At 43.6% G+C, this 130,129-nt stretch overlaps 2 protein-coding genes and 1 pseudogene across 2 annotated transcripts in view; all 3 read right to left on the bottom strand.

Annotated features, from left to right (window-relative positions):
* LOC111980094 (putative E3 ubiquitin-protein ligase UNKL) overlaps window positions 1–5,725 on the bottom strand; it is a 15,703-nt gene extending 9,978 nt beyond the window's left edge. Inside the window, exons 1-7 of the mRNA XM_024010758.2 lie at window positions 5,681–5,725; window positions 2,114–2,246; window positions 1,279–1,414; window positions 1,064–1,181; window positions 849–933; window positions 599–759; window positions 5–129 (exon numbers count right to left, since the gene is read on the bottom strand). Coding sequence (XP_023866526.2) covers window positions 5–129; window positions 599–759; window positions 849–933; window positions 1,064–1,181; window positions 1,279–1,414; window positions 2,114–2,246; window positions 5,681–5,725 — 803 coding nt within the window. The remainder of the gene's footprint in view (window positions 1–4; window positions 130–598; window positions 760–848; window positions 934–1,063; window positions 1,182–1,278; window positions 1,415–2,113; window positions 2,247–5,680) is intronic.
* A 19,842-nt stretch (window positions 5,726–25,567) lies between these two features.
* LOC111980093 (myoferlin-like) lies at window positions 25,568–87,728 on the bottom strand (annotated as a pseudogene).
* A 19,832-nt stretch (window positions 87,729–107,560) lies between these two features.
* Window positions 107,561–115,066, bottom strand: gper1 (G protein-coupled estrogen receptor 1). Its single transcript, XM_024011759.2, has 2 exons — window positions 114,862–115,066; window positions 107,561–109,803 (listed from the first exon to the last, which is right to left on the bottom strand). Exon 2 carries the CDS (start codon window positions 109,370–109,372, stop codon window positions 108,266–108,268), a length of 1,107 nt encoding a protein of 368 aa, XP_023867527.1. The 5' UTR covers window positions 109,373–109,803; window positions 114,862–115,066; the 3' UTR covers window positions 107,561–108,265.
* Window positions 115,067–130,129: the final 15,063 nt, after the last annotated feature.

The raw sequence follows: 130,129 nt of genomic DNA, 5'->3' as shown, positions 1-130,129 counted from the left end.
TGACGTGGTGGACTCTGAACATAAGCTACCATTAGTTAAGCATTTGGACCTGCCGATGGGTCCGATTGGGGACAATGAACTGTTGCTTCCTGAGCATGGCGTTACAGCCGGACTATTAGAATATGAAACCTGAGGGAGAGAAGTACACATGGACTTAATAGGGTTTTAGAGCCAGCCAAACAAACCCAGCTTTCCTAACGAGGCCAGAGAGCAGATGATAACTGAAGATGTTTAGATTGAATATTGGCTTCAGAGAGAGAAAATGACACTGAATTGTTAAGGTTCGGTTTCTGTTGAATCCTGTATTAATTTGAATTATGTTGTATGTTTCTTGGTGCACTAGTACTACCAGAAACAAAATGATGTTACAAACTAGTGAAATACAAGGCAAGTACAGAAAACAGAAGAACGGAAACAGAAAATGACAAGAATATACAAAACAAAGGTGTGACATAAGTTAACAGCTTAAATATCTATTCAGGGTCTAATCTATAATTGTATCTAATCTATTGACAGCATGTTTTTCCATACAAACGGAGATGCCTTTGTAAAGGACTGTGGAGAGAAACAGAGAGGGAGTAGTAATCAGATCACATACATTCCCCACTTGGCCGTTGTTGATGCTGCTGATGGAGTGTGCACTGCTGCCCCACTCGCTGACCGGACACTCTGAATACTGCTGAGAGCCCAGCTTGGCCTGGGAGCCAGACTGCATCGCTGTTAGCAACGAGTTCATGGTCTCTTCCGTGGATGGAATTCCTGAAAAAGTACACAGACAGGAGGTTTTAACTTTGAAAGGTTGCCAACAAGCAAGACAGCGGTGACTTATTTTGAGGAGCTTCACTTACTTTCTACATGCGCAAACGCACAGAAGGGCCCTCTAGGACAATAACCAGTTTGCCTCATGTCATTGCATTTGGTGGATTTGTAGATCTGAAGTGAGAAAGACAGGTTTCTCTGTTCATAACTGTGTGGCATTTTCCCAAATCAAGGTTTGACAGATTCCCCATTGCAAGAGACAAAATGTGCTAAGCGTTTATAAAGTCTCTAATGTCCCACTTACCTCTGGGTGGAACTGCTGTTCAGTGCGTGAGTGACAGTATTGACAGCTGTCTCCGCTGTCACACTTCGATGGCTCTCCCCACTCATCCCCATGTTTCACATTAGGACACGGAGTTGACCTGACACATCATTTAAGAGGTTAACTACATATTACAGAATAATTACACAGTTGTCAAAAGGCATTCTCTTTGTCGTTAGACAGTCCTAATCGCCTACCTGTATTTGAACTTGCGTGGATTTCGTCTTCTGTCTCTACTATTGTGGTAGTGAGGGCAGGCATAGCCCTGTCTGCATAGTCGTGGAGGCTTGGTGCACTGCTCTGTTTTGTAGTTCGCTAAAACAAAATTGGTGTCTGGAAGGAAAGCACACAATGAGTTTGTTGCATGCACACAATAAAACTATTATTGTGGATAGTCAGATTAATATAATCGTTTGACTTCAAACGTGTACATGCTTTTCAAGAACGAGTCCCCTAATAATCCTGTTTACATGGACATCTGAAATCAGGCTAGCTGACGGGACTTTGATGAATGCATAAAAAAATGTAATAATAATAATACGCTAATGAAAATAAACGTTCTACCACAGCGACCATGTTATTTTTGCGAAAACATTTAGATTCTTAGACAAAGTTTGTATGGTGAAAACTATTTCTACTATGCATACTTCAGTTTTTCCAAACTCACTTCACTCGCACAAGAGGAAGCTCGTGCACACCTCTGAACTCTGATTAAATCATTTACATGTCCTAATAATGAGAAAGATGGTCCCGAAAAGCAGGTGTTTTAATCGGCGTATGCTTACTACCATTATGATCTTACACCAAATAAGCAGAGTAAGGTGTTTACATGACTAATACCATACTCTGCCTTCTGCCATAATCAGTCTTATATTGATTTATTAATGTGCATATAAACATACTCATTGTAAGACATTCTGTTCTTAACCTAATGCCAAATTATAACGCAACAGGTCAAGGAAATCCAATCATTAGAAAAATAATGTGGCACTGGGTGACATCAACACCAGAATCGATGCGTCTGCTGCTCACCCTGCCACCGGGGGTCCTCTGTAAGAGTCTTCTCTATCATGGCTTGGCTGGCCAGTACTCCAGGCTGTAGATCAGGGATACCCTCTCCAGATCCCAACTGCCATTCTGGAGGGCTCCTGTGCCTGCATCTCTCCTGTGCACATGAAGAAGATCAGAGAGAGCTACTACACAAAACAAAAACAAAAAAAAGAGAAGAGACAAATGTAGAATATTCAGCAATGCCTTGCTCTTAGACTTGGTCTGCTCAACAGTTGCTAGGCAACGCTTGATCGTGCCTCTGATACCACATTTAATGTTGTTTTTGTTGAATTATTTCAAGCTCCCATTCCTTAATGTGACGTCATTCATGGAACGTTGGACAGGGTATTGCTATTTTCGAGTGGACAGAATTTAAAATGTAACACATGGTTCATAATGTAAAAGAGAAATGTATGTTATTGTAAGCTTAGTCATTGTTGATTAAGATATGGGCCTGTTTTGTTATCCAACTCTGAATATGTGGGTTATTACTTAAATATACAGAATTTTCATCCCTTAAAGAATACCATCATTTAACACTTCATTGTTTTGACCCAGTATTGGTAGCTCAACAAAACCAACATCAACCCTGGCAATAAGTACACTATGACTGATGTCTATGAAGATAAAATGGCTGCTTATTGCTCTTAGCCCCGGCAATTCGAGAGGCATCAGGAAGGACTAATGAGCTAGAATAGATTAACACGCCATTCCCACTGCCATGTATGGCATGTCTGGGGGATACAGACGTATCATTCAGCGAGACAGCTAGGCGTACATGTTAATAAGTAACTAACAATGTAAACGGGGTTGACAGCCAGCCCCAAAATATAGTTACGGTAAATTTAAAGTTTCTATTTATTAAACATGATGTAGATGACATCAGTTGGTACATTTGTCAGTGGCTGTACACCTTGCATATTATGCTTGTGTACTCAGCTAACTGGCTCTAAGCCTATTCACATGTTGTGAAGGTTGACACTTGAGACAGAGTGGTTATCTAAAGCATGAATAGATCACCTGATATCGTGACAGGCGGGCGAGTATGTGGCCATGGAAAGCGCAGTGTTTGCGTTCTTCAACGCGCCCGCGGCATCAGTTTCAATGGATACAGGTACAGTCTTGTAAATACGGAACATGGTACTTCGCTTCTGGTCACCAGTGTCGGATAGTAAGGACAGCAGCAGGAAGGAAACGATGATTAGACAATGCAGACTTCCTCATTAAATGATAGGATTGATGTGACAGAGATACAATCTGCATAAAATCGGTCTCTACGCTATGTTTCTAGAATTCTATGCTGTGCTTATCCTAAAAGTCATTCCACAGATTAATATGAAGAAACAGACCGATGCTTAAGGATAGAATCGTTTCCTCCCTGATAGTGGCAACCGTCTTCGTTTGGTGCTAATATTGCTACATCAAAGACAAACAAAGAGCCATCCACATGCGGAGTCAGAGAATGCAACCGCTTTTATAGATGCAGCTTCGTCACATGCTTTATGGTATGAGGAGAATTTTTTTTTTTTTTTAAGAAATAATAGAACATCGCTATTAAGTGCTCAAATTCACATTGAAATGGTAGATAACCAATCATTTTAAAATACAGCAAAAGCGTCTGAATCAGCAAATAAACACTGCAACGATGTGAATTCACGAAGAAGAGCAGGCCACTGGTAGAATCCGGAATAGGAGTGTAGGTTGTGCTGGTCTCGGCAGAGTTCAAATATGTATTAATTTCAATATGAGAGCTGGTGAATTGAGGAACAAATGTTTACTTTACTGCTAGGAATTCCAAATCAACTGTAAGGACTCAACCTCTCAATATTACAACCCTCTATAAAAAAAGTATCTAGTATGCCATATTTGCCGCAAATACTTTAACATCGCTATCTAGTCTCTACTCTACATATCTTAAACTTGATCGACAAGCTTTAACGAACCCGTGCGATCGAGTCTTTGTCATTGACTAGTGGGAACGTTTCAAGTACTCCATTTCTTTAATGGTGCTCTGACACAAATAGCGCCAACTTATAGAGTGGCTTAATATCATGTTCAGAGCTGTTCTTCTTAGTGTGAACAGCATCTTTCTCAAATAAATCTAGAACATCGATCCTGTCTTATTAAATAGGCTAGGTATTAGCTGTATACGCCTGCTCCTTTCAGTGAACCTTAAATTCTGTTAATTTTGTAGGGAGACTTGAAAATCCCCAACCAACACATACAATATAACATTTCCATATTTTTACTTAACTGATAGCGCTGCAGTAAGTATACTAACAAGTACATCTGTTCCAGTACCCAAGTATGGCATTTTGTAATATTACGCAGGACAGGTTAGTAGTCCTGGGAAAGCTGACTTCACGATACTTAGGTCCGATACGATATGTGTTGATTGGTTCTCTATGGAAAAAGATAGCTTTTTTTATATGAAGGAAAAAACTGGAGTTTTGGGCAGGTATCCTCAACTAGAGCAGAAATAATATGATGATATAGAAATACGATATTTCTCATAAATATCCATGATATGTAAGTTCCCCCTTCACACAGGGTAGATTCTGTTTTTTACAATAACCCTGTGATTTTGTACAGCCTGGGAACTGAATAATGTAGCTTTTATTTTAGGTAGATGCAGATGAACTCAATTTATGAATTTATCATCCTCCGCTTTGGTGTCTATCCGCACCACCACAACCTTCTCATATGTAATCTCAAGAAACAAACTGTATACGCACAATTTGACTTGCTATATCATATTTTTAGGCTACATCTATTACCATTTGTACATGCTATCATATTATGATGTGTCTACAAATGTGTAGCTCATTTAGGCCTATTCTTTGTTACTTCATTTCAGTAGATTGGTGTCACACCCAGTAACGAAAACTAAGTTCTAAGAATGAGCTGAAGTGGCATACCCAAAAATTCAAAATATGTTCCTCTGATTTTGTTACAAAAATTAAAGTGAAATAGCTGATGCATTGAGGGTTGGCCTAAAAATGTTGCAGTAGCCATTAAACAATAGAGAAAGAAGATATAAAGACTTACATACTCCATTTCTCCCCTCAGTACATCTATATTAATTATCACAAGGAGTAGTTATGCTTGGCATGAGCTGATATTGAATTAGGAAATGCCTCTTGTATTGTACTTGCATGAATTCACATGAAACGTATCAATTCATGCTACTTAGGTTTCAATTAACATAATGATACAGTGCAAGTGGTAAAACCAGACAGTCATGTATAACTACTTGTGACAACATTAAGGATACAAATACAAAGCAGGAACTCGTCAAACGACCTCATTTTCAACGACTCGGGAACAATAAACATCGCTTGCTCAACCAAGGAGAAGGCTTATGTGCAAAGCGGTTTCAATCACGAGAAGAAAACAGGGGGGTGTTCATCGTTTTCCTTGCAAGCTGAGGAGAAGCTCAACCCACTCTGCAGCTCCAAACAGACTGTGCAGCGAGAATTACAAAAACACATCCATGAAATGACAATGAATGTGGTTAAATAATTCAGTTGGTTCCGCATTATTGAGAACGCTGTCCTCCCCCTTGGGGCCATACGAGGCCAGGCGGATCGACATTAGCTCGAACAATAAGACAAGTCAACAACACCATGTGCAACTAGGTCATCACCAAGCTCGTGGTGCGAGCTGAATTCTGTGCAAGCGAGGAATTTTCACTTCAGAATTCGCATGAATTGACTTCCTACTGAAACAATGCAGCATCCAAAAATATAGCAACACCGTTATAAGTGTCTCACTAAACTGGCAACCTGCCCAATTTGAGTGAATTCTTCAACACGAACAGCCACAACACAATATTGATAAGCATGATACAGTAGCAACAATCTAACCAAACAAATTAATTCAACAGGGAAAATTAAGCTTCACACTTACTCCTCTCATCTGGCAATGCCGTAGTCTCGTCATATTTTGGCATAAAACGTCAGGCTGTAGTTAAAAGTTCCATCCTTCTTCTAATCGGTCGTCTTCGCTCTGGTTGAGGAAATGCCAATGAAAACATGTAAAGGGGTCTATGTTGTGTGCACTTGTGCTGCAAGAAGAGAGGCACTGTTCGGTCCTAAACTCCTTCAAATATCTGCAAAATGGAAAGACAAAGCGGTGTTATGACAGACACCACCAGACTCGTGTAAAAAGGTATTGAGTCCAAAGCTCAGGGGAAATATCACATAACTTTGATAGAAATGTTACAGCTTCGCTTTGAAATTAAAACGAACACTATCTATGCTAAAGTAAGAGCATAAACGTTTACACCAATCTACAACTAATATTTGATTGAACACTAGCTAGCTATGTAGTGAATTTTACAATCACTCGAACTGCTAGAACTACTTGGTAGTGAAAAGCTAGTAGCTATCTACTTTGACCATTCACATACAATCCACGCAAATGTTCGGCGTTGCACTCTATCAAACAACCAGAAACGTACGTCAAAACACATGCGTAGACAGACAGCAAAAGGCCGAGGTGGAAAGAGGAAAGGATAACACTGCTGGATGGCAACCATTCAACTTCGCTAACGTTACCCAGTCCACGATAGCAACGCTGACTGGCTAGCAAACGTTAATCACCATCCAAGTTTCTGCGAATTCCGCTTTTTAATGTTAGCCTCTTTTTATGTGGAACATTTTCACGGTCACACAATACAATATACAAATTATTTGTTAAAATTCAGTTACTGTATCAATTTGAATATTAGCTTAGCAAGTTAGCGCTGGGCTAGCCTGCGTGCATTGGGAGAATTTCAAAAGGAAAAGCACATGTTTTTACTGCACTACGAGTGAGGAAATATCAAGCAGTCCAACTAAAAACAATATCTGTACATAAAAGAAGCACGGTATTTTAACAAAATACATCTTTGTCCATTTAACGTTGCTTTACTTACGTATAGTGGGTTGGTTTCTCCGTTTGAGGAGAAGCGTTCGCCGCCGTTTTCGAAACCGACGCATTTCAGTCAAAACAATGAAACACGCCTGCGCGAACTGTCCAGTTTCGTGCCATTTGCGTACGAAGTGAGATTTGGTTTCTTTATCCTAAAATGTTCTTACCACGATCCGTGCGTATATCAACAAACTCACAAATAAAACTTTGATGTGTGAATATATTAAAATAAAACTATAGCGGAAATATGTAAAACAAATATTTCACCAAATTAAAACCATAATCCGTGAATAGTATAAATATTTCAGATATTCACCATAAATCAAAAATAAATATGATCTGTAATATATTCAATATAGCTCACAATAAAAACTACAATTTGAACAAATGTAAATATTTGCATGCAAATATTCAGAAATCCTAACATTACAACTTTGGGAAAGTGTATTTGCGCATTCAAAAGGTGCTTGTGGATCTGTAATAATAGCAATAGTACAAAGTTACATACAAGCAAAGCGCAACTGTGCACATCCTCGAATCACATCAAAAATATGATGCCAAAATCATCAGCAACGTCAGCATCACCATCACTCACCATGTTATGATGACAAGGACAATGATACCAGTCCTGTTCAGACAGACAGACAGACAGACTTCCCTCTCTCTCTCCCCCCCTCCCCTCTCTCCCCCCCCCCCTCTCTCTCTCTCCCCCCCTCTCCTCCCACCCCCCTTCTCCTCTCCTCCCCCCCCTTCTCTCTCTCCCACCCCCTTCTCTCTCTCCCACCCCCCCTCTCTCTCTTCCCACCCCCCCTTCTCTCTCTCCCTCCCAAACCCCCATCCTCCCTCCCCCTCTCTCTCCTCCCACCCCCCCATCTCCCTCCCCCATTCTCTCCCTCCCACCCCTCTCTCTCTCTCCACCTCCTCTCTCTCCCTCCCACCCCCCTCTCTCCCTCCCTCCTCTCTCTCTCCATCCCCCCTCTCTCTCCACCCCCCACTCCCTCCCCCTCTCTCTGTCCCCCCTCCCCTCTCTCTCTTGTCTCTCCCCCCCCCATCCCCCCCTCTCTCTGTCCCTCCCCATATCTCTGTCCCTCCCCCATCTCTCTCTCTCTCCTCTCCATAAATGAGAGAATTGACTAGATTGACTCCCCATGGGAGATTGACTAGTGGGGAGTTGCAGTAGGGTCCAAAAGCAGCTGGTCAAGTGTTATTGTCAGGTTAATAATTTTTACAACTTTGCCTTTTATTGAACAGGCACCATTGCCCAGCCCCTTGCAGTAGAGATGACCAGGGATGTTCTCTTGATAAGTGTGTGAATTGGACCATTGTTCTGTGCTGCTAAGCATTCAAAGTCTAATGAGTGCTTTTGGATGTCAGGGAAAATGTATGGAGTAAAAAGTACATTATTTTCTTTAGGAATGTAGTGAAGTAAAACTTATCAAGTACAGATACCTCAAAACACTACTTAAGTAGTACTTTAAAGTATTTTTACTTAAGTAGTTTACAACACAGCTTAATAGTTAATTGTTAATTCAGGAATGTGTCAATTATGAAGAACTACTCAGTAAAAAAAAATCTGAGAAATGTTGCAAATCATCTTTTTCAATCTGTTGTCTTTCAGGGACTTAACAGGGCAATTGATGCTTTGGCAGGACAAATCACTCTTTCCTGACTGGTGTGGAGGTATTAAGAAATTGTAACATTATCTGATTAGAAATGTTAGAAATTCAGCTACTGTTTTCTGCTCCGTATAGGCTTACTAGCTAGCCAAGTCATTTGTTGTGCATGCTTAGATAAATGTATTAATATGTTGTTTCCTAGTCAATACATGCATTCTGTGTCTGAGTACTGTCAGTTCAATACATTTCTGTATTGTGTTGCATCATTGAGTTAAGTACTGCCTCTGATCTGATGGACTCACTAAAAACACAAATGCTTCATTTGTAAATGATGTGTGTTGGAGTATACCTCTGGCGTATAAAATAAATAAAATGGTGCCGTTTATTGATAGAAGGAATTTGAAATGATTTATACTTTTACTTTTGATACATAAGTATATTTTAGCAATTACATTTACTTTTGATACTTAAGTATATTTAAAACCAAATACTTTAGACTTTTACTCAAGTAGTATTTTACTGGATGACTTTTACTTGACTCATTTCTATTAAGGTATCTTTACTTCAAATCAAGTATGACAATTGAGTACTTTTTCAACCACTGCTAGTAAGTTTAATTTAGGTGGTTTGTCTAAACAGGTGACGAGATCGCCTGCTAGCTACCGGTACACACACTCGGTATTGCATGCACCAATGGTCAAATTTAATATTCATACGAAAGTCATTTGTTGAACATTTTAACATAATTTGTTGAATAAATAAACGTTGTACTCACATTTCATGAAGCTGTTCTTTCTTCTAGCTAAGGACAAGAAGTACACAGTCGTGATGTAATTTCGTCACGTGACATAAAGATTATCCCAATGCATGGAGATAGCCGACTCTCATCTGAAGCTACATTTGTGGATTGCAATACATGGACAGGTGGGGGGGGGGGAAATCAAAGAATTCTATAAACACAGAATACAGATCCACAGGCACTTTTTGAATGTGCAAATGCACATTCCACAGTTTTAAATGTCAGGGATTTCTGAACATTTGCTCACAAATCGTTCTATATTTGTTCAAATTGTAGTTTTATGTGTGAGCTATGTTGAATATATTTACAAATCATATTTATTTTTATAAACTGGGTGATTTGAGCCCTGAATGCTGATTGGCTGACAGCCGTGGTATATCAGACCGTATACCACGGGTATGACAAAACATTTATTTTTACTGCTCTTTACGTTGGTAACCAGTTTTTAATAGTAATAAGGCACCTCAGGGGTTTGTGGTATATGGCCAATATCCGCGATGCGTCTTGCATAAGAACAGCCCTTAGCCGTGGTATATTGACCATATACCACAACCCTTCGTGCCTTATTGCTTAAGTGACTCATGGTCAATATTTGTGAAATATTTTTAAATATTTACAGGTCATAGTTTATTTGTGTTACTCCATAAAACTTTTCCCTGTAAATTACAGCATTATACTGCCACCAGAGTTGCAAGCTTAATACTGTAATTGTTTACAGCAGAGATGCTGTAATATATTTTACAGTACTATTTTCCTTATTGTAAAACATATCACAGCATCCCTGCTGTAAATTTAGAGGGATGCTGTAATGTTTTACAGTAAGGAAAATAGTACTGTGAAATATTTTGCATCATCTCTGCTGCAAAGCATAATTACAGTATTAAGCTTGCAATTCTGGTGCCAGGATACTGCTGTAAATGTACACTGAAATTCTCTCTGAAATCTAAATGTAAGAAAAACAATACATTTGTAGATAAAATACATTTACTCAAAGTGGTAACAACATTAAAAACAAATGAAACAACAAAATTGACAATATAAGTAACAACAGTTAACCAAATAAGAACCTCATAAGAACCTCATTACAACACACATTTAATGGGAAGAGAGCGACAAAGAGAGGGAGTTCAAATTGAGATTGATCATAGATCTAGGATCAGGGGTGGGGGAACACAATGGGACAGTTTGGGCAGGAGAGCATCCAGGACAGAGAAGTCAGCGCAGTATCAGGTGCTCCTCATGGGGCTCACTAACAATCTTACTCAGTTCTGATTTGTCAGCTCTTCTCAAACCCTAGGTCAAGCATTGAGCAAGAAGTAATAGAATGAGACAGAGAGCACCAGAGCTGTTACTCTGTGGGTAAAAACACAGGTGACAAGGGACATATCAAGCTGGTATCGCGTGTGTGTATGTGTGTGTGTACTTACCTCACTAGAGGTCTTCGTTCAGAACAGCTGGATTCCTCTGGGCCACCTTGTCATGCACTTTGTCCCATCTTTAGGGTTCATGATCTTGGGTTGATTCGAACCAGGAATCTGTACAGCCATACGGTATATCCAATATAACTTCTGAAATCAATTGAGGCTGTTACGCTCGTCATTGGAATGAGAAGAGGAGGACCAATGCGCAGCGTGGTAAGTATCCATTTTAATAAGAATACTTGAACAATGAACAAAAACAATAAACTGACAAAACGACCGAGAAGTTCCGTATGGTGAAACACAGACACAGAAAATAACCACCCACAAAACACAAAGAAAAACAGGGTACCTAAATATGGCTCCCAATCAGAGACAACGACTGACACCTGCCTCTATTGAGAACCATACTAGGCCAAACGCATAGAAACAGACAACCTAGACATACAACATAGAATGGCCACCCACATCACACCCTGACCAAACAAAACATAGAAACATACAAAGCAATCTATGGTCAGGGCGTGGACAGTACCCCCAAAGGTGCGACCCGGCCGCAAAACCTGAACCTATAGGGGAGGGTCTGGGTGGGCATCTGTTCGCGGTGGCGGCTCTGGCGCGGGACGTGGACCCCACCCACCATCTCTTTAGCCCGCTTAATAGAGCGTCTTTGGCGCGGGCGACCCTCTAACCGCCGAACCTTGACGGGGTCCCTAAATATAAAGGCACCACCGGACTGAGCGGGCGCCTCCAAACTGAGGGGCGCTTCCGGACTGAGGGCGCCTCCGGACTGAGTGCGCGGCTCAGGCGCTCGGACTGAAGGGCGGCTCAGGCGCCTCGGACTAGAAGTGCGCGGCTCAGGCGCCTCCGGAACTGAAGGCGGCTGCAGGCGTCAGGACAAGGACGGGCGGCTCAGACGGCTCAGGACAGGAGGGCGGCTCAGGGCGGCGCTGGACAGGAGGGCGGCTCAGCGCGCTGGACAGGAGGCGCGCTCAGGCGCGTGCTGGACAGGAGGGCGGCTCAGGCGGCGCTGGACAGGAGGGAGACTCTGACGGCGCTGGACAGACGGGAGCACCTGGAGGAAAGAGACGGAGAGACAGCCTGGTGCGTGGGGCTGCCACCGGATGCCTGGTACGTGGAGGAGGCACCGGATAGACCGGACCGTGGAGGCGCACTGGAGGTCTCGAGCACCGAGCCTGCACAACCCTACCTGGCTGGATACTCCCCGTAGCCATGCCAGTGCGGCGAGGTGGAATAGACCGCACTGGGCTGTGCTGGCGAACCGGGGACACCATGCGTAGGGCTGGTGCCATGTACCCCGGCCCGAGGAGACGCACTGGAGACCAGATTCGCTGAGCCTGCTTCATGGCACCTGGCTCGATGCCCACTCTAGCCCGGCCGATACGAGGCGCTGCGATGTAACGCACCGGGCTATGCCTGCGCACCGGGGACACCGTGCGCCTCACGGCATAACACGGTGCCTGCCCGGTCCACCTCTCTCCACGGTAAGCGCGGGGAGTTGGCGCAGGTCTCCTACCTGGCTTAGCCACACTCCCCGTGTCCCTCCCCCCTCCCCCCGTGCTAGCTCCTCATAATGCCGCCTCTCGGCTTTCGCTGCCTCCAGCTCTGCCTTGGGGCGGCGATATTTTCCCGGCTGTACCCAGGGTCCCTTGCCATCCAGGGTCTCCTCCCAAGTCCAGGAGTCTTGAACCCTCTGCTCCTGGGTACCACGCTGCTTGGTCCGGTTGTGGTGGGTGGTTCTGTAACGGGTTTCGTCCTCGTCTGAAGAGGAGTATGAAATGTCGGACCAATGTGCAGCGTGGTAAGTGTCCATTTTAATTATTATAAAACTGAACACTAAACAATGCAAAATACTGAAAAACCCGAAACAGTCCCGTATGGTGAAAACACTAACACAGGAAACAACCACCCACAAAACACAAATGAAAAACAGGCTACCTTAATATGGCTCCCAATCAGAGACAACAACTGACACCTGCCTCTGATTGAGAACCATACTAGACCAAACACATAGAAACAGACAATCTAGACATACAACATAGAATGCCCACCAACATCACACCCTGACCAAACAAAACATAGAAACATACAAAGCAATCTATGGTCAGGGCGTGACAGAGGCATTGAACAAATACAAAATAAGACAGCTAGATCAACTTACTTCAAATCATAGCTAACTCATAAAATATTGCTACAGCCTACACAATACTACAGATTATTTTACCAGGCTCACAACATTTTCCTTTCTTTCGGTGCCAACAAACATTTGTATACTACTAGTAAACTGAACTGGTTTAGCTAATACTGTAACATTATGGAGCAATGTTGTTTAAATTAAACAAATAGTTAGCAGGGAGAGGCTATACTGACATTCCTGGCCTGCAAAACAATGACTCAGCTGAGAGCCGAGTAATCAAATCAAATTGTATTTGTCAAATGCGCTGAATTACAACAGGTGTAGACATTACAGTGAAATGCTTACGTCCAATCCCTTAAACAACAATGCAGTTTTAAGAAAATAAGTGTTAAGTAAAAAATAGATAAGTAAAAAATTGAAAATAAAAGTAACAAATAATTCAAAAGCAGCAGTAAAATAACAATAGCGAGGCTATATACAGGGGGTACCGGTACAGAGTCAATGTGGGGAGGCACCGGTTAGTCGAGGTATTTGATGTTATATGTACATGTAGGAAGAGTTAAAGTGACTATGCATAGATAATAAACAGAGAGTAGCAGCAGCGTAAAAGAGGGGGGGGAAATGCAAATAGTCTGGGTAGCCATTTGATTAGCTGTTCAGGAGTCTTATGGCTTGGGCATAGAAGCTGTTAAGAAGCATTTTGGACCTAGACTTGGCGCTCCGGTACTGCTTGACGTGCGGTAGCAGAGAGAACAGTCTATGACCAGGGTGGCTGAAGTCGTTACCAATTTTTAGGGCCTTCCACTGACACCGCCTGGTATAGAGGTCCTGGATGGCAGGAAGCTTGGCCCCAGTGATGTACTGGGCCGTACGCATTACCCTCTGTGGTGCCTTGCGGTCGGAGGCCGAGCGGTTGCCATACCAGGCAGTGATGCAGCCAGTCAGGATGCTCTTTTCAGTGTCCTGAGGGGGAATAGACGTTGTCTTTCCCTCTTCACAACTGTCTTAGTGTGTTTGGACCATGATAGTTTGTTGGTGATGTGGACACCAAGGAACTTGAAGCTCTCAACCTGCTCCACTACAGTCCCGTTGATGAGAATGGGGACGTGCTCGGTCCTCCTTTTCCTGTAGTCGACAATCATCTCCTTTGTCTTGATCACGTTGAGGGAGAGGTTGTTATCCTGGCACCACACTGCCAGGTCTCTGACCTCCTCCCTATAGGCTGTCTCATCATTGTTGGTGATCAGGCCTACCACTGTTGTGTCGTCTGCAAACTTAATGATGGTGTTGGAGTCTTGCTTGGCCATGCAGTCATAGGTGAACAGGGAGTACAGGAGGAGACTGAGCATGCACCCCTAATGGGCCCCCGTGTTGAGTATCAGCGTGGCAGATGTGTTGTTATCTACCCTTACCACCTGGGGGCGGCCCGTTAGGAAGTCCAGGATCCAGTTGCAGAGAGAGGTGTTTACTCCGAGGGCCCTTTGCTTAGTGATGAGCTTTGAGGGCACTATGGTGTTGAACGCTGAGCTTTAGTCAATGAATAGCATTCTCACGTAGGTGTTCCTTTTGTGCAGGTGGGAAAGGGACGTGTGGAGTTCAATAGAGATTGCATCATCTGTGAATCTGTTGGGGCGGTATGAAAATTGGAGTGGGTCTAGGGTTTCTGGGATAATGGTGTTGATGTGAGCCATGACCAGCCTTTCAAAGCACTTCATGGCTACAGACGTGAGTGCTACGGGTCGGTAGTCACTTAGGCAGGTTACCTTTGGTGGTCACATGGGGCCACAGCAGACTATGGTGGTCTGCTTGAAACATGTTTATTACAGACTCGTCAGGGACAGGGTGAAATTGTCAGTGAAGACACTTGTCAGTTGGTCAGCGCATGCTCGGAGTACACGTCCCTGTTTAAAGGTCTGGTGACTGTTTAAAGGTCTTACTCACATCGGCTACGGAGAGCGTCATCACGCAGTCGTCCGGAACAGCTGATGCTCTCATGCGTGCTTCAGTGTTGCTTGCCTCGAAGCAAGCAAGAGTTATGTAGAATGTTATGTAGTTATGTAGAAGAAAAGGGAAAGGGGACATTAAGGTGAAGCATCCTCTAAAGACACAAAAGACAATAATACAAGAAACAACACTTCTATTGCCTCTCCCTCTACGATACGCACTTCCGGTTTGGTTTTGAGCGAGTAGTTGCATTCCGCTTTGCTCCACAGCAGTATTACATTTCATTTCATTACAGTACAAACGTTTGATTTGTTTTGATCTTAGCTGGCTACATAGCCGTCTTTGTATCCAAGATAAATTGTGTAGTCTAGAGTAATTGTCGAGGTTACCTAGCCAGTTAGAGGTTACCTAGCCAGCTACACTTTCAAACAAAGTCAACAACGCAGCCACTGCTAGCTAGCCTATTTCACCAGGCCAGCAGTACTATATCATTTTAGTCAATAAGATTTTTTGCAAACGTAAGCTTAACTTTCTGAACATTCGAGACGTGTAGTCCACTTGTCATTCCAATCTCCTTTGCATTAGCGTAGCCTCTTCTGTAGCCTGTCAACTATGTGTCTGTCTATCCCTGTTCTCTCCTCTCTGCACAGACCATACAAACGCTTCACACCGCTGGCCGCTGCTACTCTAACCTGGTGGTCCAGCGCGCACGACCCACGTGGAGTTCCAGGTCTCAGGCAGCTCTGGAACTGCCGATCTGCGGCCAACAAGGCAGAGTTCATCTCAGCCTATGCTTCCCTCCAGTCCCTCGACCTTCTTGGCACTGACGGAAACATGGATTACCACTGAACACTGCTACTCCTACTGCTCTCTCCTCGTCTGCCCACGTGTTCTCGCACACCCCGAGAGCTTCTGGTCAGCGGGGTGGTGGCACTGGGATCCTCATCTCTCCCAAGTGGACATTCTCTCTTCTCCCCTGACCCATCTGTCTATCGCCTCCTTTGAATTCCATGCTGTCACAGTTACCAGCCCTTTCAAGCTTAACATCCTTATCATTTATCGCCCTCCAGGTTCCCTTGGAGAGTTCATCAATGAGCTTGACGCCCTGATAAGTTCCTTTCCTGAGGATGGCTCACCTCTCACAGTTCTGGGTGACTTTAACCTCCCCACGTCTACCTTTGACTCATTCCTCTCTGCCTCCTTCTTTCCACTCCTCTCCTCTTTTGACCTCACCCTCTCACCTTCCCCCCCTACTCACAAGGCAGGCAATACGCTTGACCTCATCTTTACTAGATGCTGTTCTTCCACTAATCTCATTGCAACTCCCCTCCAAGTCTCCGACCACTACCTTGTATCCTTTCCCTTCGCTCTCATCCAACACTTCCCACACTGCCCCTACTCGGATGTATCGCGCCGTCCCAACCTTCGCTCTCTCTCCCCCGCTACTCTCTCCTCTTCCATCCTATCATCTCTTCCCTCTGCTCAAACTTCTCCAACCTATCTCCTGATTCTGCCTCCTCAACCCTCCTCTCCTCCCTTTCTGCATCCTTTGACTCTCTATGTCCCCTATCCTCCAGGCCGGCTCGGTCCTCCCCTCCTGCTCCGTGGCTCGACGACTCATTGCGAGCTCACAGAACAGGGCTCCGGGCAGCCGAGCGGAAATGGAGGAAAACTCGCCTCCCTGCGGACCTGGCATCCTTTCACTCCCTCCTCTCTACATTCTCTCTTCTGTCTCTGCTGCTAAAGCCAATTCTCTACCACTCTAAATTCCAAGCATCTGCCTCTAACCCTAGGAAGCTCTTTGCCACCTTCTCCTCCTCCTGAATCCTCCTCCCCCTCCCCCCCCCCTCCTCCCTCTCTGCTGATGACTTTGTCAACCATTTTGAAAGAAGGTCGACGACATCCGATCTCTTTCTATTCAAGACACCGTGGTTCTGCTCACACTGCCCTACCCTGTGCTTTGACCTCTTTCTCCCCTCTCTCTCCAGATGAAATCTCGCGTCTTGTGACGGCCGGCCGCCCAACAACCTGCCCGCTTGACCCTATCCCTCCTCTTTTCTCCAGACCATTTCGAGACCTTCTCCTTACCTCACCTCGCTCATCAACTCATCCTTGACCGCTGGCTACGTCCCTTCCGTCTTCAAGAGAGCGAGAGTTGCACCCCTTCTGAAACTACACTCGATCCCTCCGATGTCAACAACTACAGACCAGTATCCCTCTTTCTCTTATACTCTAACTTGCCGTCCTTGGCCAGCTCTCCTGCTATCTCTCTCAGAATGACCTTCTTGATCCAAATCAGTCAGGTTTCAAGACTATCATTCAACTGAGACTGCTCTTCTCTGTGTCACGCGCTCCGCACTGCTAAAGCTAACTCTCTCTCCTCTGCTCATCCTTCTAGACCTATCGGCTGCCTTTGATACTGTGAACCATCAGATCCTCCTCTCCACCCTCTCCGAGCTGGGCATCTCCGGCGCGGCCCACGCTTGGATTGCGTCCTACCTGACAGGTCGCTCCTACCAGGTGGCGTGGCGAGAATCTGTCTCCGCACCACGTGCTCTCACCACTGGTGTCCCCCAGGGCTCTGTTCTTGGCCCTCTCCTATTCTCGCTATACACCAAGTCACTTGCTCTGTCATATCCTCACATGGTCTCTCTCTATCATTGCTATGCAGACGACACACAATTAATCTTCTCCTTTCCCCCCTCTGATAACCAGGTGGGGAATCGCATCTCTGCATGTCTGGCAGACATATCAGTGTGGATGACGGATCACCACCTCAAGCTGAACCTCGGCAAGACGGAGCTGCTTCCTCCCGGGGAAGGACTGCCCGTTCCATGATTCTGCATCACGGTTAACTCCATTGTGTCCTCCTCCAGAGTGCTAAGAACCTTGGCGTGATCCTGGACAACACCCTGTCGTTCTCAACTAACATCAAGCGCGGTGACCCGTTCCTGTAGGTTCATGCTCTACAACATTCGCAGAGTACGACCCTGCCTCACGCAGGAAGCGGCGCGGGCTAATCAGGCACTTGTCATCTCCCGTCTGGATTACTGAACTCGCTGTGGCTGGGCTCCCTGCTGTGCCATTAAACCCCTACAACTCACCAGAACGCCGCAGCCCGTCTGGTGTTCAACTTTCCCAAGTTCTCTCACGTCACCCCGCTCCTCCGCTCTCTCCACTGGCTTCCAGTTGAAGCTCGCATCCGCTACAAGACCATGGTGCTTGCCTACGGAGCTGTGAGGGGAACGGCACCTCCGTACCTTCGGGCTCTGATCAGGCCCTACACCCAAACAAGGGCACTGCGTTCATCCACCTCTGGCCTGCTCGCCTCCCTACCTCTGAGGAAGTTCAGTTCCCGCTCAGCCCAGTCAAAACTGTTCGCTGCTCTGGCACCCCAATGGTGGAACAAACTCCCTCACGACGCCAGGTCAGCGGAGTCAATCACCACCTTCCGGAGACACCTGAAACCCCACCTCTTAAGGAATACCTAGGATAGGATAAAGTAATCCTTCTAACCCCCCCCCCCCCTTAAAAGAGTTAGATGCACTATTGTAAAGTGGTTGTTCCACTGGATATCATAAGGTGAATGCACCAATTTGTAAGTCGCTCTGGATAAGAGCGTCTGCTAAATGACTTAAATGTAAATGTAAATGTAATGTAGCTCGTCTGGTAAGCTCATGTCACAGGGCAGCTCACAGCTGTGCTTCCTTTTGTAGTCCGTAATAGTTTGCAAGCCCAGCCACATCCGACGAGCGTCGGAGCCGGTGTAGTAGAGTTCAGTCTTAGTCCTGTATTGACGCTTTGCCTGTTTGATGGTTCGTCAAAGGGCATAGCGGGATTTCTATTAAGCGTCTGGATTAGAGTCCCGCTCTACCCTTTAGCTCAGTGGGCATGTTGCCTGTAATCCATGGCATCTGGATGGGATATGTACGTACGGTCACTGTTGGGACGACTTCATCAATAAACTTATTGATGTAGCCAGCGCTGTACTCCTCAATGCCATCGGAAGAATCCCGGAATATATTCCAGTCTGTGCTAGCAAAACAGTCCTGTACCTTAGCATCTGCGTCATCTGACCACTTCCTTATTGAGCGAGTCACTGGTACTTCCTGCTTTAGTTTGTGCTTGTAAGCATGAATCAGGAGGATAGAGTTATGGTCAGATTTGCCAAATGGAGGGCGAGGGAGAGCTTTGTACTAGTCTCTAAAGGTGGTCTAGAGATTTTTACCTCTGGTTGCACATGTAACATGTTGGTAGAAATGATGTAAAACCTGATTTAAGTTTCCCTGCATTAAAGTCCCCGGCCAGTAGGAGCGCTGCCTCTGGATGAGCCTTTTCTTGTTTGCTTATGGCCTTGTACAGCTCGTTCAATGCCGTCTTAGTGCTAGCATTGGTTTGTGGTGGTAAATAGACAGATACGTAAATAGTGTGGTCTACAGCTTATCATGAGACACTCTACCTCAGGCGAGCAAAACCTTGAGATTTCCTTAATATTAGATTTTGTGCACCAGCTGTTATTTACAAATAGACACAGACCATCACTCCTTGTCTTACTGGAGGCAGCTGTTCTATCTTGCAGATGGACCGAAAACCCAGCCAGCTGTATGTTATCCATGTCGTCATTCAGCCACAACTCGATGAAACATATGATATTACAGTTTTTTATGTTTTATGGTAGGATAGTCTTGATCGGAGCTCATCCATTTGTATTATCCAATGATTGCGCGTTGGCTAATAGGACTGATGGTAAAGGCAGATTACTCACTCACCGTCGGATCCTTACAAGGCTCCCCGACATCTCCGTCTCTTCTTCATGCGAATGACGAGAATTTGGGCCTTGTCGGGTGTCTGAAGTAAATCCTTCGTGTTCGACTCGTTAAAGAAATACATACATTTAGTATAGTATGCATTAAGTTGTGGATGTAAATCCCCCATTTTGTATGATATGTTATGAATTAACATTCGTATTATATGTTGCGAATTTGCAAAATGTACAATATGTTACAAATTTGCAAAACGTATAATATGTTATCAATTTTCAAAACGTATGATCTGTTATGAATTCTAGCTTGGTGGCTCACTTTAGCTAGGATAGGATTTAGGGTGAGGGTTAAGTTTAGGAGTTGGGTTAAATGGTTGGGGTTACGGTTAGTTAACATGCTAAGTAGTTGAAAAGTGAGCTAAAAAGTTGTAAATAGTTGAAAAGTTGCTAAAATGCTTAACTTGACCGTGATGAGATTCGAACTCGCAATCTTTGGGTTGCTAGACATTCGCGCTATAGACCCACCCATCTACTCCGACCAACACCCTACTTTAGCCTTAAGCAATCATCTGTCTTATGTAACCATACCAAACGTAATATGTCATACTAAATGGAGTGTCACGGATTTCCGCACAGAATAATCGAAATGCTCTGAGACCAGGCTGTTTGTCAGCATATGCAATAGAGGTGGTACGTTTCTGTAAGCTGAGCACTTGGACAGTAGGGCGAGTTCATGTGTGTTGTACAAGTCTGTTTGAGCAGTTTTCTGTCTATGGCTGTTCTTGTTATGTCGGATTTGGCCCACTGAAAGTGGTCAAGCCTCTGACCGACTTGTCTCTGCACACACGCCTACAGTTCATCATTCGTGCCACCGCCATAGAGAAAGCATTCAGGGAAGAAACCACCATTTAGGCTACATACTCATAGGCTGCTATTGCCTACATATATATTTGGTTTGTCATTCTATCGTTTTCATGGAATTTTGGTGGTAGTTAGGCCTAATTAGAATTTATCAGAATATATTTTCCACAAATGATTTTACCATGCAGCTCTGCGTATTCTCAAATCAAAAAAAGTGAGGGAGCAGCATCAAGCTATGGCAGCACTTCTGCAACCCTACAGCCCTGGGTTGCAGTGACAACCTACACGAGGGTAGCTCTCCACAACCTGGTCTCAGAGCATTTCCTTTTATTCTGTATGGAAATCTGACCACCCACCCTACTTTCGTTTTTGCCATCTGTCTTATGTAACCATTGCAAACGTAACATAACATACTAAATGGAGTGTCTAGGATTTACGTACAGAATAATACATAATGCTCTGAGGGGGGTGTGTGACTGGTATGGTGACTGTATTGTTACTGCATGCATGTGCTTCTGTGACTGTCACCATGATATCCTATGCCGATGCCCACGCCGTTACCAGACAGTAGTGCTTGTCAAGAGAGAGCGAAGAGTAGTTGTGTCCTGGTGTTGCCGTTTATACCCTCCTCGTTGAGTAGTAGACTGCATGTAGGTTAGGTATCAAGGTGACAACTAGATGGTTATCAATATTAGTTATTTCTTGTGTAGGCTGCTATCCTACTTGAAATAAAATCATGTGAGAGAAAAAAATGGGCACATTAGCTACCGCCGGCGACACAAGCGTGTATCAACACTGGTCGCTCGCCGGCTTATCGACTCGAAGCAAAACGTTCTTGAATGGCAACAAATCTGCACAATTAGCTGATTTGCTTTCCATAAACCCACTCCTTCTGACACACCCACTCGCCAATACTCCGGTCGCCATATTGGGCTGCAGCTACCCATAACTGGAATCAAGAGGAAGTGGTACTTGCTAAGCAAGCAGCGTGATGTCCTTTACAGTGGTGCTTAGTGACTTCGTTCTACTATTGCCTGGGGATCGCTGTTGGGTACATTTCAGGGATGAACGTTGCACATGGGGATGTGTGAAACTTACTCCTCAGCCTGAAGTGTCCCCACTTGTGCCACCGAATAGCTAGGGCCGGATATATGATCTCAGAAAAAGCATCCGAAAAAAAAGCCCCCCTCTGTCTCCGTATGTGTAGACCATGTATCTGATGCTGTCTGGACAGAAGGAGTATGGCATGTCATACTGTTTCTGGGCAGACAGCTTCAGATACATGGGCTACATATAGTAAGACAGAGGGGCGCTGTTTCGCTCACTAGTTTCAGCAGAGAGGAAGAGGTGAGGCGAGAGGGCTCACTGTCGCCAAAAATCTGTCCTGAATAAGCCCAATGCGTTTCAATGTGCATAATATGCAGATCTAAACTTGTCACCTGCATTCCCTTAGTTTTTGAGGGTGACTGAGTTGCACGGCCTGCTGCTGGCCTTTCACCCACCCCCCCCATACCCCTAAAGGCAATACACCCTATATGGAATACTGGGTTGGAAAATACTCAGTAGGGTCTCTACTAACCAAATTTTTACTTTTTGAGGGGGACTGTGTCGCACGAGTTGCTGCTGGCTTTTTACTCTGGCCCCATATCTCCAAATGCAATACTATATGGTATTCATACAGTATTTGGTTGTAGAGAAACAACTTTACTACCTGGCTCAAATAAAGTGGGGTGAAAAATACTTAGTAGGGTCTCTACTAACCAAATATGGTTACTTTTTGAGGGGGACTGTGTCGCACGGCCTGCTGCTGGCTTTTTATGCCACCCCCTCCATAGCCCCAAATGCAATACACTGTGTATGGAATGCATATTGGGTTGCACAGTTAACAGAATCCCCCCTCCTGGACATTATGAGCATTACATTAGCACATTTTTATTTGAGAGAAATGGTGGTCTAAATAACCATTGTTCGTCAGTTCTCTGCTCTTCCTGCTCCCATCCTCTAGCTGACCTGAATGATAACCTGTCAACTACTAGTGAATCTGTGTTTTAATTTCAACAAGTTACTACTGTACCTGTGATGTGCTGAAGGCCTTGCTTAAGACTGAAGTTAAAACATCCATAGGGGGGTTGATATGCTTGACCTGTTTTTATTGCAGCTCTCCGCCCCATTGATTGCTGAATCATTAACCCAGATTTTTTATTTGACGATCATATCTGGTACTATCACAAGGGTTTAGAAGACGGCTCATGTGCTCCCTTTCCACAAAGGTGGTGACCCTTGTGCCCTAAATAATGATTGCCCTATTTCTATACTTTCTTACCTAGCAAAAGTATTAGAATCATTTGTATTTGTATTTATTATGGCAGTAATATACATTATAATACAATCTCTAAACATTCAAATACATTTTACAAAAGATTTCACAATACATTAAGTGTGTGCCTTCTGGCCACTACTCTACTACAACACACAATCCAGGTGTACGTGTGTGTATAGTGTGTATGTTATGTGTGTTTGTGTGTGTGTTTGTACCTGTGTGTGACTCTTAAGTCCTCACTGTTTTTTTAATCTGATTTTACTGCTTGAGTAAAAAAAACAAGTAGTGATGAAGCCAATCTCTCCTCTACTTTGAGCCATGAGAGATTGACATGCATATTATTAATGTTAGCTCTACGTGTACATTTAAGGGCCAGCCGTGCTGCCCTGTTCTGGGCCAGTCGTAATTATCCCAAGTCCCTCTTTGTGGCAAACTAGGGCCTGTAGGACCTGCCTTGTTGATATTGTTGTTAATAAGGCAGAGCAGCGCTTTATTATGTACAGACCTCTTATGGACAGACCTCCCTTCTTAGCTACTGTTGCATCAATATGTTTTGACCATAAGTTTACAATCCAGGGTTACCCCAAGCAGTTTAGTCTCCTCAACTTGCTCAATTTCCACATTATTCATTGCAAGATTTAGTTGAGGTTTAGGGTTTAGTGAATGATTTATCCCAAATACAATGTTTTTGAAATATTTAGGACTAGCTTATTACTTCCACCCATTCTGAAACTGACTGCAGCTCTTTAAGTGTTGCAGTGATTTAACTTGCTGACGTGCATAGTGTTGAGTCATCCACATACATAAAGACACAGGCTTTACTCAGCCAGTGGCAGGTCATTAGTAAAGATTAAGGGGCCTAGACAGCTGCCCTGGGGAATGCCTGATTCTACCTGGATTTTGTTGGAGAGGCTACTATTAAAGAACACCCTCCGTGTTCTGTTAGACCGGTAACTCTCAACTAAGAACTTTCTTATCTAAGAAATGTAGTGTAAATGTTCATCAATCTGGCTTTAGACCAGATCATAGGCCTGGATCAGGCTGCATGTAATTGGTTTAAAAACTACCTGACAGAAAGGAATACAAGACACATCAGGAATACCAGATACATGTACAAATATTCCCATATACTCGATGGTCGATATTCACGCCATAAGAAGTCATTCCCCTCGATCACACCCACAAATTGGGGGGAACAAAATTTATTTCCCATTGACCCCCATTGTAAAAGAGCCAACTTCATCATCAATTTTCTGTTATACAGAAATAACAAAACATGCCGAAAAGATGCTGTGTTGTTGTACATGTAACTATGTCAAAAATCATGACAAACAGTTCGCAATGCTCCCATGTAGGGAAATAGATACTGCGAGAAGAGCGCTGTGGCTTCAGGCTATTCAGTGTGGGAGAGTGGGAAAATGTGAGAACCCGGTGTCCAAGTAGCCTACACGTAGCTATGTGTGTGGAACACATTTAATCACAGGTAAAGCATTTAACTCGTTTCATAAAGTCAGTTTGTTTGTGTTAGTTGGTCTTGGCTATATTCATGTTCTGGTCGGTAGCAAAAGGGTGGTGTTTTTGAGATGAGACAATGGGGTAACCACAGGTTATTTTCCCCCAAAGCGGGTGGGGCCGCGACATTCTATCTAATACCGACTGGGAGTATACTGTAGGTACAGTTTAAAACATTCCCACCCCTATCAGATAACTCAAACTCCTGATGTTAAAGTTTAAACCCTGAGGTAAACACTAATGCTTAGGCACTATTTAAAAGCTTATTCAGTTCAGAAGGGTTCTATGTACATAGAACCCTCTTGCCTTCCAAAGAATCCTTCTTTCCTACCCAAAAAATCATTAAAGAACCCTTTCTTTCGAAAAGCGGTTCTTAGGATGAAAAAGGTTCTAGGTTCTTCCAAAAAGGGTTCTTCAGATGTAAATGGTTCTTGGTACAACCATGTCCCTCCGCAAATAACCCCTTTGGAACCCTTTTTTCTAAGAGTGTACTAATTAGATCAGTATCTTTCAATGTAATAATACTAACTAACTCAAGATTTGATAAAAGTGTTACAGAAATCTTTAATTGCTTTATTTTCAAACATGAATTTTAGGAGTCAGGGTGTGGAACAGCCACCTCTCAATAGGAATGGGTATTTAAACAATGACTCTGTACTATATTAATTTAACAATGTTTGTAGTTGCCCTGGAATTAATTAGAATATATTATATGATATAAATACATTTCAAAGTAAATAAATAAATGTTTGAAGACTTATCTGTTTTTTTTAATAGTACTTTGATAGGGGACAGCAATTTAAACCACTTCTGTAGAATCACCAATACAAATTAATGTGCTTTGTCTGACTTGAGTTTGCTGAAAGTCAGTCAATAGATCATTCAGCCAATCGATAAACTGGTGGAATTGTCTACTGATTGATTGAGTACTGACACAGTATACAAACACAATCTATGGTAGTGACAAAGGGCAGTAGGCCAGATTCAAACCTATATGGACACTTTTAGCCATGTGTGCCGCAGTGCTGCGGAACTACCGCTACACCAGCCAGGTGTCACTAAGTGATCTAAAACGCTGCCTTCAGGATCAGTGTGGAGAGAAACATTTACAGTAAATCCGCAACCGCCACTGTTGTACATAATCATTGTTCTTTATTAAAACATAGAAAAGCCTATTGATATGAATGAAATATTAACACAACAGTTGTTAGAGCCATTTTCTATGTGAAAAGAAAATATGTTAAAGTTATTATTCACAGTATGGAAACTGTTTATATGGAAATATAATGGGTTAAAGCGAAGATGTGTCAGTGGAACCCATAGAGGTAGAAAGAGGACTTTGGATGGATAGAACCTGTTTCAGCATGAACATTGCCATTGAGGGCTTTCACCATTTTAAAGTAGTCAACTGTTTGGGACTTCCTATGGGTTAAATTAAGGAAGGATCAGCCAATGAATTATACTCCTGAGGAAACATTCCAGAACTGCAGCTGGCAGTAAATCACCAACCTTGGCTTTATACCTGTTCAGACAACACACTCCAGGTGGCAGTACGCACCCTTTTAGTTTGTTTACTGACTCATAAATGTAGAATAAGAAATTGACTACTTTAAAGTAACTGTCCAATATTAATGTGAGTAGACCACTGATTGGCTAGCTCATCCTCGTGAGGAGGATGTCATCATCCTCTATGAGGAAATAGCAAGCATTTTTTTCTGTTTGAGATACAAGTTTGAGGTTGGGATTTTTAAGTGTTTTTTCTCCAATTTCTGCTTTGGCCACAAAAGAGTATAGGATGAGCCAACAACATTATTTGGGTATGAGTTATCAGAACATTACATTTACATTACATTTAAGTCATTTAGCAGACGCTCTTATCCAGAGCGACTTACAAATTGGTGCATTCACCTTATGATATCCAGTGGAACAACCACTTTACAATAGTGCATCTAACTCTTTTAAGGGGGGGGGGGTTAGAAGGATTACTTTATCCTATCCTAGGAATTCCTTAAAGAGGTGGGGTTTCAGGTGTCTCCGGAAGGTGGTGATTGACTCCGCTGACCTGGCGTCGTGAGGGAGTTTGTTCCACCATTGGGGTGCCAGAGCAGCGAACAGTTTTGACTGGGCTGAGCGGGAACTGTACTTCSTCAGAGGTAGGGAGGDGAGCAGGCCAGAGGTGGATGAACGCAGTGCCCTTGTTTGGGTGTAGGGCCTGATCAGAGCCTGAAGGTACGGAGGTGCCGTTCCCCTCACAGCTCCGTAGGCAAGCACCATGGTCTTGTAYCGGATGCGAGCTTCAACTGGAAGCCAGTGGAGAGAGCGGAGGAGCGGGGTGACGTGAGAGAACTTGGGAAYGTTGAACACCAGACGGGCTGRGGCGTTCTGGATGAGTTGTAGGGGTTTAATGGCACAGGCAGGGAGCCCAGCCAACAGCGAGTTGCAGTAATCCAGACGGGAGATGACAAGTGCCTGGATTAGGACCTGCGCCGCTTCCTGCGTGAGGCAGGGTCGTACTCTGGGTCGTAACATTACATTTTAAAAGTGAGAGTATCACTGGACAGTTACTTTAAAATGGAGATACCCCTCAATTGCACTGCCCATCCCGTCTCAGAAGCCATTATAGCACAGATACAATGATGAGCCTTCTTTTTACCTCTATGGTGGAACCGAATTAGAACGGGATAGAAGCCCGCTAGAAAAATGCCTTCCAAAAACTAGAGAGATTAATACTGTTTCATTTGTGGATTAATACCTTTGGATTTACCTTTTGATTTCAAAACAATCATCTATTTTACCTTAATCATTTTGTGTATCTTTTTGAGTTAGATCCCAATTAATATTTATAGTAAAACTGTCTATGCTTACATGGAAACCATGCTTAATTTATTATGTGTGACATACCTGGACTTACCCGGACTGTATGACATACCTAGACAATCTGTGTGTAAATTAAATGGGATTTTTGTTGCAACCAAGACATTATCTCATGCCCTTTCTTGGAAATGCGTTGGGACCTTCTTTGTACGGTGTCTAAGGAAGTGGCTTATTAGAATGTTGGGACATTGTTTGTACGGTGTCTAAGGAAGTGGCTTATTAGAATGTTGGGACATTGTTTGTACGGTGTCTAAGGAAGTGGCTTATTAGAATGTTGGGACATTGTTTGTACGGTGTCTAAGGAAGTGGCTTTATTAGAATGTTGGGACATTGTTTGTACGGTGTCTAAGGAAGTGGCTTATTAGAATGTTGGGACATTGTTTGTACGGTGTCTAAGGAAGTGGCTTATTGGAATGTTGGGACATTGTTTTGAAGCCACAACAACAGTGTTTGTTGTTAGTAGTTTGTTCTGTCAGTGATGACAAAATCTCTATATTAGGGTTAGTAAAGCATGCATACTAAATAGCATTTGATTAAATGCAGAAGACACATTATCGGTTGAATGCATTCAGTTTTGCGACTAACTAGGTACCCCCTTTCCCTTTCCTTTTGCTTTCGGTATTTCAGGGAAATACAGACAGGTAAGAACAGTACAAGTACAGTACAATTAAAAGGGCTGTGTAGCTACAGTATTTAATGCAAGTGAAGTGTAGCCTTGATTGATAAAGTGTAAAAATGTAAATAATGCATGCAACTCTGAAGACAACGCTGATAGGAATACATTGCATAGAGTTTGTGAGGGCCTGAGTGTCAAGACTTCTGTCGCCTTATCCCTTGGACGAAGACGGACATAGTACTCATCTGCCCCGTAGAGTAACTCTTAAGAGAAAGGCTTCACAATTTTCATTGAGATGTAGTTCTGGAGAGGAAAGAGAAAATATTTCATTAATAAAACACATCTTTGACTTTTATTTGAAGTAAGCTTAAATCCTCTGTTATATTCATATGCAGGATGCATTTGTGGAGTGGAATCATTGCAATATTGCACTCTATTATCAGATAAAATAAATACAGTTATGATTAATTTGACCATATTATGTTGCAATTCATCATATCAAAGGAATGATGCACGTTGCCTGTTTACACTATATGAGTGAATCACATACAAACACAACAAATGCATGCACTATGTACTCACTATAGTTGCTATGGATGAGTGTGTCTTCTAAGTGGCATAGACATAGACATAGATTACAAGGACATATATCTTACTGGTAGAGAGTACAGCAGGATCCCAAGGAACAAGAGCACAAGCAGGAGGACTATCAAACCAATGAAGATCCATTTGAATCTGCGCCATATGATGAACCTCATGGTCTTGCATGGACTGGTGAACCAGAAGAAGGAAGTGTCGGGGCGACTGTATGGGGAGAGAAACAAAACACATTTTTTTAGGGGGTAAGCCTAGGCAAGCCCAGTTTGAAATGTAGACTCTTATTGGGTGCCGTGTTGTTAGTGAATGTTATAGCGCTATGTAGTTTGTATGTTAAAACATTCTACTTACAATGTACAAGCTACAATGTTATTGTCATAGGTGGTTGAAAGGTGACTTGTGGATGTTGTCTTACTTGGGAAAGTCTAGTTTGGGGTTCATGTTGGGTTCGTCCCGGCCCTTCCCAGCAGGCCTCTCTTCTACCTCCCCCTCTTCCACTATTTCCAGGGTCATCTCCACTTTCCCCTATGGGAACACAGAGACAGTCATAAACACTCCACAGACTTTCTCATCCATCTTCTCTGTGATCTATAAACATATTTAGCCCTAAAGCTTGTGACTTCAGACATCCATTTCACGTCATTATGTTTATCAATACTGTGCAAAGGATCAAAGTGACTAAATACTGTCACCTATGAGCAGGCATTTCTGGTTATAAATTCATCCACAATGACACATGATCCACCATAAGAATTTATTTTGAGGAAATCTGTATTAACTTATTTTACATTTACATCTTAGTCTTATCCAGAGAGGCTTTCCTTCATCTTAAGGTAGCTAGGTATGACAACCACATACCACAGTTACAGTAAATTCCCAAAGGGAAAGGTTGGTGTGTGTGCGTGCGTTCTGTCCATGTGTGTGTGTTGTCCACAGGGCCGGCCCTAGCGATAATCAACATAAGCGGACGCTAGGTCGGTGTCAGGGTCTCAACTTACGTTGTGAATTAAAATAGTAGAAAACACAAGGTGCAATTTTTCCTCCATTGATTTTGGGGGCACAAAGGTAGTCTAGCGGTTAAGAGAGGGGCCAGTATCCGAAAGGTCGCTGTTTCAAATACCAGAGCTGGCTAGGCGAAAAATCTGACATGCCCTTGAGTTGAGCTCCTGTAAGTCGCTCTGGTTAAAAAACGTCTGCTAAATCACAATTTTGTTAGTCGCTCTCATCCAGGTATCGTATGAACATGGCATAAGTAATGGAAAAATGTGTAGAATTGTGGTAAATTAGCTTGAAAACGGCAAAATATTCTCTCTGCCCCATGGCAGAATGTGTAGAATTGAAATATTTTCTGTATGCATGGCAAAATGGGAAAATTAACTTAGAATTTGCAATTTTTTCTCTCAGTTTCACTACAACAGGACTTACACCCAGGATGTGCTTCCCGTCCTGCTCGATCATACAGGGCCACCAGCCCCGCACAGACTTCTGGGAGAACAGAGAGTTGGGCGTTGGTTGTTTGGAAGGTGTGGAGCCTGTAACCCCTGGTAACATTTTCAGACTGCATTTCTCAGGGGTCTTGGCAGGGGGGATCAGATGAAGCAGGTCCAGCTCAACTGTGCCTGTGTCCCAAATACAACAKAAACTYCATTAGCAATCCCTTTATATCACTGTTTCCTTCCCACATTTCCTATTCACCGTTATATGTTATGTACTGCAGACCTGGGTTGAAGATTGGTTTTCAGATGCTGATGGATGTTTCTTGTTATTGTRTTSATGGACAATAAACATAKATMAATTCAATGAGTTAACCAGTCAGTCAGTCAGATTTTTGGAGACATCCYGTGATGAGAAAAAGAGAAACACTTTGTATCAGTTAGTTTAGATCAGAGGAAATACATGTATCTTACCCAGGTAGTCATCCAGTGAGAATTTGTCATTGTCCCAAATCTGGACGATCAACTTTGGGGGGGTCCGAAACTCGGTTTGGTCCAGATTCCAAAAATGCTCCTGACAACAAACCAAACAAACACATTTGGATGTAAGTCTGGAGCTCAACATCTGCCCAACATATACGTTTCTGAAACTATTGTTTACGGTCAACTTAATTTGTCAAAATGCTTCACTTTAGGTCGTAACTGTAAAAGAGAATGTGTTAGCTCAGTTGGTAGGGCATGGCGCTTGCAACACTAGAATAGTGGGTTTGATTCCTGGTACCACCCATACATAAAATGTATGCACAACACACATGACTAAATCGCTTTGGATAAAAGCGTCTGCTAAATGGGGTATATCATTATTATAGTCAAATAAAGGCAATAAATAATACAATAAATCTCTTCAAACGCACTTTCCTGGAAACGAGYCACAGTTGCTCTGCGGGCAGGTAGTCAAAGCCAAAGACGAATCGCCAATTGAAGTTGCCGTCACCATCCAGGGATCTGTAATGGACGTCTGTCTTCTGCTTGTCCTGTTCCATACCAGGCATCCATCTGTAAATAAATATACTTTAAAATGACTAAAACCAAATTGAAACAGTGTAGTAATGATAATGGGCCTACATTCATACAGTTTCTTGACTGTTTCCAGCTCGCTTATAATCACCAAAATGAAAGCTAGACAGTCAGGGAGCATCACAAATTCCCAAACAATGGATAGAGCACTATTTTTTGCTAATTTTGACGGCAAGGAAATATAACAAATATTCAGTGCGTCCCTCCAGACCTCATATGTGGCCTCCAGGGCAAAATGAGTTTGACACCACTGCTCTTGCGCCTATTAACTCGATCAACCATACATCATTATTTCTCTATCAATTCCCTGTTTATTGTTGTGTATGCCACCAGTCGAGTCAGCAATGGGGTACACTCTCATGCACTCTGCAATGAATACATTTCAACATAATTATGAAGTCAAAGTTGGTTGTGTCTTTACTTGTGTGTATTTTTTTACATTTGTTTTGGACACCTAGGTTTTCCTGCTAGAACCAGCACCTAGATCTAAAGTAGATGGACAGCTGTGCACATTGTTTTCACTTATTTTTTGCACACTTAAAATGTAGGGTTCACTACCCTTGCTTGATCAGTAATACAGTATGATCCGTATGAGTAGCCAATCACTCAATACTGTACCATTGAGTAGCCAATCATGCTCTGCCGTACCCTTTGACGTAAATGTCACTCATATTCTCTCCGGTGATGCTGGTCTCATCTAGTATGACATCAGTGGTGTTCCAGACGATAGCCCGCATGAAGTACCTGTTGAAAAATATCATACACTTAAAGGCTCAATCTGCCATTTCAATAAACAACCTAACACTGCCACTTTCTTTGGTAACTGTAAAGGTATGAGATGGGGATGTAACTACGCAAATTCATAAGCAGAGCTGAGAATGCAAGAACTGACAGTCTATGAGATTGACACAATTCACGCACAGTCATCCTGATTCCCATTGAAAATAGCCTTATGAGTGACCAAAATATATGTTCTCTCGTGTCTAACGATCAGTAATGGTGAAAAGACAGGCTGAGTGGGTGGAGAGCTAATAGCCAGAGTGGATAGGGAGCTCACCTTGACTGACAGTTCTTTGAAACACCTATGTCATGAAACTTGGACACAGTGAGCAGTGTTGCAGTGAGATCATCCAAGCAACTCAAACAGCATTGAAGTTGTATGCAACATCCAATCCTGTCATACATCACATGATGGTTTCACAAATGATTTGTTTTTCCAACTGTTTGGTTATTGTAACAGCATCAATATATATACATAATGATGCCTGTATAATTGAGTTAGCTAGCCAAGATGGAATTGTCAGCACTGATTTATCAAGCTAGCTATCTAGTTCATATTTCATTTGAAACTGGACGGGGTGAGGTCTGGGTACACCTCATAGAATATATATATATATATATATATATATATATATATATATATATACACAGTACCTTCGGAAAGTATTCAGACCCCTTCACTTTTTGTTAGGTTACAGCCTTGTTCTAAAATTGATAATACCCCCCAATAACCCATAATGACAAATACTTTTTTGTTGTTGAAGTTTTTGCTAATTTATTACAAATAAAAAACAGAAATATCACATTTAACTAAGTATTCAGACCCTTTACTCAGTACTTTGTTGAAGCACCTTTGGCAGCAACTACAGCCTTGTGTCTTCTTGGGATGAATCTACAAGCGTGGCACACCTGTATTTGGGGAGTTTCTCACATTCTTCTCTGCAGATCCTCTCAAGCTCTGTCAGGTTGGATGGGGAGCATTGGTGCACAGCTATTTTCAGGTCTCTCCAGAGATGTTAGATCGGGTTGAACTCCGGGCTCTGGCTGGGCCACTCAAAGACATTCAGAGACTTGTCCCGAAGCCAATCCTGCATTGTCTTGGCTGTGTGCTTAGGCTCGTTGTCCTGTTGGAAGGTGAACCGTCGCCCCAATCTGAGGTCCTGAGCGCTTTTCTTCAAGGATCTCTCTTTACTTTACTCCGTTCATCTTTGCCTCGATCCTGACTAGTCTCTCAGACCCTGCCGCAGAAAAACATCCCCACAGCATGATGCTGCCACCACCATGCTTCACCGTAGGGATGGTGCCAGGTTTCCTCCAGACGTGACGCTTGGCATTCAGGCCAAAGAGTTCACACTTGGTTTCATCAGAACAGAGAATCTTGTTTCTCATGGTCTGAGAGTCTTTAGGTGCCTTTTGGCAAACTCCCAAACGGGCTGCCATGTGCCTTTTACTGAGGAGTGGCTTCTGTCTGGCCACTCTACCATAAAGGCCTGATTGGTGGAGTGCTGCAGAGATGGTTGTCCTTCTGGAAGGTTCTCCAATCTCCACAGAGGAACTCTAGAGCTCTGTCAGAGTGACCGCCTCCCTGACCGAGGCCAGCTCTAGGAAGAGTCTTGTGGTTCCAAACTTCTTCCATTTAAGAATGATGGAGACCACTGTGTTCTTAGGGACCTTCAATGTTGCAGAAATGTTTTGGTACCCTTCCCCAGATCTGTGCCTCGACACAGTCCTGTGTCAGAGCTCTATTGACAATTCCTTGGACCTCATGGCTTGGTTTTTGCTCTGACATGCCTTTCCAAATCATGTCCAATCAATTGAATTTACAACAGGTGGACTCCAATCAAGTTGTAGAAACATCTCAAGGATGATCAATGGAAATAGGATGCACCTGAGCTCAATATCAAGTCTCATAGCAAGTGGTCAGAATACTTATGTAAATAAGTATGTTTTTTTATTTTTAATACATTTGCCCAAAAAATGTAATACCTCTTTTGGCTTTGTCCTTATCGGGTATTGTATGTAGATTGCTAAGGAAATAGTTTGTTTTATTAAATACATTTTAGAACAAGGCTGTAACGTAACAAAATGTAGAAAAAGTAAAGGGGTCTGAATACCTCCCGAAGGCACCTTGACTGCGAGACCATGTTCATAAACCATGACTATCAATTATTATCTTGCAGAGGTGTGGACTCGAGTCACATGACTTGGACTCGAATCAGACTCGAGTCACAAATATGATGACTTGCAACTCGACATTGACACCAATAACTCGTGATTTAACTTGAGCCCTTTGACTCGAACTTACTTGATAACTTCCCCAAGCCCAAATATTAAAAATGATGCTATAAAAAAAATGTTTGCAGCGCATCAACTCTTCATTTAACGGATTACAGTTTGAATCGGACAGCAGCCAATCAAATTGTGCCAGCTGAGAAAAAGTTGTGCGTGGCAGTGGAGAGGAACGTTGGTGGGTAAATTCAGATGAAGCCCTTGGAAAGACGATACCCCAAATTATTATTTTCAGATATAAAGACTATGCTGTATCAACAAAAAACGGATTGCAACTTCCAAAACATGTGGGAAGAAAATTACAGACGGAGGCGCAACAACTTCCAACTTTGTTCGACATTTGAAGCTGCACAAAGAACGGTAAGTCGTGGCTAATATAGCCGACAGCTATATAATTTTTTTTACGTTGCTAGTGTAGCATGTAGGCTAATGTAACGTTAAATCAATGAGCCTCCACACAGTCAGTCAGTGCGGGAACGTGATCATTGCACCCAAGATTGAGCTACAACTGGCTAGGCAGTTGGTAGCCTAAATCCTGCCTGATGTAACTGCTGTTCCTAAAACCATTGACATACGTAAGTCTACTGTAACCATACACAGAGAGGGTGTGTGTGTGTGTGTGTGTGTGTGTGTTTGTGTGTGTGTATGTGTTAAGGTTGGGCGATTGTGTACAAGCCTACATCGCCCGATTGCGCCCCATAGCGATCCTCGATAGTCGATCGCCATGGAAATATAAGGTTTATTTGGAAAGCAATAAATTCATATTTTTAAAAAAGCATTCATGAGTTGCGTAAATGTAATATACTAACTATTACTCTTGTTAAAAATATGAAATGGTATTACATTTGGTGAAGAGCACATTATGACTTGTTTAGGACTCGAAACTCAAAGTTTAGGACTTGAGACTTGACTCGGACTTGCCTGTCTTGACTTGAGACTTGAGTGCTAAGACTTGAGACTTACTTGTGACTTGTAAAACAATGACTTGGTCCTATTGGTCCTATCTCCTATTTGGCATGCCTCTTCTGTTGCAGTTCGCAGCAGCACTGACAGATGTGTTGACATGACAACTGCGTAGGAGTTTTGAACAACCATTCCACATTTTTTCCACATGCTAGCTGATGACCTAGCTAGCCATTAACTAGCTAACACCAGACACAAATGAAAGAGGAAACCTGTAAGTAACTTTGCTGTAGATGAATAGGGGAAAACAGTAATTATATTTGCTGACACCCTGCAGTCAAATTTTGGCACCAATAGACTAGCTAGCTAGCTATGTAAACTGCTCCCCTCCGCGATGATGGTTGCAAGGTGGTACTTATTTAAATTAGGTAAGAGAATAAGACGTTACCATTGGTGTATTAAAAGGAGGTGAATAAAAATGTATGTGATGTCACAGTCACGCCCTGACCATAGAGAGCCCTTGGTTCTCTATGGTGTAGTAGGTCAGGGCGTGACTAGGGGGTGATCTAGTATATCTATTTCTATGTTGGTGCTAATGTGGTTCCCAATTAGAGGCAGCTGTTTATCGTTGCCTCTGATTGGGGATCATATTTAGGTAGCTATTTCCCCACCTATGTTTGGTGGGATATTGATTGTTTGTTTTGTGGTTGTGCATGTGCACCACTTAGTCACGTTTCGTGGTTCGTTTATTGTTTTGCTGAAGTTTCACTTGGAAATAAAGATGTGGAACTCTACGTACGCTGTGCCTTGGTCCAGTCCTTACAACAACCGTGACAGAATATCCCACCAAACAAAGACCAAGCAGCGTGCAAAGATGGGAAAAATAAGTTGGACCTGGGAAGAAATCATGGAAGGACAGGAGACCCTTCCTTGGCAGGAGTCGCAGAGGACGCAAGAAGGACGGCGACGACGCCGGGGACCGCGGCCACAGAAACCCCAAGATTTTTTTTGGGGGGGGGGGGCACATGGAGCTGGCAGCTGAGCAGAGGGAAGAGCCAGAGACCATCTGGGAGGCGATAGAGAGGTGGTCGGTCGACCCAAGGAGAGTACAAGAGCCCGTCTGGGAGTCGATGGAACAATGTGAGGAGGGATACCAGAGAATGGAGTTGGCTAGGAGTATGCGGCAACGCAGGCGTTTGGAGGAGCGTGTCATCAGTCCGGTGAAACCTGGGCCGGCTCCACGCATCTGGCCTCCAGTGCGCCTCCCCAGTCCGGTACGTCCTGTGTCTCCTCCTCGCACTCTCCCTGAAGTGCGTGTCCCCAGCCCCATACGTCCTGTGCCTGCTTCCTGCACTCGCCCTGAAGTGCCAGAGACTGTCAGGGAGGCATTGGAGAAGTTAAGAGAGAGAGAGATGAGAGAGATGTTGTGCAAGTGTGTTCTGCTCAACATCCGACCAGAGGATCCGGTTAGCAGTCTGGTGCAACCTGGGCTGGCTCCACACTTCTGGCATCCAGTGCGCCTCCCCAGTCCGGTACGCCCTGTGCCCGCTCCCCGCACCCTCCCTGAAGTGCGTGTCACCAGTTCGGTGCCACCAGTGAAGACTCAACGCACCAGGCCTCCAGTGCGCCTCCCCAGTCCGGTACGTCCTGTGCCTGCTCCCTGCACTCACCCTGAAGAGCGTGTCACCAGTCCGGTGCAACTTGTACCGGCTCCACGCATCAGGCCTCCAGTGCGGCTCCCCAGTTCGGTACGTCCTGTGCCTGCTCCTCGCACTCGCCCTGAAGAGCATGTCACCAGTCCCGCTCCATGGTCGGAGCCTTCTTCTGCGCCGGTGCCCAGTCCAGGCACGGCGTCCAGTCCAGCTCCAGGGCAGGAGCTTTCCTCTGTGCCGGTGGCCAGTCCAGGCATGGTGTCCAGTCCCGCTCCATGGCGGGAGCCTTCCTATGCACCGATGCCCAGTCCAGGCATGGCGTCCAACCCAGCTCCATGGCCGGAGCCTTCCTCTGCGCCGATGGCCAGTCCAGGCACGGCGGTCAGCCCGGCGCCATGGCCGGATCCGGGGTCTGGGCGGGGGCTACGACCTGCACCGGAGCCGCCACCGACACTAATCACCCCCCTAACCTCCACATTTGGTTTCAGGTTTTGCGGCCGGAGTCCGCACCTTTGGGGGGGGTACTGTCATGCCCTGACCATAGAGAGCCCTTGGTTCTCTATGGTGTAGTAGGTCAGGGCGTGACTAGGGGGTGATCTAGTATATTAATTTCTATGTTGGTGCTAATGTGGTTCCCAATTAGAGGCAGCTGTTTATCGTTGCCTCTGATTGGGGATCATATTTAGGTAGCTATTTCCCCACCTGTGTTTTGTGGGATATTGATTGTTTGTTTTGTGTTTGTGCATGTGCACCACTTAGTCACGATTCGTGGTTCGTTTATTGTTTGTGTTTTGCGGAAGTTTCACTTGGAAATAAAGATGTGGAACTCTACGTACGCTGCGCCTTGGTCCAGTTCTTACGACAACCGTGACAGTCACATAAAGCCTCAATTAACCCCGCCTCCTGAGTTCAAGTTTTTAACACAGAGGAGGAAGCCAGTAAGTGTATGATCAAACTTCATCGTACCAGCACCAGTCATTCTCATACTTTGGTCATCCTACTTTGATCTGGTTTCATCCAAATATGAAAAATAGGATTTTGACTGTGCAGGGTCTTTATTTTTTAATTAATGTAATAAAGGCCCTCACTTCTTGGCTTGGCGTGGAGTAATGTGGCAGGGAGGTCCCAGTAAACCCAGGCTCTTGGGGAAGATGTCCACCCACATCTGAATCTTTCCCTAACGATGGGGAGAGTGAGAGCCAATACAATTGGTAAGTATTCTCTAGACCAGCCTTTCTCAAATCTCTCCTTGGGGACCCCCCAGAGCTAGCAAAGCTGATTCAACTTGTCAACATCAACATCCAGCCCTTACTGCTTGAATCAGGTGTGCTAGTTCAGAGCTACAACAAAATGGTGAAACGCCTGGGGGTCCCCGAGGAGAGCTTTGAGAAGCACTGCTCTAGACAATGTCATGTTGTCACACAACAAACAAACACTTCATGTAGACATTTATTCTTTTTTTCTTGGATAATGTGGCCTGATAATGCAGTACAATGTTTGGACGTTTCATGAGGGCAATAAGGAAACACTTTATAATGACTATTATAAACTATAAGCATTTCATTATTTCTAAATGCATTTTTTGACATGCTTATAAACTTTATGAAGCACTTATAAACATTTACAATGGCTTACAATGAAGGCTATTAGAACATGCTATCAGGAAAAAGGGGAAAAGGTACTAACCTGGGACAGTGTAGGTTGGTAAGTACTGTAGAGAGTCCTGGTTTCCACATGCTCTGGCACCAGACCCTGTTTACTGAGGACATGCAGGGCCATCCTCTCCCTGGCTGGACCCAGGTGCTGGTGGAGGACTTTGTTGGCCTCTAGCGACAGGACACACAACTCAGTCAGGAGACAGAAGTTTGGATTGACGTTCTGATGACTAACACATTCACTATGTTGTGGTTGAAGTAAAACGCCAAATGCCAAATGTATTTAAAAAAAAAAAAGAAGTAATATTCTTTCTGCTTTATCTGTGGAACTCCTCTAATAGAACTATATGTACCTCAGATGGTTGAATACTAACTTCTTGGGCAAATCTCCCATTGAAATGGATGGTTTACATGGAGGTCTAAAGTGATCCCTCAAGTTAACAACGTGTGGTTTGCTACTTAGTGGTGTTCTGTACCAAAGTCCTGCAGGCTGTAGTCTCTCCCCTCGAAGGAGAGAGTGCTGCTGTCAGCAGAGGTGCGGGGTGAAGGGATCCCTCTCAGTCTGGCCAGGTTCTCCAGGATCTGGGAGGGCTTCAGCTGATCCCTCCACTGGTTGGTCCCTGAGCTGTTTTGTAATGTTATATAATTGTTATATCGTATACACCACCGTTCAAAAGTTTGGGGTCACTTAGAAATGTCCTTGTTTTTGAAAGAAAAGCACATTTTTGTCCATTAAAATAACATCAAATTGATCAGAAATACAGTGTAGACATTGTTAATGTTGTAAATGACTATTGTAGCTGGAAACTGCTGATTTTTTATGGAATATCTACATAGGTGTACAAGGGCCCATTACCAGCAACCATCACTCCTGTGTTCCAATGGCACGTTGTGTTAGCTAATCCAAGTTTATAATTTTAAAAGGCTAATGGATCATTAGAAAACCCTTTTGCAATTATGTTAGCACAGCTGATAACTGTTGTACTGATTAAAGAAGCAATAAAACTTGCCTTCTTTAGACTAGTTAAGGTGGGGCCTCCCACTCCTCTTTCTATTCTGGTTAGAGCCAGAAAAACATTTGCTTTTCTTTCAGAAACAAGGACATTTCGAAGTGACGCCAAACTTTTGAACGATAGTGTAATACAATAGCATTCTCTAGTGGGGGCTGGATTAGGCCAGAATAAAAGTTGGGCAACTACAGGCAATTAAAAGTCATGAATCATAAATTCAACAGATCAGAGACACAGTGGGAAAGTTGGAATGAGAGACCTTTATAACTGACAGTCGTGCAGACAGACAGACACACGCACACATGTACACTCACATGCAGTAGGACTGTGGCAGGCCACAGTAGGCGCCGAAGCGAGAGAGGAGTCTGTTCTCCAGGTCAATGACCGTCTCTCCCACTTTCTCATCTCGGCTGAGCAAGTCATAGTCGTACACGGCTATCTTCAGGTCTTTGTCTTGAGGGAGGAAACAGGACAGCTCAAACATCCTGACACAGGAGGAAGAGATGTGGATAACTTGGTCAGGTGCACTTCTGTGTGCATTATTGATTTCATTTGGCTGAAACAACTTTATACATTTCAAAATAACTCATTCATCCATCCATCCATTCATTAAGTCCTTCATTCATTCAACAGTTTCAGTGGCATTTTGACAGTTTTCTGTAAGTGAAGGTTTTAGTTAAAACTACTCCTGTAGGCCATCATTGTAAAATAAGAATTTGTTCTTAACTGACTTGCCTAGTTAAATAAGGTTAAATAAAAATGTTTACCTGCCAAACTCTGGATTGAGGGTGTTTGGTTTGTAGTCATCCCTGTCATCTTTTGTTTTCTTCCCCAAAGAGATCTTGATGTAAGGGTCACACTAAAAACCAAAAACAAACACAAATGTTGAAATATTGTATGGTGTTTGTGTGAGAAAAGGCTATATAAGTCATGTATTTTAATGAGAACTGCTGGTTGGTGAGGGGGAGGGGCAAACTTATGTATATGCGCTGCAAAAACGCTCAGCTGAAAGTTGAAATTAATTCAACTTTTGACATACGCCTGATCCAGGATCGCGTCGGAAGTGTTCTCGGTGTGTAGAGTCTGTTACACTGTGTTTGGCGTCCACTCACCATGCCGTTGTTGTCTTTAGGCTGCAGGTCCATGCATCGCACCACGTAGATCCTGACCAGGCACTCCTGCAACCCGCTCTCAGGCAGCTCTCTGAACTGGCGTGGTGGGGCTGGCACCCCTGGGTCATCAGATAGGGGGTACACCCGGAACGAGCCCTACAGCACAGGAGACACCAGCAGGGTCAGGGGTCAAAAGTCAGGCTAGGTGTCAATACTTAGGCTGGGTTCACATATAAAGTGGAGAAAATAAGGACGTTTATCATTGGTTCTATGTAACGTTGTTTTCCCCCCGACCAGCTGTATGTGCAGGGCTTTAGTCCATGTCTCCTTGTTATTGAAAACAGGCTCTGGACAGAACTCCCTTGAAAATATATCTTAACAGGATGAATTGTATGCATGAAGGATCATACATTCCTAAAAGAAAAAGAGGTCTGCGATCACCTTGAACTCTCCGACCACTGAGGGGTCGTCGTCCTCATCCTCAGTCTTCCCCCGCTGCAGTCGGAACGTTTTACAGAAATCTGTCAGCCCTCGGAAATCTGGGACCTCCTCCAGCTCCCCTTCATACACCTGGGAAAACACACACATCACACTGTTATACACATGAGGACACATACCTTAATATGTTGAGGACAAACACACATCACACAACCTGAAACACCTTAATAAGACACACACAGATACACAGACACACAGACACACACACACAAATCAAAATTATTGGCTCCCTCGATAAAGATAACAAAAAAAGACAGTATAAAATAAATAATACAAACACTGAGCTATATTGTTATTTATTCTAATACAATTGCTCAGGGAAAAGACTTTGTTAAACAAGTAATAACAAAAAATCTAAAAAAGATAGGGGTCAAAATGATTGGCACCCGTTTTCAATACTCCAGCACCCTCCCCTTGCGAGGATAACAACACTAAGCCATTTTCTAAAATGTTTTATAACATTGGAGAACACATTGGGAGGGGTCTTAGACCATTCCTCCATACAGAATCTTTCCAGATCCTTGATGTCCTTCCTCTACGCTTATGGACTGCCCTCTTCAAGTCAAACCACAGGTTTTCAATGGGGTTCAAGACCGGAGACTGAGATGGCCATAGCAAGATGATGATTTTGTGGTCAATTAAACATTTCTTTGTGGATTTTGAACGCCATTGAAAACCTGTGGTTTGAATTGAAGAGGGCAGTCCATAAGCGAAGGACATCAAGAATCTGGAAATATTCTGTATGGAGGAATGGTCTAAGGTCTATTGTTAACAAAATCTCTTTCTCTGATCAATTGTATTAGTATAAAATAATATAATTGAGCAATATCTTTGAGCATACAATACAGCACAGTATTTGTATTATTAATTTTATACAGTCTTTATTGCTAATCTTTATCAAGGGTGTCAATAATTTGGGACCTGACTGTATGTACAACCCTGATACACCTGAGGCGATACACACAATTTGTCACGTTCCTGACCTGTTTTCTGTTGTTTTGCTATGTGTTTAGTTGGTCAGGACGTGAGCTGGGTGGGAATTCTATGTTGTGTGTCTAGTTGTCTGTTTCTATGTCCAGCCTAATATGGTTCTCAATCAGAGGCAGATGGTAATCGTTGTCCCTGATTGAGAATCATATATAGGAGGCTTGTTTTGTGTTGGGATTTTGTGGGTGTTTGTTTCCTGTCTCTGTGATTGTCTGCACCAGATAGTCTGTCTCGGTTTTTTGCACATTTGTTATTTTGTATTGTTGTTTGTAGTGTTTTACTTGTTCGTTATTAAACATGTTTAACACTAGCCGCGCTGCACTTTGGTCCTCTCCTTCACCCTGGAAGAAAACCGTTACACAATTCACACCATCATACATATAGAAATTTTTCACAGCATCACAATTATACTGGTTGTCGTGTAAAACCCAGGTGGGTGTTAAATATTGATGGAAAAGTAATATGAACAGTCCTTGTGACCATTGTAAGACAAAAGAGATTTCCAAAAAAACCAGGTCAACTCAAACATTCAGTCATGGACAGAAGTGGTAGAACGTTCTCACTGCACCTTTAGGGTGTCGTATCCTTTTTTGAGGTACGGCCCACACTTCTCGTGCTCTCCACAGAGGCATAGAACTTACTCCACCAGTCAACTGCCTCCTCTCCTGCAAAACAGGCAGACTCAAATAAGCCTCAATACCAGCACATTTTGACTCTGTCAAATCCTTGATTCTTTCCATCCTTGATCATATGTATTCACAAAAGGAAAAATCTCACCTTCTCTTTGTGGAGCTAAGAAGAAAACAGAATACAATCATCAGAATGTGTAACACACAAACATTAGCCTGATTCCAGATCTGTTTGTACCATCTTGTCAACTCTTTGTCACTCATTGTCATGCCAAGCTATTTTTACAAGACAGCAGAAAACAGCATGGCACCCAGGCTACAGTGCTGGTACATTTCTGATAACAACACAACACAAGCTAATACTGTTACAGTCTTTTTAGTTTTACAGTGAGCTACTCAGTATTAAGGATGAGGCCTATCCTCCCAATGTTAATGATGATGTCTTCCTTGAGTTGCTGCCATCATGGCCACTATTACAATAATACACAACAGAAAAGAAAGGGGGTTAGTAAATAGATTGACACCATACAGTAAGTATTTTAGCATGTTGTGTGTGGGATGTGTTGTGTGGTGAAATTGTTGTTTGTCAATCGTGCATGACGTGTTCATGCGTATTTGTGTGCGTGGCATAACGTGTTCTGTTTGTATGTGTGTACCTTTGGAAGATGGCACCTCAGCATTGGTGACGTATTAGGGGTCACAGCTTACGGACTCTCCAGGGAGAAGGGTTACACTGGCCACAATGGGCTTCCTGCCTGACGGCCGGTGGTCGATCACCTTCAGAACGATGGGAGGGGTGTACATCTCCTCTTTGGGTTAGGAGCTGGGGGAGGGGGGTTAGGGTTACATTGAGCAGACGGTCTTAGCGACTTACAGTTAGTGCATGACTATAGGATCAAATCAAAGACAATCAATCAATTAAACAGAAAGCAATAATCATCAGCTTAAATGCAGAGACATTTAAACTGGTTTATCTTAATGGTTTTCAAACATTTAAAACTAAGTAATTATTTCTTGGGATGGAAATGCATCAATATTGGGGTCCTTCAGGCTGGAATCTGTAGTGGTGATACTTCCACGTCCGTTTGAGATATTACAACAACAAAGACGTTATTTCCAACAACGAACACTGTTTACTTGGTTCTGACATCATTGCAGGAATGATAGAACATCAGAGTATGTACTAGGATTTTTTTTTTACCATGATGATGGATGCTCATCTCCTCTGTCACAAAAACATTAACAGGGGCGGGAGACGGCAGGTTAGCATTTTTTTGTATGAATCATTTTCTGGAGGCAGCTCTGCAGCGTGGTCACTAGCTGGCACAGTCACAAAGTCATAAAATCTCATTTTAAACCTAACCTTAACATTAACCACACTGCTAACCCTAATGCCTAACCCTAACCTTAAATTAAGACCAAAAGTTCATTTTAGTTTTCATGAATTTTTACAATAGAGCCAATTTTGACTTTGCAGCTTGCCGAAAGGTTGCTGGATCGAATCCCTGAGCTGACAAGGTAAAAATCTGTCGTTCTGCCCTGAGCAAGGCACTTAATCCACTGTCCCCAGGCGCTGAAGACGTGGATGTCCATTAAGGCAGCCCTCCGCACTCTCTGATTCAGAGGGGTTGGAATAAATGCAGAAGACACATTTCAGTTGAATGCATTCAGTTGTACAACTGACTATGCATTTCCTTTCCTATCTAAGGGGAAATTGCTCAGTTCTGCCTCCAGGACAATTAAACGTCAACCTGCGCCGACCAGTGACGCCTTTCGTGGATTTCAGCTTTAAAGATTAGCCTGGTCCTAGATCGTTTTGTGTTGTCTTGATAGCTCCTATGGTCACTGTCAATGTCAAACACAAACATATCTGAGAACAAACTAGTTAAGTATCACCTACAAATCTACAGTACATATGGTGTACAGTTAAAATACCAGTAAATACCACTCAATATAGTACATTTATGTCACGTTCATTCAGTCACTTTGTTGACATCGGAGCATTTGTCTTTTCCTTCCAAGTCCCTGATATTAATAGTATATCTCATGGAGGAGACTTTTATACAGTAACTGAGTTTGAAGGGAAGTTGCCAGTACACTTTAAAGAAGAGGACAGATCCGGGGAAGTTGGGGTTCTTCTTGATGTTCTTGATGACGGCCGTCTGGACGACCTCCCCCCCACACTCCACCATGAGACTGGGAGAGGTGACTGTGGCCAACTGGTAGGTCTTCATGTTCCTCAGACCCCAGGCTAAGATCTAGGACACAACACAAACACACACACAAGCACGAGTGTGCATGAACACACACACACACACACGAGAAAGAGAAACACAGAGGAGAATGTGTGTGTGTGTCTTCATGTGTGTGAATGTGTGCTTGCGTGTGTGTTCATGTGTGTGTGTGTGTGTTGTGTGTGTATGAGTTCATGCATGCACAAGCGTGCATGTGAGTGTGTGTTTGATGGTTTTGCGGACTGCCTGAGGCCTCACCTCGATGGCGGTAAGCTGTACGACAGGCCTGATTCCCTGGGGAACCATGTAGAGTGTGCGGGCTGCCTGAGGCCTCACCTCGATGGCGGTAAGCTGTACGACAGGCCTGATTCCCTGGGGAACCATGTAGAGTGTTGCTCCTCGTCTGGGGGGCACCAGGGGCAAGTCACTCTCATTGGCCTAAAAGTAATACACATCAATCAATCAATCAATTAAATGTATTTTATATCGTGATTTTCACAAAAAAAGTGCTCTATAGTAACTCGACCTGGACTGGAGTTGGTGGAAGTTGCACCAACCACTGACACACAGTCAGATATTTTTCACCCGCCTAGCGCATGAGGTTAGAGGTAGAGAAATCTTTGGTTAGGAGCAACTTTCACCGTAACAACACTGCAACACTGGGCACTACCCAGCTAGCATATTTGCTTCATTGGAAGTTTCCCTTTCCTATCTAAGGGGAAATTGCTCAGTTCTGCCTCCAGGACAACAAACGTCAACCTGCGAGGCGACCAGTGACGCCTTTCGTGGATTTCAGCTTTAAAGATTGGAGAGAACTGTTATACAGTACACTGAGTTTGAAGGGAAGTTGCAGTACCACTTTAAAGAAGAGGACAGATCCGGGGAAGTATTTGCTTCATTGGAAGTTGTGGGAACGTACTTTTTTGGTTTCACATTTGTTCTGTTAGAGAAGCCATAAGAGAAGCCACGTTCTTAGAACGTAAGTGAAAATTTCACCTGTTCTGGGAACGCACATTCTGAAGTTGCAGGGAGGTTCTGAGAATGTTTTATTATGGTTCTCTGAAAGTTTCCCTGGCAGGTTTTCTAAACTTTCAGAGAATAGAAATTCTAGGTTATTTGAAGACAATTAAAAAACCTTCTGAGACTTTTAATAAAACTGCTAGCTTAGTTTGGGTTAACTGTTTTGAACTCCAAGCACAGATAGGACACATGAAAATGAATTTGCTTAGGCATTAATCATGCATTTATTGTGGCACAGCATCAGTGAGATGCAAACCTATGAGCTTCTGTTCTCTATCCATGGAATTAGCCCACTGCACCACCAGGTTGGAGCTAGCATGCCATATTCTTTTTAATTCATACAAAGGTGTTAATTTTAGTCTACAAACAGACCCCATTTCAAAGGAAACAAGTACACATTAAGATCAGGTGTGGCCAATTAGTGGGCATAGCCAACACACCTGAACACACTTAACAAGACAGAGGATAGAGAGAGTTTTTTGATGCTGAGAATAATGGAATGTATATGTTTTTAACATACCTTCTAAAAACTTTCTCTGAGCGTTGCAAACAAACGTTTCGTTAATGTTCTCCGAACAATTTGACAACATGACTTTAAATAGAACCATGAGGAAACCTGTAAGAAAAATTATTCTGAAGTACTGAAATTCCCACAGAAGAATGTTGTTTCTTAACGTTCTCGGAAATATTGCAGAACATTCCCAATGTCAAACAAATTGGAGAACGTTCCTAGAACATTACCAGCATTTTAATTGAATGTAACCATCTTTGAACTTTTGGAAACGTTCTGTTAAAGTAATGAAATACCAAGAAAATAAAGTTTTTTATCAGGTTCCTTAAATGTGCTGAGAACTTTCCAAGACCAAGCCACTATCCAGCACCATTCCCAGAAAGTTGCGGGAAGGTTTTATGCAAAATAACCATAGGATCACCAAGCTTTCACCAAGCTCTAAGAAACATACGGTTCTCAGAACATTTTGTGCTAGCTGGGTAGTACTTTACCTTGTCTTTCAGCAATAGCTCGGCAGCCACCAGCATCTCTCCTGCGCTGCGGCCTTTCTTGGTGACGGGGAACCACAGCAGTTTGGGGGAGACCACTGTGCCGAGGTTCAGCTTCACCACAGGGGGACACGTACAGCGACCCATGGCCTCGTCTTTACCCTGAGAGTCGGACACAGCACAGGGATATGTAGCATCTACATTTTAGTACATTTAGCAGACACTTGCACTCAGTGCATTCAACTAAAGTAGGCAAAACAACCACATATCCAGATAATTTCAAGTAAAACCTTAAAAAATAACTAGCTAATAGTACAAGAGTAACAGTAAAGAAAAACACAAACACAAGTTATTTTTTTATTTTTTGTCTACAAGGACGAAGATGCTTCCAACATACATGCTTAAAAGAAAAATAATAACAGATAGCTAGATAAGTATCAACTGCTTGCACTAGTCAAAAACAATGGTACCGAAATATTATTGAACTTACAATATGACACTGTTGAAATAGACAGGGCTGGATAGGGATAGCCCCCTTTTTTTCAATTTTCACCTAAATGACATACCCAAATCTAACTGCCTGTAGCTCAGGCCCTGAAGCAAGAATATGCATTTTCTTGGTACCATTTGAAAGGAAACACTTTGATGTTTGTGGAAATGTGAATTGAATGTAGGAGAATTTAACACAATAGTTCTGGTAGAAGAAAATACAAAATACAAAGTATGTGTGTACCACCATCTTTGAAATGCAAGAGAAAGGTCACAGTTCTAGCCATCACTCTGGTTGTAATTCCGATAGTGTCCACAAGATGGTGTATATGCAAAGTTTCAGATGGAAAACTTGAAGTATCAGTGAACTACAATACCTTTAGTGTGAAGTCCCCAAGTACATTTGGGCAAATCGTGAAGAGACATTCGCATTCATATTACATTTGTCTGCAAGAATATCGTCAAATCTGTATACTTGGACTTTGATTTAGCTTTCAAAGTATTAGTAGCCATATTATAAGTTCAACATTTGCAAAACAACCCGTTTTCATAACTTCATAACTCTGAATATTCTTATTTTTGTCCAAAATGAAAAGGCATGCTGTCGTACAAGGTTAGTTGCTACATTTTACGACATATACATGGTTTCCGGATATTCCCGTAAATCCCAGCACATTGACTATCTAGCTAGCTTTGTTTGACCCCGATTGGTGCTTATTTGAAAAAGATACAGTCGTTCAAGTGATGACCGCTCGCGTCATCGGCGTGCCATGAAGGCGTCGCTCTCTGACCAAATATGGTGTCCTATAGAATAAACTACACCTCTAATGATATAGTGAAGTCTTGTTACCTTCTAGGATCTCTGAGGAATACATACAAACGTGATTTGGCTGGTTGAAACAACGTTTAGGATGAGATTTTCACAGATTCCTTTCTTTGCAAATTGAACGTGTAGAAATACAAAATCGATCGTGCATGCTATATGGACCTTTTTAGGATATGAAAAAGGATTTTATCTAACAAAACGACACTTCATGTTATCTCTGGGACCCTTTGGATGATACATTCTGAAATCTTGCTCTGATTTAAGTACACATGTCACCTTCAGAGGTGAATTTATCAAACCTATCGCGGTGGAAAAAGTTTTTGCTGTTAGGAGCTCTCCTCAAACAATAGCATGGCATTTTTTCGCAGTAATAGCTACCGTAAATTGGACAGTGCAGTTATATTAACAAGAATTTAAGCTTTCATCCGATATAAGACACTTTTATGTACCGACATTTGTTGTTTCTCTAAAATCTGCGATCTTGACATAACGTGCTGCATGATTTATAACTGTCCCGTTGACTGAATGCCGATCCTTAAGAAGTTTTATCAGGGCACAGGTGAATAAGTCCAGGTGAACAGGCAGTGGATGGAAATTGACGGGTGTAATGTATTGACTTGACTCGGACTCACAGGATTCATTGAAATGTACTTGGTGGTGGTCGCATACATTGACCACATACATGTACATAAGTGTATCACATGTATGTACAGTGCTCGGCTGGTATTGCACCACTAAGTATTGCTAACACACTACAACTGGTAGGGTAAGTGAGGGTCTGATAGGGTACATACCACCTGGTCACTGTCGTAGAGCTCCAGCACCACATTGGGGGGGTTGTGTGCAATGGTCTGGGGGTCTCCATAGATCTCGATGTCATTAAAGATGAGGGTCTGGTCCCAGGTGGGGTTCAGAGTGGCCCTGATGACCTCTGTGGTCTTACTCACATGGAGGAAGGACACATGGGCGTAGGGATCTGAAGCAGGAGACCAGAGCACAGTCATTGTATTGATAAAATGGATTTAATCAGCTAGTGGTTCAATTACAACTGCTGTGAGGATCGGGTTACGCTTCCACCTCCAACTCTCTCTTTCCCCATGCAATGTTAGTGGAAACAACCCAGTCATTTTCCACTATCATTTCTTAAATTTTTTTAAAGTGCTAGCCAGGAGATTGTGGACGGTGCTCAATAACTAGCTAACAAACAAATGGTTTGGATGTAACAACCCGCTTGGTAAGTTGGAGGGAAAAAAAGGTGAGCTATCCATTTATCTACATTTCATGATGTTCCTCACCTGAGAAGCTGTCCCTGTCCATGGCGATGAGGTTCCTGGCCTGATAGACATACACCCTCAGATGGTACATATACGACCCTGAAGAGAGAGAGTGATAGTGATTTAATGTCATCTGCAAAGTGTGGTCCCAGACTTCCTGAGAGGAAGAGCAGTGGAGTGGAGGAATCTGAGGAGAAATCAACATTTAGGCTGCGGCCAGACAGAGATTGTCCGTAAAAAACAACAGTTGGCCCAGTGTTTTTTCTAGTGGAGGCATACCTTCACGAACAAAGGAGATGATGAATGTCTATCTGTCAACAAAAATGCGGATGTTGTCCATCTTGTTAAGTATGCAACTCGTATGCAAAATGTGTAAATTAGTTCACTTTTTTGTTGGACAAACCGGACCGTGACCAATGCTTATGAGTTTTTCATACTCTTTCATCTACCTCTGTGTGGCCACAGCCTTAATCACTTAATCAGTGTCTGCAATCAGCTGGCATGGGTCAATGTTACTCACGGTCAAAGTTACAGGAAACGGTGGGTGTGTTGGCACCAAACAGTCTGGCTGCTTCCTTCTTACTGGCCTTCTCATCAACATCTACCCCCTGTAGACAAAACATAGAGGCTGTGTTTACAAAGACATCCCCAGTCTGATCTTTTCCCACTAATTGGTCTTTTGACCAATCAGATCAGCTCTTTTGCCAATAAGTGGGAAAAAGATCAGAATTGGGCTGCCTGTGTAAACGCAGCCAGAGAGACCAGTTCAGAACAGGGCTAGCAATGCCTTCATTAGAGAGACAGGTAATTCCAGAGTGGTGAATGTTGAATTTTTATTTTATTTTACCTTTATTTAACCAGGCAAGTCAGTTAAGAACAAATTCTTATTTTCAATGACAGCCTAGGAAGAGTGGGTTCAGGGGCAGAACAACAGATTCTTACCTTGTCAGCTCGGGGATTCAATCTTGCAACCCTTCGGTTACTAGTCCAACGCTCTAACCACTAGGCTACCTGCCTCTCTAACCACTAGGCTACCTGCCGCCTGAATACATTTGTCTTTATTTAATAGTTATTACTTTATTATGATCATCCATTAGGAAAATATGTGCATTGATTAAGCTCATCATGACATGACATCAGGACATAATAACACAACCAACACAACCACGGCCCAGTCCCAGAAAAATGAACCCTAGATCCTAACCCCTAGACACAAGATTTTAGACTATTGGACCCTGCTGGAGCTATAACGATATTGCTTAAATCTATCCAATCCTCTTGAATCTCCATAAGTGTCCAGGGACTAGGAGTTTGGGTTTGTTTCTGGATTGGGCCCATGATGGTACAGCAGCACAAATAGCACACCACTGTGAATAAAATTTGATTTGATTTGAAATAAATAGGGCATGAGTCAACTCTGGTCTAATCTGTGCCTTTTGAGTGCTTTGCCAACCAGGATCACTGGGCAGGAAGGGGCAGATGGAGGAGAATGCTGAGAGGATATTATAATCAAGATAACACACTGAAAGGCACTTGGCCAAATTCCATTGTATTATCATGGACTGGGTTTCCCAAAGCCTTTTGATGGGTTCTGACTTTTAGATATGAAATATACTTATTCATGTCACTGAGGGAGAGAGGGGAATGTATAATGTTTACATTCTGTCAGGATATGTTATTGTTAGCCATCAGGGATCCTATGGGAGAAGAGACATAGTCTGGTACATGTCAACATGACAGCCGTGAGTTGGGCAGGAGTGAGTCCTCTGGGACAGAGGTCTGGTTAGATAAAGTGAGGAAGAACATATATCACTCATCTTCTTGATAGCAACAGAGGTGTATTGGCTGTTCAGATGTGTAACAAGGGACTCAGCATAGGAGAAATGGTTAAATACCAGTGCTTGTGTGAATATGTTCCTTGTCTTATGCAGCTGTATGACCCAGTGAGTGAATAATAAACTTTAATAAGCGTGCGTGAGTTTTTTACTCTCTTTAACTAGAACCTAACACTTGCTAAAGTAGTATTTTATTTATCTCCACAACACAGTCACACAGCTGGGAGAGAGCAACACTTGTAAAATTGATTGATTGATAGTCCATCTTCTGCGGGTGAAAAAAACAACATTTGTAAAATGAAGCACTTTTGATGTACATTGATGTGCGGTATGAGTCTAGTTTAAGTCTAGCCGTCCTGTGTAGTCAATTGTTTTTGAACTCAGAAGAAGTTACTGACCAGCGCCCCCTCCAGTTTGAAGATGGCTGACGCTCCTATTCCATCTGACGGAGCCATCTTGCGTCTCCAGCGGCGACGGCGGAATGTGTCAGACGAACGCTCCTTCCTGTGGAACTTCCAGCCAATCAAGGACGAGTATTCCCAGCCTTCGCCGGGATCCCGCCTCTGTAGAGTCAACGGAGAGGCAGTGGACAGTGTGTAAGAACTAGAACTTTAGCCCTTGAAATTGACATACAGACACACATGCTTCCACTCTACCCTGCACACTAAACATTTTCCTCCTCTCTTCTTCTATAACCGCTTCCTACTCCTCCATCCTCCTTTCCCTTCTTCTCCTCCTCCTTCCCCTTCCTCTTCCTTCTCCTCTTCCTCATTTTCCTCTTCCTTCTCTTCCTCCTTCCCCTCCTCTTCCTCCTACTCTTCCTCCCTTACCTCGTCATCTTCCTTCTCCTCCTCTTCCTTCTCCTCATTCACTTCCTCCTCCTCTTCCTTCTCCCTCCCCTTCCTCCTCCTCCTCCTCCCTCCGCTTCTCTTCTTCCTCCTCCGCTCACCTCAGGTGCTGCTTTAGTGTCTGCTATTTTCCTGCGTGGTCGTAAGAGTCTCTTCCTGCGGTGGATGTGGTACATCTTCTCTGCTGCTCCCCAGGACTTTGGCTTGTCATCGGGGGGAATGGTGACGCCATACTCCCAACCTGGTACACAACACACACAGTGACAAACGGTATACAGAGTCAGAGGACATTCAGCTTTATACTGTAGTATCATATTGGTTATAATAGGTCAAGTCAAAATACGGTACAGAAGAGGTGTATCAATTAAATTGTATACAATACAGTGCCATATTGTTCTACATATGATAATGCAATCCTTAAACAATATTGATTGTTTGATTGAAACAAGTATACACCAGTTCATTATAAAATCAATCCCAGTGTTATCATCTGGGTTATGGATATGAAGGAGAATAATCCCAGTGTTATCATCTGGGTTATGGATATGAAGGAGAATAATTCCAGCGCTTCTTTACCTTTCTCATCCACAGCCCTGTTGCTGTCGAAGCTCCAGTCATCCTCCCACTTCCAGCCAGCAGGACACTCTATCTCCCCTGGACTCTGGCTCTTCTGCCCATTCTACACAGAACAGTCACAGTCAGTCACTTCCAACATTACACAATGGCTGTATATCAACATGTGACAATGACACCACATACAACATCAAAACAATACAGAGASACTGTTTATAAAAGTAGGGAAGTAGCACTGTATTTTCCCCTCTGGGTATTCTGTGTGGGGAGGGATTGATTCACATTGGTTTCTAGTCTCCTATCAAGTATTTAACTAAGCCTCTATATTTATGGGATTCACTGAAACAAGCACCATCGTGGAAAAAGTTAGCTGGCTGTGTAAACTCCCCGACATCAAAACAATAAGCGTCACAGTTTGAAAACATCAAGGCTACGCAGCTTAGCCTGAAATCCAGACCTGTTTCCATTCCTTGTACTCGGTGTCATATGCCAAACAGTCTGGACATTTGGCCATTTCAACGTTCAATATGCAGAATTTTAAGAACAACTATAAATACTGTTGTTAAGAAACAACTTTTATTTTATTTTTAGATACAATTCTTAGCATGACAAGGAGAGACAAAAAGTGGAATGGTACCCAGGCTATATGCAGCTCTCTTGACAAGGGAAACATGACTTAAAACATGACAGTGAGTGATATGTGCATAAAATGAATCCAGGGAAGAGCACCTGTCGCTACGTAGTCTAATCAAATTGCAAGGGAAACAGACGAAATGGCTTCAGTTTCATTGGCCTCTTTTTGTAAGAAAAAGAGAACATACAATTTCATCCTAAAAGGAGAAATAATGTGACACTGAGGGGTCTCAGCTTTACTTCTCAGTGTTACATATCTATTCCCTCTTGTAGATAGAGGGGTCTGAGTACAGGCGACAGGGTTGTCTCTAGCAATAGTGTGTGTGTCTGTGTGTGTTGCTCTGTCTCACCACGTCTGTGAAGGGGTCGGCAGCAGGCTTCCACTCCCCGCCAATGAAACGTGTCTCGTTCTGGAAGACCTCGTCTGTGAACTCTGTGTGCCCCGCGTCTGCTTCTGTTAGCAGGCTGTATCACACAGACACACACGTTGGTTTGACTATCCTTGTGGGGACCAAACAATTAATTCCCATTCAAAATCCTATTTTCCTTAACCCCTACCTCTATCCCCTAACCCAAACCCTAACCCTAACTCCTAAACCTAACCCTAATTGTAACCCTAACCCTAAACCTAACCTATAAGCCTAAAATAGCCTTTTTCCTTGTGGGGATCGGCGAAATGTCCCCACTTGTCAAAATGTTCCTGGTTTTACTATCCCCGTGAGGAGAAAAATTGCAAGATTTTGTTATAATACTTTATTGCATCAAATGGTTGTTTTATTCGACAGAATAGAGTATTCTTATAGCTATTGTGTGTGTGTTCTACTGAGGATGGGCCTCTGGGAGATGACAGGAGATTTACGATGTCTTTGGGTGATAAAACCTAAAGAGCATTCCAGAGCATGAGTTAATGTTTCTGTTCGATACCGTACCAGAGAGCGATTGTTCCAGTTTGGAGTCGGAGGGCCAGACACTGGTCTATACAATGAAAACTTTTGACACAGCAGATGCTGTTTGCTATGTATTATAGGTATCTTTCATACAAATCTTAACCTTGTGACCCATTCTATATATCTGTTGTTCGTCATGTAGGTTGAAAGGAGTGTATCTTGGCTATAAAAGACCCTTGTAACTTTTGGTCTCGCCGGCTCTCAAACGGAACATTAGAGATGGTGGATTCGTCGACAAGCCCATCGCTATTGCCAAAAGGCTCTTACTATTAAAAGATGTAGTTTTAAGTATAACTCGACTTTGTGTGATAAGTGGTCTCTCTCAATTTGAAGTAGAAGAAATAACCGACAAACTTCCTGGTCCCACAAGAGGACAGTAAACCAGAACACGAGACATAGCACATCACCAATAGCGTAATAGAGTACTTGGCAGAATGGAGCTAGACAGGAATGCTCACCTCTAGTGGAAAGAAGGTGGGATTACAGAAACCACTGGAAGGAATGTCTTGAAAAAAGATCAAAATCCAAACGCAATCAATGAGGTAACTGTGTTGGGGAAAGGTCATATCAAACCAAATCAATGAGATAAACTGTCTGGGAAGTGTTCTATGAGAGTACTACTGAGGGCGCTGGTGTTTGCGGCACTGCCTGACCTCAGAGGCAAACAATGAGTGACTTAGGGTGGAGTGGATGAAGGTGGACAGTGGGACACTATTGTGTACTGGAGTATTCACACGTACTGATGAACATCCCCTGCACATCTATAGAAGACGAAAGAGGATGACTCCCTAACCACAGAGCCACAGGCCAGATGCCAGACCAAGCTAGATTTGTGGTGGCGTGGGGTATCCCCAACTGAAATGTTAACTACTAGAAACAACAATGAAAACAGGAAGTTTCTATCGTAAATTTCAGTTGATTTACTTAGATCTCCCGTCACCATCGTATCAGGGTCCACAAACTTATCTGTGTGTGTGTGTGTGTGTGTGTGTGTGTGTGTGTGTGTGTGTGTGTGTGGTGTGTGTGTGTGTGTGTGTGTGTGTGTGTGTGTGTGTGTGTTGTGTTGTGTGTGTGTGTGTCGTGTGTGTGTATGTGTGGGTGTGTGTGTGTGTGTGTGTGTTAGTTTGGTGTGTGTGTGTGTGTGTTGTGTGTGTGTGTGTGTGTTAGTTTGTGTGAGTGACAGTGTGTGTGGATATGAGTATAGTATGAGTGTGTGAGTATGAGTGTGTATGTTGTTCGTGGGGTGTGGTTTTTAAGCATGCCAACAGGTCACTCTCACCCTCTCTCGGGGTCGACGAACCACTCGCCTTCCCACTCCCACGCCCTGGGGGGCATGAAGCGCTCCTGTTTCAGCTTCACCTTCCCCGTCACGTCAGAGAACTTATGCCGGCACACCAACCCTGTGGTGCCCCACTTCCCAAACACCTGGGCCTGGTTCTCATACTGAGGGTGAAGAGGGAGAGCGAGAARGAGGGGGTGAGGGAAAAGAGATTCATCAGCATAGTAAAGACCAGGTAAAATACCAACTTTAGGACTGTAAAACAAAGCATTGCCACAAAATCCATGTGAATAACAATAAGAATACCATTTCTGCAAACACACTGAAGGTTCCCTCTGAGAAGCTGTTGAACTTCTTCTCGTGGGCAGAGAGSCCCAGCCACATGTTGACACGGAGCTGGACAGGGATCTTCACYCCTTTGTTTTTGTCCATGGGGTACTGGCCGAAACAAACAAACAACAAAACTAAATACTATACATCGGGGTTGAGCGATATACAGATTTTCATATCGAGCACTAATCGGCGTTAGCTACCTTTAGCTAACTGGCTAATGTTTAAATTATATTGACGGTATTGAAAATCCTACCTGGGTTATTTCGAAATACACTGGTATTTGGTATATACGGTATATCATCCAACCCTACTGTACATCACCTATGACAACGCCATGTAGGTAACTGCATGTTATCTCTGAACGTTTATGCCACATCTGAGGTTTAAACCAATGCACCTGCGTTTAAACAGATCTGCCCCCTGGACTCTTCCTCTCTTCGCACTCTGACAGACATTGTCATTGGACATTGACACAAAACTGATTGATTATGAGCCTCTTCCCAGCAGCCAAATCTGAGAAAAACTATTTGAAAAGACATCAGTTTCTGATTATAATGACGTCATTTCAACCAGTTTCGTTTCAATATCCACTAACAATGTCTGTGGCATCAGTTTTAACTCTCTGTACACCTTAGTAACTGCATGAAGACTGTCTTGGTCCTGCTGCAGTACTCCTGTACTATTATCATACCACTATTCCAGGGGTTGGCAATTAGATTCAGCAGCAGGCTGATTTTTGATGGATCGGATGGTTGGGAGCCGGAACATAATTTGAATAATTTGAACACTGCAAATTGACCACAACTAATTCCAAAAAGAGATTGTATTTGAAAATAATACTTTTATACCTTGATTACATTGATACATGATCACGTCACTTTTTATTTTATTTGTGTGAATACTTGGGTACAGAATACCTAAATTAATACTTTTTTTTACTGCAAAAATTTTAAATTTAAAAAAATCCTATTTATTCATATATATATACAGCCCTTAACCATGGTATATTGGCCATATACCACACCCCCTTGGGCTTTATTGCTTAATTATACCACTACTAATACTACTACTACTACTACTTAAACAAGTACTACTACCTATTAGCACTAATATTACTAATACTTGTGATAATAGTAGTAGCATGATCAGAAGTCTCTGTTCTCCATCATAATACCTGCATTAAGATTGTATGGGTCCTGCCATAGAATTTCCCTACCATTATCTTACTGCTATACTTACTACTACTACTACTACTACTATTATCACTAGTATCAGTCTGTTCTCCATCCTAGTACCTGCATGAAGATGGTCTGGGTCCTGCCACAGTATTTCCCYCAGGCCTGCTCACTGTAGGTGGAGTAGAGGATCTGATTGGCTGGGAGACGGGCGTACGCCACCCTCCTCTCTCCACGCAGCATCCAGATCACCACGTCAGGCATACTGTTCTGGGGCTAAGGGAAGAGTGAAAGACAGGTATGAAAGAGAGATTATTAAGAGATGGGGAGAGAGAGAGTTTTCCGTTGACAGTAGAAGAGAGAGAGAGAGACAATTCAATTCACAAGCTGGTTCAAATTGAGTGGGGTTGGCACTGGGGAGAGAGAGAGTTTTCCGTTGACAGTAGAAGAGAGAGAGAGAGACAATTCAATTCACAAGCTGGTTCAAATTGAGTGGGGTTGGCACTCCCATAACAAGTCATGGCATCCTCAAAATAAGGGCACGCCCTTACTTTAAGGACATTCCAATATTGAATGTGCTATTGAACCCTGAATGTTGTGAGAATGTCAATGTCTTGTTGCTCCTGACCTCCTCTGCAAGCTGTTTCAGTCTCTCCAGCCAGTCCTCGATGTCTGTCAGAGTGGCTATAACGTCAGTGGCCTCCTCCTTCAAGTGTTTGGCCATCTCTCTGATGCTGGCCACCGCCGAATCACGCAGCTTCTTAATCTGGACGTCCAGCGCCGTCAGGTTGGGCCTGCCCTCAAGCTCTGGTACCTGAAAGCTATCAGAAGCTATAATGAGGCTACAGAAACTACACTGAAGCTATCAGAAGCTTTAAAGCGTTAAGAACCTATATGACGCTATAAGAACCTAGCATTAATTAAGCAATCAAAACCTAGCATTAAGCTATCAGAAGCTAGTGTTCATCTATCAAAACGTATCATGAAGCTATCAGAACCTAGCATGAAACTATCACAACCTAGCATGAAACTATCACAACCTCACATTAACTAACGAATGTGAAGCTAGGGTGAAGCTATCACAACCAAGCACAAAGCTACCAGAACCTAGCATGAAATTATCACAACCAAGCATTAAGTTATCAGAACATATCATGAAGCAATCTGAATCTAGCATGAAGCTAGGATAAGTTAGAAGGAAGCTAACAGAACCTAGCAAGAAACAATCATAAGCTGAGATACGATCGATGAATGTCTTACTTGCTCAGATCCTCAATCATGTGGTTGATGAGTTTGAGCCAGATCTCAGCCAAGCGCACCTCTGAGGCTTTGGCAAGGATGGCTGTTCTCAAAGAAGTGAGGTTGGATTCCTGGAAGAAATGACAACAAAATAATAAAGTTGCAACAACTGAGAATTATCCCARGATTGGTTGATTMATTATTWGATTGGTCGATTTGTTGYAAGTGTTTCTCACCAGTCTATCTGCGATGTAGAGGATGATGTTGACTGAATCCAATCGGTGGCTAATGTCTTCCCAGAAGGATGTGAGGATGACAACAGGTTTGGTGTCAGCCCAGGGCAGGTAATAGTAGTGGTTACCTACAGGAGAAACAGAACTAAGTCATAATCCAGGTCAAGCTGCAGAGTGGTATATACCTGTACAACTTGACAATTTAGTCCTGCTGTATGGGGATGTCTCTACTGCATTGGGAACAGCAATGCAGTTTTGATAGGCATGAATGGTGCCTTCGGAAAGTATTCAGACCCCTTTACTTTTCCCACATTTTGTTTGGTTACAGCCTTATTCTAACCTTGATTATATCGTTTTTCCCCTCATCAATCTACACACAATACCCCATAATGACAAAGCAAAAACAGGTTTCTGAATGTCCTTGAGTGCCCCAGCCAGAGCCCGGACTTAGCCCGATCGAACATCTCTGAAGAGATCTGAAAATAGCTGTGTAGCAGCACTGCCCATCCAACCTGACAGAGCTTGAGAGGATCTGCAGAGAAGAAATGGGGGAAACTCCCCAAATACAGCTAAGCCAACCTTGTAGTCTCCTACCCAAGAAGATCCAAGGCTGTAATCGTTGACAAAGGTGCTTCAACAAAGTACTGAGTAAAGGGTCTGAATACTTATGTAAATGTGATATTTCCTTTTAAACATTTTTAATAAATAGGCAAACATTCCTAAAAACCTGTTTTCGCTTGTCATTATGGGGTACTGTGTGTAGATTGCTGAGGAATTTGCTTTATTTCATCCATTTTAGAATAAGGTTGTAAAGTAACAAAATGTGGAAGAAGTCAAAGGGTTCAATACCTTCCGAAGGCCCTGTATGTTTTCCTGTTTTCATATGCATGACTGTGTATAGTTTGTCTGCCTTGTCCCTTTAGAATTGACAGCTAAATAAACACATGCTCTCGAAGCATGGTTGTTAAAAAGAGCTTTATTTTGTAAACATTCAGATATCAGGTCTAATCAAGGTCTAATGTGTTGCCATGGGCTGTGAACAATAGCTAGCACACCAGGAGGGTACCCATCAGGATTGAAGAACACTGGTGTATAGTCTAGTTTTCTCACCTCAAACACAGCACAGCTGTATTGGGTTGTGGATGCCAGCGGCATGCAGGTGAGTCCAGCTTGTTGCCGTAGTTACCGATGCTGACCTCGAACTGGATTGGCCACCGGGCTCCTGGAGCATGCAGGAGCTGTGGAACACAGCACACAGCGAGAACTTCCTCCTCCGCTGGTACTTCTGAAAGCACAAACAAGAGGTCAGGGGTGCTTCATTCCAGTGTACATTCATTAAAGGTGTGTATTGTGGGACTAAATCAAAATTGGATTTGGAAACACTGGTCTACACACAAGACATCTGGATGGAGGGTAAACTTTTCCCTTCTAGCTTTCTCTGTATCCATTTCTCATCAGTTCTTCTCTAAGTTTTGCAAGTTTCGTACCAGGGTTGGGGTCAATCGAATTGAAGGAAGTCAATTCCGGAAGTAATTTGAGTTACTTTGAAGTAAATAGCTTCTACCCTACAGTTTATTGAGAAGTCATGTAAAATAGATGCCCTTTTTTAAATGATTGAACTGGAATTTCAAATTACTTTTTAAATTGACTGCCTTCAATTGAAATTGACACCAACCCTGTTTCAGACCTTTATAATACATGAAACAACAATATCCCAGCTATGACAGGGTCCCACCCTCTCTGTGTACCTGGGCCACCAGGATGTCATCACTGGAGATGTCGTCCAGCTTCCTGTCAGCTTTGCCCTCCAGCTGAGTGAGAAGCTCGATGAGGACTCTGCCCCTGTAGGCCACCCCTTCACCCTGGTAAGACAGACAGACAGACAGACAGACAGACAGACAGACAGACAGCAGACAGACAGACAGGACAGACAGACAGGACAGAAGACAGACAGACAGACAGACAGACAGACAGACAACACAGTGATACTGTAATCGTGTTGCTAAACAAGATGTTCCTATCAACACAGGAAATAACTTGAGAAAAAATATTTATTTTTGTGAAGGAAAAATGTATGACAATTGTGTTAGACAACTGTACTGTGTGCTTTAAAGCTATTATCCAAGTGGAACTAGAACCGGACTATCTGGATTTGAGGAATCGAAGTATGAAATGTGGCAATCCCACATGTGTTATACATTGAAGGGGGGTATATATAAATTGGACACCTGTATGTTTTATAGATTAGATACGCTTGCCAAGAAACTCAGCAGAAAAGAGAATACTGATCTAAACCAGATGTTCCTTGCCTATATAAGCTAAAATGTATTTTTGTCTAAGAGAGTCCAATTCTGTCTGCGTCCAGAAAAGGTCTCCCCTGCACAGGTCACTATTGAATAAACCCTGGGTAAATGCTTAATAGTTTTCTCGACTACAAGAGCTGATTTTCTACAACAATTTGAATTCTGAATCTTAATAATGACATGTTTCTGTGAGAGAGAAGTGCATGTTAGATATGCAAATATTTACAATAAGAAAAAGGAATAACAAAACATCCTGCCAGAGCAGAAGCACTTGTCTTCAACCCCAGGGATGGTCTTACCTTGCCAAAGTTGAGTTCCTCGTACGGGTCTGGGAGGCCAGTGAACTCCCTGGGACTGCCGTACAGGTTTAGGTAGCAAGGCCCAAACGCTGGGAGGAAACCCACCTCCGCCTCCCCACTGCTCACTGTAATAAAAAGGCAGGTTCTCTTTGTGAAATGGTTTGCTACAGATATTTTGAATTAATGTAATATTTACTCCAGTCCATTGCCAAGTACAGTGTAATTAGCCTGGCGACCAGACTCTGAGCGATAGTGTTAACAAACCAAGTCAAACGTTATTGGTCGCGTACACATAATTTGCAGAAGTTATCAAAGAAGCAGTGAAATGCTTATGTTTCTAGCTCCAACAGTGCAGTAATATCTAACAATACAAAACAATACAGACAAATCCAAAACAATTTAAAGAAAGACATTTAGAAATATCAGAATGAGTCTGGAATATAAATATACTGTATATACTGTATGTATGTATGTATGTATGTATATAATGGTGTGTATAGACAGTATGGACAGTATATGAATAGAAAAGGTGTGTACAGCAGTAGTTATATAGGATGAGCCTTGACTAGAATACAGTATATACATATGAAGTGAGTAAAACAGTGTTCAAGTGACCAGTGTTCAATGACTATGTACATACAGTAGGCCAGCAGTCTCTAAGGTGCAGGCTAGAGTACAGGGTGGTAGCCGGCTAGTAATAGTGACTAAGTTCAGGGCAGCCTACTGGGCAGAGGCCGGCTAGGGGTGACTATTTAACAATCTGATGGTGTGGAGATAGAAGCTGTTTTTCCGTTATTTCCCCCCGTTTTTTTTTTGTTTTTTTTACGTGGTAATACAATGTGGTCTGGTGCCTATGTTACAACTGTATTCAAATTTTAGTATTTACAAATGCTGTCCCTGTTTGACAAAAGCAATAAAAAGAAAACATTTTATTGTCACACTCCAGATCGGTGCAGTGAAATGTGTTGTTTTATAGGGTCAGCCATAGCAGTAAGGCACCCCTGGAGCAAATTAGGATTACGTGCCTTGCTCAAAGGCACATAGACAGATGTTTTCACCTTGTCAGCTCGGGTATTCAACAAGGGACCTTTCGGTTACTGGCCCAAGACTCTAACCGCTAGGCTACCTGCCACCCTATAGGGAGGCTTTATACAAAAAGATGATGGTTCTTTACCTTCAGATGACAGATTGGTGCAATTTTCAGCAGGTGTATCTGTTTGAAGGGACAGATGCAATGTGGATGAGACAGGGAACACTCACTCACACACACACACACACACACACACACACACACTCACACACACAAACAGTGAGAGAGAGTGAGAAAGAGCGATACCATACCTTCAATCTCACCACCAGATGAGGCTATTTTGGTCAGATTTAGAAATGTGGTTCCTATCACATCATTCCTGGTCAGACGATCCCTGTGTGAAAAGTTCAATATGTTTTTAATAAACGTTCATACGAGATCCATGTCTTCAAACTCAAAGTAGCAGCATTTAAAAGTGAAGGTATACATGAATGCGGATAGTGTAATACACAGTAAACCGTTATAGATATTGTTTGAAAATCCAAACATACATATCTGTCTTCCAGGGAGGATAACCAAAGTCTTACCAGTCAAATACAGTCAACTTGATGCTTTCACACATGGATGGGAACTAAAGAGGGAAATGAGAGCATGTTGTGTTTGTCTGGCGTCCATTTATATCACCCAATTGTGTTGTGGTGTACTACATGTAATACGAGAGAGCTAGTTCATACCTTGACCTGAAGGTTGATCAGCTGGTTCCACTCAGGATTGGCATTTTTCTCGATAATTTTGGTGCACAGCTGAAACCAAAACAATGTCATCATTAAGCAACATCAAACCAAAGATCTGAAAATATTTGCCTAACGACTTGCGTTTTGTCTTTCTCTTGCATTCTAGGAGTTCTGAGTGTTAGCTTTACCTTCTTGCCAGCGAAGCTGACCTCCAGAAATGGATCAACTAAGTTTTTCTTATCGCCTTCCCCTCCAAATACTTGTTTCACAGTCTGTACAAATGCATCATCCACTGTAAGATGGAATTAATGGATGTTAACATACACCAACATAAAAAATAACAGACGTTCAATCAACGTTTTGAAAGAATAGGCCCACTGATAACAATGTTGGATTACTTGAAATTAATTTCCAGATTCAAAAATAACCCTTAATCACTTGGTGTTTGCAGATACGTGCAATCAATATGGTGTTGGCTGTTCATACTAACTTCTGCCATATTGCTTACACGTTTCCTTTACCTAGAAATATGCATACCCAATGGGGTAGGGGGTAAGGGGCAAGTGATAGGTGGAAGAAACAAGAGGTTTAGGGATAAGGAAAGGGGCAAGAGGTTGTTTTTGGACTGGACTAAATGATACTTTGCTGCTGATGGAGGAAGAAGGATATACACGTACTCTGAGGCATGTCCTCTGCACGGTACACCTTCAGGTTGAGAGTGACCAATCTGAGTGTTACCCCAGCCGGCACCAACAGATTAGTCTCTATGTCATCATCTTGCTCCTCGTTCCGCTCTCTCTTCTCAGTCTGAACACACAGGAGAGGAGAGGAGAGGAGAGGAGAGGAGGGGAGAGGAGGGGAGGGGAGGGGAGGGGAGAGCCTTGATGAAATATGGTATGTTGTATGTAGTTGTAGTTGTATAACATATTGATATTGTATACACATTCTACTAAACTTAGCAAAAAAATAAACCTTCCTTTTTCAGGACCCTGTCTTTCAAAGATAATTCGTAAAAATCCAAATAACTTCACAGATCTTCATTGTAAAGGGTTTAAACACTGTTTCCCATGCTTGTTCAATGAACCATAAACAATTCATGAACATGCACCTGTGGAACGGTCGTTAAGACACTAACAGCTTACAGATGGTAGGCAATTAAGGTCACAGTTATGAAAACATAGGACACTAAAGAGGCCTTTCTACTGACTCTGAAAAACACCAAAAGAACGATGCCCAGGGTCCCTGCTCATCTGCGTGAACGTGCCTTAGACATGCTGCAAGGAGGCATGAGGACTGCAGATGTGGCCAGGGCAATAAATTGCAATGTACGTACTGTGAGACGCCTAAGACAATGCTACAGGGAGATAGGACGGCCAGCTGATCGTCCTGGCAGTGGCAGACCACGTGTAACAACACCTGCACAGGATCGGTACATCCGAACATCACACTTGCGGGCCAGGTATCAGGATGGCAACAACAACTTCCCGAGTTACACCAGGAACGCACAATCCCTCCATCAGTGCTCAGACTGTCCGCAATAGGGTGAGAGAGGCTGGACTGAGGGCTTGTAGGCTTGTTGTAAGGCAGGTCCTCACCAGACATCATCGGATGGCAACAACAACTTCCCGAGTTACACCAGGAACGCACAATCCCTCCATCAGTGCTCAGACTGTCCGCAATAGGCTGAGAGAGGCTGGACTGAGGGCTTGTAGGCCTGTTGTAAGGCAGGTCCTCACCAGACATCACCAGCAACAACGTCGCCTACGGGCACAAACCCAACATCGCTAGACCAGACAGGACTGGCAAAAAGTGCTCTTCACTGATGAGTCGCGGTTTTGTCTCACCAGGGGTGATGGTCGGATTCACGTTTATCATCGAAGGAATGAGCGTTACACCGGGGCCTTTGCTCTGGAGAGGGATCGATTTGAAGGTGGAGGGTCCCCTATGGTCTGGGGCGGTGTGTCACAGCATCATCGGACTGAGGTTGTTGTCATTGCAGGCAATCTCAACACTGTGCGTTACAGGGAAGACATCCTCCTCCCTCATGTGGTACCCTTCCTGCAGGCTCATCCTGACAAGACCCTCCAGCATGACAATGCCACCAGCCATACAGCTAGTTCTGTGCGTGATTTCCTGCAAGACAGAAATGTCAGTGTTCTGCCATGGCCAGCGAAGAGCCTGGATCTCAATCCCATTGAGCACGTCTGGGACCTGTTGGATCGGAGGGTGAGGGCTAGGGCCATTCCCCCCGAATGTCCGGGCGATTGCAGGTCCTTGTGGAAGATGGGTAACATCTCACGAAAATGAAATTGTGCAGTCCATCGCGCCGAATGCATGCTAATCCCTAATCGCAGTGTGGACCACACACTTGACGCCTGTACCTGTCTGTCGGAACATATGTCATTTATAAGCTCAGCTTGTTGAATCCCTCTTAGTTATGTTCTAAATAATTAGACATGTTGCCTTTGCTGACAATAACGCGCATGTAAAAGTGCAGACGTTTTATTTCTCATTCTTTGTGAGTTATAACTAAATATCACTAATCATCTAAAGTAAATGCGTAGCAGAAGCTAGAACCGAAACGCCAGCTGACCCGTGTTGCTGTGAATAACGCACTAGTGACAGATCATACGGCTGCTCTCATCCTCATGTCCCCCCCACCCCAGATTGACATGCGTCGACTTCCAGGTAACCTTGGCCCCGACCTGAGAGTCTAGGGGTACTCCGAGAAAGCAATCCTCATTATGGCGGGGCTGTTGAACCATACAAGAATAGTACAACATTCAACACAAGAACAGACAAAGGATGTTTTGAAGTCTTGAAAGTCAAGATATATCAGTACTTGTTTCCTGTGTCACCTTCTTCGTAAAGATGGAAGCTACAGCTTCGTTCGCATCTTGTCCCAACCATCCAACTCGTTAAATAAAATAAAGTCCCTGGTTATCCTAACATTGATTTTAACCAGATTCCAACATTTTCACTTCTTATTCTACTAAAATGCCATATCTCTTGTTGACAAACCTCAGATTAAATCATCAACCAAATAGATATCTCCGCGCTCTATATGCATGAACGGTGCCATCACAGTAATATATCAAGTACCTGTATAAAACACGTGTGGTAGTGTACTGTACTTTGTAGCCAATCCATGTTGAACAATGGATTCTGTCTGATTTATCCAATGTTTTGGCTAATCGTCTGTAATGAAAGCGCAACGATAATAAGATCTCGGTATGAATCTCTGATTGACTTGCTCCCCTGTAAATAAACTAAAATTCAAATACCCTTTTGTAAATTAGATGTAAGCGATAACTTTAAGAAAATGTATAGTGTCACCCTTGAACTGGCCCCCATTAGCTTCTCGGGGACGTGGATCAGACTGAGGGAGTAGAGTAGAGAGAGGAGAGAGAGACCGAGGAGAGAAGACGACGAGAGCGAGAAGAGAAATGGAGAGCGAGAGAGACGACGAGAGCGGAGGACGAGAGAGAGAGAAGAGAGAGAAGAGAGCAGAGAGAGAGAGAGACGAGAGAGAGAGAGAGAGGAGAGAGAGAGAAGAGAGGGAGAGACAGAGAGAGAAGAGAGAGAGACGAGCGCGAGAAAGAACGAGAGAGGACGAGAGAGGAGGCAAGAGCAGAGACGACGAGACCACAGAGAGGCAGAGACGGAGAGAGGAGAGAGAGAGAGAGTAGAGTGGATGTTGAAACAACCCAGCCTTAGTTCTTAAAACGCTTTCATAGTTATCCACAATCAAGAGTTTTAAAATGATTGATTTACTGAGGTTCAAAACAATTAAGAACACCTGCTCTTTCCATGAAATCAAATCAAATGTATTTATAAAAGTCATTTTACATCAGCAGATGTCAAAGTGCTTATACAGAACCCAGCCTAAAAGCCCAAACAGCAAGCAATGCAGATGTAGAAGCACGCTGGCTTGGAATAACTTAGAAAAGGCCAGGAACCTAGGAAAACCTAGAGAGAACCAGGCCTCTTGAGTGGTGGCCAACCTCTTCTGGTATGTCAGGTGGAGATTATAAATAGTACATGGCCATTAAGGTCAGATTGTTCTTCAAGATGTTCAACACGTTCATAATGACCAGCAGGGTCAAATAATAATTATCACGTGATGAGAGGGTCGAACAAGTCAGCACCTCAGGAGTAAATTGTATTGGCATTTCGATAGCCGAGCATTCAACCGGTCAGACAGCAGAAGCGGTAGAGAGGCGAAAGAAACGAGGGAGGGAGTGAGGGAGGAGGGAGGGAGGGGAGGGAGGAGGGGGAGGGAGGGAGGGAGGGAGGGAGGGGAGGGAGGGAGAAGCGAGTCAAAAACAACAGGGTAGTGGGGGGCATACTTAAGTTCACACAGGACACCAGATAAGACAGGAGAATTCACCAGATAGGACGACTGACCCTAGCACCGGCACACCCGTTGCAGCATAGATACTGGAGGCTGAGACGGGGGGGGGGGGGGGGGGGGAATCGGAACTGTCGACATCCAGACGGGCAACATGCGCGCCAGATTAACCACTAAAGCACAGCCCCCACACCACTAGAGGGATATCAACACACCACCAACTTACTACCCTGAGACAAGGCTGATTATAGCCCACGAAGATCTCCTCCACCGCATGAGCCCGAAGTGGTGCAAGACCAGCAAGAGGAAGATCACTTCAGTGACTCAACCCACTCAAGTCAAGTATAGCAGAATAAGCCTAGCACAACATGATGCACCCATCCTAGGGACGGTATGGAAGAGCATTAGTAAGCCAGTGACTCAGCCCCCGTAATAGGGTCAGAGACAGTGGAGAGAGAGGAGCCAGCCAGGCAGAGACAGCAAGGGCGGTTTGTTACTCCAGTGCCTTGTCGTTCACCTTCGCAACCCTGGGCCAGACTACACTCAATCATAGGACCTACTGAAGCGATGAGTCTTTAGTAAGGACTTAAAGATCGAGACCAAGTCGGCGTCTCTCACATGGATAGGCAGACCTTTCCATAAAAATTGAGCTCTATAGGAGAAAGCCCTGCCTCCAGCTGTTTGTTTAGAAATTCTAGGGACAATAAGGAGGTCTGCGTCTTGTGACCGTAGCGTACGTGTAGGTATGTACGGCAGAACCAAATCGGAAAGATAGGTAGGAGCAAGACCATGTAATGCTTTGTAGGTTAGCAGTAAAACCTTGAAATCAGCCGTAGTCTTAATAGGAAGCCAGTGTAGAGAGGCTAGCACTGGACTAATATAATCAAATTTTGGGGATCTAGTCAAGATTGTAGCAGACGTATTTATCACTAACCGAAGTTTATATGCCACAGGGGGCCTGTAAACAGTAGCTATACAACGGGATTGAGTGGGCTGCATAGATTTCATGACTAGAAGCTCAAAAGAAGAAAGTGCAGTCATTTATTTTTGTAAATTGAAATGTTCTGTTGTAAGTGTTAGCAACACCACCGCCTTTCCCGGATGCGCAGGGGATATGGTCACTAGTGTAACCAGGATGAGTGGCCTCATTTAAGACAATAAATTCATCAGGCTTGAGCCATGTTTCAGTCAGGCTAATCACATCAAGGTTATGATCAGTGATTTCCTACACTTAAATTGCCCTTGCCTAACGATTGCGTCTGAAGCCGAGCTTGCAACTTGGCTATCCTCACCAAAAGGCAATGGTTCTCCTGTCTTTTTTCAGCCGGGGAGGTAATGCAGATCTATGTCCAAATAAAGCATCCGGGGTGAAAAAGTTCAAATAAAAAGTTGTGTGAATACAAAACTAAGACATTGGTACATTTGTTAAATACAGAGTTTGATAAAATAGTTTAAAAGTTTGGCAGGTAGCCAAGTAGCAACAAAAAGTACTGCAGTACGGAGACAACACAGAAGTGACATAGACTAACAGACTGACCGGGTGAATCCAGGTTAAAGTTATGATCCCTTTTTGATGTCACTTGTTAAATCCACTTCAATCAGTGTAGATGAAGGGGAGGAGACAGGTTGAAGGAGGATTTTTAAGCCTTCAGACAATTGAGACGTGGATTGAGGGTGAATGGGAAAGACAAAAGGGCCTTTGAAAGGGGTTTAATAGTGGGTGCCTGGCGCACCGGTTTGTGTCAAGAACTGTGACACTGCTGGGTTTTTCATGCTCAACAGTTTCCCATGTGTATCAAGAATAGTCCACCACCCAAAAGACATCCAGACATCTTTTTTTTCCTTTACTTAACTAGGTAAGTCAGTTAAGAACAAATTCTTATGTTCAATGACAGCCTAGGAACAGTGGGTTAACTGCCTTGTTCAGGGGCAGAATGACAGATTTGTACCTTGTCAGCTCAGGGATTTGAACTTGCAACCTTTTGGTTACTAGCCCAATGCTCTAACACTCTAGCCTATCTTAACACAACTGTGGGAAGCTTTGGAGTTGACATGGGCCAGCATCCCTATGGAAAGCTTTCGACACCTAGATTCCATACCCCAACGAATTGAGGCTGTTCTGAGGGCAAAAGAGGGTGCAACTCAATATTAGGAAGGTGTTCTTAATGTTTTGTAGACTCAGTGTATATCATTCTATTTAAACCATACTCTGGATGACCTCCCAACAGTCAGATACACACCATATAGATCAAGTGGAGGATCTTGGAGCAGATGACGTGTGTGCGTGTGTGAATGTGTGTGTGAATGTGTGCGTGCTTGTGTGTGTGTGCCAGAGGAAGCTGGTGGGAGGAGCTATAGGAGGACGGGTTCATTCTAAAGACTGGAATGGAATTAATGGAACAGTATCAAACACATCAACCATATGGCAACCACATGTTTGACTACGTTCAATGTATTTCATTCCAGCCATTGCAATGAGCCCATACTCCAATCGCTCCTTCCACCAGCCTCCTCTGGTGTGTACATACATGTGCGTCTCTCTCGTTCTGTCTGTCTGTCTGTCTGTCTCTATGTATGTGCATGTGAGTGTATGTAGTCATTCAGGACATGTTTTATATTAATCCTAGTTGATGACATCGTTTCAGGAGGAGAGCTTTAAGCTTCAGGCAACACATCTAATCCACATCTGGAACTGTTGCCTCCACAGTGCACCTCACACCTCCACCGCGCCCTTCCCGCCATCTTGCGGCCTCTCTTGCCTTCCTGGCATTTACGGCTTTTCCAGATGCGCCATTCCGGCATCTGCGACCTGTATCCCTCATCCGCCTGAACCATGGAGTTCTTTACACCGGGCTGGGGGTGGTCTACCCTCGTCCTAGTTGCCTTGCCATCCTTCAACCCACCTCCAGTTCTCAGAGTGACGACGACGTGGCTCCCTCTTGACCTGCTCAGGTTGACGTGGCTCCCTCTTGACCTGCTCATGTGACGTTGGCTCCCTCTTGACCTGCTCAGGTTGACGTGGCTCCCTCTTGACTGCTCAGGTTGACGTGGCTCCCTCTTGACCTGCTCAGGTTACGTGGCTCCCTCTTGACCTGCTCAGGTTGACGTGGCTCCTCTTGACCTGCTCAGGTTGATGTGCTCCCTCTTGACCTGCTCAGGTTGACTGCCCCTCTTGACCTGCTCAGGTTGACGTGGCTCCCTCTTGACCTGCTCAGGTTGACGTGGCTCCCTCTTGACCTGCTCAGGTTGACGTGGCTCCCTCATGACCTGTTCAGGTTTGCTTCCCCCGTGCCTTCCTACAACTGCTCTGTGCTCAAATCCCTACCCCACCCGACCCCTACTAGCCGGGACTAGCTTGCTGCATGCACTCTTGGCCAGTCATGGTGGCCGCCACTCAACAACTCCTGGGCTTGCTAGCCTTCTCACTCCCCAGAGTGTTATTCCCATCAAGGGCAGCATTCCTTTTGGGGGCAAACAACTTTAACCCTTCGTGCAGGTTTCAAAACACTCATTCGACAAACATGGTGATCCATTGAAAGATGGACCAAGACTTGGAAAATAAGCCCACTGTCACGAAGGTAACCTCGGATCAAGATGATGCTAAAGCTACAGACCTAGCTCCAAAGAACTACCTGGCTAAAGACTTGGGAGGATATTCACCGGCTCCTGGAAGAACTGCCATAAGAGAACAACGACCATCTCTCTCTCTCCACTTCTATCTTTCCCTATGCTGGGCAGTCCAGATCACACTTTGGTCCATGACCAGGGCCTTTCCCTGCACTGGGAAGTCCAGTCAAACCTAGTCAACAACTGACGGTTGGCCTTATCAGGAAGGGGGATCAGCACAACCTTGGTACACGATCAGGGGCTGGGCCTTCCTTACACTACCTTCTCACCCCTTCCATTCCCTTTGGCTCATGTCGCCTCCTCTGTGCTAAACGCACCATCTGACACTCAATGTGCTCCACTCTAGAGCACGTCTACAGCAAGTACTTCAACCAGGTCGAGTAGGTGACAAAGCTTATTCACCGAAGTGCAACTTGGTCAGTTCAACTTGGCGCCCTCCTGGAGCTCTGGCACCTCACCTGGGCTAAACTCTGGACCTCCTGAACTTCCTCCCTGCACTCCACACCACCAGGTTCCCTTCTCGCAGCCTACTACTCAGACCCAGATAGAACAGAGCCTCTTGCTGTCACTGTAAGGTCATCACATGGTCTTCCCCACAGCGTCTTGCCACGGCGAGACAGAAAGAGCCTTCGGCTTCCACTGTACTCCATCACATGTCCTTCACCACATGCTTCACACACCCCAGGATGGGTCTGAGCCACCCACGGGTGCCCATCTTTTCTCCCATGCAGTGTCTTCACGCACCGACTCCACTTGTACCAGTAGCGACCTCGTTGTCAGAAAGTCTTTCTCACTCTTGTATAAGGGCAGGGGGGGGGGGGGGGCAGCACAACCTTGGCTTATGGCTCGGGGCTGATCCTTCTGGGGGGGCAGCTACCAACCCGATCACCGACAAGGGTCTGGCCTCCCCATCACCTCCAGGCTTCCTGCACAATGGTGGGCCAGCTCAACACCTTCCTGCATGTTCATCAGATCCATGCTCACACAACCTTGGCTTACAGCCGTGAGTTGGCACTGCCAGCAGGCTCAGCACAACCTCAGTCCATGACTGGCAGCTGATCCTGCAGGGAGGACAGCTACCAACCCCGATCCTAGCCTCCCCGTCCACCATCCATGCCAAAACCCTCTTACCATACTCCAACTACTACACCTTCTGACATGTTCGTCAGATGGAGAGAAGCCGAACTCGTGAACACACTGAATATAGACGATACTCAGCCTGAGAGGGAGTGTTGTACTTACCCGAATACTGATATAGTCGTCTAAAAGCTCTGAAGGCAGCATGTTGACATTGAAGAAGAACATCTGTGGAGAGGGTTTATAAATATGTTGATATATACAGTATTTTCATAGTTTTTTTAGGTACATAGTAGAGAGTTAGGCATAACCATGACCATTTTCCATAGCTTTCTATACTCTTGATTTTGAAGGAAATTCATACAGACATGCTGTCGCAATTGTATCGTAATTGACTAGGTTGAGAAAATGCATGTGAGAGGTCAAGGGTGATAGATAATGTATCTAACGGAGGATTCCGTTTTAGATTTACTCAAACACATCACTGTTGCAGAGAGAGAAGATCCGAATGGAACTCACTGAAGCAGGAGAAGGAGGAGTGCATTGAGAGAGGGATCAGCAGGACAAGATAAAAGAGGAGCAGGAGTCAAATAGACAAGCGTTTAAAGGGGTGAAAAAGACAGTCAATCAAAAGATGAAATACTGAAACAAAGATTCCCTTCAGTGCAATCAGAGAAGTGTAACTTTGCCCTAGTGGTTTTGATTTTGGAGTGTAAGGGCAGTTTAAAACCATAGAGTTATGAAGAGATTACCTCATCAAAGAAGGGATTGTTTCCTCGTCTGATCCTGGTTCTGTGGGTCTGTCCGCACACATTCACTTTGACAATCGGTTTGACGTTGTTTCCCGGCAACTGTCGGCCCTCGATAACTCGAACACGAATCTGCTCATTGAAGACAACAGTGTAAGAGAGTTTAACTAACACTGAGTGACTTCAACAAACACAAAATTCCTTAATTATGCCTTTTTTAAATTTAATTTGTCAATAATAGGAGAGGTCAAAGAGGACCCGCGGGTGCTGTTCTACTACAAAATGCACATCTCCTTCCTTTTTTCCTTCCTTCCTTGAGGCAATCACTGATCTGTTCGTGATTGGAGTGATGAATGCATAGTTATCATATTGCTGTCACCTCTCACACCTATACAGATGAGTGATTACCTCAAGTAAGATCAAATGGGATGAAGGACACATTTCATAAGTATTTAAACAGGGCCCCACACAACCATCCAGGGCTGCATCTCTATAGTCCTTTGCTCATCTTCTCTCCCACTGATCTGAAAGAACTGGAGGGTGAAAGCCACCATCCACCATACTGCTTTCATCTCTCCTGTGGTTTCAGATCAGTGCAAATGAAGGAAGAGAGATGAGGAGGGGAGGATACTTTAAACTTTTGACATGCACTTCATGTGCAAGCTATGTACTCTACCTGGAAGTCCTGCGGCTTGTTGGCCAGGGCCCGGTGTCTCTTGCGGCTGGTCCGGACAGGCCTCTGGTTGGGGTTACCAGGCTGGCCAGGTGTGGGTGGAACTCCAGGGGTCCCCATCTGACCCCCTAGGGATCCCTCCTCCCCATCCTCCCCTTCCTCACCCCCACCTGGGAAGCCAGAACACACACACACACACAGTCTTGTACAGCTAACCTTGTGGGGACATACAATTCAGTCCCATTCAAAATCCTATTTTCCCTAACCCCTAACCCTAAACCTAACCCTAATCCTAACCCGTACTCTTACCCTAACCCTAACCTTAACCCTAACCCTAACCCAAAAACCTAAACTTTATCCTAACCCTAAACCTAACCCTAGCTCCTAACCCTAACCCTACAACTAACCCTAGCTCCTAACCTTAATATTTAACTAAATTCTAACCCTAACACTAATTCTAACCTTAAACCTAAACCCCCTAGAAATAGCATTTGACCTTGTGGGGACTAACAAAATGTCCCCAGTTGGTCAATTTTTACTTTGTTTACTATTCTTGTAGGGACTTCTGGTCCCCACAAGAATAGTTAAACACGTCCACACACACACACACACACACACACACACACACACACACCACACACACACACACACACACACACACACACACACACACACACACACACACACACACACACACACACACACACACACACACACACACACACACACACACCAGTCTTGTACAACTAACCGTGTGGACACACAATTCAGTCCCATTCAAAATACTATTTGCCCTAACCCTAAACCTAAACCTAACCCTGACCTGTACCCTAACCTTAACCCTAAACCTAACCCTAGCTCCTAACCATAACCCTAAAACTAACCCTAGCTCCTAACCCTAAACCTAATTTTAACCTAAACCCTAAACCCCATAGAAGTAGAATCTGACCTTGTGGGGACCAACAAAATGTCCCCAGTTGGTAAAAACATTTTAGTTTACTATTCTTGTGGGGACTTCTGGTCCAGGTGACCTGTGCTCAGCATATTGTCTGCTGAGAGTACTTGTGTCATGTGTATATTAAAAAATATATATACGCTACCATCCCTACCCTGATTCGAGTAAACTAACAGACAACATTGCTTCTACTGCTACTTACAGCTATTTTCACTCATATCTACAGTACCTGTAGTTAAAGAATTAGACACACAGACATATTCCTAATTTCCTCTTTCTTCAAGTGCTGGATTTTTACCCACAGCGCCAATTCAACCATTCAATCTGAACTCCAACCCTCCGATGTCCACAGATTCACCCATCTTTCCCAATATAATGCCATTTTGCTATTTCCTTTTGCAATATATCCATCCATTTTTCTATGATGTCTTATGAGTCCTGAACCTCCCTATTTGTAACATTTCTACCAATATTGCCCCAAAAATAAATACTTTACCCAGGAGTAAAATTATATTTCCCATTGACTGATCGTAGTTTTTCAGATCACCTAACAATACAGTTTGCAGGTCCATCTGTAACCTGATATTATGACATAACAACCATTCCTGGACCTGACTCCAAAAGCGAGCCACAGATGGAACGTACTACAAAGTATGTTCTATTGATTCTGTTTCCTTGTGGCAGTCTGCAAAAGGCTGTGAGTGTTGTTTTTCTTTTCAATTTGCATCCTCCATTTCCATAAACAGCAAGCAGCCTTTCACTTGTGTAATGAAACCAGACAAGCCAGTACCACTCCAATACTTCCTACCAACCAAAGCCTAAAACCACAACATCACCTCATTAGCCTGGTTCTGGGTTGCATTCATTAGAGACCAAATTGTGAGAAAAAAAACTCTGAAACAAGTAGGGACTACCTGAAATGCAAGCTTTTGTTTTCCGTTTTCAAACGTTTCCTGTTGTGTGCCCTAATGAACACAACCCTGGCTACCACATCTGTTTGTACTTTATGCTCGTTACATGACATTGAACAACAGAGGAGTTGGCTAACACACAAACAAATCTGGGAACCAGGCTACCACTGCAATACCAAACCCAAACATACCACTGCGATAGCTGCATACTTTTCCCAAACTACATGTATAAGAGTTGATTTACATTACCGGCATAACAAAGACATTGGAACGATCTCATGAGAGAAGGACACCATTTTGCTTAACCAAAACAAAAGATGGTGTGCCACATATTTGTTATGTTAAACTGACCTGTGTCCCCATACGACTGGTCTTCATCAGTTTGATTGTTAGGGTTAGGAGTTGTGTTAGCTGGCGGCTCATAACCTATCATCAAATTAATGGTCGCCTAAAAAACAGATGGGATTAATTGTCAACATGCTGCTTCAAGACAATGTCTCAATGTACTGACAACTTTAACTTACATTATTTTACATTGACATGATATGGCCAATGATCAAGAGGTTTTAACCTAGTTATTATATGCATGGGGTAGTTCTGACTGGGACTCAGGCATGGGTCCAGCAACTGTCAACCCAACACCTTAGCAGTTACGCCAAGAGACCCGCACCTCTTGACAAGGCTCCTAGGTGTTGGGTTGAGGTGTCTACTCCAATCAAATCAAATTTTATTGGTCACATACACATGGTTAGCAGATGTTAATGCGAGTGTAGCGAAATACTCGCTACACTAGCCCCTCCCTTCAGGAGAACATCTCCCCAAGCTTCTTTATTCCAAGTCCTTCATGTGTACACGCCTTTCCGATGACCTTATGGGCGCCATCCCACCTCTTACACCAATGTAGGGAATTTGTGTGTTTGTTCTGACCAGGACTCGAACCCGGGTCCAGCGATTGTCAACCCAACACATTAGCCGTTAAGCCAAAAGCACCGAACCTCTTGACAATGTCACTACAATAAAGTGTATTATTGGTTACACTTCATTTACTTTTAAGAATAAGCCAATTATAAATGCTTATTCATGTTTATAAATCTTGTTCATTCTTGAAGCTGTTCATTCTTTGTGACACAAGTGTGTAGCCATAGAGAAACTCACCCCAGTGTCCTGTTTCTTCTCATTGACCAGGGACAGGTTCTTTGCTGGGAGGGACTTGGTGTGACCATGAGCCAGGTCTAGGAGAGCGATCTTAGCTGAGCCAATAAATCTGGAATACAGGTAAAAGGTAATGAGCACCTACTGTATTTATGTGATATGAATCTTTCTTGTGGAAACGCATACAGTAACATAGTAATATCATACCCAGATCACTTAAACAAATGTATGTATTATGCTTGCTGGTCTACTGCATAAAGAGGTGTAGATTTCCTCTGTTGTTTGTGTACAATGATGTATGTCATTTTATATGTATGAATATATTTGTTTTTTTGACTAATCACAGGCAGTATCCAGTTCTCATTTGTACTTCTTTCAGAATTGACAAATCTAGCAACAAGTCCTATAGAGCAGTTATATTTGCCACACAGATCTGATGAAAGTCCCTTATGAGGGAACTGAGGACTAGCTAGGAAGGTACCATGGGTTCTTTATTACGCAATCAACCATGATTAAGAATCACGTTGCATTGCTTAATATCAGTTATTCCTGTTATGTATACATAGCCACCACTGTGCCATGCAGCCACAAGTTAAAGAAGTGTGTATATGTCAACATATTGTTGATACCATTGAGGCACTTTGCTTGTACTGGACTGGAGGTACTCAAGAAAGCAAAGTGATAGGATGGTGGCGAGAAGACGACTTTCCTGTAACTGAGTGATCTTCATAAGCTGTCACAATGATAAACATCAGCCTAGCTTAGCTTATTTTGGCAATCATTAGAGCCTTCCCCGGAAAACACTGGGAAAAATGTCATCTGTGCTCTGTAGTGAGGAACAACACTCGATCCCACAGACAAGGGCAAAGAATCATGAAAGGGAGGACGAGGAAAGACTAACCGTTGGGAGCAATTAGCATCTACCACAGGCATGCCTGTAGTCTGGCCTTGTGTATCAGGCTAAGGGGAGGAGAGAGACAGGAGAAAGAGAGTGAGTGAGTGAGTGAGTGAGTGAGTGAGTGGAGTGAGTGAGTGAGTGAGTGAGTGAGTGAGTGAGTGAGGAGTGAGTGAGTGAGTAGAGTGAGTGAGTGATGAGTGAGTGAGTGAGGAGTGAGTGAGTGAGTGAAGGAGAGAGAGAGAGAGAGGAATTGAATTGAGAGAGACAGAAGGAGGAAGGGAGAGATACAATGTAAGTGAATTGATAGAGAGGAGGGAGAGAGGGGATAGAGAGAGAAGAAGGAGAGGAGAGGAGAAGAAGAAGACAGGAGAAGGGAGAGAGAGGGAGAGAGGAGAGAAGAGGGTGGGGGAGAGAGAGAGAGAGGAAGGTGGGATGTTGTCATGCCTCTCCCCTCTTGGCTATGTCACCTCAGTGTTGAAGTAATTTGTCATCACACACAGAAAGATAAACAATCATGCGTTAAAACACGTCCTGGAAATGAAGTTGAACTACAAGGTCAGCGGTAGAGATCACGCCTTGGCGTTGGAAGCAGCTACTCTGAAGCTGAGAGAGGAATGCTCTTTGAGTCTTTTTTTTATTCCTCTTGGAATTTTACACTTTTCAAATTTTTTCTTCACTCAGTTAGTTGGCACTTGACTTTTCAAAGGCGAGCAGACGCATGCAAAATACCATTTTTGAATATTTTCCCCCTGAGGAAATGAGTTGACTGTTACTAATGATATGGAACACACACTACCTGTCAGCACACTAGTTGGCTATATTTATGCACTGGGTAGTGGCTAGTTCCTCTTTTATGAGTCTAAAGCAGTTCCACACCATGAAGATAAATAATACAGTATAATATGGAGTTCTTTCTTTTGCTGATATCAAAGGCCCTGCTGCTAACTGTGCCAGTCTATTTGTGCTATCATGTCAACTCTTTGTCACTCAATGTCATGCCATGTTTGGATTGACAATGAGTAATGGAGTTGGCAAGAGCAGGCTATAGTTAACTGTCTAGTGTCTGGCAGAAAAAACATACTGTATATATCCATGTTTGTATATCATTTAGGACTTTTTAGAATTCTGACATTGGATATGGAGGATTTAAAATGACTCAACAGGACAAATTATTGTATATATGGTGGTCACTAGGAGATGTCCTTATATCCAAAACAACCCCCCACCCCCTTATTGAGTGTGTGTTTATACTGAATGAGTCAACCTCACCCATATACACACACATCTGCAAAGGGTTATCAAGCATACTCAACCCCCCATCTGCCAGTGACAAGCCTGTGCAAGCTCTGTAAGTTTGCTTGTGTTTGAGTCTGGACTCTGCCAGTGCCCCCCGACATTGTAGAAGATCAAAGATGTGAGTCACTCTCATTACCATAGCCTGCTCTCTCTCTCTCTCTCTCTCTCTCTCTCTCTCTCTCTCTCCCTCTCTCTCTAGACATCTAGATTAGAGTTCCTGCTGAGAAGTGGTGAAAAGCATGTTGCTAAATAGAGGCTGCTCATTACGTGACTTAAAAATGTCACAATGGAGATGGAACAACAATGAAGCATCAATACAGCTTAGATATGTTTCATCAATCTAAAATCACTAATATGTGAAGTAAAAAGCATTTTGATACCTGTTTCTCTTGATATAGAGAAGACACATGAGAGGCCATTTTGAATCTATTGAGTTTGAAGTGATTTGTGCTCATGGTGAAACAATAGCCTTTTGGAGAGAGAAAACGGTTTCATCATAGAGAGAGACAAATCCTCCTCACATAGCACAGCGAGTCTGAACACGGAGGCAGGTACAGGGTGTGGTAGAGGAGCTGTAAGGGGTTGTGCGACTTCAAATCCCCCCTCACTTTTCACTTACCAATGTGGTAATCATGGAAGCTCTGCGGTAACACAATTTTCCTCAACACATGTTGTCATGGCAAGAGGAGTTCCTGTAAACGTTATGTGGCCCATTGCAATGGAAAAACTTGAGCTTTTTTATGTAATTGTAGATCAACTAAGTTATCTTTCAAATACTTTTTTCTGTATCTCACGTATGGGGTAAGCCCTTCGGGACGGGATCACAAGGACACTCCAATCACACAACCTATTATAAGACGCTACGTCCCGCCCTCTAGCTCATTATCGTTTTCTTCCTTACGGAGATCACAAGCTCTCCTCAGCACGACTTGTCTCATTGTTTTCCTACTTAATTGTGAACTCGCCACTGAGGATAGGATACTGCTTCTCGTATAGAGTGTTAAGTACTTTTACCGAAAGGAAAAGTTGGGTTCTTCTCAGTTCCAGTCAAAACTAACATGGCTAACTTTTGCCCCACTTGCCCACTTAGCAGTACCTGCTTCGTGCTGCTAATTCCCACCACGGTGGAAGGGAAAAATGAGAATTTTGAGATTCAGTCCCTTATAAAAAAAGTTTGCAGTCAGAGTACAGTATAAATGCAATACACAGTATTGTTGCAAATATAACTGTATGTTGCAAAAAATCTGCATCCAAAATAACACTGTTTTTTTACTACAGTCATTTTACAGAGGAAATGCAGTTACAGTGCAGTATAACTGCAGTACACTGCATTTATTCTGCAATTACTGCGTCTGAAATACCACAGTCGACTGCAGTTACTGCACTTTTACTGTAGTTTCAAAACGGCAAACTTTTTAAAAAGGGGTTAGCCCACGGTGCAAGGCAAAGCTAACCTAGCTAGCTCACCGAAGACATACACCACACGCTTTTTCTTCAGCAGTGTGCTAGTGTAACAGTTTAACTTTAAACCGTCCCCTCGCCCCGACACGGGCGCGAACTAGGGACCTTCTGGGATCTACTTCAGGGATCTACTTCCGGCGCCGACCGAGATGGCCGCCTCGCTTCGCGTTCCTAGGAAAATATGCAGTATTTTGTTTTTTTATGTGTTATTCCTTACATTGGTACCCCAGGTAATCTTAGGTTTCATTACATACAGTCGGGAGGAACTACTGAATATAAGAGCAACGTCAACTCACCATCGTTACAACCAGGAATATGACTTTCCCAAAGCGGATCCAGTGTTTTGCCTTCCACCCAATACAATGGAACTGATCCCAGCCGGCGAACCTAAGCGACGCCGTAAAAGGGGCAAACGAAGCGGTCTCCTGGTCAGGCTTCGGAGACGGGCACATCGCGCTCCACTCCCTAGCATACTACTCGCCAATGTCCAGTCTCTTGACAATAAGGTTGATGAAATCCGAGCAAGGGTAACATTCCAGAGAGACATCAGAGATTGTAACGTTCTCTGCTTCACGGAAACATGGCTCACTCAAGAGACGCTAACGGAGTCGGTGCAGCCAGCTGGTTTTTTCACGCATCGCGCCGACAGAAACAAACATCTTTCTGGTAAGAAGAGGGGCGGGGGTGTATGCCTTATGATTAACGAGACGTGGTGTGATCATAACAACATACAGGAACTCAAGTCATTCTGTTCACCTGATCTAGAATTCCTCACAATCAAATGTCGACCGCATTATCTACCAAGGGAATTCTCTTCGATTATAATCACAGCCGTATATATTCCCCCCCAAGCAGACACATCGATGGTCCTGAACGAACTTTATCTGACTCTTTGTAAACTGGAAACCACACACCCTGAGGCTGCATTCATCGTAGCTGGGGATTTTAACAAGGCTAATCTGAAAACAAAACTCCTAAAAATTCTATCAGCATATCGATTGTGCTACCAGGGCTGGTAAAACCTTGGATAATTGTTATACTAACTTCCGCGACGCATATAAGGCCCTCCCCGCCCTCCTTTCGGAAAAGCTGACCACGACTCCCTTTTGTTGCTTCCAGCCTACAAACAGAACTAAAACAACAAGCTCCCTCGCTCAGGTCTGTTCAACGCTGGTCCGACCAATCTGATTCCACGCTTCAAACTGCTTCGATCACGTGGATTGGGATATGCTACTATACCATCTACTGCATCTTGCCTATGCCGTTCTGTACCATCACTCATTCATATATCTTTATGTACATATTCTTTATCCCTTTACACTTGTGTGTATAAGGTAGTAGTTGTGGAATTGTTAGGTTTAGATTACTTGTTGGTTATTACTGCATTGTCGGAACTAGAAGCACAAGCATTTCGCTACACACCGCATTAACATCTGCTAACCATGTGTATGTGACAAATAAAATTGATTTGATTCTGCAACATCAACAACGGTCGCCCACGAAGCATCGTTACCCATCGCTCCACAAAGGCCGCGGCCCTTGCAGAGCAAGGGGAACCCTACTTCAAAGTGTCAAAAGCAAGTGACGTAACGATTGAAATGCTATTTAGCGCGTTACCCGCTAACTAGCTAGCCATTTCACATCCGTTACACTCACCCCCCTTTCGACCTCCTCCTTTTCCGCAGCGACCAGTGATCCGGGTCAACAGCATCAATGTAACAGTTAAATAACTTTAGACCGTCCCCTCGCCCCGACCCGGGCGCGAACCAGGGACCCTCTGCACACATCAACAACTGACACCCACGAAGCGTCGTTACCCATCGCTCCACAAAAAGCCGCGCGCCCTTGCAGAGCAAGGGCAACCTACTTCAAGTCTCAGAGCAAGTGGACGTAACCGATTGAAACGCTATTAGCGCGTACCCGCTAACTAGCTAGCCATTTCAAATCCGTTACACTAGCAATAGCTAGACTATTAGGCCACAAGGTGAATGCTAGCTAGCTAACACCAGGACTAGCTTCACAGCTAAATGTCGGCCAGCACACGCTTAGAGATAGCTCATTCAACTAGCCCTTTCTACCCAGTTAGCCCACGCTGCAAGGTAAAGCTAACCAGCTAGCTCATCAAAAATGAATGCTATCCACTTTGTCTTCAGCTAGCAACATGTTAGCAAAAGCTAGGCTAATAGCCCACGGGGTGAAAGCTAGCTAGCTAATGTCAGGACTTGCTACACAGCTAAGCATCGGCCAGTACATGCATAGCCTTTAACCCTCCACTATCCAGAGCTATGGATACTACTACCCATTCACAGTGTGTACCCAGCTGGCCTCCTGTTCCCCAACAGGCTCACCCATGCCTGTGTGGGTCCATGATGTCAGTGAAGGACACACATCCTATCTGTGTTGCCTGCTTGGGACTGGAGCATGTTCTGGCGGCTCTTGCTAACCCAGACCCTGCGAGCATTGCAAGGAGTTGCCGGAGTCCAGCCTCAGCTGGAGGGTGTGCAGAGCAGCCCCCCTCGAGGCTCCTCTTCCTCCCAGCCTTCGGGCGAAGAAGCAGCCCAACAACCCCGAGCTGGGCAAAGGTTATGGGCGGTCTCCCCCCAGATATCCAGTCTCTGTTCGACAAGCTAGCAGCAGGGAAAGGAGGTATAGGGGTTTATGATGAGGAGGACAACAGTATTGTGTGACTCTTCTGCAATGAGGATGAGGAAGGGGAAGAAGACCCCAAGGCTCAGGCCTCAAGACCTTCCAGCACCCTGAGTGGAGGGCCCTCCTCTCCCAGCCTGCAGTACAGGCTAATCCATTTGTGCGAAAACGGCGAAAGAGACTGGTTCGATGGGAAGAGACTCTCATCCCGTACTGTCCCTGGGAGACAGCGTGTCCCCATGATCCCAGCATGCTTGGTGGAGGCTAAACACAACTGGGACTAACCCAGGACTAAGGTCCCACCGAGGGACTTCACTGCCATGGACATGCAAGGTATGGAGGAGCAGTGGAGCAATCTCTCGCTAACCACCTCCACCCCGAACGCTGTGCCTCCCTCACCGACACGTCTCTCCCTGGCAAGACGGAACATTTATTTTCATCCATTCTCCAGCGCCCCATCTTGGACCAACAGATCCTCAACAGCTATCTGAAAAAGTTCACATTCCTTATGCTTACACACAAAGTGCTGTCTTGCTTTGATTGTCGAGTCGAGGCGATTGGTTCACTAGTCAATTTGCAGCATTTTCACATAAGCATTCTGCCAGCACATAGGAGATTTCTCAAGTTTGCCTATCAGGGTTTCGAGTATCTCGCAGTTCCCTTCAGGATATCACTAGCCCCTCGGACGTTCAGCAAGTGTGTAGAGGTGGTCCCTAACTCCCCTGAGATGCAGAGGACACAGGATCTCCACGTACATAGATCACTACCTGCTCTGCTCCCATTAACAGAAGCAGGCAGTGAGAGACAGAGCTGCCCTTGTAGACTTCAGGATGAATCAGATAAACAGTTGTTTAGTGCCCACATAGAGAATAGAATATCTAGGCGTAGTTCTGAATTCTATCTCTTTCCAGGCCGCACTATCAGACGGGCGAATCATGTTGCTTCGGGTGAATCATGTCTCTCCATGTTCCAATGGGGTCATACGGTCACACTCAAGACGTGTCTCTGTATGTTGGGGTTGATGGCTTCCACCATCTCAGTAGTTCTTTTGGGACTATTGAGGATGAGATATTTTCAGTGCTGGGTGTCTGCCCTACGCCTGTGTTACCTTAGTCACCTCCATCGAAGGATAACGGTGTACTCACCAAGCATAGCGTCTCTCCGCCACTGACGGGACCCCTCGATTTTCACCAAGGGTATTCCCCTAGAGGTAGTGTCTGTGAGGAAAGTAGTGATAACAGACGCATCTCTCACAGGGTGGGGCGCAGTCTGTGAGGGGAGAGCATTGAATGGATTGTAAGTCCCCACAACTACGTCATGCTCACATAAATTACCTTGAGTTGCTTACAGTGCTGCTTGCACTAAAGCATCTTCTGCCTTTTTTCGGAATTGTCACATCCTGGTCAGAATGGACAAACGACTGTAGTGGCATACATCAATCACCAAGGTGGCACCCGATCTCTGCGTTTGTGCAGACCAGTCCAGAAAATGATTCTGTGGAGCAGCGCACATCACTCTTTACACGTGACTCATGTCCGGAACGGACTTGTAGTCCAGAGGTATGGGGACTGGAGACTCCATCCCGAAGTGGTGGCTCAAGTGTGGTGGAAAAATACGGACAAACATCCATAGATCTCTACGCATGCGCAAAGACACACACTGCCCGCTGTTTTTTGAACTAGCAAGAGGTGACGCTGCAATGCGGCATGTTGGGCTACCCCTGATACGTTTATGAGGATTTACGAACTAGACGTCACTGCGCCCTCGCTGACATACACGGTGCTGTGTTGGTGCCTCTGAGGGATGATTATGTCAAGACTATCTAGCTTCGGAGAGCACATGAGCGCTATAGGAGTTGACTATATGTGAGATACCCATATTTGAGATAACGAAAAAAGTATTTGAAAAAGCACTAGGGTAAGCACTTCTGCAGTCAGAGATCCATAATCTTCCTTAAGGTCAAATCTTAAGGTTACTTGCGTAACCCCTGTTCTCTGATAATATGATTGGGGTATCTCAATATGCACAAGGAGGAAAACATATATGTCTGATAATGAGCTAGAGTACGGGACTTGGCGCATTATAATAAGTGGGGTTGCCCACTATTCGCCACGCCTCCTGTCTGTTTAAGGCAGATGTTGTGTGATTGGAGCTTCCTTATGATCTCGCACCAAAGGGCCATGCCCCATATGTAAGATAGCTCACTCATATCATCAGAGAACCCGGGGTTACGCAAGTAACTTGAAGATTTGACCTGAACATTATGGATCTCCCTCCGCAGAAGTGCTTACTCTAGTTTTTTACAACTCAGTTTAAACTCAGCACTGGCCTCAGGGTTTGAACTTTCCCTTTAAGTCACTCTCTGTATAACCTGTGCTTACCAGACACTGTATTGTAATGACCAGGTTCACATACTAATGGAGGGGCACTTTGACTGAGAAATGACAGAGGTCAAACTGAGTAAAACACCATGTTCCTCCTCCTCCCTAGCAGCACTAGCAGCGTCCGATTAGCAGGAGGTGTGTGTGCGTGTGTGTGTGATGTGTGTTCTCTCACAAAACATTTGAGACATATACAGTCGATACATGCCAGGTACGTACTTGTCTTTGCCAATAGTCTCATAGTCTTTCACAATCACGTCCAAAAAGGAGGAGGCATCCAATGGGGAGCCCTTTAGGTCGAACTCAAGCACCTGCAACCACAAATTGAGTTAGTTCATAAAAACACAACTTTGCCAATGTTAGTTAAATGATGAAACTATGAAACATGGAGGGGGCTGCAAATGTTTTAAATCAAAGGGGAAGTGTTAACAGTTATCATTCCACTATCTAAAAATAACTACTCCATGTTGAGTCATCAACAAACATTAAGCACAGCGGACAAAATATTAGCCTCATTCCCTAATTCATTCTCATACCCTCCTCCACATAATACATTCCTCTCGAGGCCCTCCTCCACATAATACATTCCTCTCTAGGCCTTTTTCAACATTCCCAGAGACTGCCAGAGAGAGGATGGAATGTAATGTAAATATTTATACTTACTTCATTCCACACGGGATTGAGTTCACTATCAATTGCTTTAGTTTTCTTCTTTTCACCTGTAGTGTTTACACAAAGTGGCAAGATTAAAACATGGAATATACGTTTTTATATGAACCCTTCATATAACTAGGCAAGTCAGTTAAGAACAAATTCTTATTTACAATGACGGCCGACACTTGGCCAATTGTGCACCGCCCTACGGGACTCCCAATCACGGCCGGTTGTGATACAGCCAGGGAATCAAACCAGGGTGTCTGTAATGACACCTCAAGCATTGACATGCAGTGCCTTAGACAGCTGTACCACTCGGGAGTATATGTATGGGTAGAATATATTTCTCTGGGTCCAATGCAGACGTTTTTATCTCAATATAAAATCCTTTCTGGGTAACAATTACGTTACTGTGATTGTTTTTAATTAAATGGTCAAAAATAAACAAAAATTGCTTCTTTGCAAAAATGCAAAGTTCTCAAGCAATCATTTTGCTAGGACTGTTTAGGAGTGGCCTAAGTGGGGAGGGGAAAACTAGCTGTTATTGGCAGAGAGGTTTGTTTCTTATTGGTCTCTTAACTAATTTACTGCCTGGTGATGTCACCAGGTAGGCCAAAATTCTATCCCACCAAAACAGGCTGAAATTTTAGGCAGTCTTTTCAAACAGCTCTTACACTAAAAGGGCATTATCATAATTTTCACAATTTCAATTTCCAACCTCATAATGGAAATATATATAAAACACAGGTATATCACGTTTTTAACTGCACTGGGCCTTTAACATATACAGGTAGTTTTAAAATGGGTAATAACTACAACATCCCTGGGTCTGGTAACATAGCGAGCCAACTTACAGTGGCAACATATTGAACCATAAAAGTTGAATGTGCATCTTGGACTGACTCTTATCCTAAAATATCCATGCAAAAATGAAGCACATTGACCCAGCTGCAGAGCTGTTGATGACAGGGGAGAATGGGTGATTCCAACCCCTTATAAGGGAATATGTTTTCCCTCTGTGTAACACAATAGAGGCAACATTATTTAATGTGACTCATTGCCTTAAAGCAGGCAAAATGAGGTTCGGGTATCTCAGAACCAATGCACAGTACCATTGTTGTACCTTCAATGCAATTCATAGTAGTTTTGTGCCCTTACATGCTCACAGTTAATGATGCAGTATCTCCAATTTGAATACAAAGAGCATCATGTTTGTGTTTATTGAACATGTTAAATGTTTGGGGACTACAAAATCCATCAGAATATCATCTTATTGTGGAATCTTGCAGTTGTTGGTTCAAAGAATAAATGATAGGCAGAAAATGGTTCAGCTAACCCAACATTGACAGCAATGGGCAGAAAGGATAATGTGCCTTTAAAATAAAGAGAACTATAAAGTAGCCTAACTAAACAGTAGGCTACAACCTGAAAGCAACTCTGCATGTCTTCATCTTTGATTTATATTAGCCTACATTTGGAGAACGTCTTTGATCCAGATGTTTTGAACTTCTCAAGAATAGCCAACAATCAAGGCATTGAAACCAAAGAGAAAATGTAGGCTAAATGCCACAGCAAGAGGCAACAAAACAATAACTCACCTTTGAACACTACCGCTGCTATGGGGTCTGGGTTTCCGAGTTTCTTTTTGGGGATGCCTTTGGCTGATTCCACTACGACGCGCAACATTATTACAGAGTTTTTAAAGTCTGTATTATAACTCCCTTATGAATCACAGCATGATCCTCTACCAAGGCGTCTCTTCCCCAGCGGTCATTGTAACAGAGGAAATGCTCCCTTAGTTAGAGGAGGAGTGAAGTCCCGAATTATTTGGCTATCCACTGTATGAGTCAGAATGGAAAAAAATATTATGGATGTGTGTTAAAAAGTATTCCATCACGTCGTGTAGGCTATAGTCAGAATCTGTTAGGTTACTAGCCATCCTACTTGTTACATCTACTTCTACTACTTGTGATATTGTTATGAGTTTATAAACAAACTTGACGTTGTCAAAATATTGTTTGACAATAGGCTACTCAAAAAAGGCTACAAGTCGTCATAGCCTACGTTGAGTGATTTACATGCATCTGTAACAGCTTTTTACAGTCTATCGTGGTTCAAATGTAGCCTACACGGCAGCGCCACTCAGAGGTGATGGGGTTGAACAACGGTAAGTGTGGTACCCTAAGGTGACCGCGGCGATTTTCCTTTAAAAAAAGAAGTCCCATGACCAACCTTATCACAGCAAGAATACTACTGCTATTACTATACTTTTATTATTTCACATCTAAGTAATTTTGCTGGTTTAATTCGGCTATTTGAAATCTGATATGCCAACTTCTGTATTTGTAAAAAACGAAAAAAAAAAAGGAAAAAAAAATCAATAAGGGCTTTGCACTTTTGTAAGCATTTATGGACAGTGAGTGAGCTCCAAAAGATTTGGGACAGTGACACGTTTTACAGATAGTCGGATAGTCCTGAATGAATCGTGAATAATGATGAGTGAGAAAGTTACAGACGTACAAATATCATAACGGTGAGAGGTTAGCATGTCCTGAGGGTATGATATTTATTATTTTTATGTTTATTTTTAACCTTTATTCGACTCCAAAATGACACAATCAATTATTTACCATACATTTCTATTGGGAATAAAATAATCTGTAACTACCAAAACAAACAGCAAATACATCCAACAAATTCGTAGACTTACAAGCTTGATTTAATCAATGTGGGACTATGTACCAAACGTGATGTCCTTTCTAAACGGTTCACCCGCCATGGATGAAAATACCCTCAAATTAAAGCTGGCAGTCTGGACTTGAACTTCATAGTCATTGTGTACTGGAGTACAGAGACAAAACAACAACAAGAAAGTGTCACAGTCCCAATACCTTTGGAGCTCACTGTCGTCTAAGTCATATAATGAGAATAGGCAATATTGAAATGCCCCTGCCTCAAATACCCTGATTTGTCATTTTAGTATTGCGCACAAGCTACTAGGCAGAAACGGTAGGCATAATTGCAAAATATCTTGCCTATGTAGAGTAAGATGATGGCAAGGTTTTGTAAATCAGCCTCAACCACCTGATTGATTTTCATTAGATTTTTCTTAAATGTGGGATAATTTGTAGAATGTCAAATGTGACATGAACATATTCAAACCCCCAGTATTTGGGAAACATAGACCAGCGTTGGCCAAACCCCTTGGAGAGCTACCTCTAGGCAGAACTTTTTACACTCCTTATATTTACATGTTGGTTCCTTATGGACAAGGAGAAACTGCAATCCAGCCTATGGTTAGACCATTATTAGTAACATTTTCTAACCAAAAACCTATGCAAAAGCATACTCTAAATTCCATGCCAAAATAATCTCACAGTAACTTCAAACCAAGTCATCAAGTTTTTAGTTTGTATTCAACTTTACGAGAATCCTGAATACACCTGACCTGTAAATTAAACAGAGGTCAGGTGACCTGACCTGAGCTTTAAAACAGATTTTTTTTCAAATGTGGGATCACCAGAAACCCTGGCTGGAGCCAATGGCATTCATGATAGGAAGTCTCACTTCACACACACACACCACACACACAAGCACACACAAAAAACACCCTCGCACTTCACCACACAAGCTAACTTGTAGCGCGCCTATAGCCTACTCCTTTGCCTTACGCAAAATTTGGTCATGCAGAAATGAGAGAGCAAATGTTTGTCTGTTTTGGGAAAATCTGGGAATACTTGGCCAAGGAAACATTTCTGGTTGGTCTCAGGGAATGTAAAACAGTTAGTAAGGGAGACTTTGACAACCGGATTGAGTGATGTAGCAGTAAATATTGTAATGAAACAGCAGGGAGCAGGTCTCGAACCCTTGACCTTCTAGCCCCAGGTCAGGCACGCTATCGACTGTGCCGCAAAAGCATGCTCGTGCGGCAGAGTCGATTTCCGTGCTTATAAACCCAGGGTCGTTACACTATGTTCGATGAACAACTGATGAGCATTGAGAGCCACACAAGTTTGACAAAATCACATGATATATTTTCAGCTTAATAACCTCATATATATTTAAAAATACGGCTATTTATTTACTTTTGTAGCTTTTTGTCAGACGCATGCTTTTTTAACTGTCCCCTCCAAGTTTAGCTGGAATTTAGACCCGAAAGGATTTTATAAAAGTGATTGGTTTGACGATATGACATTGGCCGTATCACCTTGCGCAGCGCAGAATATCAGATCTCAACAAGGATTGGAGAAATGTTTAACATCATCAGTACCACATCTATATTATGTATATCTTGTCTAAAGAGCAACGTGACTGCAAGCAGAGATCAGTATATAATGACGAGATGCCCATGTATGCGTCCTAACAATGGGAGTCGTTGTCCCCTTAGGTCCAAAATAAGCACAAAGAAACGCATTGGGCTTATTTTGGACATATTTTGGCGATTGAATCCTCTTGCTTCGCCTCTTCCTCTCTGCTGCAAAAGAGACTGATTTGAATGCCTAACTGGAATACGTAATAAATCAACTTTTTTTGTAAATAAGTGGTGTTAGAATTGTTTTATTAAATGCGGGACATGATTGTTTGGTTGCGGGGCGCGGGACAAAGGGCCAAAATGCAGGACTGTCCCGCACAATCCGGAACATATTGTCACCCTACTGTGGATTCGACTTTTACTCGACTCTTCTTCCTGACAGCTAAAGGCCCCGAAGCTTCTACTTTACGCAGTCTCTGCTCTACTCCTAGAGAACAGGCTACTCTGGGGAATGGTGCTTGTTTAATAAAGTGAGATCAATGCTGAATCAATGTCTGCAAGATCACAAATCATAGTATTGTACATATCAGAACCAAATATAATAGCATAATAAAACGTTACTGTAAGACAAAAAACACACTTCATTTCTAATGAGATTTCAGTAGAAACCACACTTGTTTAAGCAAGTCAGTCATATCAGCTATGTTTTTTTAAAGGCAGTAAATGAGGCTGAATGAACTGTTTCACTGCCAGACAAGGCTCCGCTGATAGCCAGGTGTAGCAGTGGTAAGGATTCACTCCATGGTGCTGAAAAGAAAGCTCTGCAGTTCGGACAACTTTATGTAGGTTTTAACAGTTTGTGGGCACCGTTTGTCATTGTAATGCAATTATCATTATCGTTATAGTGCAATTAATGTATTGTTTACTGTTGTGTTGTGTTGAGTTGAGTTTTCCCCACCAAGATTTCCATGCTAGAATCGCCACTGGTAAAACACGAGATTACCTATACAACTGCAAGTGTTTCTCTCTTCTCTTGCAGGGGGCCCCCGAAACTGCGCTACGCCACTGATGATTGTGCGAATAGTCTCGTTTTTCTCTCATGCGGCCACAACTCAACAGCACGCACAACTAGGCCTTATAGGATATGGGTTTATAAAATTTGTTTCCAGATAATTACTACCCCATAGTGACGTGTCGTGTGGCGTTTTGTTGCTGTCCGTTTTGCTGAACTTTACTTTGCTAGCTGACAACTTACGTTTTTTTGTTTTGTTTTTGTTTTAATTAGTTTATATTTTTTGTTTTCCATCGCACCTTTTTTCCTCTATAAACTTTTTCACTCCGGACGCTTTATCTGGACATGGTTCGTCAACACCTTCACCAGCCGAAGCTAAGTGTAACTTTAACATGATGTCTTCTAATTGCAGTCGCTGTACTCATAATATACAGGAGAACATCGCCTTACGGCGAGAATAGCTGTGCTACAAGCCCAGCTTCAGACGCAATCGTTAGGCAAGGGTAATTTCAGTGATTTCAGTGTAGGAAAGGAAGAAACAGCGTTCGTGCCACAGTAAGTACAGATAGTAACGTTAGTATAAATCCCCCGCACAGTCCCGCAGCAGGAAAACTTTCTCATGGCTTCTGGAGGGAATGCTGTTGGAATGCTCAACCGGTGTCGCTCATTCAGCGACAGAAACTTTCAACCGGTTTTCCCATTATGTAGCGAGTCGGAGTCTGAGGCGAGTCTTCTCTTGTCTCTACTCCTCCCGTTACGGGGTCTGAGACGCCGAGGCTCCCACCATTAGCTCTGACAAATTGAAAACCCTAGTCATTGGCGACTCCTTACCCGCAGTATTAGACTTAAAGGAATCACCCAGCGATCATACACTGTTTACCAGGGGGCAGGGCTACCGACGTTAAGGCTAATCTAAAGATGGTGCTGGCTAAAGCTAAATCTGGCGAGTGTAGAGAGTATAGAGATATTGTTATCCACGTCGGCACCAACGATGTTAGGATGAAACAGTCAGAGGTCACCAAGTGCACATAGCTTCAGCGTGTAAATCAGCTAGAAAGATGTGTCGGCATCGAGTAATTGTCTCTGGCCCCTCCCAGTTAGGGGGAGTGACGAGCTCTACAGCAGAGTCTCAGCACTCAATCGCTGGTTGAAAACTGTTTTCTGCCCCTCCAAAAGATAGAATTTGTAGATAATTGGCCCTCTTTCTGGGACTCACAAACAGGACCAAGCCTGACCTGCTGAGGAGTGACGGACTCCATCCTAGCTGGAGGGGTGCTCTCATCTTATCTACCAACATAGATAGGGCTCTAACTCCTCTAGCCACAATGAAATAGGGTGCAGGCCAGGCAGAGGCTGTTAGCCAACCTGCCAGCCCGAAACTGCGCTACGCCACTGATGATTGTGCGAATAGTCTCGTTTTTCTCTCATGCGGCCACAACTCAACCACGCACAACTAGGCCTTATAGGCATAGGTTATAAAATTTGTTTCCAGATAATTACTACCATAGTAGACGTGTTGCTGTGCGTTACTTAATGTTAGATCCTCACTTCAAAGGCAGTCATAGTCAATGATAATCACTGATCATAATCTTGATGTGATTGGCCTGACTGAAACATGGCTTAAGCCTGATTAATTTACTGTGTTAAATGAGGTCACCTCCTGGTTACACTAGTGACAATATCCCCGTGCATCCCGCAAAGGCGGAGGTGTTGCTCACATTTACGATAGCAAATTTCAATTTACAAAAAAAAAATGCGTTTTCGTCTTTTGAGCTTCTAGTCATGAAATCTATGCAGCCTACTCAATCACTTTTTATAGCTACTGTTTACAGGCCTCCTGGGCATATACAGCGTTCCTCTCTGAGTTTCCTGAATTCCTATCAGACCTTGTAGTCATAGCAGATCATATTCTAATTTTTGGTGATTTTAATATCACATGGAGAAGTCCACAGACCCACTCCAAAAGTCTTTCGGAGCCATCATTGACTCAGTGGGTTTTGTCCAACATGTCTCTGGACCTACTCACTGCCACAGTCATACTCTGGACCTAGTTTTGTCCCATGGAATAAATGTTGTAGATCTTAATGTTTTTCCACATAATCCTGGACTATCGGACCACCATTTATTACGTTTGCAATCGCAACAAATAATTGCTCAACCCCAACCAAGGAGCATCAAAAGTCGTGCTATAATTCTCAGACAACACAAAAATTCCTTAGATGCCTTCCAGACTCCTTCTGCTACCCAAGGACGTCAGAGGACAAAAATCAGTTAACCACCTAACTGAGGAACTCATTAACCTTGCGCAATACCTATAGATGCAGTTGCACCCCTAAAAACGAAAAAGATTTGTCATAAGAAACTAGCTCCCTGGTATAAAGAAAATACCCGAGCTTTGAAGCAAGCTTCCAGGAAATTGGAACGGAAATGGCGCCACACCAAACTGGAAGTCTTCCGACTAGCTTGGAAAGACAGTACCGTGCAGTACCGAAGAGCCCTCACTGCTGCTCGATCATCCTACTTTTCCAACTTATCGAGGAAAATAAGAACATCCAAAATTTCTTTTTAATACTGTTGCGAAACTAACTAAAAAGCAGCATTCCCCAAGAGAGGATGGCTTTCACTTCAGCAGTAATAAATTCATGAACTTCTTTGAGGAAAAGATCATGACATTAGAAAGCAAATTACGGACTCCTCTTTGAATCTGCGTATTCTCTCCAGGGCTTAGCTGTCCTGGATCTGCACAGCTCTGCGAGGGCCTGGGATCGGGAGAGACACTTAAGTGTTTTAGTATATATATCTCTTGACACAATGATGAAAATAATCATGGCCTCTAAACCTTCAAGCTGCATACTGGATCTATTCCTACTAAACTGCTGAAGGAGCTGCTTCTGTGTCTTGGCCCTCCTATGTTGAACATATAAACAGCTCTCTATCCACCGGATGTGTACCAACTCACTAAAAGTGGCAGTGATAAAGCCTCTCTTGAAAAAGCCAAACCTTGACCCGGAAATATTAAAAAACTATCGGCCTATATCGAATCTTCCATTCCTCTCAAAAATTTTAGAAAAGCTGTGCGCAGCAACTCACTGCCTTTCTGAAGACAAACAATGTATACGATGCTTCAGTCTGGTTTTAGACCCCATCATAGCACTGAGACTGCACTTGTGAAGGTGGTAAATGACCTTTTAATGGCGTCAGACCGAGGCTCTGCATCTGTCTCGTGCTACTAGATTTAGTGCTGCCTTTGACACCATCGATCACCACATTCTTTTGGAGAGACTGGAAACCCAAATTGGTCTACAGGACAAGTTCTGGCCTGGTTTAGTATCTTACCTGTCGGAAAGATATCAGTTTGTCTCTGTGAATGGTCTGTCCTCTGACAAATCAACTGTACATTTGGTGTTCCTCAAGGTTCCGTTTTAGGACCACTATTGTTTTTCAACTATATATTTTACCTCTTGGGGATGTTATTCGAAAACATAATGTTAACTTTCACTGCTATGCGGATGACACACAGCTGTACATTTCAATGAAACATGGTGAAGCCCAAAATTGCCCTCGCTAGAAGCCTGTGTTTCAGACATAAGGAAGTGGATGGCTGAAAACTTCTTACTTTTAAACTCGGACAAAACAGAGATGCTTGTTCTAGGTCCCAAGAAACAAAGAGATCTTCTGTTAAAACTGAAAATTCATCTTGATGGTTGTAAAGTCGTCTCAAATAAAACTGTGAAGGACCTCGGCGTTACTTTGACCCTGATCTCTCTTTTGACGAACATATCAAGACTGTTTCAAGGACATGTTTTTCCATCTACGTAACATTGCAAAAATCAGAAATTTTCTGTCCAAAAATGATGCAGAAAAATTAATCCATGCATTTGTTATTCTAGGTTAGACTACTGCAATGCTCTACTTTCCGGCTACCCGGATAAAGCACTAAAATAACTTCAGTTAGTGCTAATAACGGCTGCTAGAATCTGACTAGAACCAAGAATTTTGATCTTTTACTCCAGTGCTAGCTTCCCTACACTGCTTCCTGTTAAGGCAAGGGCTGATTTCAAGGTTTTACTGTTAACCTATAAAGCGTTACATGGGCTTGCTCCTACCTATCTTTCCGAGTTGGTCCTGCGTACATACCAATACGTACGCTACGGTCACAGAACGCAGGCCTCCTAATTGTCCTAGAATTTCTAAGCAAACGCGGGAGGCAGGCTTTTTCCTATAGATCTCCATTTTTATGGAATAGTCTGCCTACCCATGTGAGGGACGCAGACTCGGTCTCAACCTTTAAGTCTTTACTGAAGACTTATCTCTTCAGTAGGTCATATGATTGAGTGTAGTCTGGCCCAGGAGTGTGAGGGTGAACGGAAAGGCTCTGGAGCAACGAACCGCCCTTGCTGTCTCTGCCAGGCCGGTTCCCCCTCTCTCACTGGGATTCTCTGCCTCTAACCCTGTTACAGGGGCTGAGTCACTGGCTTGCTGGTGCTCTTTCATGCCCCTAGGAGGGGTGCGTCACTTGAGTGGGTTGAATTACTGACGTGATCTTCCTGTCTGGGTTGGCGCCCCCCCTTGGTTTGTGCTGTGGTGGAGACCTTTGTGGGCTATACTCGGCCTTGTCTCAGGATTGTAAGTTGGTGGTTGAGGATTTCCCTCTAGTGGTGCGGGGGCTGTGCTTTGGCAAAGTGGGTGGGGTTATATCCTTCCTGTTTGGCCCTGTCCGGGGGTTTCTTCGGATGGGGCCACAGTGTCTCCTGACCGCTCCTGTCTCAGCCTCCAGTATTTATGTCTAGTAGTTTATGTGTCGGGGGGCTAGGGTCAGTTGGTTACTGGAGTACTTCTCCTGTCTTATCCAGTGTCCTGTGTGTAATTAAGTATGCTCTCTCTAATTCTCTCGTTCTCTCTTTCTCTTTGAGAACCTGAGCCCTAGGACCATACGTCAGGACTACCGGGCATGATGACACCTTGCTGTCCCCAGTCCGCCTGGCCTTGCTGCTATTCCAGTTTCAACTGTTTTGCCTGCGGTTACGGAACCCCTACCTGTCCCAGACCTGCTGTTTTCAACTCTTAATGTATCGGCTATGAAAAGCCAACTGAGATTTATTCCTGATTATTATTTGACCATGCTTGTCATTTATGACATTTTGAAAATCTTGGCTCTCTCTAATTTTCTCCTTCTCTCTTCTTTCTCTCGGAGGACCTGAGCCCTAGGACCATACGTCGGGACTACCGGCCGTGGTGACTCCTTGCTGTCCCCAGTCCGCCTGGCCTTGCTGCTATTCCAGTTTCCAACTGTTCTGCCTGCGGTTATGGAACCCCTACTTGTCCCAGACCTTGCGTTTTCAACTCTTAATGATCGGCTATGAAAAGCCAACTGAGATTTATTCCTGATTATTATTTGACCATGCTTGTCATTTATGAACATTTTGAAAATCTTGGCTCTCTCTAATTTTCTCCTTCTCTCTTTCTTTTCTCGGAGGACCTGGGCCCTAGGACCATGCGTCGGGACTGCCGCCCGTGGTGTCTTTGCTGTCCCCAGTCCGCCTGGCCTTGCTGCTATTCCAGTTTCAGCTGTTCTGCCTGCGGTTATGGAACCGCCACTGTCCCAGACCTGTTGTTTTTCAACTCTTGATGATCGGCTATGAAAAGCCAACTGAAAATTATTCATGATTATTATTTGACCATGCTTGTCACTTATGAACATTTTTGAACATCTTGGCATAGTTCTGTTATAATCTCCACCGGCACAGCCAGAAGAGACTGGCCACCCCTCATAGCTGGTTCCTCTTAGGTTTTCCTAGGTTTTGGCCTTTCTAAGGGAGTTTTTCCTAGCCACCGTGCTTCTACACCTGCATTACTAGCTGTTTGGGGTTTTAGGCTGGGTGTCTGTACAGCACTTCGAGATATTAGCTGATGTACGAAGGGCTATATAAAATAAAATTGATTGATTGATTGATCTGCTTTGATTGACACTAAACACAGGTAGGATATGCTACAGTTTGTTAACACCATCTGCTGTAATATTTGCTCACTTACTGTATGTGTAGGGCCAACGTTCAATTTTCATTTTCGAGAGGGAAACCTAACCAATTAAATACTTTTTGTAATTGCGCACACATTGATGTCAGAAATGTACCTACCCCAATGCTCTGTTTCGATTTTTTATTTATTTCACATTTATTTAACCAGGTAGGCCAGTCGAGAACAAGTTCTCATTTACAACTGCGACCTGGCCAAGATAAAGCACAGCAGTGCACACAAACAACAACACAGAGTTAAAATGGAATAAACAAACGTACAGTCAAGAACACAATAGACAAAAAGTCTATATACAGTGTGTGCAAATGGCGTGAGGAGGTAAGGCAATACATAGGCCATAGTAGCAATTACCATAGTAATTACAATTGAGCAAATGAACACTGGAGTGATAGATGTGCAGATGATGATGTGCAAGTAGAAATACTGGTGTGCGGGGCCTCCCGGGTGGCGCAGTGGTCTAGAGCACTGCATCGCAGTGCTAGCTGCGCCACCAGAGTCTCTGGGTTCGCGCCCAGGCTCTGTCGCAGCCGGCCGCGACCGGGAGGTCCGTGGGGCGACGCACAATTGGCCTAGCGTCGTCCGGGTTAGGGAGGGTTTGGCCGGTAGGGATATCCTTGTCTCATCGCGCTCCAGCGACTCCTGTGGCGGGCCGGGCGCAGTGCGCGCTAACCGAGGGGGGCGGGTGCACGGTGTTTCCTCCGACACATTGTTGCGGCTGGCTTCCGGGTTGGAGGCGCGCTGTGTTAAGAAGCAGTGCGGCTTGGTTGGGTTGTGCTTCGGAGGACGCATGGCTTTCGACCTTTGTCTCTCCCGAGCCCGTACGGGAGTTGTAGCGATGAGACAAGATAGTAATTACTAGCGATTGGATACCATGAAAATTGGGGAGAAAAGGGGAGAAAATAAAATAAAATAAAAAATAAAAATAAAAAGAAATACTGGTGTGCAAAGAGCAAAAAGTAAATAAATACAATATGGGGATGCAGTAGGTAGATTGGTTGGGCTATTTACAGATGGGCTGTGTACAGCTGCAGCGATCGGTTAGCTGCTCAGATAGCTGATGCTTAAAGTTAGTGAGGGAGATATAAGGATCCAACTTCAGCGATTTTTGCAATTCGTTCCAGTCATTGGCAGCAGAGAACTGGAAGGAAAGGCGGCCAAAGGAGGTGTTGGCTTTGGGGATGACCAGTGAGATATAACTGCTGGAGCGTGTGCTACTAGTGGGTGTTGTTATCGTGACCAGTGAGCTGAGATAAGGCGGAGCTTTACCTAGCAAAGACTTATAATGACCTAGAGCCAGTGGGTCTGGCGACGAATATATAGCGAGGGCCAGCCAACGAGAGCATACAGGTCGCAGTGGTGGGTGGTGTGTGGGGCTTTGGTGACAAAACGGATGGCACTGTGATAGACTGCATCCAGTTTGCTGAGTAGAGGGTTGGAGGCTATTTTGTAAATGACATCACCGAAGTCGAGGATCAGTAGGATAGTCCGTTTTACGAGGGTATGTTTGGCGGTGTGAGTGAAGGAGGCTTTGTTGCGAAATAGGAAGCCGATTCTAGATTTAATTTTGGATTGGAGATGTTTAATATGAGTCTGGAAGGAGAGTTTACAGTCTAGCCAGACACCTAGGTATTTGTAGTTGTCCACATATTCTAAGTCAGAACCGTCCAGAGTAGTGATGCTTGTCGGGCAGTCGGGTGCGGGCAGCGATCGGTTAAAAGCATGCATTTAGTTTTACTAGCGTTTAAGAGCAGTTGGAGGTCACGGAAGGAGTGTTGTATGGCATTGAAGCTCGTTTGCAGGCTAGTTAACACAGTGTCCAAAGAAGGGCCAGATGTATACAGAATGGTGTCGTCTGCGTAGAGGTGGATCAGAGAATCACCCGCAGCAAGAGCGACATCATTGATATATACAGAGAAAAGAGTCGGCCCGAGAATTGAACCCTGTGGTACCCCATGGAGACTGCCAGAGGGCCGGACAACCAGCCCTCCGATTTGACACACTGAACTCTATCTGAGAAGTAGTTGGTGAACCAGGCGATGCAGTCATTTGAGAAACCAAGGCTGTTGAGTCTGCCGATAAGAATGCGGTGATTCGAAAGCCTTGGCCAGGTCGATGAATACGGCTGCACAGTACTGTCTTTTATCGATGCCGGTTATGATATCGTTTAATACCTTGAGCGTGGCTGAGGTGCACCCGTGACCAGCTCGGAAACCGGATTGCACAGCAGAGAAAGTACGGTGGGATTCCGTGGGATGACTGGGATGAATGAAGAAGCAGATTTAAAGAGCAGGACAAGACACCCTCTTTTTGACAGATGATTGGCATAAGGGCATGTACTTGATAGGCTTATCTGGCTTACAGTGGTGTAAAGTACTCAGGCAAAAAAGTACTACGTAAGTCGTTTTTTGTGGTATCTGTACTATTTATATTTTTGACAACTTTTACTTTACTACATTCCTAAAGAGAATATGTACTTTTTACTCCATACATTTTCCCCTGACACCCAAAACTACTCGTTCAATTTTGGGTGTCATGCTTAGCAGGAGAGAGTTAGGGTCCAATTGTCACGCACGCTATCCTCAAACCCCCTGTCATAAATCAACCAAGGCGCAGCGTGCATGTCGTTCCACATCTTTTAATAGGAGTGAAACCTTAACGAAAACAAACAGGTAAACAGCAATGAACGTGACGCAACCGAAGTGCACACAAACACACACGGAAAATAATAATTACCCACACATTAGGTGGGAAAAAAGGCTGCCTAAGTATGTTTCTCAATCAGAGACAATGATAGACAGCTGTACCTGATTGAGAACCATACGCGGCCAAAACATAGAAATACAGAAACCTAGAAAACAAAACATAGAATGCCCACCCCACATCACACCCTGACCTAACCAAATAGAGAAATAAAACGTCTCTCTAAGGTCAGGGCGTGACAGTACCCACCCCCAAAGGTGCGGACTCCCGGCCGCAAACCTGAGCCTATAGGGGAGGGTCCGGGTGGGCATCTACATCGGTGGCGGCTACGGTGCGGGACACAGACCCCGCTCCATATCTGGTGCGGGGACCCTCGTCGCCGACCCCGGACTGGGCACCCTCGCTGCGGGCCCCGGACTGGAGACCATCGCTGGAGGCTCCGGACTGGAGAACGTCGCTGGAGGCTCCGGACTGGGGACCGTCACTGGAGGCTCCGGACTGGGGACCGTCGCTGGAAGCTCCGGACTGGGGACCGTCGCTGGAGGCTCCGGAACGGGGACCGTCGCTGGAAGCTCCGGAACGGGGACCGTCGTTGGAGGCTTCGTGCCATGACTCTTCACTGGAGGCTTCGTGCCATGGATCATCACTGGAGGCTTCTTGCCATGGATCATCACTGGAAGGCTTTCTTGACCATGGATCATCACTGGAGGCTTCGTGCCATGGATCTCACTGAGGCGTTTCGTGCCATGGATCATCACTGGACGCTTCGTGCCATGATCATCACTGAGGCTTCTTGCCATGGATCATCACTGGAGGCTTTGCCATGGATCAATCACTGGAGGCTTCTTGCCATGGATCATCACTGGAAGCTTCGTGCCATGGATCATCACTGGAGTGAGGAGACGTATGGGCAGTCTGGTACGTGGAGCTGCCACAGGGCTCACCAGGCTGGGGAGACATACGGAGGCTTGGTTCTGGCAGCAGCACAGACTCACCAGGCTGGGGAGACATACAGGAGGCTTGGTTCTTTGCGGAGGCACCGGATACACTGGGCCGTGGAGGCGCACAGGAGGTCTCAGCGCAGAGTTGGCACAACCCTGTCTGGCTGGATGCCCACTTCCACCCGGCAAATGCGGGACGCTGGCACAGAGCACACGGCCTGTGAATGCTCACTCGAGACACCGTGAGCATCACCCAATAACACGGTGCCTGACCAGTCACATGCTCCCCACGGTAAGCATGGGAGGTTGGCTCAGGTCTAAACTCCGACTTTGCCAATCTCCCTGTGTGCCTCCCCCCAAATGTTTTTGGGAACTGCCTCTCAGGCTCCGTGACCAGGTCTTGTCCTCTGCCATTCTCTCCTCCCCGGTCCAACTCTTCCTCCAGGTTGGCGCACGCTGCTTGGTCTTCTTGTGGTGGGTAATTCTGTCACGCTCGCTATCCTCAAACTCCCTGTCATAAATCAACCAAGGCGCAGCGTGCATGTCGTTCCACATCTTTTAATAGGAGTGAAACCTTAACAAAAACAAACAGGTAAACAGCAATGAACGTGCCGCAACCGAGGTGCGCACAAACACACACGGAAAATAATATTTACCCACACATTAGGTGGGAAAAAGGCTGCCTAAGTATGATTCTCAATCAGAGACAACGATAGACAGCTGTCCCTGATTGAGTACCATACCCGGCCAAAACATAGAAATACAGAAACCTAGAAACAAAACTAGAATGCCCACCCCACATCAAATCAAATCAAATCAAATGTATTTATATAGCCCTTCGTACACAGCTGATATCTCAAAGTGCTGTACAGAAAACCCAGCCTAAAACCCCAAACAGCAAGCAATGCAGTGTAGACGCACGGTGGCAGGAAAAACTCCCTAGAAAGGCCAAAACCTAGGAAGAAAACCTAGAGAGGAACCAGGCTATGAGGGTGGCCAGTCCTCTTCTGGTTGTGCCGGGTGGAGATTAAACAGAACATGGCCAAGATGTTCAAATGTTCATAAATGACCAGCATGGTCAAATAATAATATCACAGTAGTTGTCGAGGGTGCAGCACCTCAGAGTAAATGTCAGTTGGCTTTTCATAGCCGATCATTAAGAGTATCTCTACCACTCCTGCGGTCTCTAGAGAGTTGAAAACAGCAGGTCTGGGACAGGTAGCACTCCGTGAACAGGTCAGGGTTCCATAACCGCAGGCAGAACAGTTGAAACTGGAGCAGGCAGCAGCGGCCAGGTGGACTGGGGACAGCAAGGAGTCATCATGTCAGGTCGTCCTGAGGCATGGTCCTAGGGCTCAGGTCTCCGAGAGAGAAAGAAGAGAGAAAAGGAGAATTAGAGAGAGCATACTAAATTCACACAGGACACCGGATAAGACAGAAGTACTCCAGATATAACAAACTGACCCTAGCCCCCCGACACATAAACTAATGCAGCATAAATACTGGAGGCTGGAGACAGGAGGAGTCAGGAGACACTGTGGCCCCATCCGATGATACCCCCGGACAGGGCCAAACAGGAAGGAATATAACCCCACCCACTTTGCCAAGCACAGCCCCCACACCACTAGAGGGATATCTTCAACCACCAACTTACCATCCTGAGACAAGCCGAGTATAGCCCACAAAGATCTCCGCCACGCACAACCCAAGGGGGGGCGCCAACCCATCACACCCTGACCTAACCAAATAGAGAAATAAAACGTCTCTCTAAGGTCAAGGCGTGACACCAATTCACGCATATCAATATAATGCTTTGTCATTCCTTCTGCTTCTGATCTGGCGGACTCATTAAACACAAATACTGCGATTGTAAATTATGTCTGAGTGTTGGAATGTGCCTCTGTCTGTCCGGGAAAAAAGAAGAGAAAATCGTGCCGTCTGGTTTGCTTAATATGAGGATTTTCAAGATAAGCATTTACTTTTACTTTGAACTTTTACTCAAGTATGACAATGTTGTACTTTTTCCACCACTATACTATTTTTTACTTTTACTCAAGTAGTATTTTACTGGGACTTTTACTTGAGTAATGTTTTATTAACGTATCTTAAATTTTATGACAATTGAGTACTTTTTTCACCACTGCTGGATTATATAATTGGATGGTCATAACGCTTCTTGACAGTGACATAAAGTGTATTTTCTTCGATTGTAGTGTGCTTGTGTGGTGTGTGTGTGGTGTGTGTGTGTGTGTGTGTGTGTGTTGTGTGTGTGTTGTGTGTGTGTGTGTGTGTGTGTGTGTGTGTGTGTGTGTGTGTGTGTGTGTGTGTGTGTGTGTGTGTGTGTGTGCATGCGTGCATGCATGCCATGCATGTTTGAGTAAGAGAAAGAGTGAGAGAGAGAGAGAGAGAGAGAGAGAGAGAGAGAGAGAGAGAGAGAGTATAGTGCTTGGTTAGTATGCCACTAGAGGGCAGAGTAGTATTATCTGACTGTGTTTTATCCAGGGGTTCATCACATTGCATGATAAAGACAAATAGAACTGAAGATGGAGATGAAGCCCATATCCACCCTGCTCAACACTTCTCACTTATCAGTGGCTGCATACAGTAAATACTCTTCTATCTACCTCGGACATAGCCATAACCATATTTACTATATCCCCTGTGTGTGTGTGTGTGTGTGTGTGTGTGTGTGTGTGTGTGTGTGTGTGTGTGTGTGTGTGTGTGTGTGTGTGTGTGGTGTGTGTGTGTGTGTGTGTGTGTGTGTGTGTGTGTGTGTGTGTGTGTGTGTTGTGTGTGTGGTGTGTGTGTGTGCGTGTGTGCGTGTGTGCACGTATTGGTGTGTGTGCAGTTGTTGTAGCAGGTCAAATCTATACATAGAGCAGGGGTGCTGCTAGGCAAGGGGGAGGAGGGATGAAAACACATTCAGCTTTCACTCAGCTTCAGATCGAGTACATTCAACTTCGTCACCACGCGCCCTCTTCATTTTATGTATGCTTTCTGTCTAAATTTAACTTGTCTCAAAATCAGCCAATCATTTGCTTGAATGGACGCTTGTGTATCTCAGCATACGTGCAAAAATCATCCTTCGCCCCTCCTATTACCCAGAACGCAATCTTTCTTTTTCACCTCTCGGTTTTCTGTGAATAATTTTAATTTACAAATGCAATTATGAGTCAGATCCATTATTCATCTACCTAGCGCCACAGCGTGCATTGCCATACAATTATGCATGAGCCCTATCCAGTCTTAATTACTTTGACATGGCAGCAGCCTTCTCTCATTCCTTGGACTGGTCAGTGTTGGGGAGTAGTGAACTCTATGTAGTTCAGGTTGTAATTTAAGTTTTCAAAGTATCTTTAGTTTAGTAAAATATATTTTTCTTCAGGTTGCTTTAGTGTAGCTTAACTTCTTACAGTGTGATGTAATTAGTAGCTTGGTAAACTGTATTTTCGGAGTAGTTTCCCAACACTGGCTGTGGTGCATGTGTTTCCCCTTTCTTCAATTTGCAATAGAATGTCAGGGTGTATTACTCTGGTCATCTTTAAAAGTCAAGTTATACTGCCCAAGCATGCTCAAGGGGCTAAGCAAACCTCATTCAAAGAGAAAAAATGCTGTAGATAAAATCAAAGGAAAAAGTCACACCATTTCTGCTTTCTATGACGTCAGTCACATCCAACTCTGATCCCTACTCAACAGACAGCTGCGCACACAGTCCCCTGTCAAACTCTTCTCACAGTCTATATTTCCCTGTGTGTGTGTGTGTGTGTGTGTGTATGTGTGTGTGTGTGTGTGTGTACACCCCACGTGTGCCGGACGGGTCCTGCTCTGCCTCACCCCAGGTGGTGGGTGACCTGGGGTGCTTTTGGTTCTGTCCGTCTGGCCGCCGCTTCTGTATATTAATGAACTTGTCAGTCATCCTTGCGTTATCACTCACCCATCTTCCTGTCTTCGTCCCTTCTGTCCTCTTCCTTGATAGTCGCATCCTCAGGTCATTCTCACAGGGATCTTTATTTTATTTCTAAATCTCATCCAAACATTGTATAGGCAGACATACCCAGCCCCGTTCTAGTATTTTTGAACATTCTGCTATATGTGGTCCACAAGTGTACACAGAGAGTTTCTGCTGTATGTTCTCATGCACAAGCAATTTAACATGCTATTTCAGCTAAAAGAGTTGAGGTACACTCTGAAAGGATATGACGTGTTTTGTGTGAAAAGGACAGATCTTTGTATCATGTACCACAACAAGTTTGACGTTTTCACGAAAGACCCCCTACAAACAATTATTCAAACAATGCTCTGAGCTGATTTCCCAGGCTGCCTGGATTATCACAGCTGGAAAAACAGTTTGTGGTTTGGGCTCATGCTTTTCCCAGACTACGCCAAGCCGCCATCTCCCGCAGCACAGCTCCGTCCACAAATACAGCCCAGCCTTACCACAGCCACAGGCTGGCCATGGAGCCCTAACAACCATCCAGCCCAGCAGCACACTTTCCCATTCACACACAATGTAACTTACTGAACTCTCACTGGCATTACTGTTACAGACCCACAGGGAGGTTGTCTCAGAAAACACCCACAGAGACAATCATTAAACCACAGGATCCGACTACAGTACATGCTCGATGCAGGCGTGCCCTGTATCATCCTTGAAACCATTTTTCAATGGGAACCTATTTGCTCTCTGGAATGATACCGAAGTAGTTTTTTGTTTATAGCTTTGAGAATATTAATCCCAAAATGTTGTTTAGGATAGAGGGTGCAATTCACAGTAATATGAGATAGTAATAAAAAGACAGATCACTTTTAGCCATGTTAGATTCAACCTGATGCATTAACTGTTTATTGCACTTGCTCTGGCTGACAATGATATACACAGAGGCTGTAAACTGGATTTATGTCAGATGATTTGGAGCCTCAATTAACAAGTTTATAGCACCGTCCAATGGTTTTTCCACTCCTCTTGTGTTGCTTAGTAGCCAGTATTTAGTTGCCTTGTAGTTATTAGGAATCGTTTGTTAATTACTACTCCTTATTGCTCATTTGATAGTGTGTATTGTTAGTATTTATTACAAGGTAAGAAACAAGTTGATCATGATAGCCTATCTACTTCCAACTAGGAACCCAGCTTTTGATGCCCTGGCTTTTTTTAGCCAGGCACTCTAAAATAAAATCAATGTGCTATTGTATTTTTCAACAACGCACATGGGTTAGGCCATAAATGTTACACAGTGGTGGCACCCAAATGTGCCACTGCCATCCTGTTTGAGTGGCCCGCCTGTTGCATAATCCTGAAGGACATAGCCTCAAATTGCCTATGACTAGCAATGGCAGTTACACACTGTGAGTGTGTTTTGTTAGTGCTAAACTACGAATCAAAGTTATTTCTCTACGAACCCTCACACTACTCTACTACTAAACACATATTCCAATGATGAGCTGAACTGGTTCCAAACGTCGACATCTCAAGTCTCGAGGTTATTGATGTGTACATGTTGGTGGAAAGGAAATGCCACAGAAGTAACACCCAGACTATGCTATTATTGATATCTTGATTGAAATTAGTTTGCTTGTTTTGGGTGGTTCACGCGTGGGAATTCAGGCGCACATAAAAGGGCTTGTTGGCAGATTTTACAAGATATTTTATGATGTCTATAAAAAATACCATGCCTCTTCTGTTGTGGTTTCAGTAAGTAGGCCTATTAGTCAAACGATATCTGACACACGCACTAATCCATCATTTCCCCAGATTCAAATTAGAGATAGAATGAATTACAGCTTGAGTAACCTAGGATCAATTCACAAACACAAACAAATAGCACAAAAACCTAACTGCTGGGAACTGCAATTACTGGAATCCATTGTATTTGTTTGTGTTTCTATCGGTTCCTTTTACATTCATGGGAAAGGGATACTTTTCTTAGAATGCACCGTAATGCACAGTAAGGATATCATGCACAGTAATGACTGAGGCAATGGTCTTAGAGATCAATAAGGGTTAACAGAGTCATGGCATAAATTTACAGAGATTGGTGTATTTCCGCAGAATTTTTGTGTTTATAGTGAATGAGAACAATAGATGAGGGGAGCAGTCCTTTTGCCGGCTTCTTGTAATTGAGGAGATTTTTCTAACAAAACAGGAGCAGGTGCGACTCCTTACAGTAAGTAGCCTACTGTACATACTCTCAACTGTAACAAGAACTAAAAGTTCTGGTCTTTATTTAGCCTTATTTCACAGACAGATTAGCAAGGCAGAAAAGGATGTTTAAAAGGATGTTTACCCTTACCCTCACCCCTTACCCAAAATAGTATTTGGTAAATAAACAAGCATTTGGTAAATCAATCTGTCCCTGCTCACTGTAGTTTTAGAATGACTGAAACTGTTGGAGACTGAGAGTAAACACAAGAGATGATAGCAGCGCCTCCATCGTCTTCACTGAGTAATGTGTTTACATATAATCCCATCTCCTCTGCTCCGAACAACACCTGCCTCCTTGTTTCTGCCTCAGGCAAACAGGAGTTGACAACTAGGGTCATAATACTGTGGATAATATCTGTCTTTAGAATGAGTATCGGTCTTGACTAGATATATTTAGTGTTCTCCAAATACTGAGGGCACTGGCTGTTTGTGTATGCTTGAGGAAAATTAACATTCATGTTTCCTTTGCGATCTACCTTGATTTGAATAATATTTTTGTTTAAAACATTTCAAATTAATTCTGTAAAAATAGGAGAAAATCAAATAAGCTTTTTTTCTGACGTCTGCGTGCATGTACTGTAGGTCACCACCTACAATTTGTTTTCATATGTAGAAAAGTTATTTGTTTAGATTTGTGGAAGGCATATCATGTCTTTTACTTCCACTTTTTGTAATACACTTAAGGTTGTCAGTACTTAGTCAGCAAAGAGCTCCTCAACAGCTTCCTAAAAAAAAAACATGTATTTTTATTTATTTAAATAAAAGTGGTGTTAGTGGACAATTGCTTGCACAGGCAAACAAAGAAAAGGACATCTACTTACAATACAGTGCCATTGTCAGTACATAAAAAAACGAGCTGACAACAGGTTTGTCTAGCAGTCTTATGGGTTACCCAAACAGTTCTGAGCAGTATACAGTGTTACAATGGCCACACTGGGGTCAAGGAGAAGCAAGTCACTGGTCCCTTTGATGTGTCTGTTTTAATTTGTTCCCTCACCGCCATTTCTCTGAGTAGATTGTTGCGGTTTCATGACAGGTATAGTTTTGTTACATTAGAATAATGACTTTGTCTTTTGATAAGCGAAGAGAAGACATTGAAAGAACACCAAACCTGGTATTTTCATCAATTTTCCTTCTCCATTTTCCAAATGTGTATTTAATACCCAGATCTCATTATTTATATCTAATGACATGTAGATACACAGTGCATTCTCCACCCGCACTTACAGGGGACAAAATGGCAGCCTCATGGTCAGTTTCTAGCTTTTCCTCCATGGTATCTCTACCCCTTATAAGAAGCTGAATTCTGGAAGCCTTTGAGGGTGTCATGGAGACAATTCCCAGGATCCTGCTGGGTAGACACAGCAGCACATAGCTCTTCCTCCCCCCTGGACTTCTGTTACATCCTAACCTTTCATTCAAACATGTTGCTGATCCTGCAGCGTTACACCTCCGACACCTCACTCCTCACAGGTATGTGTAAATCTAGGGTGTGGTGGCAGAAGCGGTAGAGCACGGACCAGCTGGCCTTCTGCTTGATGAAGAGTCTTAGCTTGTCCCTGAAGGTCTCCCCCAGGAAGCTGTAGATYATGGGGTTGAGGCAGCTGTTGGAGAAGGCGGCCAGGTTGACGATGTGGCCCGTCAGCGGGTAGTCGTGCCACAGGTGGCCGCTGAAGGTGCTGCGCTGGGCCGGGTCGTCCGTGCCATGCAGCAGCTGGATGCTGATGAAGATGTTCTCAGGCAGCCAGCAGATGAAGAACACCAGCACCACCACCCCGATCATCCTCAGGGCCTTCTGTCTGCGAGGCCACAGGCCCCGGTGCTTCTGCGCACGCATCAAGATACGCACGATCAGCGAGTAGCACAGGCCYATGACGGAGAAGGGCACCAGGAAGCCGATYGTCACCTCTAACCACTGGATCTCAAAGACYTTGGCGAAGCAGAAGTGCACCTCGCCGCGGTGCTGGGTCTGGACYATGGTGAAGGGGAGCAYCGTAGCCAYGATGGAGGCCATCCAGATYAGGCTGCAGCTGAGCTTGGCGTGCTGCATGGTCCTCAGAGGACTYCTGCTCATGGAGCTGGCCAGAGCCACGTAGCGGTCAAAGCTCATCCATGTCAGGAAAAAGATGCTGCTGTACATGTTGACCTGCAGGAATAAGGACATGAAGGTACACAGAACAGCGTACTCATAGTACTTCTCATTGAGGTTGAAGACCTCGATGAGGGAGTCTGCCACCAGGATGAGGTCTGCGACCGCCAGGTTGARAAAGTAGAGGTCCGGGATGGTCATCTTCTCCCTGTGGTTGAGGTTGACCACCAGGATGAGTATATTCCCAATGAAGCCGATGGGAAAGAGGAGGATGGTGTAGAGGCAGGAGAGGAAGAGGCCGATGGTATAGAACTGATAGGTGTCTGGGTTCTCAGACGCGTCCGTGACGTTGTAGTCGTATGAGGTGTTTAGTTGCTCCGTACCGTTGACATATACCTGAACCAGAGAGGTGGTCTGCACTTCCATACTGCCTGTGTCTTTGCTTCGAAGGTCCTGAATCATAGGTCATATAGCCTACATACTTCAATCGTGTCAGTGCCCGATTCTCTGTCTCAAAAGGTTCTCTCATCTATGCTCCATTTGCATGCTGACAGAAGTCAGTTCTTATAAATATATACATAGTTTAAGGGTTGTCTGACCCCATGTTGATATCAAGGTTTGCCTAGCAATAGATGACAGAGGGTACAGACACAGAGCAGCACCTCCATGTTTTGATATCACCCCTTCTTATCGGCAGAGGCTGCTAGGGCTTACATGATCCATGTGGTCCCACCTGAGGACCAACATGTACTTAGGGACTTTGCTTCTTTCTCTTTTTTTGAGCCGTTTGTTTTTCACACGTTCTGATTCCAGTGCTGGCTTGTCTCATCCAGTCCATGTGCATGTTTATTCACCCAACCTCAGCCTGTGACGCTATTGCTGTGACACCTGAGCTGTGGAGAAGACAGAAGAAGAAAGTCATTACATGAAAGAAGGATTAGGTGCTCAGCAGCCTTCGGTCAAATGGCATATGTCTGATTGTCTGTCTAGTGACTGAGCACATATCAAACTCCAAAGGACCAGAGGTTTCATCTCAGGTATAATGATTTACTGGTATCGAACTGTATACACAGCAATCAATCGTATATGATGGTTGAACTTAACAGTTTGTCTCTACTAATACCCGAGATGAGACGAAGTTCATTGGTGGTTACCAAAGGACATTAAAATGCACATTGTCAGGCTTAAACAGATTCATTGAAAACCTGCTGCGTTGAAATCTTCAGCCAATCCTAGTTCAGTCTATCAGCCTGCTCCAGACTTAATTTTTATTAATTGGTAGGATGGTGGGAAAATAGATTTCGAGCTAATTAACATTGAACAAAACCATTCTAAATCTGATGTTTTGGCTAGAGCGGGGCACATGCTTTCTATCACGTAAGAGACAGCCCTTGTTATATTCTTGATAAGCAAATATCATTAATCCATGAGATGATATGTTTATATTCCTAAACAGTGACCCAGTAAAGACATTTCATAAATCAATGTTCAATCAATGTTTTATTCATTTAACCTTTTATTTAAGTCAGTTAAGAACAAATTCTTATTTACAATAACGACCTACCAAAAGGCAAAAGGCCGCCTGCGGGAACAGGGGCTGGGATTAAAAATACAAATAAATAAAATAAAAATATAGAACAAAACACACATCACGACAAGAGAGACAACACAACACTACATGAAGAGAGACCTAAGACAACAACATAGCATGGCAGCAACACATGACAACAACATGGTAGCAACAAAACATGGCAGCAGCACAACAATGGTACAGACAGTAGCAGCACAAAACAGGGTACAAACATTATTGGGCACAGACAACAGCACAAAAGGCAAGAAGGTAGAGACAACAATACATCACGCAAAGCAGCCACAACTGTAAGTAAGAGTGTCCATGATTGAGTCTTTGAATTAGAGACTGTAAAACTGTAAAACTGTCCAGTTTGAGTGTTTGGTACAGCTTGTTCCAGTCGCTGCTTTTTCTTCACTTTACATTTGCTTAATTTTATTATTGATAACAGATCATGTATAGTAATTTATTTAGAGTCACAAAGCTATTAGATCAATCTCAAATCAAAATCAAAACCAAATCAAATTTTATTAGTCACATGCGCCAAATACAACCTTACAGTGAAATGCTTACTTACAAGCCCTTAACCAACAATGCAGTTAAAAAAATTAATTAAAAAAGAAACATAATCGAATATGAATAAGAAATAAAAGGAACAAGTAATTAAAGAGCAGCAGTAAAATAACAATAGCGAGACTATATACAGGGGGGTACCAGTACAGAGTCAATGTGCGGGGGCACCGGTTAATCGAGGTAATTGAGATAATATGTACATGTAGGTAGAGTTATTAAAGTGACTATGCATAGATAATAACAACAGAGAGTAGCAGCGGTGTAAAAGAGGGGGGAGGGCAAATGCAAATAGTCTGGGTAGCCATTTAATGAAATGTTCAAGAGTCTTATGGCTTGGGGGTAGAAGCTGTTTAGAAGCGTCTTGAACCTAGACTTGGTGCTCCGGTACCACTTGCCGTGCAGAAGCAGAGAGAACAGTTTATGGGGTAGCTGGAGTCTTTGACAATATTTAGGGCCTTCCTCTGACACCGCCTGTTATAAGGTCCTGGATGGCAGGAAGCTTTGCCCCAGTGATGTACTGGGCCGTACGCACTGCCCTCTGTAGTGCCTTGCGGTCGGAGGACGAGCAGTTGCCATACCAGGCAGTGATGCAACCAGTCAGGATGCTCTCGATGGTGCAGCTGTAGAACCTTTTGAGGATCTGAGGACCCATGCCAAATCTTTTCAGTCTCCTGAGGGGGAATAGGTTTTGTCGTGCCCTCTTCACAATTGTCTTGGTGTGCTTAGACCATGTTAGTTTGTTGGTGATGTGGACACCAAGGAACTTGAAGCTCTCAACCTGCTCCACTACAGCCCCAGCGATGAGAAATGGGGCGTGCTCGGTCCTCTTTTTCCCGTAGTCCACAATCATCTCCTTTGTCTTGATCCATTTGAGGAAGAGATTGTTGTCCTGGCACCACACAGCCAGGTCTCTGACCTCCTCCCTATAGGCTGTCTCGTCATTGTCGGTGATCAGGCCTACCGCTGTTGTGTCATCGGCAAACTTAATGAAGGTGTTGGAGTCGTGCCTGGCCGTGCAGTCATGAGTGAACAGGGAGTACAGGAGGGGACTGAGCACGCACCCCTGAGGGGCCCCTGTGTTGAGGATCAGCGTTGCGGATCTAGCCTTTAGCTCAGTGGATTACAGAATGTTGCCTGTAATCCATGGCTTCTGGTTGGGGTATGTACGTACGGTCACTGTGGGGTTCAACGTCATCGATGCACTTATTGATGAAGCCAATGACTGATGTGGTGTACTCCTCAATGCCATCGGAGGAATCCCGGAACATACTCCAGTCTGTGCTAGCAAAACAGTCCTGTAGCTTGGCATCTGCTTCATCACTTTTTTATTGATCGAGTCACTGGTGCTTCCTGCTTTAATTTTTGCTTGTAAGCAGGAATCAGGAGGATAGAATTATGGTCAGATTTGCCAAATGGAGGGCGAGGGAGAGCTTTGTATGCGTCTCTGTTTGTGGAGTAAAGATGGTCCAGAGTTTTTTTTCCCTCTGGTTGCACTTTTAACATGCTGATAGAAATTTGGTAAGACCGATTTAAGTTTCCCTGCATTAAAGTCTCCGGCCAGTAGGAGAGCCGCCTCTGGGTGAGTGTTTTCCTGTTTGCTTATGGCAGAATACAGCTCATTGAGTGCGGTCTTAGTGCCAGCCTCAGTCTGTGGTGGTATGTAGACAGCTACGAAAAATACAGATACAAACTCTCTAGGTAGATAGTGTGGTCTACAGCTCATCATGAGCTGAGAGACCTTGAGACTTCCTTAGATATCGTGCACCAGCTGTTATTTACAAAAATACAATGTTAATCTAACCCTAGCTGTTTTGCACATTATCCCATTTTTAATTTCTACACATTGATCTTAGCTAAATAGTAGTCTAAGCTACACTGTAAAGGAAAACTAAGTTGTATGGTAATTTGGGGATATTATCAACAGGAAAATACCATGAAACCTTTTACTGTAGCATATTGTAAATTATGGTGCATTGTGAGAAAATGATGTAGGAGGGGAAAGAATTGCTGTATTTCGAATGGTTCTGTCATCCATCCCTGTACCGTATTTTTTGGAGGGCCAAAAACATTTTAACCACTACTAGATGCATGGTATTGTTGTTTCTGGCTCATTAAAATATTTTGAGGCGTGCCTTCTAAGAGGCTATATTTGTTCCACCCCATTAGTAAGAGTGCTGTACCAATTTAACCGGTATGTGGTGTGTGCAATATGAAATACAGTAACTTACATGCTTCTTTGCTGCCTGTAATTTACTGTTAAATTCACAGCAACCCCTTTACAGTGTAAATAATATCCTGACACTTCCCGTTGCCTGTTTTCCGTCAGTGCAGAGGGAACCTTGACCTTTAGCATGCGTTCACACTCAGACCCTCAGTCTTTTCATTTACACCCAGAGGAAAACCTCTGCAGTATTAATGCTGCCTCCTCTCCCCTGAGTGCCGGCTTTCACAGCCATATCTCAGCCATGAAGCATGTAGGCACAGGACATTTTTTTTAAAACTGGATAAATGAGACATAGGGATCTCATCTCACAGGGAGAATAGCCTCTGAGCCATCTGAGAAACWTCCAGGAAGCCTTGCTAACCCAACCATGCAGTATATTACCATTATCCTTTGGCAAACAAACTTTGACTGTCTGTTTTGACTTCCAGCAGAATGAAGGATTTGACACTTAGAGCAATATATCCTCTAACGTTTCCACAATGCAGCCTCAAACTGCTGTGATGGTTTTGGAACATATTGCCAATGAAATGGCACTGGCAGTCCTAGAAGGCAGATAAGTGTAGAAAGACATGCCAGCCCACTTAGATTAGACATGGGGWCTTTATTTTGATATGGACCAAGATGGATGGCTGATCAGGAATCAACAGGACCCACATTAGGAAAGCTAAGATTAATATAATTCCCTTATAAAGGCAGTTGTATAATTCAAAGATAAACATACTGGTACATTTTATTTGACCCTTTATGTCATTTAGTACAGTCATACATGAAAACTCCTGTTACCAGGAAGACTTTTATAGCCTGAGGCAGAATGATGTGAGGCATTCTATCTGTATAAATTGGCTTGATATGTAATTTGTTTATCCTCCATCTGCACTGTCTATAAGCACGGCTGGTGACCCCATTTTGCGTTATTATACAGCTTTTGTCATAACACGCCATTTATAAGCCAGCTAAAAAGCTTAAGCACCAGTCAAAAAGCTCCCCCAATGGCCCTATTGACATCAAGCTGGGCATCGATCTCTATAAACTAAGGAAGGTTCTTTTGTTGTGGACAGAAGAAGAGGTGCATGGTGCTAGTGAGACATGAGACTTGACAGCTCCCTGTCTCTCTAGGGAAACAGGATGTCAATCTACCAGTTCAGACATGTAGGTTAGTATGGAAAAATGAAGAGTGGATCAAATAAATTATACATCACAAATCACTTTCTGTTCACTGGGCATGAAGGTACAAATGGTCCATCAACCCCAAAAGCAACAGACATCTTATCCACACCAGGCTACACATGTTCATTTTCTTTTGTAGAATGGACTCTTTAATGTCCCCATTTTTTACACAATCTTAAATCTGAAAATAACAACTTGAACTGTCTCATTTGTAACACCATTGAAGTGAAATTAAATCTGACAATGAGCAGAGGAAAAACCCCATTCATCTCTGGTCCTGATCTATTGAAACCTCCCATCCAATTCAAGTTTGCACCTTCTCCTAATATCTAAGACTATTTCTTTTTTTCAACTCTGTAATAGTTATAAAACAGCTACGATATCACACAGGGATGGAGAGCAGAGAAAACCACTTACTTTTCCGTGGTGGGCTTGTTGTCCATCCAGRGTGAAYCTCCKGTGCAGAAGTCAGTGGAGTGTCACCGATTTCTAATCCCCATGTCCAGCTGAGGCTGCACTCACTGCCTGCGCCACCTGCTGTTCACCCCAACCCAGGGAGAGAGGGAGAGAGAGAGAGGAGCCAGAAGAAGAGGAGGAGAGAGCGCTCAAGCAAACGCGGGAGCTGATCACTAGACCTCCTCCCTCATGAAACTTGCTTTGTTTGTGACCATGCTTGTTCCCTCACTCATCCCCCCCCTCCTCCTCCTATCCCCTCCCCCCTCAGACCTCTCTCCCTGAACCCTCCCTGAATTGCTCAAAGCATTCAGGTTCCGTGACCTAATTATTAACCCAGACAGGTGTGTGGATGCTATGGGATCTTCTAAAGGTTCCGGATGTATCTTGGCCCAGGTCTCTATGTACATAGTCTATAGACAGTAGCCTGAGAAAACAGCCTCATCTGTAGAGTCCATCTAGTCTGAGCAAGGAAAACAGCGCTGTACACATCCCGTCAGAGAATACAGTATATCGTTTGTACAAGGTCATCACTATACTGTATATACTTTATAGACATATACCTCATTCTTCTTAGTTATGCCTCTCAAAGGAGTTTGCATTGACATCCTGTTTGCAGCAGATCTGTTTCCATTGCATAGTGAACATATTTCACTAGTTTCGAAAAGCACTGAAAAACATTTGGCATAGGACAGCCTAACTGGGTCCAACTGGAGGGAATCTGGCATGAGTGGCTTTACTGTGGAACTCCAGTAAATACCACTGATGCCACTTTTACCAGCCTGCTTCCAAGGGAAAAACAGATGATAAGAAAGCTTACCGGCGGTACACTGTAAATAGATTTGTTAGTCCCAAAAGGGTATGCAGAGCTCTCAATCACAAAACGTTTTAGTCACTAACTGTTTTTGTATTGAATACTCGTAGATTAGAAGATAATTATTCAGGAACACCCACGACTATAAACAGATATTTTTTCAAGAGGCCAATTGAGGACAGACAACTATGGATTCCTTATATTTTACAGGTAATAGTTGGCCCTGCTATGTATTATAAGCAAAGTGAGTTGTGAGTTTGCCCCATTTTCCTCATAATTAAATTTGATGCCCTTTAGAGGCTTCTGGTTTCGTCAACACAGCTTTGTTATCAAGATGAGGAAAAAAAGGAGGAGTAAAGAGAGAAATCAAAAAAGAGGGAAGATAATTAACCTACGAGCAGAATACATTTTGACGAGAGAAAAGGGGAGAGTGAGAGAAAGAGAGGGATGGACACCACATGATGCTTAGATGAGGCTTATAGTTGAACACTTCCTGTGAGGTTGGTCCTCAGTGTCAGCAAGTGGGAAGGTAAGCAGGTGCTATGGCTCTAGTGGTTAGAATAACATCAAAATCACTTTGAAGCCAGCCAGTCACAGACTGTAGACCCAATTGAAGACTTTATTAAATATTTTATGACTGTGTCCCTCTTCCTGTTGCGGTTGATGGTGGATAGTGTAGTGCCTCTGTGACAGCTGAGCTATCTGACAGTGTACAGAGCCAGTCTGTGTTTAGATATGGCCATCTGGTGGATGGAACAGAACTGCTCATGTAACTACCATACTAACTGCTCTACATCGCCATTCACACCGTGTATCTGAGGCAGGCAGACTGATACTGCTCATTTTGGCCTTGACACCAAAACAGGAAGCTCTTCTTCACAGGGGGCTTATTTCTTTATGCATTGTGTAACTGATCTCAGTACAGATGCACAGGCAAACACACAGAGATCCTATTGGCATCAACAAATTATTTCCACACTAAATTATACACTGAGTGTACAAAATATTATGAACACCTTCTCTTTCTGACATAGACAGACCAGTTGAATCCAGGTGAAACTATGATCCCTTATTGATGTCAGTTGTTCAATTCACTTCAGTCAGTGTAGATGAAGGGGAGGAGACAAGTTAAAGAAGGATGTTTAAGCCTTAAACCTCTACAGGATCGGTGTCCCCCCCACGGGATGGTTAAGCTAACGTAGGCTAATGTGATTAGCATGAGGTTGTAAGTAACATGAACATTTCCCAGGACATAGACATATCTGATATGGGCAGAAAGCTTAAGTTCTTGTTAATCTAACTGCACTGTCCAATTTACAGTAGCTATTACAGTGAAAGAATACCATGTTATTGTTTGAGGAGAGTGCACAATTATGAACTTGAAAATGTATTAATAAACCAATTAGGCACATTTGGCCAGTCTTGATACAACATTTTGAACAGATATGCAAGTTTTTTTCTTTGTATTATCTTTTACCAGATCTAATGTGTTATATTCTACATTAATTTCAAATTTCCACAAACTTCAAAGTGTTTCCTTTAAAATGGTATCAAGAAAATGCATATCCTTGCTTCAGGTCCTGAGCTACAGGCAGTTAGATTTGGGTATGTCATTTTAGGCTCAAACTGAAAAAAAGGAGCGGATCCTTAAGAGGGAGAATAGCACATTTCAATCATATAGCTACAACATTGAAACAGCTAGGAGATAATTCACAAATACTGAGAACACTCATCCCAACACCCATTCATAATGCATTCATATCACACAGTCATGTAATGACTTTCAATGGGTTCCAGACAGTATGAATACCCACCCAGTGGGTGAGAGGACCTGGTTCTGTGTACTGTATGCCTATTGGTGAATTACAGTGGTGCTCCATACAGGGTGCTGTAGAAGCCAGACTACATGACTGCCTGTCAGAGCCCAGTGGATCGCGGGGCCCAGTGGTGAGGGCAACACACTCTAAAGAAGTTCAGCTTCCTGGAAGCACGGTTCACCCATGCACCATAGAGACTCTCTAGTCAACATACTGTAGCTTTCATGTCCTCTCATAACCCTCTCAGAATGGCTGTGCTGCTAACATGCCCCGTAGAGTGAGTGGGTCATTATGACATTGACTTATTCCAGATCAGGTCTGTCTCCAGGATACAGTGTATTCGCAAAGTATTCAGACCCCATTACTTTTTTTTCTTCCCTGCAGATCCTCGCAAGCTCTGTCAGGTTGGATAGGGAGTGTTGCTGCACAACTATTTTCAGGTCTCTGCAGAGATGTGCGATCGGGTTCAAGTCCGGGCTCTGGCTGGGCAACTCAAGGACATTCAGAGACTTGTCCCGAAGGCACTCCTGCGTTGTCTTGGCTGTGTGCTTAGGGATGTTGTCCTGTTGGAAGGTGAACCTTCGCCCCAGTCTGAGGTCTTGAGCGCTCTGGAGCAGGTTTCATCAAGGATCTCTCTGTACTTTGCTCCGTTCATCTTTGACTCGATCCTGACTAGTTTCCCAGACCCTGCCACTGAAAAACATCCATCCCCACAGCATGATGCTGCCACCACCATGCTTCACCGCAGGGATGGTGCCAGGTTTCCTCCGTATGTGACGCTTGGCATTCAGGCCAAAGAGTTCAATCTTGGTTTCATCAGACCAGAGAATCTTGTTTCTCATGGTCTGAGAGTCTTTAGGTGCCTTTTGGCAAACTCCAAGCAGGCTGTCATGTGCCTTTTACAGAGGAGTGGCTTCCGTCTGGCCACTCTACCATAAAGACCTAATTGGAGCCATGCTCAACATAAAAAACAGTTCAGTTCATTAAATAATTGTGGACTGCCATGGTAAGCCATGGGAACTAATCCAATGAAATCACAGTTTCTGACTACGTACACCGTATCATATTATTTAAGTTGTTGATTTATTTTAAAAAAGATTTTGGGGAGAAACCTCATACTTGAAAGACGAACTCCAGCTATTTTTATTACTTTCCTGTGGAATAACAATATCCCATGTATAAATACAGTAATGTATGCACAATTTTATTAATTCAAGAAATATGTTTTGAGTAAAAGTTAAAAAAAAAATTTTTTTACATAACTGCAAACTTCAAGGAGTAGGCCATTCAAGGAATTGGTCTCATGGTGCCCACTGATGTCATCGACCTCCCCCTTGCTTAAGGAACAATAGAGGAGCAAGAGAGAACAAAAGAGGAAAGGCCGAACCCCCCACTTGTGCCATGTCATGAGGATATCTGGACCACCTTGAGATGTGCCTTTTGTTAAGTAAATCAGGTGATAAATGCAATGAAAAGGAGACTGGAGTGCGACTTGAAGTCCTGTTTAGGAGTAATGCGGAATCAATAATTTTTTATTCTGCTTTACTGAAAATGTATGTATGGAGTCTGCCATTGACACCAAGCTAAGGCAGGAGCAAGCAGGATTCTGCACATGACAAGGATGGGATAGATGTATGGTGTCTCCACAGATTCTGAGATTCTATGTTATTGTTACAATCAGTCCCTTTGATTTGACGGCCTGCATGACCGTTAGACCCGATGACGTGTTTCTGTGCATGAGCTTAGCTAGCTAACTTCGCCATGACATCGACTACAGACATGATCGGGATTTCTATTGGAGAAGCAGTTTCTGAACCTCTTCATGTGTCACGTTGCTGACCTGTTTTCTGTTGTTTTGTATGTGTTTAGTTGGTCAGGACGTGAGCTGGGTGGGAATTCTATGTTGTGTGTCTAGTTTGTCTGTTTCTATGTCCAGCCTAATATGGTTCTCAATCAGAGGCAGATGGTAATCGTTGTCCCTGATTGAGAATCATATATAGGAGGCTTGTTTTGTGTTGGGATTTTGTGGGTGTTTGTTTCCTGTCTCTGTGTTTGTGTTCTGCACCAGATAGGTCTGTATCGGTTTTCACGTTTGTTATTTTGTAAGTTGTTTGTAGTGTTCACTTGTTCTTTAATTAAACATGTTGAGCACTGGCTACGCTGCATTTTGGTCCTCTCCTTCAACTATGGAAGAAAACCGTTACATCATGTATATTCTCTTTGGCAGTACCCTCTCTAAGTGGTTCACTGTGCAGTCTGGAGTGAGACAGGTCAGGGTCACCCATCTCTCCTATCCTTTACTTTATTACCATTGAATGGATCATGACCAAAACCACATCATACAAACTATTGACCCTCTTCTCCCAGCTGTAGGATCTCTGAACAACATCCTCTCATTGTGCATTGACACAACTCATCCCATTTGAATGTCTTAGCAGAGCAGCTTCCAAACAAATATCCACCTAGAATAGAACAGCTATGTCCAATCTGTTCTGTTGTATGGTTTGGAGTGATGCCCTGTTGTCAAGAATGACATGAGAAGGGTGGAGTCTTTTAGCAGTGGTTGTCTCAAGAGAATCTGCTGCGTCTTCTGGACGAATAGAATATACTTCAGTAAGCTATACAAGAAGACCAGTTGCCAAAATGTCACAGCATGACTCTGATGGCTTGGCCACATTCTCAGAATGCCCAGAATGCCCAGATATAGTGGATTGAAGTATAGAATAAGAGATCTTTGTCGACCTGTGGACAACTCTCTTTCTTTTTTTTGCAGTCACTAAATCATCAAATTGGAAGAACAACTATCCAAAGGTGCAGAATTATGGGCAATTACTCTCCTTTTTTGCATATTTTATACACATCAAATTAAATATTAATCCAGATTTTTTTTTTTTATCAACAAATTAGCACATTGTATGCAACATTCATTCATCGGTATCTTCACAATCCAATTGAATACGAAGGCTGGTTTGCTCATAGTTTTGTAGACTTTCCATTGGCACACAGAAACCTAATCCACGATAGAAATAAGGAAAGGTGAATACAAGGAACACAACTGATATTAATCGATAGGCCTAAATCCACACCAAAGCAAAGCTCATAATGGAAGGTCCCAATGTTGGAGATGACGATTTAGGAGTAAGAAATAACCCAACTTATTTTTCTGTATCTCTGCATGTCCGCAGTATTGTTAAAAAATCTGAACAATTAGACAGATCTTTCTCCATATTGTGGTATGACACTGACGGGGTCATTTAGAATTTCGTGCAGTAGTATTTACGGATTGCTGGAAACAATGACCACAATTTACCCGCCCCAGCATTTTGGCTAACCAATTGCGGAGCTCCAAGCTCACGTTTAAATCGCATGAAAAATAGTGAGGGTTCAGCTGGTTAGCTAGCTAGCTCTCTGTCTCACTGGGATCCCCAGTAAGACTAGCTGTCCCCATTGGAGTTGGCTAATTGGGATCCCCAGTAAGACTAGCTGTCCCCATTGGAGTTGGCTAATTGGGATCCCCAGTAAGACTAGCTGTCCCCATTAGAGTTGGCTAATTGGGATCCCCAGTAAGACTAGCTGTCCCCATTGGAGTTGGCTAATTGGGATCCCGGGATCCTGGGATGCTGGCCTTCTAGGCAGAGTTCCTCTGTCCAGTATCTGTGTTCTTTTGCCCATCTTAATCTTTTATTTTCATTGGTCAGTCTGAGATATGGCTTTTTCTTTGCAACTCTGCCTAGAAGGCCAGCATCCCGGAGTCGCCTCTTCACTGTTGACGTTGAGACTGGTGTTTTGCGGGTGCTATTTAATGAAGCTGCCAGTTGAGGACTTGTGAGGCGTCTGTTTCTCAAACTAGACACCCTAAGGTACTTGTCCTCTTGCTCAGTTGTGCACTGGGGCCTCCCACTCCTCTTTCTATTCTGGTTAGAGCCAGTTTGCGCTGTTCTGTGAAGGGAGTAGAACACAGCGTTGTACGAGATCTTCAGTTTCTTGGCAATTTCTCGCATGGAATAGCCTTAATTTCTCAGATCAAGAATAGACTGACGAGTTTCAGAAGAAAGTTCTTTGATTCTGGCCAATTTGAGCCTGTAATCGAACCCACAAATGCTGATGCAACTAGTCTAATGAAGGCAAGTTTTATTGCTTCTTTAATCAGAACAACAGATTTCAACTGTGCTAACATAATTACAAAAGGGTTTTCTCATGATCAATTAGCCTTTTAAAATGATAAACTTGGATTAGCTAACATAGCGTGCCCTTGGAACACAGGAGTGATGATTGCTGATGATTGGCCTCTGTACACCTATGTAAATATTCCATAAAAAATCTGCCGTTTCCAGCTACTATAGTCATTTACAACATTAACAATGTCTACACTGTATTTCGGATAAATTTTATGTTATTTTAATGATCCAAAAATGCGCTTTTCTTTCAAAACAAGGACATTTCTAAGTGACCCCAAACTTTTGAACGGCAGTGTATGTTAGCTAGCTAAGTTAGCAATGTTATAAATTCAACTCCCATCTGCTGTCCACATCAGGATAAGATTTGAGAGCACTACTTAGCTCTACAGGGGGTTATAGCTTTGACTGAATGCTGACAGTGAATTCAGAGCCATTCAGTGGTTAGCTACACTAAAAACATAATTTTACCAAGTTCCTGTGAAGTAATTGTAATGACAGTCCACCACATCATACCCAAGAGTTTCCTAATTAGCAAGGGGTAGTCTGTGTTTAATTTATTTGTGTATTAGAACCACAGTTTGAGATCATTGTGAGGGGATTGAGCGTCCAGGGAAAATGTTGTCGGAGGTTGCAACAGTAACCAAGGGGGGTGGGGCTTAGTGAAAGGTCAATTGCACACTTTTCTCTTATGATAAAAAGTATGTAACCAAGGGAGGGAAATATGGAAAATAATGTGTAAGTATTCTGTGAACAAAACAAATACTATAAACCAGCACACTTATTCCTGCCATGTGTGAAAGGCCAAGTAAATCACGTGATGAACAGGTCACAATGAGGCTGGAGTAGGTTTTTAGCAGTGAATTTTCTATTCACTGATGACATTTATATTTAAAGATTTGCAAAAGGTGGTCGAAGATATGCAGAAAGTGTACTGTTTGGAAGTTGGCATTATTTTTGAGTGGACGAATGCTTGCAGGTAGCCTACTTTTTTAAGTGATTTGTTTGACAACCAGATTAAATCAGATCATGATAGAGTGTCACAGTCTAATTCGCACTCTGTAGGTTTCAACACAGATCCAAAATTGTTTGTAGCAACTGAGAAAAACTGTAGTCAAATACTGGTGCATCATCAATGGATGACCACTGGGAGGCACACTAGTATTAATAATTGATGATTTATGAACTTGACAAAAGCAGTGCTACAGTCGTGGCTTGGCATGTTTAGAGAAATCCTTTTTGTGGATATAGTTGTGTCAAGAGTCTAGAGAGCTTGTATGTTATGAAAAATAGCAACAAAATGTTTGTTTACTGCAGATGTGATTCACAGTGGTCATACACTCGTAGAAAAAAGGGTTCCAAAAAGGTTCATTGACTGTCCCCATAGGAGCATCCTTTTTGGTTCCAGGTAGAACCCTTTTTAGTTCCAGGTTCTACCTGGACGCAAATAGGGTTCTTCAAAAGTTTATCCTATGGAAGGGATAGGCAACTTTGATGGGGGAGGGGCCACAACAAAATGGAACTCACCACCTCCACCATTTTAGTGGCCCCATCTTGACAGCAAAGAGAAGAAAAAAAAATCAAGTTCATTTCGTGCTATTCTGCACATTTCGCCATGGGGCGTAGAGAAAATGTTTCCGTTTAAAAGCAATTTTTCTGCAATTCTACACATTTTGCCATGGGGCGGAGAGAAGATTTTTGAAATGTTATAACTAGTTTTTCTACTCATTTTACCAATAAGGTGGATGTTTGCAGATTTGAATATGATTACTGATGATCAATGGGCCCCCACCCCCGGTTGATTATTCGACCATCTTACTACAAGTTTAGATAGCTGGCTGCTAGACTAACTTACCAATCTAAAAAGAAAATGTAGCTGACATGGGCTAATTGAGTGACTGCTGATGATCAACCAAATGTATAATTTGTGCTTAGTGTATTCTAGTATTCCAACTCTCAACAGTAAGTTGAGACCCGACTGGGCTTCTTTTCTTTTTTTATTGGTCCGTGGGCCTACAATGGGGACAGCTAAAGAACCCTCTAAGGTTCTAGATAGCACCTTTTTTTCTAAGACTATAGTCTCTAGTATAAACAGACTTGTCTGTGCTTCCCTGGCAAAGCTAGTGTACTGTGGCTAAGAAGAGATCATGGTGTACTTCATATCCCCACCTGGCAGAGGTCACAGGGTACTGACCTGGGATCAGTTGATGGGGCTGTTGTTGTGACACACCCACAGTGAACTGTGCACGTGCGCTCTGAAAAGCAGGTCCAGCTGCCTCCTTGAACAGTGCACTAGTCTTCTTGGGTGACACCGCACTGGCTCCCACCGACACTGGCGAAGGTGGGTTGGGGGGAGTAGGAGGAGGTGTGTGTGTGTGCATGCGTGCCACCCATATTGTTGTTGGTTTTGGTTTTGGAAAGACCAACATTATCTGAAAGAATGACTATCTGTGTGCCACGTTGGACATCCATTGAGCCATAATGTAAGCGTGTTCCTTGTTTATTTCTAAAATGAGTCATTGTTGATGGCTGTCTAACAGGCTAATTAGACAGATGATCTGATGTACGTTGATAGTACTCCCTGACGGATTATGATGAACTGCTTAGATTCTCAGTTTGAGTGGGTGTTTGATAATAGGATGAAGAAAGAGGGGTGGGGTGATGGTTTTGTTGTGATTAACGCAAAAACATGTCAAGGGAGTTATCCTTTCACAACTCACACCCCTTGGTACGGCAGCACAAAAGAAAGGCTCACCATCAAAGAAAGAACAACAACACATACCGCAACAAGTTACGAACAAGACAATGTGAACAGCATCCAAATGTTATTAGTGGAGTGCCGTGCCAGTTTTCTGTCTGTGGGTTCTGGGGGAAAGGAGGTGGGAGGTCTGTTGGGCTTCAATAAACTGGGGAGAAGAAGAAGGAGGGTGTGAAGAAGAACACATTCATCTGCCTTCACTTAACATGCCTGGCATGCTGCTGGCTCTCTGACAGTCTTCCAGACCCACAACCACAGCCTCATGATGGGGCATCGTACACGGACAGGCTCCTCCAGCGGTTCCAGGACCCTGCTTGATATTCTGCTGACGCTGTTCTCATTGTGATTGTGTTTTTGATTCTCTGGGCCCCATCTGAGGGAGAGGGAGTAGAGATCATAGAGTATGGCTGGCAGGCGAGGGAGGGTGGATAGGGTTTCCAAAATCTGCCTTGGTCTGGTTGTCTTCCCAGCGGAGGGGAGAGGATAGGGTGGGACAGGGAGGATGATTTCACTGAGCGTCTCTAAAGTAAACCTCCCCACCCCAAATCCATGTGGTGTAGTACAGCTTATCATCAGCCGTCAGAGGAAGTTACAGGGACAGGACAGCAGTGTAGCCAGAGTCCAACTCCACTCCGATCATGAGGTCATTGCTCTCAACTGTCCTACAGTGCTGTTGTCATAGGAGATAAGCAAATTCCTAGCCAACTGACAAGTCTGGAAATACATCAGGCTGCAAGCCTGATTCGGTGTGCTCAACACCCAGAAATTCTCTCATAATATTTTTTAAATTACTGATTGTTTTTCTTTTTCCTGAGGTTACAGAATGTAGGCTTGTCTTGCACTTGATTTTGGTACATGTTATTGAAGGAACCGACTGGCTGTGTTTTGAAAGATCCTGTGAGGGATCTGGGTGTCAGCCAACCGAAACAGCTAGGTGTAAGTGATAAACCAAATGTGCAAGCTACATAGGTGGTCTAGCATGTTCTAAGGCACATGTAAGCTCCCGTTTAACCTGATTAACAGCAGGTTACAGTTAATAGCATGGCAGCTCATTATACTATGTAGGCATGTTAACTGAATTAACCCTCTGTTAGCTGGTATAATAACTATTCGTACCATTTCCGCAGCCTGAAACATGTAGCTTTAAATACATGCTTTTCTCTTGTTGTTCATCCAATGAATTTAGAGAGCCTGTGGCCAAATGCTATGTATATTTAGTAACTCAGCAAATAGACTATAGGATACAAGGGTAAAGGGGTCAGTGGCAAACATGGTGACCTCACCAACTGTCTTTTCATCAAGAACATCAACATTCTCTCCTGGTCAAGCTATGGCAGGTTGTTGTTGTTTGCTGGCTGCTCCACAGGTGTAGCTCTGACAATGGAGCTGAGGGGGAGACAATGAGTTGATTGTGTCCAGGCACAGGGTCATGGCCTGCTGTCTGTCCTCGGGCTAGTTGGCAGCATGTTTCAATGCCCTTCACCTATATAGGACTTCCTGTGTTTTTGGAAACAGCTTCTCTCTCTCCTATTTGGAACTTGCAGCTGACACATAGAATATAGTACATTGACAGATGGATATTATAGTACAGACCATTGTTCATGAATGGAAATAACTACAAATGACGACATGCAGCCACAAACTAGTCTATTTATTTCAGCAACTAAAATGGTTAACATGTTATCATAGTGAGGGAAACGTAAACTGATGATGGTTAGTGTGTTGTTTTCTTAATACTGCTTTCTAGTGAGTCTACCTTAAGAAACTCCTATTCTCAGAAGGGAACTGCTTCCATGGCAACCGTTTTCAATTCTCTCCATTATCATATAATTTCCAGATGTACAGTCGGTAGTATTTTAAGCCTTCTCTTTTAAACTATGGCTGCACTGTTTGGCAAGACCTATAGCTACGAGGACTCAAAGCACAGCAGTAGTGTATAATGTGCTGTATATGTTGCACGACTGTGCAGACTCAGGACTTCCTAAAGCCTGAACATTTACAGTATATATCAACAGTAGCTGCAGCAGCAGCAACTGATCATTAAGTTATTTTTTTACCCAGCAGGGAATCCCTTTAAAGTAGATTAAAGGGTTGTCCTTTATGCAATGGCGCTTTCATTTGGTTAAGCTCAAATTTCATCCCCTCATAAGTAATTACAAATGTGGACTGAGACGGTTTGAGTTAGTGTGAGGGGTCTGTTGAGTATTAACCCTGCCAAAGTCTCCAGGGCTAGATCGCATGTCTGTCACCTGTTCCCCATGCTGGAATATGTCAGAACCATCTTTATACTCCTTCTACTCCTCTCAGTTGGACATTCTAACAAAACAACTCGCTATTTAATCTCTTCACTTTTCTGCTTCTGCTTTCTCGGACTCCTTTATCTCCAGCACGACTCCCACATCAGCTGCTCCACACTGTTATCGTATGGCAGAACAATATTGCTCTTGTTGAGAATTGCAACAACACTGGGCTGTATAGCCAGGCCCACGGATGTCAAAACAATTTATAGAATGCCTGGATTGTTCCTGTTTTACACAGTGTGGTTAAAGGGACGTGCCACAGCCACAGTTAGTCTAGTGGGTTTACAGTGCAGACAGAGAGTCTATTCTAGGTCTCAGTATATGAAGAGATTAACGTTGGAAATGGATGTGTCCCGCTGTCATACAGATTATTTTTTACCTCTATAGCGCACAACGGTAGCTCAACATTAACCCTGGAAATGGACATGGGGGAGGGGATATCAACCCATAATAACATCTCTCGAAAGGGGGCTTAAATTCATCCGAATATATAAATAGCATTGATTCATTTCAAAATGTGTGGGTGTTTTAAGTAGATCCTGCTGTTGACGAGGCTGGGTTTCAACCACATGGATGTAAAACATGACAGGTCTGTATTTGGACCAAAGGGAAACACCCCCAGGTCCCAGGGTCACAGGTGGGGTTGTCTGAGCCTGTCCCATGTGATTAGTGTGTTGATTTGAGAGAAAAAAAGAGACCCAGCTGCCAATGGGAGAACGGGCAAACAAGCTCTTTTTACAGTATAAATGGCTATGGTTTACCAAGCTCTGCAGATGGGCAACCAAAGCGAATTACGGTATGTTGCAAGATAACACATTCGTGTGGTTTCTGCTCTCTATAGCTGGCACTATCCCCATGGCTTCAAACAGCTATGAAAAATAACTTTGCCATTGTTTACTGACACAAGCATACCCTCAGAAATGGACTACAATGCAATCTATTTTTACATTGATTTGTCATGACAATGTACTGTGGATCCCGGATACAGTTGACGTTAGCATATCAAAGAACACTTTGAACGTAACGACAAAGAGAAACTAAAAGAACAGACATTGTGTTTAATTCCCATGTTAGTTTATTGTGTAATCAGTCTTTGACTCAACCGACAATAGAGAAGATTACTGAAGCTACAGTATCTAAATATATATTTGAGAAAAAAATACTGTATTTGTGAGAGGACATGGTGTTTTTCCGGTAAATCTCTAACATACAATATATACAGATATTTCATATTATACATATATACTGGTATATACACAGTCACAAAAGCATCACATCTGAAACTGGATTCATCTTGACCTGTGTAGCTAAACATCATGAAATAAAATACATTCTTATCTCTGCTTATTTAGGTGGATTTAAAAGAGTAGCGTTTCCCATAAACATACAGTACTGGTTCTTTAAAAAATATATACTAATTTTGGTGGGTTATAACAGCACAACATAAAGGGGAGGTAAAGGGCGATGGAATCTGTAATTCTAAAACTAAGAATCACATTAAAGTGACGCGCCAAAGGTTTTGTATCATTTCAGCCAGTAGTTTTGAAAGTAGTGCTCGAGCCAAAACTGGTCCCTGAAAATAGAAAATAATTGTGTACCATGTCATCCATTTTGTATGATATGTTAGGAATTTGTAAGTGCTTAAGATCTCTGAATCTTTAACTGAGAATTTACTGTACGTTCTTTATTTCCTGGTGTTATTGGTCATACCTAAAGGTAGCATAGCATTGCTTATAACTAACTTTACCATTTAAGAGCCAAAATCCTTTTCATTGTATGACATTTTCAGTGAACTCTACCATCATTCAACAACCCTGGAATGAAAATGAGCCAATTTAAGTCTAGATATAAGTAATTTGTTTGTTTCTGATAGTAGCAGGGCAGAACATGTGTCCCTCTGTTGCTCTACTTCTCAGAAAGAGCATTTCAACTGTAATAAATTAGGACTTTGACTAGAGCTTAAATAATGATTAACAGGGTGTGGACTCATTTTTACGATTCCTCAGCATGAAACTCAAAGGGTTCTGCTGATCTTTTAATTAAGTCAATACTTATCATGAGGTGGCCTGGATACCCCAGCAGTAGCAAGTAGCAACATGTTTAAACAATGGGTTACAGCTTATCATTGTATTGTCTCTTTCAAAGTGGAGAGGACTAAACTGACCTTTTCAATTTAAAAACAAAGACTTCAACACTTCATAGCATCACATAATCACATGCAATAACGGACGTCACCATAACATGACAAGAGTGAAATGTGATCGACGTGTTCATTATTTAGCTGAATTATAAATAGGACATGTTTTATATATAAACAGTCTTCCTCTTTAGTGGGAAGCAAGATAGCAAAGCAGCTGTGCAGGTCACTTCTGTGCCTCTAAGCAGCTTTTAGACATCACATAAACTGAGCCAAGGCAAATGTTCCCCACACAATGACTGGGAGTTGTGTGCAGCCAGTTAAGTGAMAGCATTCTAGGACACAAGAGGTAAYTTGGCCATGCCTGYACCCTGAATAGAAGCTGTGTGGAGAARTCTCTCGGTKGWTCACATGATCCTATGTAATGTCGTAGAGTTGTGAAATTAAACGAGGTACATGTATAGTACTGTGTAAACTGCTGAGGGTGACGAGCAGGCAAAGGTTTTCTCTAGGTGCAAGACAGTGGAGGACAGAGGATGTGTCCGTAATGGCACCCTATTTCCTATATAGTGCCCTACTGTTTAACAGGACACATAGGGCTCTGATCAAATGTAATGCACTATGTAGGGAATAGGGTGCCATTTGAGACCCCTCCAGAGTGTTGTGGCCGAGGCTGGACAGGAACTCTTCAAATGAGACATGGCCTCAGGCTCCGGGGCACTGGGTGGTCTGACAGGGTCATAAACAGGTTGCATTCCACTTCCTACCTACTACCAGCTACATGCATAGTAGTAACATGCTGATTGACACATGAGACATAAAAACAATTGTTACTCCAATAGTATAACTCATTGTCAGTTTTGGTGTGCAGCGCAGTATCTCTACAGCCTGTGTTGGTGAATCACCCTGTGTGTATTAGGAGAAGAGACACCGCATTACAATGGCTTTGCGCCCCCAATCTAACAACCAAGTGTCCAAGTGACAAGCTTGCTAATACACTTAGTGGTTTCTAATTGGTTCGTCCTCTCACTACAGAACTGGACAAAGAAAGTCAAGTTCTAGAAAGTCACTGAAGATTCCTTAGTGTCATTGAAAGTCAAGACTCCAGCCAGAGTAGCAGCAGTGGACCTGTAGCTGACTTCTAAGGCCATGTGTTGCGTGCTCTGTGGGGTCTGATAATAAGTGCAGCCTGGGTAAGAGGTTAGGGGTTAGTAAGGCCTGGCCCTGTCTC

Source organism: Salvelinus sp. IW2-2015, linkage group LG20 (assembly GCF_002910315.2).
Source record: "Salvelinus sp. IW2-2015 linkage group LG20, ASM291031v2, whole genome shotgun sequence".
Lineage (NCBI taxonomy): Eukaryota > Metazoa > Chordata > Actinopteri > Salmoniformes > Salmonidae > Salvelinus > Salvelinus sp. IW2-2015.
Note: the sequence above shows the minus strand (reverse complement) of the source record. Positions and strands in the feature narration are given on the sequence as shown.